We start from the raw sequence: 144,179 nt of genomic DNA, 5'->3' as shown, positions 1-144,179 counted from the left end.
ATGAAGTAAGGGCTTTACAACCTTATTTTTTGGGAGGGTTAGTTCCCCTGAGTGGCTTAAAGTGATGAAAATTATGATTTTCAACACTTATCTACGAGTCGAAATTCGGCGGGGCGACTGAAAAATATGAACGAGAAAGGTGTGCTTTTGGCGGATAGCCAAAGCGGAGGAGTCGCCCCCTACGGTGGAGCACCGCACTCTGAATCACGGCTGCCCAATCCAAACCTAAGGTTGTAGATGCATATTTACAAGTGTATCTAGCATAAATATACGTGCCGAAGCAGAAAGTGACATTAATTTCACTATACAACTAACGCCTGTCAAGAAAGGCACACAAAGAGCACAGGGGACAGCGCAGCCACACACGTCGTTTTAAGGCACAAAAAAACAAATTGTCAACAAAGTAAGGGCTTTACAACCATATTTTGGGGCGGGCAAGTTCCCCTGAGTGGCTTAAATTGATGAAAATTGTAATTTTCAACACTTTTCTCCTAGTCGAAATTCGGCGGGTCGATGAACAATATGACAGAGAAAGGTGTGTCTTTGGCGGATAGGCAAGGCGGAGGAGTCGGCCCCTATACGGTTGGACCTCGGCACTGTGAATCACTGCTACCATATCCAAACCACAGGTTCTACATGCATATTTACAAGTGTATCTAGCATAAATATACGTGCCGAAGCAGAAAGTGACATTAATTTCACTATACATGTAACGCCTGTCAAGAAAGGCACAGAAGAGCACAGGGGCCTGCGCAGGTCGTTTTAAGGCACAAAAAAACAAATTGTCTTCGAAGTAGAACTTTACAACCATATTTGGGAGCGGGCAAGTTCCCCTTAGTGCCTTAAATTGATGAAAATTATAATTTTCAACACTTTTTTCCGAGTCAAAATTCGGCGGGTCGTCTGAAAAATATGACCGAGAAAGGTGTGCTTTTGGCGGATAGCCAAAGTGGAGGAGTCGGCCCCTACGATTGGAGCTCGGCACTGTGAATCACTGCTACCATTTCCAAACCACAGGTTCTACATGCATATGTACAAGTGTATCAGGAATAAATATACGTGCCAAAGCAGAAAGTGACATTAATTTCACTATACAAGTAACGCCTGTCAAGAAAGTCACAGAAGCGCCACAGGGGACTGTGCAGCCACCTAAGTCGTTTTAAGGCACAAAAAAACAAATTGTCTACGAAGTTTTACAACCATATAAGGGGGCGGGCAAGTTCCCCTGAGTGCCTTAAATTGATGAAAATTATAATTTTCAACACTTATCTACGAGTCGAAATTCGGCGGGGCGCCTGAAAGATATGACCGAGGAAGGTGTGCTTTTGGCGGATAGCCAAAGCGGAGGAGTCGGCCCCTACGGTTGGAGCACCGCACTGTGAATCACGGCTGCCCAATCCAAACCAAAGGTTGTAGATGCATATTTACAAGTGTATCTAGCATAAATATACATGTTGAAGCAGAAAGTGACATTAATTTCAGTATACAAGTAACGCCCGTCTAGAAAGGCACACGAAGAGTACAGGGGACAGCGCAGCCGCACACGTCGTTTTAAGGCACAAAACAACAAATTGTCTTTAAAGTAAGGGCTTTACAACCATATTTGGGGGAGTGCAAGTTCCCCTGAGTGGCTTAAGTTGATGAAAATTATAATTTAAATCCAAACCACAGGTTGTACATGCATATTTACAAGTGTATCTAGCATAAATATACGTGCTCTTAGGTTTAAGGTCTAAATCACGATACTTACCCTAATTATCTGACTCCAAAATATTTACCATATATTTATTATTTGAACCGACATTAACCTTAGCTTCACCTTACCTAACAATTATGCGTGCTCGTTCCGTAAGAGAGAAGACCAGAAAGCCAATCAGCCGAATCACCAAGATTTTACTCCTAACAGCAAAACTTAATACGGTACCGGGGGCTCGGTTCCCTCTCAATACAGATCTGTGCGCTCCTGTGGCCATCAGAGAGCGACACCACACCCGAGTTGCCCCGAACAGTTATAGAAAACAATATGCAAATTAAACACACCAAAAACACTAGCCACTATCATTTCATTAGTTACATGGTATCTGCAATATATTTCTTCAGATGCTGATTGGTTCTCTTTTCCCCGCCGTCTCAGATGACGCCTTTTCTTGTGCACATGACTCGCTTGGTTGTAGTTCCTGAAAACACCAAGTTATCTGCATTCCAAGAGGCCGGGGCCTTCAGAGAAACTGTGGCACGCGCCTTTGTCTCCCTGTTTTTCACTGGCGGCACCTGGTACCATCAAACCTCCCACACATTGTGTTCCTCTGATACATCCGCTCCCCTGATACTGCAACCTTGAAACAGCTCTACTTCTCCTCACTTGTAATACAACTTTGAATCATTAATAAATGGTTAACATACATTTATATATCTTCACAAACTAATAATAAAACCCTTCACTAGCCATACATGTATATGTCTTCACAAACTAATAATAAAACCCTTCACTCCCTCTCATGGCCTCATTTATGAGGCCATACCACCTATTAATGTCTGTGTGCTGGATGTACTTACACCGCCGCCTCTAAAGTGATGTCATAGGAGGGCCCCACGCGAGCATCCCCCTGTTGTACCAAGACATACTGTACACCCGGAGGCAAGGGTCCCACAGTTTTCTCGATCAACCTTACTGTGAGAGATCTAATACATGGAATGCAACAACAACCGCAAAGTACCATAATAGCTGCAAAAATAGCAACAGCAAGCAAAATGGAAGCAATCAACCCTTTCCAACTACCAAACATTTTCATCCAAGTATCCCAAATACTATTGTCCCCACCTGAATGTTCTTTCATCTTTTTATTGAGTGTCTGTAGTCCTTCAAGCGCTCTAGTCAGTCGTCCTCCCGGGGCAGTATTATTGTGTATAAATGTACAGCAGGTGTCGCCAAACATCCCACACACACCTTGTTTTTCTGCTAATATCATATCAAGGGCCATGCGATTTTGGAACGCCATAGTGACGTGGCAGCCAATTGCTCATGCACTGCAGCCAATGATTCGTGCGTGTAGTTACCCAAACGCTGTACATTATAATGAACATAATTAATTCGGTCAACATTTTTATTGGGAGTTATCCACACAAACACACTTTCGAATCCTGCTGACACCTGATTTACCATTTTGTACTCGTCTGGAACCCCTTTTGGGACTCCTATTGTAGGTCCAATGTAGGCCGGCTCATTGTTGTCCATCCACTCTGGGGATGCACGTCTATGTCGAGTGAATAAGTCCTTCATTGGTCCGTCCCAGGGATCGTCAATAGTCTGAAAATCAACAGGCATGATAAATCAAGTATAATTTTTCTGTCTGGGTCAGCTCCCACTTGGAGCCCTTCGGTGCTCTGTACACCGTTTGTCCTTTGCAGGTGTACGTCAGATACGACTTCTGGGTCGCATAGTCAGGATAGTCCTGGTCAACGCTGTCCTCCGTCACTCGTAGCCCGTCAGTCCCCTCCGTGTCGATCATCATCAAAAGCCATACAAAAACAAAAGCAACACACACTATTACTCCTACATATACTGGATTTTGCAAAAAAGCGAAAAAATTGTAAATGTGGGGGTCTAACCCTCCCTCTCATGGCCGGGTCGTCGACACGGCCAAACCACTGGATCCTAATTTTTGAGGGTTAAAGTGAGAATAATGATACCACTTTTGCTGTTTGTCACCAAGCTGCGCTGCGTGGGTTGTCCTCGTTAGGACACGGAATGGGCCTTTCCACCTTGGTTCAGTCCACTTTCTGGAGATAACTCGCACATACACGTATGGGGTGAGGTCTGATTCCAAGGTATCTTCAGCAGCTGATGATTTTGCTTTCTCCACAACCTGAGCAGAAACACTGGACACAAGAGCATTATGGTATGACCAATACGCAGCATGTGTTAAATCTGACATCGGCACATCTTCTGGAGGCACCAATGTTGATGCCGGTCCTGGCATTAAACGGCCCGTGAGGAGCTCAAAAGGCGCAAAGCCAGTCATTTTATTGACCGTCTGTCAGACAGCTAATAGCGCCAGTGGCAGTGCTTGAAGCCACGTCATTTTGGTTTGTGACATTATTTTAGCCAATTTTCCTTCAACGTACGGTTCTTTCGCTCAACTTTACCTTGGCTCTGAGGATGGTACCCACAACCAAACCGATGCTGGAGCCCCAACATGGCTTCTACCTTGGCCAAGGCTTTGTTGTTAAAGTGTGTGAAGTGTGTGTTTCCCAAGGCCGGGAAACCACGGGTTGGGATGTAATGGTTAACCAGTGCTTTAATGACAGAGGTCGAGTCCTCCTTCGCACACGGGTAGGCCTCAGGCCACCCGGAGAAGAAATCAACCATCACCAAAAGGTAACGCTTGCCATTCACTCTTTCACTCATGTCAGTAAAATCAATCACAATTTCAGCACCAGGCCACGGAGCTGGTTGAAAAATACCTGGTTTTGGTTTTAAAGTTGGTCTTGCATTAAATGTCTGACATGTCTGGCACTCTGAAACGTTATTTCCAAACTACATCTGTCATTTTGGGGTGCCACCAATTTTTTTATTTCACCATCATCGGGTGAGGCCCAGTATGTGCAATAGAGTGAGCCTCAGCCAAAATGGGTTGCATAAGCTCACCTTCTGGGAGAGTGGGCTGGCCTCTCGGGCCAACCCACAGCCCATTAGGTCTTTTTACGGCCTTCGCTGCTATCCACGTGGATTTTTGTTCAGGAGACGCCATTTCTTGCAAATGACAAAGTTCATCATGAGTGGGTGGGAGTGGCAAAGCTGCATCTAGATGTTCACCATCAACAATGATGGCCTCATTACTGACCATCATTCCTACCTCAACAGTGTAGCCCCCAACCTGTTTGGCCAGCGCATCAGCCGCCTTATTACCTTTGGCTACCGTGGTGTCTGCTTTTGAATGTCTGGGGACTTTAACAATTGCTACTTGGAATGGTTGCGCCAAGGCCTCATGTAATCTGAGCATGAGGTCACGGTGGGCAATTGGTGTGCCTTTGGCAGTCATGAAACCATTTTGGAGCCATCCCTTGAGGTCAATAAGGGCGGCTGAAACTGCATATGCTGAATCCGAATAGATGGTGATTGCCTCGCCTTGACATTGTTCGAGCGCCAGAGTGAGTGCCAGTACTTCTGCCGCTTGGGCAGATGGACGTTCTGTTATTTTCTGCGTCACGAGTGGCTGGAAAGAACCGTTTCGCCATTCGACTGCAGCTGCTGCCGCGTGGAGAGAACCACTCTTATCGCGCCAGCAGCAACCGTCTGTGAATACAACTCGCCCTAGCCTAAGTGGTTCGGCATAAAGATCGGGTCTCACTTTGATCTGGTTCTGTATTTTTAATGCACATTCATGTGGGCCAACCAAAAATTGGTCTGCCATATTGCTACCATTGTGAACAAAATTGATGTTTGGTGCTGTTAAAATTTTCATCAGTCTGGTTTGACGCAATGGTGTCAAGACAAATGATCCTGAAGCCACAAAGGCTGACACAGAGTGTTCCGTGAGGACATACAGTGGATGTCCCATGACCAAATATGCAGTCTTCTGTAAAATTTTACTTAAGCCTGCTGCGTAACGAATGCATTCTGGGTGTCTTTGCTCAAAAGTATCCAATGGGACGCTAGAGTACATTAAGACTGCTCTCCCTCCTTGTGCTTTTTGGTAAAGAATACCATTCGCTGTTTGGCGTGTGATTGACACATCTCGGTGGAATGGCTTGACATAATTTGGGGTCGCCAAAGCAGCCGCTGAGGCGAGTTCTTGAATCAAAGTCACAAAAAGCTGTGTAGCTTCTACGTCCACTCTAAGTTTGCTTGAGGTTTCGTGGCCCTTTTACTTTGACAAGGCCACGAAGGACACTTGCTTTGTCCACAAAACATGGGATATAATTTCTGCTGTATCCACATAAGCCCAGAAATGACAACATTTCCTGGACTGTGGTTGGACGTTTGTGATGAAGAATGGAATTCCTGTGAACTGGTGACATTGCAAGGCCAATGGGGGACACCACTCTTCCCAAAAATGTAACCCTTTGTCTGCAACATTGCAACTTTTTCTTTGACACCTTGAAACCCAACTCATGCAGTTTGGTCAACAGCCTCTTAGTAGCTTCCAAACATGCTTCCTGGCTGGCTGCTGCAATCAATAAATCGTCCACGTATTGCAACAAAATGGAGCCTTCTGGAATCTCGCATGGTCCCAGGAGCTCTTTCAAAACTTGGTTGAAAATGCCAGGGGAGTTCTTGAACCCCTGTGGCAATCTGGTGTACTGCAACTTACACCCTTTGTAAGAAAATGCAAACACATGACGAATGTTGGGATCCAACGGCACACAAAAATACGCATTGGCCAAATCAATCACTGTGAACCACTTGTACATGGGACTTAAACTTGTCAGAATCCTGTGAGGATCTGGTACTGGTAACACTGGGGTCAATGTGACATCGTTGACTGGCCTCAAATCATGAGCCATTCGATATGTCTTTTTGTCAGCCTTTTGAACGGATTTCAATGGGGTGTTCCACTGTGAAATTGATTCTTCCAAAACGCCTGCATCCCACAAGCCACACAAACTTTCTTCCATGCCTTCGTCTGCCTCTCTAGGCCATCTATACTGGGGCCTTCGGACAATTTGATTTTCATCAATTTGCAACTGAATGGGGGCAACAGTATGACACTCTCCAACATCAAAAGGGCCTTTGGACCACAATTCTTCTGGTAAACATTTTAGCATCTCATCAGCTTGTTCGTGATCTGTAAACTCTCTGCCATGTGTCCTTGACAACAACAACATTTCCAAATTCCCTTCATCTTTCATTGGTTGCATAATTTGTATGCTTTGTTTGATGGTGACCAAAACAAATGTGGGATGTGAGTCTCGCGCCAATCTGTACTTTGAAGCAATCGTTTCACCATGGGGCCCAACTGGCGGGGTTCATGTTCAGGTGCCACTGCCAATGAAACATGAGGAGCGCCCTCCGACGTCATTTAAAACCATGCCATTTGCTCAGGGGCTAAATCAACAGCTGCTGCTACGCCTTCCTTACCAATCAAAATACATGAAGAGGTCAACGTCCAAATTTTTCCCTCAATTTCTTCAAATGAATCTCTATAGACATCATCAAGCTCCCTGTCATAGTACAATGTACAATGCAGGGGATCCACTGGCGGGTGATATGGGGCTATGGAACAAATCCACGGTTTCCACATGAGGAAAGTAGAAAAGACACCACCGCCAAATGGAGTCTCTGGATTCAAATGGACCCAATATATGGTTGCAGTGTTGTCTTCCGCTGGAAGCGGGGCCATTAGCCATTGGCCATGAGTTTGCAGCGCCTGTTGACACTGAATGGTCTGCCCGTCCGGAAACGTGACTGTAAGTCCTTTTGGTCCACACATAATTTGTGCTTTGACTGCCATCAACATGTCTCTCCCCATTAAATTAATGGGGGTTCCTGTGGCGTGAATGTATTCATGCCATAAATGCTGTCCAGTTTTGTTGATGCGTGTCTCAAGAGGTTTTGTGAAAGGCAGAGTCTGTGTTTGTCCCGAGAAGCCGACCAGCGTTGTACTGCGAGGGGACAATGCTGCTTTAGGCAGTGGCAAATTAATGGAAGAGTATGTTGCGCCCGTGTCCACTAGCATCTCGACGGGTTGATTTGCCACTGTTAGTTGAAGCATGGGCTCTGCCTGGCCACTGCTTCCCGAGCTTCCCAGGCCTTCCTATTCGTATTGTCCATCCCACTGATCAATACTTTGATAGGATTGACCTCCCTGTGGTTGGGCCCCTGGTTGCTGGGGCACCTGCCATGGACGATTCCCTCCAGGTTGGACAGGACCGCTGGGTGGGATGGGTCGTGGGGGCAAATGTGTCCCTCTTCCGCGGGAGGCAAAATGGGACCTGCCGTTGGGGTTTTTAGGGCATTCCCTGGCCCAGTGGTTTGGATCCCCACACAAAAAGCATGTCCCCAGCGGGTAGAATCTCGTTGCTGTGGCAGGGTATTCCCCCCCCCTTCCCCTGTATCCACCACAGAACTGACCACGCCCCCTACCAGCCGCCACTGGAGTTTGAAACATCTGCACTTCCTTTTTCTTACTCTTTTCAGCTTTGGCCTCACCATGCATTATAGCTAGCTGCATTTTGAGCAGCTGCTCTGCTAGATTATTTTCTTCACTTTCAGTTTTAGCTTGTTCCTCAGAAAATGCACGGCAATGATGCATCAAATGGCGCTTAAACCTTTGTTCTGGACACACCAAAATATCTGGATCACTCATCAGTGTCTTTTTGACCTCTGAAGGTAATCCATCTATAATAGCTGTGCGGAAGAGTGTTTCTGCTTCCGCCGACAAACCAGGGTGTTTCCTTGTAGACTCAATCCAATTCTCCACACATGTCAAATAATGCTGTGCTGGAGACATCTTGCGGTCATATGGAAACATTGCAGGTGCCAAGTCAGTTGGCTGAGGAAAAGTCAGCTTGATTTGTTGGAAAAGCTGAGCTGCCACATGGGGAAGCGGTGTGTCCCCACCCAAATGGGAGGTACCAGCCGCCTCCTCCAGTGCCCCAATCTGGACCAATGAACAAGCACCAGCCAACATTTGACGAATATCACCCAGAGCGCAGCTTTGTCCACTCATGAGTGCCAAAAATTTAGACAACCATGCCTTTCCTCCTTTGTGGAGTGGGGGCATTTCTTCCATCATTGCCGTTAAATCACGTAACACCACAGGCTCATAATGAACACCCCTTGCCGTAGTTACCATAGGACACATGACCTCACCCTTTTCTTTTTGTACCATTTGATGCTTTTTCCCTCTTAAATCACAGCCACACACAGCCACCCTGTCATCATCTTTCCCTGTTTCTCTTCTCTTCTCACTTCTATTGACTCTCTTCAACATCTGTCTCTGCTGCGCTATCTGTGTATCTTCCTCATTCTCACTATCTTCGTCTTCTTGTCTCAGCTTGTCCTTTCTTCTGGCCGCTGAGTTCCACTGACACCCCTGGCCAGTCACCAATTTCAACATTATCTTCTCTTGCTGTCTCAACGTTCCACCAACATCCTCATACTTACTCTCCCAATCATTATCTTGACTTCTCAACAATACACTTTCTGGTACCTTTGTCACCTCTTTCTCGACTTCCTATTACTGAGTCATGTGTTATCTGTTTTGAGGCGTATGGCCTAAACGTAATTACTCTACTTCTTTCCGCCTCATGTCCTGCAAACACACGTCTCTTTTCTCTGTTCAGTGCCTGCTCTATCAATTGAACCACACTAGTGTCTGCCCGCTCACTCTCACCATCAATGTCCATCACCACACGGCCACCCAATGTGGAGCCATCATTCCCGCATCGCCATATGGTGGGGGTTGAGTTTGAGTAACCTGCATGAGTGGGGCGCTTGGCTCAGACTCCAAAGAGGGGTAGATTCTTGCCACTTTTACTTCCTCCTCCTTCGACACTGAGGCTTTAACGCCATCAATGTTTCCTTTGTCTATGTCAGCTTTTGGTACATCTTTATTTGTCTTGACAATACAAAGTGCTGTCGCTGCAATGCCCAAATTATGGACAACTCGCCTATGCTCCTGTTTCTTTCCAATTTTTTTTTCTATTTTAGATTTTTTACGCCACCCTGCATCTCCCTTCAATACTTCCAATTTTTCCTTTTCGTTTTTGATCTCCGTTTCCTTTTTGCGTAATTTTTTGGCCAAACGTTCCAAATCCCAGGGGGCAAAAAAAACACTAAACAATTTATATGTCTGCAAGTTAGCAAATGCACGACGGTATTTTATTCTTTCTCTTTTAACTTTGTTACATTCAATTCCACTCAATATTTGCGCTTCCAATTCAGCATACATTCCTTCTATTTCATCCCATTCATTCCTGTCACTATCACTTTCAACATTACATTCATTCTTTACCCCTTTGTCACTCATTTTGGATCAATGTTAGCAATCGACTCTCTCACAGAAGGATTACGTATTCACCAATTTATTTTTGGGAGGCCTCACTTCTCCCGGAGATCTCACTACACTCCAGTTATTTAACTACAGTCATCACTGTAGTTGTCCACCACGACGAAGCATTAGGTCCCTGACCTATTCAACACAGTGTATGCAAGTCCCAGACTTCACTATCACTTTTATCACAAAGGTTATACGTAAGTCCCAGACTTCACTACCGTATAATATGACAAACCAACAATTGACACAACACTTCACTCAGATTTATAAATCATCCAATATGCAGAATTTTGAATAGACAACAGGTATTCTGCTTACCTTTTCATTGATATCGCGAGAAAGGAAGTGTCCCACCAATGGCCAGCTGTCAGCACGTCACACAATTCCACAAAAGTCCCAGACATACATTTATATATCTTCACAAACTAATAATAAAACCCTTCAGGTTGTAGATGCATATTTACACGTGTATCTAGCATAAATATACATGCCGAAGCAGAAAGTGACATTCATTTCAGACATACAAATAACGCCTGTCAAGAAAAGCACACGAACAGGGGACAACGCAGCCTCACACGGCGTTTTAAGCCACAAAACAACAAATTGTCTCCGAAGTGAGAGCTTTACAACCATACTTCGGGGCGGTCAAGGTCCCCTGAGTGGCTTAATTTGATTAAAAGTATAATTTTCAACACTTTCCTCCGAGTCGAAATTCTGCGGGTCGCCAGAAAAATGTGAACGAGAAAGGTGTGCTTTCGGCGGATAGCCGAGGCGGAGGAGTCTGCCGCTACGTTTGGAACTCTGCACTTTGAATAACGGCTGCCAAGCAAAACCAAAGGTTGTAAATGCATATTTACACGTGTATCTAGCATAAATACACGTGACGAAGCAGAAAGTGACATTAATTTCTGTGTACACGTAACGCCTGTCAAAAAAAAGCATACGAAGAGCACAGGGGACAGCGCAGTCACACACGGAGTTTCAAGCCACAAAAAAACAAATTGTCTCCGAAGTAAGCGCTTTACAACCCTTTTTGGGGGCGATCAAGGTCCCCTGAGCGGCTTAAGTTAATGAAAAGTATAATTTTCCTCACTTTTCTCAGAGTCGAAATTCGGCGGGTCGCCAGAAAAATGTGATTGAGAAAGGTGTGCTTTCGGCGGATAGCCAAGGCAGAGGAGTCGGCCCCTACGGTTAGAGCTCTGCACTTTGAATGACGGCTGCCAAATTCAAACCAAAGATTGTAAATGCATATTTACACATGTATCCAGCATAAATACACGTGCCGAAGCAGAAAATGAAATTAATTTCAGTATACAAGTAACGCCTGTCAAGAAAAGCGCTCGAACAGCACAGGGGACAGCGCAGCCACACACGGCGTTTTAAGCCACAAAACAACAAATTGTCTCAGAAGTGAGGGCTTTACATCTTTTTTTGGGGGCGGGTAAGGTCCCCTGAGTGGCTTAAACTGATGAAAATTATAATTTACAACACTTTTTCTCCGAGTCGAAATTCTGCGGGTCGCCTGAAAAATGTGATTGAGAAAGGGGTGCTTTTGGCGGATAGCCAAGATGGAGGAGTCGGCCCCTAGGGTTTGAGCTCCGCACTTTGATTCACGGCTGCCAAATCCAAACTAAAGGTTGTAGATGCATATTTACACGTATATCTAGCATAAATACATGACCCGAAGCAGAAAAGGACATTAATTTCAGTGTATACGCAACCCCTATCAAAATAACGGCACTTGGCCAAACTGTCATTTTCAGGCGCTGAAACGCTCATTTTGGACATAAAAACTAAAAGGCTGGCAAATCCAAACCAAAGGCTGTTGATGTATATTTACACATGGATCTAGCATAAACACACGTCTGGAAGCAAAAAAATGACATTCATTTCAGTGTACACGTAACCCCTAGCAAAATAACTGCACATGGCCAAACTGTCATTTACAGGCGCTGAAATGCTCATTTTGGACATAAAAAACCAAAAGGCTGCCAAATCCAAACCAAAGGCTTTAGATGCATATTTATACATGTATTTAGGATAAATACATGTCCCGAAGCAGAAAATAACATTAATTTCAGTGTACTTGTAACCCCTATCAAAATAACGGCACTTGGCCAAACTGTCATTTGCAGGCGCTGAATAGCTCATTTTGGACATAAATACCAAAAAGCTGCCAGATCCGAACTAAAGGCTGTAGATGCATATCTACACGTGTATCTAGCATAAATACACGCACTGAAGCAAAAATTGACATTAATTTCAGTGTACATGTAACGCCTCTGTCAGGAAAAGCCCAAGAAGAGCACAGGGGACAGCGCAGCCACACACACATTGTTTTAAGCCACAAAACAACAAATTGTTGCATGTGTGCGCGCGTGTGCGTGCGCGTGCGCGCGTGTGTGTGTGTGTGTGCGCGTGTGTGTGTGTGCGCGTGTGTGTGTGTGTGTGTGTGTGTTCGTGGGTGGGGGTGTGTGTGGGTGTGTGTGTGTGCGTGTGGGTGTGCGTGTGTGTGTGTGTGTGTGTGTGTGGAGCTAAGTGTTTTGGGGTGTGTCACTGGGGGGGTGGAGTGATTGCCTAATTAATACCACCTGTGTCTCCCTGGAAATGTTTGTTTGCTTGGTATAGTGGATGAAGGCAGGGTGCAGATATTTTTGTTGACCGCTAGTTTTTACCATCCTTTGTCCAACACTGCAACTTTGTTTTGATTCAGTCGGAAGTATCTAATGAAAGGTTCCGGTTCTGGCGCCGCGCGAGTGGCAGCCCGTTACATTAGCTCCGGCTCATCGGTGAGGCTTTTCGTGTGTTTTTGTTCCTTAATATTACTCTACCTTATACCTTTTTCATATAGTTGATAGTCGTAACTTGCGTAGCAATGGACACCCAAACTGCAGTATTCTTGCTGCTGCTGATTGCTATTTTTTGCGCGATCGCGTCCGGCGACTTGGCTCGGAGCTGCGCCCCCATTGTTTACAGCCGGAATCAGCTGTTAGCTCTCCGTGCTAACCCTGCGCCGGCTCCCGGGGCGAGACCCGATATCCCCCTTGAGCTGAGGAGGAAGAGACGGGGATCTCGTGCGGGGGTTAAACGCCGGGAAAGGAGGAGACGATACCATCCCGTCCTCCCGTCTGTTATCATAGGGAATGTTAGATCTCATCTCATCAAGATGGATGAGCTAGCGGCGCTTACCCGGCATGAGAGGGACTTCCGGGAGGCTAGCCTGATGTTATTCACGGAGTCGTGGCTAACAGCGCTAACGCCGAACGCGGTCGTAGAATTGGACGGCTTCCAAATCATACGCGCGGACAGGACGCTGGAGAGTGGAAAGAGGAAAGGAGGAGGGCTGGCTGTGTTTGTGAACGATAGATAGTGTAATCCTGGGCACATCACGATTAAGGAGCAGCTTTGCAGCAGGGATATTGAGCTGCTAGCTGTTGGCATGAGGCCATTCTACATCCGCGAGAGTTTAGTCATGTGGCCGAGGAGGCCTTAAAGGACTGCTTCAGCACAACTGTGTTGGAAGTATTCAGCGATGCTCACGGGGAAGACATTAGTAGTCTAACGGAAACTGTTACAGACTATTTAAATTTCTGCATGGAGAACACCATACCCACCAGGACAGTAAGGTGTTCCTCCAACAACAAACCCTGGATCACACCAGACATAAAAGCTCTCCTGAAGGAGAAGAGGAGGGCTTTTGCGTCAGGCAACATAGAGGAGCAGAAGACTGTGCAGCGCCAGCTGAGGAGGAGGATCAGAGAGGGGAAAAGGTCCTACAGGAAGAGGATGGAGGAGCAGCTGCTGCAGAATAACGCCAGGGGAGTCTGGAGGGTCCTGAAGACCATCTCAGGCCACGGACAACCCAAGACCCGGACTGGGGGGGACCTGCAGTGGGCAAATGAGCTGAATCTCTTTTTCAATAGGTTCGATCAGATGCCTGCCTCCACTCAGTCTCTCCTGCTGCAGCTTACACCTACTCCTCCTCCTGGGTGTGTCACCCCCTCCCCCTTTTTCTCCACAGTCTCCAGCTCCCAGTTACACCAGATAGCCACCATTTCCTCGTGCCCAGCCTTGGCCTTCACAACATCTCAGGTGAAGAACCAGCTGAAGAAGATGAAGGCGAGGAAGGCAGCGGGTCCAGATGGCATCAGCCCCCAGCTCCTCAAATCCTGCGCAGACCAGCTGTGTGGAATTGTCCAGCACATGTTCAACCTGAGCCTGAAGCTGGGCAGGGTCCCCCAGCTATGGAAAACATCCTGCCTGGTCCCGGTGCCAAAGACCCCCACTCGAAGGAGCTCAACAGCCTGATGAAGACCCTGGAGAGACTGGTCCTCGTCCACCTGCGCCCCCTGGTGAGCTCCTCAATGGACCCACTCCGGTTCGCATATCAGCCTGGCATCAGTGTGGATGATGCCATCATCTACCTCCTCCACACTTCACTCTCACACCTGGAGAAGGCGGGGAGCACTGTGAGGATCATGTTCTTTGATTTCTCCAGTGCTTTCAACACCATCCAGCCCACCCTACTGGGAGACAAGCTGGAGCGGGCGGGGGTGGCCCACCACCTCACTACATGGATCCAGGACTACCTCACAAACCGGCCACAGTATGTGAGGACACAGGACTGTGTGTCTGACGTGCTCCTCTGCAGCACGGGGGCCCCACAGGGAACTGTCTTGGCTCCCTTCCTGTTCACCCTCTACACCTCGGACTTCAACTACAACACCCCTACCTGTCACCTGCAGAAGTTCTCTGACGACTCTGCGAGTGTCGGCCTCATCACAGGCGGAGATGATCGGGAGTACAGAGAACTTACTCAGGGTTTTGTGGACTGGTGCCAGCAGAACCGCCTCCTGATCAATGCGGGGAAATCCAAAGAAATGGTGGTGGATTTCGGTAGGCGCCAGCACTCTTCACCTGCACCAGTGAATATCCGGGGAACAGATGTTGAGAGAGTCTCAACTTACCTGGGTGTTCATCTGAACAATAAACTGGACTGGTGCGACAACACAGACACCCTCTATAGGAAGAGTCAGAGCAGACTCTTCCTACTCAGGAGACTGAGGTCTTTTGGGGTTCAGGGGACACTCCTCAGGAACTTTTATGACTCGGTGGTTGCATCGGTCATCTTCCAGGGAGTGGTCACCTGGGCAGGCGGCGTCTCGGCCCGGGACAAGAAACGGCTGGACAAACTGTCCTGGGCTGCTCCCTGGACTCTGTGGACTCGGTGGGGGACAGGAGGATGTTGGCCAAGCTGTCATCTATGCTGGGCAACCCGGACCACCCCCTCCAGGGCACTCTAACAGCACTCCACAGCACCTTCAGTGACAGACTGTTACACCCTCGCTGTGCAAAGGAGAGATTCCGCCGTTCCTTCTTGCCTGCTGCGGTCAGACTCTTTAACAAGAACATTGTGTAGTCTCTACAAACTGGTGGACATTAGTGCAATTGTGCAGTCCTGCACCTGAGCTCATATCGTGCAATACCCAATATTCCCCACTACTGTAATACCGTGCAATACTAAACATTCCCCACTACTGTTAGTCTAGTTTTATTTTTATCCAATGCTGTTCCTTACATTTCACTACAGCACTGCAGCACTGTCACTTACTTAGAGTATTTTTCCTCTGTACTATGTACAGGCCAAAATGAGTGCTCCTCATACTTTTTATGTAGATGTATGTTGGTGTGTATATACATGTGTATATACACATGTTACTGCTTATATCTACATAGGTTTGATCCCGAATGTTTGCCGTCAATGTTATACATTAATGGCTACATTATGCCGCCGCCCCTGTGTGACCTATATCTTTGCTGCTGTAACAATGAAAATTTCCCCACTGTGGGATCAAAAAAGGCATTCTTATCTTATCTTATCTTATCTTACCTTAACTTTGTTTTGATTCAGTCGGAAGTATCTAATGAAGGGTCAAATAAACACCAACAAACTGCAGTAATGGCTTCCATCTTGGAATCAGTGTGTCAGACAGAGCTCTGCTTTTCCCATCTCAGTGATTTGTTTAGTTTTTTGATAGTCACGCAATACCAATAATGAAAGAAGAAAGTGCATATACCATCCGAAACGAAATCATCAACATGAGAGGAGGTAGTCAGTCAAGTCTGTAAACCAAACAGTCTGTCAGCCAGTGATTTTGCCAACCAGCTAGTGACTAGCCTTTCACCTTTCTCCCTGGTCTTACTTAAACATAAACATAAATGATTAGTGCAAAACTGTCACTCAATAATACAATGCACTGTCAAGGTTGAGTACGGATGCATAGTCCGGCTGGACCAGAGGTCCGTTGTAGAGGAGAAAAGAAGGGCCGCCTTTCAGACGATGAGTTACTTGCTCACAAGTTGTATTGTACATGCGGGGCACACACTACACTGCAGATCTATATTTGCCCGATTAACTAATTAACTAAACGCTCACTTGCCTGAGCAAATAAGAGAATCGCCGGTAGCCATGGATGTTGGTGTTGTTGTTGTTTTCGCACTGCACGCTAGTGGGAGGAAGCGGAAATGCAGAGGAAACTACGGTGGCTTTGATACACCAAAAATAAAAAAATCGAACACGACCGATTTGAACGGTATTAATATCATTTTATCCAGAAAATTCGGTTACGGTTCAAAATCGCCTAATCGAGCAGCCCTACTCCACCAAGTGTGTGTGAATTTTCAAGCCGATCCGTCCCAGTTAACCCTGTCAAAACTCTCCCCAAAGTCTGAGGGGACATAAAAAGTGGCCGCCTAGATCCGCCCCTGCCCAGCGGGAGTGTTTGTCACTCAGCGCAGCCGTTGAGCACGTGCTGTGTTCATGTTTCAAATTTAAATGTAAACAAGCTTGTCTCGTCGCTGCTCGTTGTGCTCGTGCTTCAAATTCAAACGTCAACAAGTTTGTCTCATATCACTGATCTCTGCACGGCGCCAGCAAAGCGACCGTACCGAGTTGGGCGGAGACGAGGGTATCCCTGGAATGGTCTTGACGAGGGCTATACGGTGAGGGGGTGCCCCGGCCCGCGGGTGACAAAAAAAAAAGTGTTGCCGTAGCCCCGCGCCGCCCCAACCACCTCGTAGCGCCCCCCGAGAGCTTCACGGAGATGCAACTCCCGTCCCACTGCGACCTTCCGTTGCTGCGATACAGTCGTTTGAATGTCGCTCAGTGCTGCCCCCCGACGTGAGCGCGGCTTACCCCAATTCAAACTATGTGAGATGGCGCACATCCCTCTAGGTGTGTGCAAAATTTCAGGTCGTTAGATCGAATCTAACTCTCCAAAAGCCCCCCGGCGTGACGGCCGGCCAGGCCTGGCCCACTCTTAACGGCGAGTTCAGCCGTGTAGCTCCGCCCCGCCGCAAAGCGGCACCACCATTTTCAGATATGTCATCCTAAACCCCTTCCGCTATGTGTGTGTGACTTTTCAAGATGATTTGTCCAGTTCAACCCTGTCAAAACCCTCCCCAAAGTCACACAGGTCGTCAACAAAAGGTAGACCTGAAAAAGCCAGCTTTTACAGTGCGTTCGACCACGTAGCTCCGCCCCGCCTCAAGGCGGCGCCACCATTTTCAGATATGTGATACTACATCACTTCCGCTAAGTGTGTTTGAATTTAAAAGCTGATTTGTCTAAATTAACGCTGTCAAAACCCTCCACGAAGTAACGCAGGTCAAGCAAGGGCAGGCTTCAAATTTGGCCTCACCCACAAGGCAAGCTTTAACCGGCCATAGCTCCTCAACGCTAAGACGCAGCAGCATGGTTTGAACGTCTTTGCGTTTGGCTTGAACTGGGCTTTTGCGAAGACATGCATTTCGCGCAGCTGCAACGCACCGTTTGGACGCTAGAGCTCGGAGGTCATTTTTGAAAGCCTTTTCCCGCCAAAAGCCAATTTGAACCATTTCGCAGCCATAGCTCGGCCAATCAGAGATTGGCATACCCCAATTCAAACTGTGAGATGGCACACCTCCCTCTAGGTGTGTGTGAAATTTCAGGTCGTTAGCACGAAGCTAACTCCTCCACTCTTAACGGTGCGTTCGGCCGCATAGCTCCGCCCCGCCGCAAGGCGGCGCCACCATTTTCAGATATGTGATACTACACTTCTTCCGCTAAGTGTGTGTGAAAGTACCAGCTGATTTGTCCAGTTCAACCCTGTCAAAACCCTCCCCCAAGTTTGTCTCATATCGCTGCTCTCTGCACGGCGACAGCAGGGCGACCGTACCGAGTTGGGCGGAGATGAGGGCTGTCCGGTGAGGGGGGTGCAGTGGCCCGCAGGTGACAAAAAAAAGTGTGGCCGCAGCCCCGCGGCGTCCCGCCCACCTTGTAGCGCCCCTCGAGAGCTTCGCGGAGATGCAACTCCCGTCCCGTTGCTACCTTCCATTTCGGAGATACAGCCGTTTGAAGGTCGCTCAGTGCTGCCCTCTAGTGTTCAGTAAAAAATGCGTGGCTCCGGAACGGTAAGGAGTTGGGCGGGGATGATCTTATCTTTATCTTCGGAATCGTCTCGACGAGGGCTATCCGGCAAGGGGGGTGCCGCGGGCCACTTTGGATTTTACTCAATAGTGACATCTAGAGGTGCAGTACCGTCTGCTTCCATCTTCCAACTCCCCATACGTGTCAATGGGGGAATGGAATTAGAAAGCAAACATTTTCAAAGTCACATTTTGTATTTTACTCAATAGCGACATCTATGGGTGCAGTACCATCTGCTTCCATCTTCCAACCATCCATTCGCGTCAATGGGGTAATGGAATTAGAAAGCAAACATTTTCAAAGTCACACTTTGTATTTTACTCAATAGCGACTTCTATGGGTGCAGTACCATCTGCTTCCAGCTTCCAACTCCCCATATACGTCAATGGGGGATTGGAAGTTGGAAGCAAACATTTTCAAAGTCCCACTTTGGATTTTACTCAATGGGACTTCTATGGGTGCAGTACCGCCTACTTCCAGCTTCCAACTCCCCATACTAGTCAATGGGGGACTGGCAGTTGGCAGCAAATATTTACAAAGTCCAAATATGGACTTCCTGAAAGTGTTACTCAAAACCTTTACCAATCGACTCCAAATTTACCAATCGACTCCATATGGCCTGAAACGTGTTCCTATCACATTTCTAGGGGATGACCTTTCCACACCCACCTACTTCCAGCTGCCAACTCCCCATATGTGTCAATGGGGGATTGGAACTTGAAAGTTGGAATGGAAGTTAAGCATAAATTTTGGAACTTCCAAGTACGATTTGGAACTTCCACTTATTTAGTTCGAACTTCCACTTATTTAGTTCGAACTTCCAATATTTTTTTGGAACTTCCACATTTTTTGGGGGGGAACTTCCAATAATTTTTGGAACTTCCACTTTAGTTGGAACTTCCACTTTTTTTTTTTGAACTTCCACTTCTTTAGGTGGAACTTCCACTCATTTAGTTGGAGCTTCCAATATATTTTTTGGGAACTTCCACTTATTTAGTTGGAACTTCCAATAATTTATTGGCCCTGATAATCGCCGGTCGCCAGGCAAACGGAGTTAGCCAAAACCGTACGCACCAAAGGTGGTAGCTGCCGCAGGAAAATGTGCGAGAAAACGAATCCTCCCTCATCCAAGCCCAACAGCGACAGCATCTTGTCCATGAGGTCCACTGCTGTGCCATCGCCCAACCCAGGCAGAGAAAGGAGCCTGTCCGCTCTCTCTGAGTCTGACAAACTGAACCTCCTGAGCAGAAGCTGTTTGAGCGCGTCGTATTTCCTGCTTTGTGGAGGTGCATGAAAAAGCTGCATAACACGACGTGTAGTCAGTTGGTCGACGGACGCCATGACCATGTAATACTTTGGCTCATCAGTGGCGATTCCTCGTAGGTGGAAAAGATCTTTGACATGCTGAAACCACGAAGCCGGGTCGCTCTGCCAGAACTCTGGCATCTCGCGGTAGCGCCGAAGGCTGCAAGTTATGGGAGTTGGGGCAACAAGGCCGAGGAGGACACCTCTTCATCCGCTGTTTGAAGCATGTTCGACGTCAGGGTCACCAATGTGGCAGTATAAAGGAACGCACACGACTGACTGGTAAACACGTCTTTATTCCTCGACTGCCAACAATAGAATAGAACACAATCCAATATTGCGCCAAAAACATTCATATAAACATGCCCCGAACTGTATGCCTGCTGGGTGAGAAGCATGGTCCTAAAGTCCCCCAAAATACAGAAATTCCTTAAAATGACAACCAATCCTAAACTGTGACAGTCGTCGTTGTTTCTTATTTTTAGCTGGCCTATTGTGTCGGCAAAATAGATTTGATTTATGGAATGTATGATAAAAAAAAAGTCAAATGCATGTTTAATAAGCAATTTTCTACTATCAATTGGAAAAACAGGAGTCACTGACGGTGTAGTGGTACGATTGCCTGAGTTGTGTGCAGGCAGCGTGGGATCGATTCCCGCTCAGTGACGGTGTCTGTGTGTGTGTGGGCCCTGCGACTGGCTGGCGACCAGTTCGGGGTGTAGTCTGCCTTTCGCCCATAGTCAGCGGGATAGGCTCCAAACAATCATGCGTTAATATTTTCATACATGATCATTTACAGTTTCTGAAACTAAAATAATGAATGTTACTAAACCTTTTTTTTAAACTGTTGCCTTTAGTTGCAGAAGAATAGAGCTCCCCACATAACGCATACACCCAAGATCAGTCCCAAGATCATCCAAAGTAAGACTGATGGTGATGACAATACAATACAATTTTATTTATATGATGCATTTCATAACAGATGGAGCTGTAACAAAGCACTTTAGAAACAATAAACAATAAATAAATAATGATAAATAATAATAATAAACAATAAAAGGCCATAATGCACAGTATTGATCAATAAATTAACATAAAACACTATATACACCGAAAAGAGCTGAAAATGTCGGGTCTGATCAAAAGCCAGTGAATAGAAGTGTGTCTTCAACCGGGTTTTAAAAGTGGACAGAGAGGGGGGGGCTTGCCTAACATCCAATGGGAGGTCATTCCGAAGGGAAGGAGTCATGCACACACATTAATTTCCTTCCACTTTCATTTTGAGCTCCAAGTTACACTTCAGAGTGTCATGACAGAAGTTTGAAAGGATTTTTTTGTCAGGGAGACAGTCGGTTGAACCATCTGGGCAAGCAATGTATGGCTATCGCTTATGTGGGTCTAGCAAAGCACACAGTTCGCAGTGTTTTCATGGTGTTCAGAAGATTAAGACAAAGTTGTTGTTTTAGGTGACAGTTTGTACACAAATCTGTGCAACAACAACAAAATCAGCGGCTCTCGTGATTATTTAAATGGAGATGATTTGCCGAAGCAGCTCGTTCTAGAAGGGAAGAAATTTCGGTTTGAAAATGTAATTTTAGCACAGGGTTGTCTACCCATGGTTGACAAAACCAAGATTGTGGAGGGTAGAAGCGGCACCCTTACATGGATTGCTGTACGACTTTTGATCAAGTTGAGGTGTGTTTGTTGACCATGGGCTGTTATACATGTGCAATTATTAGTCAAAACAGACGGTACGTAGCGTTGGATTCCCATGCCCGCAGTACCTGTGGAATGCCAGATGCCGGCAGTAAAAGCGTCATTGTTTACTTTAGTCGTCTCCAAGATGTTTACGATTACATATGTAATTTGATCGAAATGACCTGTCGAGGTGAAACATTGTTTGAGTTTTCAGGTTTGCGTGTTGTGCAGACAGGCTCATATGAAAAATCTGCTGAGAGTCTTGGAATGATTGTAGTGGATTCCCCAGTATCACTGAAATGTGAGATGTCATTAAGAAGCAGTATTTCAAAGACACAGTCAAGTCATGATGCCACTGCACTTAATGCAGAGATACAGTTTGTGGGCAATGTTACTTCTACAAACATGCAGATCAGTTCTGAGATCATTCATAGCAAAGCCACTAGTGCACACACTGAGGAATCCAAAATAAATGTCCATCCAATTTCATTTGGAGCCCCAAGTGAAACTTTAGACCGTCACAACAGAAGTTTGAATAAATCTTTTGCCTCCATGGTTCAATCAGCTAAACACTCTGTGAAAATGGGTCTTGAAATGACTGCAATAGTAGAAGTAGAGATTCAAGCAGCAGCAGATTGTTTAGGAGTAAATATATTTACATATTATCATGACAAGTGTTCAAAATCAAAACAGGGCATTTACCTGGAAAATGACAATGGTAATCATTATGAAACAGTTATTTGTACACATCAGTCTCAACTGCAGAGCTGTTATGGTTTCTGTAAAGTCAATTAATCCAACTTCCAAGCATACAATTTTCGAAAGCATAACGCAGTCCAAGTTACATTTAAGAATTTATTGTTTAAATCAATGGAAACGACTCATGTACTGCTAATTTGACTCAGTGAAAATGTTAAGTGAGACTAAAATAATGCTTATGGAGGATGTGACAGATCAACAAACACATTCAAAGACTAATAATTGTTTGTCTAAGTATTTGTTAAAGAAATACAAATATCAAAATGAAATGAAACATATGGACACGTTGCATAGAAAAAAATGTAAGGAAAGGAGTATTGTAAAATATCATGAAAATGCATTACATTGGGACAAATTTAAACTGTATTGTGAAATATATTAAAAATGTATTGCATCAGGACAAAGTTTAAGAAATGAGCACAAAAAAAAATCATGATAAGGCATTGCATCGCAACAAAGTTAAAGAAATTAGCATTGTGAAATATAGTGAAAAGGCATTCCATCGGTACAAAGTTAAAGAAATGAGCACAAAAACATATCAAGTCTCAGCTCGTTCTAGGCATTGCATCGCAACAAAGTTAAAGAAATTAGTATTGCGAAACATAGTGAAAATGCATTCCATCGGGACCAAGTAAAAGAAATGAGTACATGTATTGTGAAATATCGTGAAAATGCATTCCATCGGGACAAAGTTAAAGAAATGAGCACAAAAAAATATCACGATAATGCATTGCTCCGTAACAAAGTTAAAGAAATGAGTATTGTGAAATATAGTGAAAATGTATTCCGTCGGGACAAAGTTAAAGGGATGGCCATGTTTTCACTAACAAGTTAATTTTATATATCTTTTGATCAGGAAAATGAAAATAGTTGTCATTTTCTATTTTATCAATAAATTTGGGAGAAATTAGGAAATAAGTGACTCCATGAATAACGCCTCTTGTTAATGAGAATGGCCGCACCCCCTATCGTTCTATCCTTGTTCGGTTGGAGTCACTGGAGGAACCGATTACAAACTCTCCATTGGAAATCATTGTACTTTCATTGCTTAGGAAGTAATATTGTGCAAACAAACAATTTACTGCCTCCTTCTAATATGGAAGGGTCTTTATTGTCCGTAAAATTGAAGCGAAAGATAACATATAAAGGTCAAACTGCTGCATCACAATCCTGTTGCTGCAGCAAGATTTTTTTATTTTTGCTGGCATGTCTTTTTGCGAGAGGTGCTTATGTCTAATTCACATCCAATTGGTAAAATCATGGACTACTTTTATAGGGTAGAATTTCAGCAGCACAGTTCATCTCATACTCACTGCTTTTTTTGGATCCTCAATGCTCCACTGATTAACAAAAACACAGATGACGAAGGATGTGACTTTATAGAAACAGGAGTCAGTGATGGACTGACAGACCTTCCATCGGTACTGACAAACTGCCCACCACTGATTTTTTTATAAGCTCAAGCTGGCAATTATGTGTAAGTACTGGATATGAGGCAGTCCTTTGCCAGAGATGGGCGTTTATCCGTCACTAAGTTTTGGTCTGTATTTCAGGCCGATCCATGTGGTTCCAGTCCATACCTCGTCAGCGGCAGCCAGTCGGCGTTGAGAACATAATACTCATGTCACACATAGGCACTGCGCAAGTAGACGCCACTAAATAAAGACAAAATAATAGATAAAAAAAAAAAACAGACACACACACACACACCGGTGAAGAATATGTGAGAATATGTGGCACATATTGCGTCTGTGGGACTGAAAGGTAAACAACAATGTTTTATTTTTATTTTTCCTTTATTTGGCTGCATGTTAGGAGTGCGGCAGCTGCATATGATGTGGCCCCGGTAAAGTCCGTTCTCAACGCCATTTGGCTCGGACCGACCGTGTGGGCCTGAAATATAGAAGAGAACTCATAGATGGACTAAAGCATTGACAAATGCCCACCTCTGTTCTTTGCCTTGTCTAATTAAAAAAACCTCTCCAATACCAGCAGGTACAATTCAAGCCTGCAGCAACGAGAAGAATGACTAACAAAGTGATGAGTAGCCCAAATGCAATGACGGTCATACTGATAGCCCAGATGTAAGTCTTCTTGGATAAGTCAATCAAGGGTGACATGAGGGCCAGCCGTGCTCTGCTTGCTCGCTGGCGGTCCTGAGGTGGGTACCGGGCTAGATTGATACTTTCCATGCCAAGTGAACGAAGTAGACATGCCCTGTGGTGGCTCAACCGGTCAAAGGTGTGTTTGCCGTGATAGAAGCCAAAACCACTCTGACCTGCAAAAATGAAGCAGTAGTAATAAAATCACAAAAAGCATAGAGTGGTTAGAAAACAATAATTTTCTGCAATCCTTCATACATAATGTTAAAATAAATAATAAATATTAAATATTATGTTATGTTAAATAATATACATAATCTCATATATAAATGATGTTACTGAGTCTAAACTATCATTTTACATGCTGCCTTGATTTTTCATGTGTAAATGCCTCCAATTGTGAAATTTAGACATTCATAATTAAGGTTGGGCATCGTTTGAACTTGCACGATTCCGGTTCTGATTCCGCTTACTTACACAAGAAGTAAATAAGGCCTTAGCTGTCAAATTGTCTTTTTATCAAACTATTGTAATTACTTATTTAACAAAACATGAGATTTTAACCGTTTGAATTATTTATGCATTTTAATAGCTTATAGGATTTATCTTATGTTTTTTTATGTGGGTTACAATAACATGTGAAATGATATATAGGTAATTGTCATGGCTTGTTAGTGCTGACTTGTATTTATGATGTTTTGTCTCTCTCTGCAGGCGCTTTAGCGTTAAAGCTGTTTCAGGTCCCTGAAACATTGTAGGCCTTGTAGGGGATCACGCACACATGGGTACACAAACAGGGGGATGGGATGAACTGACCTTTAGGCCAGTTCAAAACAGGGATAAACATTTTTCAGAAAAAGCTCAAGTTTTTGCTGAGTGGCCCATAAGGTTACTCAGATGGTGTTGTTAGACTAGGCCTCTTTGGCATATATGTTTAGGTGACTTGAACCGGGCCGTTATCTTGCTGTGACCTTTCTCTTGCTTTTACTTGCCTTCCCTTCTCTATGACACTCTTGGCACACTGAGTACCGTATTTTCCGGACTATAAGCCGCAACTTTTTTCCTAGATTTTGAGCCATGTGTCTGTGTATTTTTCTTCCACCGATCGGGGCGCTCTAACCGGAATGACAGTACAATTCATTTCTCATTAACTGGATGTGACTGCAGGTGGAGGAATTCAACAGGCGAGGGTGCCATAGACTAGGTTATTGCATTAGGTGCTGTAATGCCCTGATTATATGTTTTCCTCGAGGTCCGTGAAGTGCACATGAATGCGATTGGCTGTGACGTCTGTTCTGTTGTTTCGACGCAAAATGCTATTGTTGATTTAGCACGTCGTGTGTTAGATTGGCTGACTTTATTAACATAAAACAAGACAGGTGCAAATGTAGAATGCAGTAGAACAATAGATGGTGGAGTCTGGTGGACATTAGCTGACAAACTGGAGTGGCAGTTGGCAGTGAAATGAAGATAAGTACTGTTTATTTTGTCTTGGTTCTCTTCTGTTTTAATCAGCAACGCTGCTGCAGTGTTAAAAGGGACTGTTAGGAAAGAATCTGCTCAGGTACATACATGTACATTTACAGTTCATAATCGTTCTATAAATGCAGTAAAAGTTTTTTAACATAGATAGGTGCGGCTTATTTAAGGTTTTCCAAAATGTTCTAAAATAGAGTGGGTGCAGCTTATATAATGGTGTGGCTTATGGCCCGGAAAATACGGTAGTTGATTTCATTAAGACGATGGAGTCACACATAGTCTCATGGGTTAGGCAGAGTCGCCCCCTTCTGGGTGGGCGGCCAAGAGTAGGGATCCTGGGGGAGGGGGTTAGACCTTCTCCCGCAATCTTGCAGAGGATGCTCCACAGATGCGTCCTGATCTTACAGGCATCCGACCATGGTCAAAATCTGTGTCGGCCCCACTTTAGTAAATGAGGCAGTGAGGGGGGCTGAAGGATTTGTCCAATATTAGCATCAGGGTGGTAATGACTGACTCTAGCTGGCTGGCTGAATATTAGCCAATATATTAGCCATACGTTGATCAGGCAGTAATTGCATTATGCATTTTTGGTCATCACACACAAACCTCTAAATGTCCTTACACATAACCAGTCATATAACAATCAATAAAAAGATTTGTCTTGTGTAACACACATATCAACAGGCCTTCACACACACACGCACGCACGCACACACACACACCTTTAAATACATATATTTTTAAGCCATCTTACCTACACCACCAAATGGTAGTGAAATTAGTGTGTAGTGCATCATAACATCATTTACGGTCACTCCTCCACTTGTGGTCTCCTTGATCATCTTTTTGGTAACCTTAAATAAAACAAAGATATCAAAAATTAAACATGAATGAAATGAGAAAAATAAATCAAGGGTACTGTTAAGACCAACAACATTAATTTTCCCTTTGCTCCAGATTGCCTCTCCTATAAATACAAACCTGGATGGGCCGGTCGCCTCTTTGTTCCCTCGCAACATATAGTTTGTTTGATGTGTGCCATGTGTCTTTTGAAGTTACTCCGACGTAAGTTTTTCTATTATTGATGAGGATTGTTTATTGACTTGAAACATTGTTACTTTAATTTTAGTTCAATATTTTTATTGGCACATTGGCACAAAAACAGCATCATTTCACAACAGCATAGCTACATGTATATAACAATCCATTCCCGATTCACGAAAGATGACATTGTTTCCATAAAAATACTCATCTAGCCTACTACCCGGCATGTTCATACATATTTTTCTCAACGTAACAAAAAAACAATAAACCACCCAGATAGCAAAAGACGTTTGCTACTGAAGATTCAACATTGTTTCAATGTTGAAATAATATGGTTGAATAAATGTTGAATCAATGTTGAAGACTGATTGAAGATTCAACTTGTTTCATTGTTGATCATAACAAGCACGTTCAATGATATTTTCAACGTCAGACATCAACATTGATTCAACATTTATTCAACCATATCATTTCAACATTGAAACAATGTTGAATCTTCAGTCTTCAACATTGATTCGACATTAAACTAGATAATTTCAACATTGACACAATGTTGAAACTTCAGTCTTTAACATTGATTCAACATTTATTCAAGGAGATCATTTCAACATTGTTTCAATGTTGAAACTTCAGTCTTCAACATTGATTCAACATTTATTCAACGAGATAATTTCAACATTGTTTCAATGTTGAATCTTCAGTCTTCAACATTGATTCAACATTTATTCAACTATGTCATTTCAACATTGTTTCAATGTTGAATCTTCAGTCTTCAACATTGATTCAACATTTATTCAACGAGATCATTTCAACATTGTTTCAATGTTGAATTTTGAGTCAGTCTTCAACATTGATTCAACATTTATTCAACCAGATCATTTCAACATTGAAACAAAGGTAGAATTGTCAATCAGTCTTCAACATTGCTTCAATATTTATTCAACTACGGCATTATCAACATTGAAACTATGTAGAATTATCAACATAGAATCATTAGTGATTCATTTATAAATGCATTGAAATTACATACCAGTGACACGAACGCCGTTCAAACAGATGTCAGATAGAACCCAAATTCCACTGAAGTTGGGACATTGTGTAAAATGTAAATAACAATACAATAATTTGCAAATCATGTTCAAATTATATTTAATTGAATTTGCTAAACAAATGTATCAATTTGAATTACATCTCTTGTCTTTGTAGTAGTCAATTAAAAATAGGTTGAACATAATTTGCAAATCATTGTATTGTTTTTATTTGTTCAACACAACGTACCAACTTCATTGGAATTGGGATTGTATTACAATTAGTGAGCTTGATTTCACTGGGAGACAGGTTTAGAGCAACCCCTTCAGAACTAACAACAATCAAAAAAGTAAGTGTTTGGCATGAATGAGGTATACTAAAAACATACAGATGAAGGTTTAATGTGCTAACATGGACCCTTTCATATGATTTACTGCAAGTGGTTCTCCACCATTTGTATCAAGACATTTTTCGGAGGACCCCACACTTGCAATTGTCACATCCCAGCGTCCACATTTGGCATGCTGAACATCAGGTTGAGACTGCTTTAATGTGTTCTAACAAACAAACAGAAAGAAGAGACCATTCTAATTTTTACTATTTATTTAGTACAAATATTATCATATTTTCTGCCTCGACAAACACCTGCAAATAGTGGGCCAATTATCATAAAAGTCTCGCTACAAAAGATATCATTCCATCACACATTAGTAGGAGCTATATATAGATAAATTTGACGTGACTCGACTAAACTTTTTGAATGTGCCACCTGGGATAAGCTCCAGCACGGCCGCGACCCTCGTGAGGATAAGCAGTTCAGATAATGGATGGATGGATGGATGGAATAGAAATGTCCCATATGTCTCGACTCATAACATTTGTTTTGGGGCTATCGGTGGTGTGGGTCCAAATCTAAAACTCAACACGCCACAGTAGCTACAGAGAGCACCCTCATCACCCACCATTGATTCTCACATTTGACAGGCTAGTGGGTGGTAATGTCAAACCCTGAGTAGTATTATACTTTCTCCAGATTTCTTACCTTCTTGTCAGAGGAGAATATGTAGAGGGCCAAAGGTTTGTCTCTCTCATTGATGAAATTAATGGCTTCATCCAAGCCACTCACAGTCACTATGGGCAACAGTGGACCAAATATTTCTTCCTGCATCATCTTGGAGTGAGGGGGCACATCCTTCAATATGGTTGGGGCTGTTTGAGCAATTATTCAGTAACACAAAATAGACCTATACATATCAATGTGCTTTATATGAGAAGCGCACTTACCGATGTAGCGCTGTGAGGCATCACATTGGCCACCAAGCACTGGTGCATACCCCTCCATCAGACCCACAATTCTGTTGAAGTGAGTCTGGTTAATGATGCGACCATAGTCTGGTGATGATTTGGGGTCAGGACCATAAAATTCCTGTGTTAAAGTTTTAAAGTTAAAAGTTTTCCATGAACTGCAATTTCATTCATTCATACAAATAGGGAGGTCAGACCTTATATAACTTTTTACTTTACCAAAAGAGTTTGTCGGATGCATTCCACCACACGGCCTTGCACACAAGGTTCACACAGTATGTAGTCTGGAGCAATACATGTCTGTCCACAGTTGACAAATTTTCCCCATGTTATACGACTAAACAGAAAAAAATATATCAGTACCTATTAACATAGAAGATAAAGTAAATTTATGATTATTTTGCCACTCTTACTAACACAATGCGAGAAAAGTGCAGATTATTAGTTTTACAATGCCAGAGTCCAATTTAAACCCATGAAGTGTGGAAAGTATAGCTGCTTAATTGATAAAATGTGCAAGGGTATAGACCAGAGAAACATTGCTTTACTCCTTAACCCATTAAGGCCGGGAGCACATTACCGTGTTTCTACCATTAGAGCCGGGAGCGCTGTGGCATCTTTCTACCTTTAAAGCTGGGAGAGCGTACACGTCTTTTCTTTTTTTAATCCAATTCTCGGTCTCTTAGCCAATGAAATGCATCAGAATATACATGTGACGGTGCCGTGAGACCGCGGAGAATATCCCAGATTTTTTTTCAGGCATTAATGGAGATGCAGACGATCGCAGGAGCTCTGAAATAAGTGACGGTAGTGAAAAAGACGACGCGCTTGTGGACTTTGAACCAGTGAAACCAGTCAAACGTAATATATGGTTAAGATATAAAGTATGTTTGTAGACAATGACGATAGCAACGTATTTGTGACAGAATAGAGGATGGTAATCCATCCAATATCCTAACCATTCATCTTCACAAGGGTCGCGGGCGTGCTGGAGCCTATCCTAGCTGACATCGGGCAGAAAGCGGGGTGCACCCTGACCCGGTTGCCAGCCAATCGCAGGGCACACAGAGACAAACAAACATACACGCTCACAATCACACCTAGGGGCAATTCAGACTGATCAATTAACCTACCATGCTTGTTTTTGTAACGTGGGAATGAGGAAAAAGGAGTACCCAGAGAAAAACCCACGCAGGCACAGGGAGAACATGCAATCTCCACACAGGAAGGCCGGGGCCGGCATCGAACCCACAACCTCTGCACTGTGAGGCAGACGTGCTAACGAGTCAACCACGTGCCGCCACGATGGTAATCACTACTTGATATTTTTTTTATTAAAAATATTGCTTCTCTTGCTTCTAGTACTTTATTTTTACATCTTCAACTGAAACAGTGAATAATAATAAATTCGGGCCTGTGTGTGAAAGCCACATGTCTAAGATCTCAAATTATTTTGGAATTATGGTTTATCTTGTACAGGGGCTGAGATATCAATTATTTTGTCTGTGTTAAATTTTTCGGAGAATCTCCGGTTTAAGAGGGTGATTCTATAGTCGCCCATAGGTTTTGGGGAGATGTTGAGCCAGGCGCTTTAGCCTTTAACGGTTTAATATTAAAACAGTAAAACTCTTGCAGATTACAGAATATACTTCGTTGGATCTTGAAAAGCAAAGACAAACAAAAAAAGTCAAACATTATAAGATACAATCATAGCTGCAGCATTTATGATCATTGTCAAGTTTTTAAGTTGTTTTGGTGAAATCAAATCTAGCCCAAACTTGAAAAAAGGCATTGCGCACTTGAAAGGACGTGGACAACTCGAAAAGTATTTTTCTCTTTTTATTTATTCTTTGGGTTGCTTCTTTTAGTAGAACGTCTTTTAGGTTATAAACCTAGACAAAGAAAGATTGAACAGGTCATCACTGTGAAACAATTGAAATTAGAAATATTCAAAATTAGATTACATGTCAGTCAAACATCAAAATGTAGGATTATCAAATAGTAAACATTATTAGCACAACCAAGCTTAAGATACACCAAATAAACCTCATGATAACAATATAAAAGGAAGGGCTTTACCAGCAGTCTCTCCAGTGAACTTTCAGAATTGAGTGGTTGTGCTGCAACGGTGCCTTAAATAAAAGTAATTGGTGAACTGTGATTGGCTGATGGTGGTTGGTTGTGATTGATTTTACTCTGACCAGGTGCCTTAAATGAAGGTGATTGGTGAGCTTTGACTGACTGATGGTGGTTGTTCCAGGTTTGGCTTGACAAGCATTTAAGTCAAAACAATGCTAACACAAAAAATGTGCAATTCACCATTTCATCCTCAAATGTCCGAGACAATTTCATAATTCATCATCAATGATCATATTACGTCGACAAGGGTCCAGTAAAAGTATTCCAGTAATATAGTTAGTCGACAACAAGCCTGACATCCATAAAGCCACGTTATTAGCTGCTGCAACCGTTACAGGTTGCTATCAGATACATTACATATGTACATATTTTACATTATAGATTGAGTTACCTTCGATGGATTTAGACACACGAGCTTTCGAAACATAGGCTGAACCTTAGTTTGATTGCTTACTTCATCCAATAAACTAATGTTTCCCATGTCAGATTTCAACAACAGCCAATGAACATATTCCATGCGTAAATAGTACCACCCCTGCATATGGATGATTCGTCAGTTATGTTTGCAGTCGCAACCAAACTTGCTAAGCTGGTGATTGACGCATTCAACGGCCAATGAAATTCTTAAAAAAAAACATGGAAACTGTTTTCAACAAAAACATTGGGCGTAACTTGCGTGACTTTCAAAGCCCAGCGACATCAGGGCTGTGCGTCAGAGCGCATGTCATATCGCGTCACTTTCTTTGATTTTCTTCATTTTTTAAAAATCTGTATATAGGATATAATAGTGCCAAGTCTTACTTTTCATTAGAACTAATATTTGTTGAAACATTCTACAATAGCAGCCTTTTCCCCTACGTATGTGAACATGGTTGCAATGGGATCACCCACATGGCAGACTTTTGGTTCGCCTGGACAGCCCCTTACTAAAACTTGTGTAAAATGCTCCTTTTCTGTCATATTATTGTCAAATTTGAAATGGAATTGGAGGAGCCTTTGCGCTGTAATCCTGTTGTGGTATTTTAGTTCACCACCTAACACAACATTTTCCTGGCAGATTTTTGGAAAAGAAAACAAATAGGCGGACATAAAATCTGCCTTCTCTTATGTATTCAAACTTCCATAATTCAGTGCCAGTCGCACTTAAAAAGATTCAGACAGTTGAGGAGGAAAATTCAATGTGTTATCTTCAAAAAGAAACCAAACCTATGCTGATACTCCAAATGGTTCAAGTACAGCTTCAGTTTTACTTTGGGTGCAACTTTTTAGGCGTTCAGATAAAAATACCAGGGGAGTGGCACGGGGAAGGCAGGGATGGTCAACTGGTGGCCCACACTCTGAGTGGTCTCTTGAATAATACCCCCCTCTCAATAAACACATAAATAAATAAATAACTATCTGTGATACCTTTACAATACACTTTTCCCCACAGGGAAAACAGGGTGAATTTGGAGAAAGAATTATGAGCAAATGGGGAGGGGGGAGTTACTTTTGGCACTTGCATAGAGCAGGACATATAAAGTGCAGTGAACAAACCCTTAATAAACCCTTAAAGCGGAAGTCAACCCAAACATATATTTTAAGAATATATTTTATGCACGCCCACTAGTTGAAACACAGCATTCTGATTAATATTGTGCTTGTGGAATATGAGTTAAGCAACAAAGTCCATCCATTTTTAGCCATCTCTGGGGGCGGCCAATTTTGTCACTTCTGTCGACTGAAAATGACATCACACACCCTCAGGGCTCAGATAACGACCAATCATAGCTCAGCTTCAGAAAACAGATGAGCCGTGGTTAAAAACGGGTGGATTTTGCTGTTTAATTCATATTTCATACTAATCATAATGCCTTTCTTCAATGGGCCTGCATCAAACATATTCTTGAAAAAAATATGTTTAGGTTAACTTTAAGGAAAACTATTTAACATGGATGAAAAGAAAGGTCAAGAGAGACTAAAATATAAAGTTATTCTTTGTTATAAGATCTATATTTCCTTCTTTTTTCAGTGATCACAATGTTATGTATACTTTATACACATATATATACACATATATATATATATATATATCTCCATCCATCCATTATCTATACCGCTTCTCCTCACAAGGGTCGCGGGGCGTGCTAGGCGGGGGACACCCTGGATTGGTTGCCAGCCAATCGCAGGGCACACAAAGACAAACACCCGCATCACAATCACGTTGGGAGCTTTAGCGCAGTTAGCAATGCTGCCAGAGTGTTCAATCAAGTTTCAGTTAACATCCAGCAGTTAATAAGCCTCGTGCACCGCGGGTGCGTAACGATGACTTTGTTGAGCTTGTTGACACAGCCCGCAAAAGATACTTACTCTACATCCATCATACTCATGTAAAAAAAGTGTTTAACTTGCCAAACGTTCGATTAAAGGTACGTTCTAAACATTACTAACCTGAAAAACACAGGTAAATGTGGAGAATGAGTGATAACACGAACAGCTTTCTTTCCATCACAAATTTCCTCTGAAGGGAGGGGTAGTGAGTTCCCTAACTTAACTAGGAACCTGGGCGCAACACTTGACAACAATGGTTCCGTTCTTTGTTCCTATCACAGTTATCAAAATGAATTTGAAAAAATATGTTTTCATTTACATTTGCATGTAAAATAAATTCTGAGTACAAGATATGCTCTTATTAACAAAACAATTGAGTCGTCGGCTCGGACAGGATCACCGACCCTGTGAAGGGCGACTGCTGCCACCACGCCGGTGTCCAGCGGCCGCTGCAGCTGTGGAGATCTGCCCAGAGTCGCCGCCGCTGCCCACACACGAAGCGAGCCAAGGAGCTGAGCGCGAGTGGGGACGAGCTAACGTGCTATTGCTACATTGGTGGCAGGAGTCCGAGGCTGCCCGCCATGCGCGCACAATTTTTTTTTAATCGGTCGTACTTCGTTCGTAGCTCTTCCGCGCGGCTAACGAGGCATCGAAACTTAGCACCGACATTCTAAAATCTGAACGGTTCCGGGAGAACCGGAATGATGGAACCGATTGCACTGATTCCGGGTTTTCGGTGCCCAAACCTAAGGGGGACACAGCCGTGCATGTGTCTGCCGAGCAATTCATCCTCATCGTCAATATTTTGAAGCGGATGTAACGCCTCCTCTACTCTAAAGCTTTTTGTTTTTTCAAGATACATGTATAGATCATGGTGACCAGCAGCCTTTATCAATGCAGCCGCTGGTTGCTATGGAAACCTTAATCACGCGATCAAAAAATCGCGTCAAAAGGGGGTTGGATTAATTTAGAAAAAACGCGCTAAATTGACAGCCCTATTAATTTCCTTTCTTATTTCAGTTATCCGTTGTATTATTTTAGAATCAACTTTCTTCTGATTGTGATCAATTGGCCTCGCATAACTGCTTTTAAAGCATCCCACAATATTGCTGTGTTCGTTTCCCCGTTATCGTTTTCTTCCAGATATGTCTTTAATTTTGACTGATTTATTGTTTAATATTCCAGCATTCAACCTCCATATTGTATCTATCCTTTTACTATTCAAGCCTATCTTCAAGTAGACTGCACTGTGATAAGACACATCCGCCACATTGATACTACATTCTTTTAATTTTATCTCTGTCCACTTTCTGCATAAAGAAAAATCTATTTTGGAATAGGTGGAATGAGTAGCTGAAGCGTGAGTAAAGTCTTTTCGCGAAGAATTCAAATCCCTCCACACATCAAAAGAAAAACATATCATCCCACATATTCTTCACTAGTTTTGTGATAGACTTACTTATTTCTCTTTAAACTAGTCGTATCCAAGTCACAATCCATCACCACATTGAGGTCTCCCCCACAAATTCATATGCCTTCTGCTTCCAGGGCAATATTATCAAATAAGGCTTTAAAAAAAACTTTATTACGCTCTGGTGGTGCATATATATTTACTAGAGTTATCATTGTTTGACCTATCATTCCCTTCACAATAACATAAGTACCCTCTTTGTCCTGTATTTCTTTACGAAGCTCAAATTTAACCATATTTGATATCAATATTGCTACCCCTCTTTTACGAGCATTAGTGTGTGAATTAAAATATGTATTTCTGAATCCAAACCCCTTTAACCTGTCATGTTCTGTTTTTGACAAACGAGTTTCTTGTCTGAAGTTTATATGTGACTTTTCCTTCTTAAGTTTGGACATTATCCTAGCCCTTTTAACTGGGTTTCCCAAGCCATTGACATTCAAGGACAGTATTTTAACTTCTTCTTGGTTGATAATCATATATCTTTTCAATACTGTACAACTTGAAATTCCCCAACAGGCTTCTTGTTAATTTAACATGAACAAACAAACTAGTTATAACTATACTCAAACAAAACGACCGCCACAAAGATGAGTCAACAAACCACATCTCAATTTGACCATCTTTCTGTGTTGAGGGGAAAGGTCTCCCATGAAGACAAGGGCCCCCGTCCAGCAATGAGATTTAACCCAAAAAAGATTAAAATACTCTTACCAGTCATTATGACATCTCAGTCTCCTGTTTGCAAACTGCATACATGTCCATGTCCCGTCAAAACCATGATTACATCACCTTCCTTCAGCAAGTCACCATTCCAGCTGCATTTCACAAGATGACGTCGATGTAGTTAATCCTGTCTTTCTTCCCCTTAGTTGATATTCTTGCAGTCATCCTCGCACGCGTCTGCTCGTCCTCCACGGTGCGGCTGCTCCCGGTGTAGTTCCACGTTGCCATCCTAGTCGCTTGGAGCTTCTTCGCGGGAGCGGCGCCCCCGTCATCGGCCCCCTCGTCGTCCACCTTGTATCCTCTCTCCAACGGGTCGTTGGTTGCCTCTTCTGCGCTGCAGTTTTCACCCTGTTGGCCCAGTGTATGCGCATCTTGTTGAGAGGGGTCTGGAAATGGATGCCTTCTCTTTTTAAGACTTTCTTGACTTTGACATATGTCTCACGCTGTTGGAGCATCCTCCCCGAGTAGTCGTGATCAAAATAAATCCTGTGGCCGTCGAATGTGATAATTTTCTTCTTTCACGCTTTTTTCAAAATCATCTCCTTTACCGTAAACTGCTGAAAGAAGATGATAATCTATCTGGGGTGACGGTCGGATTTCGGCTTCGGAGTCAAGGCTCGGTGTGCACGTTGAATTTGCATATGCACGTTGAATTCCTCACGAAGCCATTTGTCCATAAACTGTGCACATGAGTCACTCGTGGATTCTGCTTCCTCTTGCATGCCATAAATCTGCAGGTTATTCCGTCTAGATCGTGATTCCAAATCGTCCAGTTTGTCCATCAGTTTTTGTTGTTCCCCTATTACTTCTTGTAGCACACAATTAGCTTTGCGGCTCCACAACTCCACTTCCTCTGTGCGTTCGAGGGCAGCCTTTATCTTCTCGTTCTGTTCTCCAATATCCGTAGTTATGTTTGAAAGTTTCTTATCAATATCTTCCTTGAAGTCTGACAGTTCTGTTTTCATTTGAGTTGTAATTTCGTCTCTATGAGTTCTCAATTCTGTCTTCATTCCATTGTGTAATTCTTGAATCTGTTGGCTAATAGCATCCAAGCTGCCTTGAAAGGACGCAATGTTAGCCTCCGGTGTTAGCTTGTTGTCGCAATTCACGTTTATCCTTTCTTTTCCATGGTTGTCCAGGGTTCTTTTACTCTTTGATTTTGTTGGAACTCCACTCATCATCTCAGCATGAAAACTAGTTGTATTTATCTCAAGTTTCACAGAGTTAAAAATGTTGGCTTGCGGGTGCTCTTACTTTACACGTCCATGTCACTCCACCGTCCCACCGGAAGTCTAGATTTAAAGTTTTATGTGGTATTCACCAGGGATGCCCAGTTTCGCCCAAGATTTTTACACTGGCAACACAATTATTTACATTACTTCTTAATAATTCTGTTGATATTCAAGAAATTACCATTTTCGACAATGAATTTAGGATAAGTCAATTTGCAGAGAACACCGCTAAAGATCAATGGTGGATAGTACTCTCAATTAAGCTTTTCTAAAGCATCCGCATTATCTTTTAATATTGAAAAATGTCACATAGTCACAGGTTAAGAACAGAGCTTTGTATTTTTTGCAGAATCACTTTACCAAAGGGGAAGGTATTTCCAAATTGAACTGCCCTTGCCACTCCCTGTACACAGTATAGCCTCAAGGAATATTAATAAAGCCAACACTGTTAATTTTCTTGTGGATGAATTAAACATATTATCATATTTTACGGACTGTAAGCCACTACTTTTTTCCATTTGAACCTATTCTGTGGATTTTTCTTCCACCGCTGGGGCGCTCTAACCGGAATTAGAATTTAAAAAATCAATGCAAAGAAGAAGACACTACTTTTTCTTTAGCAGATAGAACATGGACAACAAATGACAAACCTTTAATTATTTTCAAATCCTCGCCCCTACCTCATGGAACCCACACGAAGAAATTTGTATGGTACAAGTTTTAAGTTGAAGGCCATCGATCTTGCTATCCAGGAAGGAAACCGCGCTGCTGCACGCAAGTTTAGCGTCAATGAATCTATGGTGAGTCGTTGGAGGCTGCAGCGGGAAGGGAAATGAAGATAGATAAATACTGGTTATTTTCTCTTGGTTCTGTTTTGTTTTAATCAGCAAAGTTGCTTCTGTGTTAAAAGGCACTGTTAGGAAAGAATCTGTTCAGGTACATACACGTACATTCACAGTGCATAATCATTCTATAAATGCAGGAAATATCTTATTTTTCAACATAGAGGAAGATGACTTCATGGATTTCAGCGAAGATGATTAAAGTGACTTGTGATTTCAAACACAGGTGAAATGAAGATAAATAAATACTGGTTATTTTCTCTTGGTTCTGTTCCGTTTTAATCAGCAAAATTACTGCCATGTTAAAAGGCACTGTTGGGAAATAATCTGTCAGGTACATACATGTGCTTTTACAGTTCAAAATAGTTCTGTAAATGCAGTAAATATCTACGTTTTCAACATAGTTGCGGCTTTTAATAACGGCTTTAATGCGGCTTTTTTGTTTTATTTTTCATTATTGTTTTTTTTAATTATTATTATTTTTTTTTTGTTATTTCTTTAAATAGAGTGTCTTGCGGTTTATATAAAGGTATGGGTTATAGTCCAGAGAATACGGTATTTTAAATTAAAATGGTTTGTCATTATGGTCATATTTAGAGTGAATTGGATCAAGTCACGACTGTCGCAGCCCAACTACTTGTGCAGGGCAGAGGTCATTTGGGGGTCCTGAGCAAAATAACGCAAAACATTTTTGCCGCACCATAAAGTCACAGTGTACTGTGCAACCCATACTGCACATTCAACCCATACATCCAGATTTTGCATATTCATCAGATATTATTGCATTGCAGAAGATAATTTCAATTTCTCAAGCCCCGATTCGATATGATTTTTGATTTTCAATTCTCGATTCAGATTTTATTAATTTTTTTTTTAAATCGCTGCTGTGCTTGTCTCTCTGTGCTAGTGTGGTGCTGTAGCTATCTACAAACAATATGCAATAATGATGTTTGTCACAAGCATATCAAGTAGGGCTGCCACAAACAATTATTTTGCTAGTCGACTAATAGGACCTATGTGACGGACCGGTCCGTCTATCCATCACCGATGGACACCCATTTTGCTGCCGATTGTCGATTGACGGGAACAATTTTAAAATAGGTGGACTAAGCATATTCGGAAGCCCCTATATTTAGTCCGCCATTCATCTGTCGTCCGTCATTAGTCTATTTTTCGCGGCAAGGCTTTGATGGCAGCGGCGAGGATGTTTGCGTATAAAGAGACACGAGACAGCAGTGTGAATTCAAGCATGCCTGCATTTCCTCATTCTGATTTCACTGACACCACCCTCCCTTCTGCTGCTGGGGCATACCATTACAAGAGGGGGAGGGCAATACCACAATTCCTATAACAGAGGTTTCCGTTTCCCATTGGGTTTGTAGCTTCAGGGTCCTAAAAGGAGACGTCCTCATGGAGGATCCCATGCCCGCAGTGAGACTCACATTTTGTTTCAAATATCTATCAGCGGGAGGGGTAGGGGTGTGGGAGGCATTGCTAATGAAAGTTAAGTCAGAATAGAATTAGAGGTGGATCGACCTTTAGTTATTACTATTTTTTTTCCTCCCGGAAAAAACGCTAATGGCGGACGACGTTGCTAACACGAATGTGGGTTAACCATGAAACTCAATTACCCACAATGCTTCTGTTTTACATCACGGATGACCCGATTACCACTGCTATGCATGCGCGTTGCAAACATGCATCCAGACAGCGGGAGACGAGCCATTTTCTAGAGAAAAACACAGCCCCAAAATATTGAATATACAAATAACATGTTGACTATAAAAAATAATTTTCGACGATTTTGATCATCAACATCGTGATTCGTCAACAAATCTTGGCAGCCCCAGTGTCAAGTAATTTACGCAACATGCGTATGCATTTTTTTTACAGCACAGACATGAGAGAGTGGCTATGGTTAACATCGCGTTGCGAATCGATTCTTTTATTTTTTTACATCAATGCATATTTTAAGCAGTTTAAATCCATTTTAAATCGATTTAAATGAATCGTTACATCCCTATTTAAAGCGATGCCCATTTTTGTAGTGATTAGTGGTTTTAATTTTGTCTGCTAACCAGTTCAGGGTGTACTACTACTGCCCAAAGACAGCTGGGATAGGCTCCAGCACGCGCGCAACCCTTGTGAAGATAAGCAGATTGGATAATGGATGGATGGATGCTTTCTGAGCTGTAGTCATTTATGACATCATTGTAAATAATCTCTTTTCCTGCCTTGTCTATGACTATCTACTCTGCAAATGCATTTTATGCCAAAATTTCCTGTTACCCTTATCAGCTGTTGGAGTGTGGTTGCCAACAGGTGACCTCTTCATCGTCTTTTACTCTATTACTAGGTCTGGGCCCCGGCTGTAGGACTGCATTCTATCTCTATCAGTAATGGCAAGTGATGCCAATAATGGGGTTTCTAACCAAATATTTTTTTAAGCGAATGAAGTGAAAATAGGGAAAATGAACATTTGACTTATCTCCGTTTCCATTTGTTATTATTTTGCGAATGAGATGAGAGGAAACTGCGCTCATGATGAGATGACGTCATATGAGAGCATTTCTCTGTCACAAGACACTCGGCTGACTGTTAAGGCTTCTTTATACTTCCATGGGCGACGTCCGCGAGCATGTCACTGTGGCAATGCTGCGCAGTTTGCCTTTATACGCGCGTGCAACCCACACACGTTTTGAAAATGTGTTGCAGTTTCATTCCAAGTCATGGGGTGTCGCTACGGCTGATACTGACTAGGATACTGAAGGGCGGGATTTCCTCTTCCTTTTATTCCCAATTCCGGTTGGCGTTTTTACTGCAGAGCAATGATCAAAACGACAGGGACGAGGGAGGGAATCGTGCCTGCTGTAACAAAGGAACCTAGATGACTAGACGATGCATTTAATTTTATTACGAAATAAATCTGGAAGGTGGCACGAAGGTGTAGACTTCTTTATTTACACATAAGTGACATACACCCAATGTCCGCTGATAGTGTAGTGGTACACACGCCCGAGTTGTGTGCGGGCAGCGTGGGATCGATTCCCGCTCAGTGACAGTGTCTATGTGTGTGCCCTGCGACTGGCTGGCGACCAGTCCGGGGTGTAGTCTGCCTTCGCCCATTGACGGCTGGGATAGGCTCCAGCAACTCCCCGCGACCCTGTACAGGATAAGCGGTTTGGAAAATGACATGACATGACATGACATACACCCACACCACTGTCAAAATAGTTTGCTTCAGCAACAAGCTGCGTGGTTGATCCTTACTCCGTGGTTACAAATTGCCCTCAAAGAACCGAGCAGGCGAAAAGTGTACGTCATCGCAACATGTGACATAACGGACCAATCACGAGGGATAATGTGCCCGACATTGTATACACAGCAACAATTTCTGACGTGTGTGCGGCATGTGTTGCAGACCCGATATGTCGCACAGCTCAACGCGCCTGTCACGTGATGCAATGGAACAGTTGTCACTCCCGCCGACAAAGGAGTATAAAGATGAGGAATATATATATATATATACATATATATATATAAAAAGACATTTTTTTAAAAAACTGAAAATTGCCATGTGCATATGTATTCACCCCCTTTGTTTATGAAGCCCCTGAAATGCTCTGGTTTAACCAATTACCTTCAGAAGTCACATAAATAGTGAAACAATGTCCACCAGTGGACTCCTCCTATCGACTCCTCCTCTGAAAGGCCCCAGAGGCTGCAACACCTAATGAAGAGGCACCACTAACCAAACACCACTATGAAGACCAAAGAACTCTCCAAACAAGTCAGAGACAAAGTTGTTGAGGAGTACAAGTCTGGGTTGGGTTATAATAAAATATCCAAATCATTGATGATCCACAGGAACACCATCAAAGCCATCATCATCAAATGAAAAGAACATGGCACCACAACAAACCTGCCAAGAGAGGGCGCCCACCAAAACTCACACACCATGCAAGGAGGGCATTAATCAGAGAGGCAGCCCAGAGACCATAAAGGTAACCCTGGAGGAGCTGCAGACTTCCACAGCACAGGCTGGAGTATCTATCCAGTGGAAACCACAATCATCCGTACACACCACAGAGCTGGACTTTACGGATGGTTGGCCAGAATAAAGCCTTTACTTTCAGCTAAAAATAAGAAGGCACGTTTTGACTTTGCACAAAGGCAAGTGGTAGACTCCCAAAATGTATGAAGGAAGGTGCTCTGGTCAGATGAGACTAAAATTGAACTTTTTGGCCATCAAGGAAAACGCTGTCTGGCGCACACCCAATACACCCCATTACCCCAAGAACACCAGCCTCACAGTGAAACATGGTGGTGAAAGCATCATGTTGTGGGGATGTTTGTCAGTAACAGGGACTGGGAAAGTGGTCAGAGTCGAGGGAAAGGATGGTGCTAAACACAGGGATATTCTTGAGCCAAACCTGAATCAGTCTGTCAGTGATTTGAGACTAGGACGGAGGTTCACCTTCCAACAGGACAATGACCCCAAGCATACTGCTAAAGCAACACTTGAGTGGCTTAAGGGGAAATCTATAAATGTTTTGGAATGGCCTAGTCAAAGTCCAGACCTCAATCCAATTGAGAATTTGTGGTCATACTTTAAGATTGCTGTTCACAAGCGCAAACCAACAAACCTGAAGGAGCTGGAGCAGTTTCTCTTTAAGAATGGGCAAAAATCCCAGTGACAAGGTGTGGTAAACTCATAGAAACGTCTCAAAAACGACTCGCAGCTGTGATTGGCGGAAAAGGTGGCTCTACAAAGTACTGACATTGAGGGGGTGAATCCTTATGCACAATGGTGTTTTATGTATTTTTTGTCCTATTTATTGCTTGCTTCACAATAAAAAAAACATCACATCTTCAAGGTTGTGGGCATGTTCTATAAATTAAATGATGGAAACCCTCAAACATACATCCATCCATCCATCCATCCATTATCTGCCGCTTGTCCGAGGTCGGGTCGCAGAGGCAGCAGCTTCAGCAGAGAAACCCAGACTTCTCTCTCTCAAGCCACATCTTCCAGCTCTTCTGGAGGGATCCCAAGGCGTTCTCAGGCAAGCCAGAAGACATAATCTCTCAAGCGTGTCCTGGGTCGTCGTCGGGGCCTCCTGCCAGTGGGACATGCCCGGAACACCTCACCAGGGAGGTGTCCAGGAGGCATCCTAATCAGATCCCCGAGCCACCTCAGCTGGCTCCTCTCAATGTGGAGGAGCAGCGGCTCGACTCTGAGTCCGTCCCGGATGGCCGAACTTCTCACCCTATCTCTAAGGGAGAGCCCGGACACCCTGCAGAGGAGACCCATTTCGGCCGCTTCTATCCGAGATCTTGTTCTTTTGGTCATGACCCACAGCTCATGACCATAGGTGAGTAAAAGGAACATAGATCGACCAGTAAATCGAGAGCTTTGCCATTCGGCTCTGCTCCTTCTTCACCACGACAGACCAATAAACAGTCCGCATCACAGCAGCTGCTGCACCAATCCGCCTGTCAATCTCCCGTTCCATCCTACCCTCACTCGTGGACAAGACCCCAAGAACTCCTCCACTTGTGGCAGGATCTCATCCCCAACCTAGAGAGGGCACGGCACCCTTTTCCGACTGAGGACCATGGTCTCAGATTTGGAGGTGCTGATTTTCATTCCAAATGTTCACACTCCGGCTGCAAACTGCTCCAGTGATAGTTGGAGATCGCGGCTTGAAGAAGCCACCAGTACCACATCATCTGAGAAAAGCAGAGATGCAATACTGAGGCCACCAAACCGGACTCCCTCAACACCTCGGCTGCGCCTAGACATTCTGTCCATAAAAGTTATGAACATAATCGGTGACAAAAGGCAGCCTTGGTGGAGTACAACCCTCACTGGAAACGAATCCGACTTACTGCTGGCAATGCGGACCAAATTCTGACATCGGTGGTACAGGGACCGAACAGCCCTTATCAGGGGGCTCAGTATTTTAATTTTAATTCCAGGCTGTGAGACAACAAAACACGAAAAATGTCAAGAGGGTGAATACTTTTGCAAGGCACTGTATTTAGAAGTTCACCTTCTCAACACGTGTTACTGCCATACATCGTCCTCCCGAAGTGCACAACCACAGATGTATTTGCTATTTTCCATCGAGAATGGCATTAATGTCGAGAATAGAGGCCCTCCAGTGGCCAGGGGGCCCTAACAAGCTGTTTAGTCTGTTTATAGGCTGGGCCCATGTGGTTCCACATTCCAAGGAAGACGATTGGATGTTTAGATTTTGTGTTGAAATCTGATTTTGATATGAACAGAATCCCTATTGAATTGTCTAATTTTCATACCCAAAAAGTTTTTTTCAAGAAAATTATTTTTGCCTACAACTTTCCAACCTATAAATCAACATTATGGAACTATAGAGTCATCACGGAAAATCGGAACTCAGTCTTTAAAAATATTTGGTTTGGGAAGGGCATTATATTTGTAACTGATTTAATGGATAATTAAGGTACCGTCTTAAATTACATAGACTTTATTCGAAAATATAATTTGAATTATTCTCAAAGAGAGTACAACACAATCTGTAATATAGTCCCTTTACGCTGATGCATTTGATTCAGGTTTTTTATGTACAACAATGCTTCAACAGCCATTAAGCCATTATTTGGTCTAATAAAAAACTGTGATAAAATGTTCAGTGTCAGTCTTTAAAGGAAAGATAGAAAAGATTTCTAAAAAAGATTTAAATTTGAAGTGGATAATTGTTCCTTTTGCCATAATGATCACAAAACTTTGGGGCATTTGTTTTTCTTTACCCTATTTCTCAAAGCATGTGGACTGACATGGAGGAATATAGGCATCTGACACTGGAAGACACTCTCTTCAGAGTTAAATGGTACAAAATGATTGTCCTCAGTTGATCAAAATAACAATGACACTGAGAGCATGAGTGTACCCTACCACGGTGTTCTTCTTCTGAGCCTCTGTAACTCGGCGAGGGAGCACACAGGTGATTGCGTGGAGCCAAGAGGCAAGCTACCACATCATGCTTTTCAACTGAGGCTACAAAAGAATAGGGACTCCGGATTGTTTTTGTGACGATGAACCTATCATTAAATGAGCAATTCCCCTCCGAATGGGCTGAAAGCAGTGCTGTGAGCCCCCCCAAAAAGACAAAAGACGTAAAATCAAATTTGCTCCCATGCTAACTTTTAGTAACTTTCACACTACATCATCCCATGTCCTATGCATATTCCCGTATCATAACATCTACTGTGAGTGCTCATGTGTGTACTGTACAAATTAATGATGTAAATGTCACGTAGATGGTAGTGCACACTAGATGCTAACATTTTTTTCAGCAATCTCGCAGAATTCCCATGGGATAGGAGTCAACTTTACCTTTAATCACAGGATTGGGACAGTACAGGATAAAAAGTTCGGGGGAGCAGACGGGAGTCAGATTATCTAGTAGGAAAAAAATATGAATTCGCAAGTCCATGATGAGAAAGGGGGCGACAAACTGCTCATTAAATGAGTAAAACGCAACTTGAGTTTTTTGTTTTCTTGTTTTCAATGTAGCTGACCTCCAAAATGGGAGCAGTACTGTTGTGACTGGTTGTTCCTTGACGTATCTTGATGTATCAGTTGCAATCGTTTATGCTTTGTTTGGCCTCCCTCCAAACGCAATCCCTGCAGCCGCCCTCTGATCCTGCTCCGGCATTGCAAGCCCTGCAGCCAACCTCCGATCATGTTCCGGCGGCGCAAGCCCTGCGGCCACCCTCTGATTCTGCTCGTGCGGCGCAAGCCCTAACGGCCTCCGTCACCTCCTGCTTGTCCACCGGACTGGCCCTGCCAAGAACCTCTCTTCTGGCCTCCAGTACACCCACCAGACTGGCCCCTCCAAGAACCTCTCGTCTGGCCTCCGGATCGCCCACCGTACTAGTCCCGACAAGACCCTCTCGTCTGGCCTCCCCCAATATGATTTGATTTTGATTTAGAATTTAGTTTAATGTTTTCCTCATGTTTTTTGTATGTGTCTGTCTCATTAGGTTATTGTGTCCACCTGTGCTTGTTTACCCGATCCCTTGCGTTACCTAATCAGCTCCCTCTACCACTTTGTGTCTTGTCATGTGACTTGTTGTCTCATCAGTTTGTTTGTATTTAGTTCCTTGCTTTCTGTCAGTCTTTGTTGGTTCAATATCTTTGTGACATCTAACTGCTGTTTGTTTGCTCATTAATCCAAGTCAAGATGGTTTCATAGTGTTAATTACTTTGATTGTTATTGTTTTGGATTTATGTTTATTTACCGGTTTGGATTTTTTTAACCTCATTTGTCTTTTGTTCCTTTATATCCTGGGCACCTTCCCAGGTGCTGCCCCTTGCTACCCACTGTTGTTATTGGTTGTTCCTTGAAGTATTTTGATTAATCATTTGTTATGGAGTTGCAATGGTCTTTTAATGCTTTGTCCTTTATTATGTCATATAGGCTGTCTTACAGTTTACAAGCTCGTGTGACACGTCAGGACGTCAAACTTTCTTCTAATCAGAATTCCTCCAGCCCTATTCTCTGTAGTTACTTCGTATTTCCGCTCATAAAGACTTTTACTTGTCAACTTCCGTCTCAAGTCTGCTTCTGGGTCTAAATTCCGCTCCTCACATGACACATGACTGGGAGTAATTCTGACTGGGCGCAGGACGGCACTGGAGTCATTTTCATCAGGATGGCATGGGACAAGATTTAAAACATTTTTTTACTATGGTCCGGCACTGGAACAGGATGGGATTTTATCTGTGGGAGTCGGATAGGACGGGAATGAAAATCTACTCCCGTGTCACCCGCTTGTGAACACCACTAACTAAATTAAATTAGCAGAGATAGATATGATGCCTTGCAATAAGGAACACATGGTTGAGTTTAATTAGTGTAAATCTAAGTGTGAAGTGCAGAAAATGTCATGTGTGCTGCAACAACAACTCCAAGCAGCCTTGCCGCTTCTTAGAGAAAGAGGGTGGGTTTGGTACCTGTCTGACGCACTGCTTGTTGTTATAGTGGCTTGACAGTTTAAACACACTCTTAAATGCGCTTTGATCGACTATAATAAAACAGTGGCTTTTACGGATACACACTCTGGATTGTTTGGATGTAGCACATCATGGCATAGTGAAGTAATCGGTCAACAAAAAATACCACGACCCAGCTCAGCTCTCTCTCCCATGCAACTGGTAAGCATGCATATTTAAATTACCCGGTATTCACCCCTTACAACATGTGACCCAAGCACCCACTCATTACCATAGTAACCAAACGCGGCATGACATAACACTGAATTATGGCGCTTACATATACATTAGGTTGTGGATCCAACAGCAGAATCACACCCATTCGTCCTGTTTGCACGGGAAGAAAAGGTGATACTTTTTCTTTACTTCACTTTGCAACGAGTATATTTTTATGCAAGCTATTTATTTCGGTATATTATTTCAGATGACTGTTGAGACTTATGTCTGAGCAAATGGCTGAGCATGAACTGAAATAAATCCAATTAAAATCAAACGCAAAAGCTCATTAATTGACGAAGATGAAAACGAGGCATATTTTCGCTATTATGCTAATTAGCTTTTCTTAGTTATGGAAACAAAATGTAGTTTCCTTTTTTTTTTTCAAATACTGATTTTTAAGTTATTACATTAACAAAAAATGCTTTTTCCAATTTTTGTTTTCATTATTTCGTTCCTTTTTGTTTACTAAAGTAACATTGATTCCAACTACAGGAGTTCACACTCTTCAGTCTCCCTGGTAAGGTCTATTTGGGGGTTCTGGAAAAGATTGAGCCTCAGACTCAGCAACAAAAAACACACTTGGTTTTTTTCCTGACCATAGAACAGTGGACAAATGTATGCAAATTTCTCCATTGTGAGTCTGTGGGATTAATATGTTATCTTTTCTTTTACTCTCAACAGGGTGTTGGATGTGTAGGAGATTGCACAAAAAGTTTGTTATTCTGTGGACTTGGAGAGGATTTTCGATCATGTCCCTCTGAGAATCCTGTGGAGGGCTATGGGAATATGGAATACCGGACCCCTGACACGTGTCATTCAGTCTGTGGACAACCGGTTTCAGAGTTTGGTCAGTATTGTTGGCAGTAAAACAGATTACTTCCGGGGAGGGTTGCAATCCACCAAGGCTGCTCTTTGTTACTGATTCTATTCATAAATTTGATGGGTGGAATTTATAGGCAAGTCGAGGCATTGAGGGGACTGGTTCAATTGCCTCATTCTTACATCTCTGCTTTTTGGAGATGATATGGTTCTGTTGGCTTCATCAAGCAACTTTTGGCTGAAGTGGTTGGGATGAGTCTGAGACCATGGTCCTTAGTTGGAAAAGTGTGGAGTACCCCAAAGTAGGAGTGACAGATCAACAGGTGGAGCAATGCAGCATCAACAAGCAGCCAAAATTAGTAGGGTGTCTGGGCAATGTCTTAGAGACAGAGTGATAGGCTCAGTTATTCAGAAAGGGTTCATAGTAGAGGTGCAAGGCTGATGCCACAAGATCAAGGGTATGCCACACATGATGACAGTTCCTCTAAGAGGCATAGTTGTCATGCAAATTTAGGAGGAAGTTAATATTTGCTGGCTTTAGGGGCTTTCAACTTTTGAGTTTCCACCATATCCTCTTTCAAAATTGTTCCTTTCTCTTTTCTGCCATTAACAACGTAGCTGCTAAATTCAGATTTTTTAAAATAACACTCAACATATTTCAATGCTATTCTATTATTAAGGAAAGGTTAAAAATAAAAAAAATGCCAGCCGTGTTCGAGATTTGTGCTATCGTCAACAACCAAACACCTTACTCTGACTGTGGTTTTGCATGACAGCTGTCATTCATGTGAATTTTACCGGCAGGCAACTCTGATGTCACAATTCTTGTCGATGTAGCAAGGACTCTTCCCTCCCAACTCCAGAGTCACTGGGGTGATATGTCGTGCTGCAGCCTCCATCACCAATTTGCCTACTGCACTACTTCCAGTATAGAAGATGTGGTCAAACCTCTGCTTCAATAATTCCTGTGTTTCTGGCACTCCACCAATCACCACTGGGTACAGATCCTTCAAATAAAAGACACGAAACAGATCTTAATTATCCCCAGTTAGTCAGTCAGTCAAATGTATTTATACAGCCCTTAATGAGAACAAAGTCTCAAAGGGCTTCAAATGTCCACAGTTGACAAATATTAACGACCTCCCCTGATCTTAACACCCTCAATTTATACTCCCGCGTTCAACATCCACTGCGGTAGTGCTGCGCACAGTTTCCCGTTATACTCGCGCGCAACCCACATGCGTTGTTTTGAAAATGTGTTGCAGTTTCACTCCAAGCCGGGGGATATTGCTACAGCTGATACCGACGAGGACACCGCAGGGCGGGGTTTCCTCTGCCTGAATTTCCTTATGGCCAATTCCTGTCAGCGTTTTTAATGCCGAGGAAGGATAAAAAAGACAGCAACAATGGATATCGTGCCTGCTACAACAAAGGGACCTAGATGACTATACGATGCATTTAATTGTATTGCAAAAACGATCTGGAAGCTGGCGGCGAAGGTGGTACGCGCGTGTGTGTAGGCTTCTTTACACACACATACGTGACCCACGCCGCTGCCAAACTGCGTGGTGGATCCTCTCCTCTGTGGCAACAAATAAATTGCTGGGCCTACCCGGGGAAACTGTACGTCATCACGTCATCCCAACGTGACATAACGGACCAATCACGAGAGAGAATGCACGCAGCGTTGTATACACAGCAACAATTTCTGATGTGTGCGCGGGCTGTGTCGCAGGCCTGTCGCCAACATGTCGCGCAGCACTCTGCATCCGTCACGTGATGCAATGCGGCAGTTGTCGCCCTCACTGATGCGGGAGTATAAAGTAGCCTTAAAGTGGAATCAACCAAACATATTTTTTTCAATAATATGTTCTATGCAGGCCCAGTAGTTGAAACAAGGCATTCTGATAAATATTGCATTTGTGGAATAAGAGTTAATCCACTCGTTTTTAGCCATCTCTGCAAGCGGCCATTTTGTCACTTCTGTTGACTGAAAATTACATCACAAATGCTCGGGGCTCAGATAGCGACTAATCACAGCTCACCTGTTTTCTGAAGCTGAGCCATTATTGGCCGTTATCCGAGCCCTGGGCATTTGTGATGTCATTTTCAGTCGACAAAAGTGACAAAATGGCCGCCCCATGAGATGGCTAAAAACGGATCGATTTTGCTGCTTAACTCATATTCCACAAACACAATATTAACCAGAAACCCACGTTTCAACTAGTGGGCCTGTATCGAACATATTCTTGAAAAAAATATGTTTGGGTTGACTTCCTTCTTTAAATGTGACTATTAGTTTAAAGTATTTATCTGTCATGGTTGGGCTCTCTGTTTGTTGTCATGTGTGTATCTTTGTTTGTCTCCTCCCAGCACCTGATTGCTCACCTCATGTAAGGTCCTGTTTAAATGGACCCTTAGTGCCATCGGCATTTAATGCTCTGAAATGTTTGTTAATCCGCCTGTATTGACACATCCTAAATCCCAAACTCCCTTTTGTGGTCAAGGTTAATACTTCTGATTTAGGAGTGGGAGTGGTATTATCCCAAGTGTCCCCAGTCGACCAGAGGCTCCATCCCTGCGCCTTTTTCACTAAACGCCTCAGCTCTGCCAAAGTGAACTGTGATGTGGTAAATCGTCAACTGCTAGCCATTGTTCTGGCATTGCAAGAGTGGACACATTGGTTGGAAGGGGCCAAGGAGCAGTTCACGGTATGCACGGGCCACAAGAACCTGGCCTATATTCGCTCAGCCAAGAGACTGAACTCCCGTCAAGCTTGTTCACCCGGTTTTTACACTAACCTACCGTAAAGGGTCATGGTATCAGAAACCTGGAGCGCTATCCAGGCTCCATGACCTGGCAGGGAACAGGTCGGAGCCCAATCTGGCCGAGCAATGCATTGTGGGAGCGCTGTGATGGGTGGTATGGAAAAGATTCACAGAAGCTCTGGAAAGCAACCCGGCCCATGTGACTGTCCTGCTGGGAAGTTGTTTGTTCCTGTGTCTTTTCGTCCAAAGGTGTTACAGTGGGGACACTCATCCAAGTTCGCCTGTCATTCAGGGGTCAACTGGACCCTCTCACTCATCACCCGACGTGTTTAGTGGCCCGACCTAAAGAAGGACATTGAGGAATTTGTGGGGGCCTGGTCTGCCTCTGCCTGCAATAAACCTCCTCATCGACCTCCTGCAAGTTTGCTGGGGCCATTGCCTGTTCCGTCTCCACCACAGGTCAGTCCCCGTTCATGTCTGTCTATAGGTATCAATCCCCATTGTTTCCTTCTCAGGAGGCCCAAGTAAACTTACCGTCGGTACAACTCCACCTATGACGTTCGCACCGAGTTTGGTGGGAGACCAGAGCTGCACTATCACCCAGCGCTTCCCGCAATCAACAAATCTGTTCCTGCCACCAACCCCCAAGGTCCATACTGTGTTCCACGTGTCGCTGCTCAAGCCGGTGATGTCCAGCCCCTTGGCTCCTCCTCCTTAGCCTCCTCCACGCCTTCTCGATGATGGGCCAGTGTACACGGTCCGGGAGATTCTGGAGGAACGCCTGGGCAGGAGCATCAATCGGTCCCCCGCTCCTGGACCATGGATCTGTCTCTTGTGCGCAACTTGCACGATTCACATCCGTCGAAGCCGGGTGGTCCGCCAGGGGGCGTCCGTTCAGGATGAGTACTGTCATGGTTGGGCTCTCTGTTTGTTGTCATGTGTGTGTTTTTGTTTGTTTCCTCCCAGCACCTGATTGACTGGCGTCGCACCTGTTGATCATCCTAATCAGGGGACTTTAAAAGGACGTTGACAACAGCAAACTTGTCAGATTATTCTCCTTTGCTCATGATCATTGCTCCATGTTCATGTAATCTTGACTGATAGTTCGTTGCTTTAGCCTTCCTGTCGTCGTCTGTTCATGCGTGTAAGTATACTTTCTGTGTTGCTTCACGTTTTCATCATTGTAGTGTTTATTATTTTCCATATGAATGAAGTACAATGTACACTCAGTTGTAGCATCCTTGCCTTTTGCAAGCGTTTTGTGTTTCGTTTATCCTGGCTGCTTCATGCCAGCATCTTTTGTTGTACTTTGTTGCTGAGTTTTCTGTAATAAATTCTATTTTTGTTGATTACAAATTTTGTTCGTGTCTACATGTTTGGGATCCCTACTTAATTTTCTGAGGTTCAGTTTCGCTGAACCTGACATTATCCTGATGTGTAAATGATTGATTTACATTTGTTTGGTGTAAATGGGCTTTCACTTGTATAGCGCTTTTGTACCTTTAGGTATTCACAGCATTTTAACACTGTCTCCTCATTTTACCTACTGATGATGCAGGATCAGGAGCAACTGAGGATTCAGTATCCCCGCTCAAGGACACTTCAACATGATCAAAGGGTTGAAGGTCAGACTTACAACCTTCGGGTTGGGAGATGACCGCTCTACCAATTCAGCCGAGCCGCCGTTTTGAATCCCACCTTTGCAACTCATTATCACCTGACTTCCACAATCCCTATTCAATTTTTTGAAATCCAGACTAAAAACATATTGATCCCAGACATTTTACTCCATTTAACTTCAACCATGAATTTTATCACCTTTTTAATTGACTTCTTATGATTCATATGATTTGTTGCATTACCTTTGTTTCCTTATTATTGTTTCTGGTATTTGTTTTGTAAGGTGTGCAGAAATACAACATTTTTTTTTTTACCTGCATTATATTTATTAAAACAAAAACAAGCTGCAGTCATTTTTTTCTGTCTCCCCTGTGTACATTTATGGTAAAAAGAACAATAGCAGCTGGTGATCAGACCTTATCCAGATAGAGAGGCAGCAGTGTTGCAAGGAGAAGAGATGAGTAACCACTAATCTCTGACGGTTTCACCACAGCTCCATTGCCTGCAAGGTGATGACAAAGGAGCTAGTTAATAGGATGATATTGCAAATGAATGAAGAGCAGATCAATGGGAGTCTGTGATTGGATAGCCGAAAAGATAAACAGAGCTAAATGTCTCCTCTCAGCATCACAAATGCTTGTTTTTCATTCATGGACAGCTCTCTGCTTAGCACGTTGGTTCGAGTACAAATGCGCTCTTCACAGGCATGACCTAAATGGGAAAACTGAGTCTATACTTTCAGTGCAAATTCTTTAACAAATACAACAGCACTCAGCAAAACGTGTCACTAATGTATGTATTTAAACAACCATAATGTACTGTATTTTCTATCTCTATCTGCAAGTTTTGAATGGATGGAGAAAAATTAAATCTGAACTTGAATCTTTGGTCTCCTACACCTTTCTCTGGCAAAACAAAAAGAATTGGTGCGTCATGCCTGTGGCAGCCTATACGGGACATGAAGGTGGAAGGTGAATGTGCAGAATATTGCATGCAACACATCACCTCCCAAAAAAAGACAGAGAGATAGGAGAGCACCCAGGCTCTTCTACCTCAAAGGAAGGCATGTGGAATATTGAGGAGGTCTTCAAAGTATTCAACCCACCAACTCACAACAGTCCAAGTCGAGGTCAGCAGCGCGCCATCTCCATACATCCACCCACCACTGTTGACTTGGCAGGTTATGGCTATATTTACTAATGAAAAGTGGTTATTTGTAACCAGAAAAGGTGTTAGAAGAATCAAGCAGCCTTTTCACAGTGTTCAGGGAATTGAAGGAAATGAAAAAAAAAATCTTAGGTATTCTAGTGTTAGTGCCAGTGCCCTCCTGAGAGGCTGGATGGCGAAACAGAATTTCCTTGAAGCCGTCTGGAAGTCGTTTTCCGTTGAACCACTGCCATACCAGAGTTTTTGCCTTTGCAACCGCCAAAGCTTTGTTCCGCTTGACAAGCTGGTACCTGTCAGCCCTGGAGTCCTACGTGGCAAAAAGGCCCGATAGGACTCTTCAGCTTGACAGAATCCCTTACCGCCGATGAACACCAGCGTGTTTAGGACCGCCACCATGACAGGCACCGAGCACTCAACGGCCACAGCTCCGATCGGCTGCCTCAACAATGGAGGCTTGGAACATGAGCCACTCAGATTCAATCTCCCCTGCTTTCCCCGGGACATGGGCAAAGTCCTGCCCGAGGTGGGAGTTCAAACTTTCGCTGACAGGGGAGTCTGCCAGACCTTTCCAAAAAACACTCTTCGACTTAGACTTCCTTTATTGTCATTCAAATACACTATAAAGAACGAAATGTTACACAGCTCAAACAGAAGTAAGATAACAAAACTAACAACAACAACCACAAACAGCAGCTAAAATGTTGCGGTACACTGTAAAACCTCTCACGATAAAAAAATTATAGTATTTTACTGGCAGCAGATAGTCAATAAAGTACTGTAATTTTCTACAGTATGATACTGTAAATTTATATCCAGTTAAGTACTGTATTTCGTGACAGCTCATTACAATATTTTACTGGATCACTGCTGCCAGTATTAATATTGACACCATATTAAGTATCACAATACATATCAGATCGCAACCCAAGTATCGGGATCAGTATTGGACTGGGTCAAAAGTGTATTGTTGCAGCCCTAATACACACACACACACACACACACACACACACACACACATATATATATATATATATATATATATATATATATATATATATATATATATATATATATATCAGGGATGGGAATCTATGGGTACCTCACGATTCGATCCGATTCAGACGCCCAAGATTCGATCTGATTCCGATTCCTACGATTCGATTCGATTCGATTCCGATGCATCACTACAATGGCTTACATTTTATCCATCCATCCATTATCTGTACCGCTTCTCCTCACAAGGGTCGCGGGGCGTGCTGGAGCCTATCCCAGCTGTCTTTGGGCAGTAGGCGGGGGACACCCTGAACTGGTTGCCAGCCAATCGCAGGGCACACAGAGACAAACATCCGCACTCACAATCACACCTAGGGGCAATTTAGAGTATCCAATCAACTTACCATGCATGTTTTTGGAATGTGGGAGGAAACCGGAGTGCCCGGAGAAAACCCACGCAGGCACGGGGAGAACATGCAAACTCCACACAGGGAGGCCGGAGCCGGGATCGAACCCACGACCTCTGAACTGTGAGGCGGACGTGCTAACCAGTCGACCACCGTGCCGCCCTTACATTTTATAGTTAATCTAAAACACTGGTACCTTTTTTAAAACAATTGCATAACTCAAGGAAGAGCAAGGATTTATATTTCACTCTTTGACTTTTATTAAAGTTGCAAAGCAACCTTGTTTACGTGTCATGTGTCATCTTCCAAACTGCTTATCCTATACAGGGTCGCTGGAGCCTATCCCAGCCGTCAACGGGCGAAGGTAGACTACACCCCGAACTGGTCGCCAGCCAGTCGCAGGGCACACACAGACAACTGCCACTGAGCAGGAATCGATCCCACGCTGCCCGCACACAACTCGGGTGTGTGTACCAGTACACTATCAGTGACTTGTTTACATGTGTCAACACAAATTTAAAAAAGTGCCAATGACAGCATTTGTTTTAACAAATGTCTGTAACTTCTCCAATAACGAAAAAAAATATAAAAACACATTTCAACTTAATCTGATTTAGCGTAACCTGTATTTTAATACCTTAAGTGCAATATGCATCATCTGATTGACATTACTGTGTAACTTAGCAATGAAGGCGGCTTTTATTTAACCTAATGTAGCACCTGTTGTAGTATATTTTCTTTTTAATGATATTGCAATTTGCCCTGCGATTGGCTGGCAACCAGTTCAGGGTGTACCCCGCCTACTGCCCAAAGACAGCACCCCAGCAACCCTCGTGAGGATAAAGCGGTATAGATAATGGATGGATGGATGATATTTCAATTGGTGACCTTTATTTTACATGTAGTTCATGTTGGACGTGATATTGTGCATTACAGCAGAGGGCAGTTTTGAATATTGTGTGAAAAATTACTGTTGGCGAAGTGAACCAAAGAGCAAGAATGTCCCTGGGCGGACAAAAACAAAAGAGGATGAGACTTCAGAAAGAAAAAGGCCCACGGTGCTGTAGCGACATGGCTGGTAGAAGTACTGTGTATTTCCTCTGTTAAGAGCAATGAAAGTTCGAGTTCGTTCCACAGCTTACTGTGAGTGGTGTAGTTAACACTAACATTAAGCCCTGAGAAATTGCCAGCAAACAGAACAGCTTTATTATTCAAAATAGAAAGCAGAATATTTTGTAACAATAAATAATAGACTTTAAACTGTTAATCTTGCAGAAAGTGTGCATATTCTAGGTTTTTGTGTGAGGATAGAAGTAATCTACATGCTCTGGTGTTATTGTACTACGTGACCGGAATTTTATATTGTGGATAGTCTGCTGTCTGCATCACGCCGCAAAAGCCGCTTCCTTCTATAAACCGATTAGGGTTACGCAAATCTGATGCAATGTACTCTGCAGTGGATATGGGCATTTAATTTTACTCTTTCGGAGTTTGGTGGAAGAGCACCTGGCAGAGTAAGTCCCGACGGATCCGCCTTTCACTGCATTCAACTCTGGGTGGTAACGTGTCATCTTTGTTGGGTTCTCGAAATATTTTCAACAAACGTCTCACACTTAATAAAGAAACAACATGTTTCCAAACCTATGCTTTTAACAAGGATTGCGCCGCTCGTCTGAGGTTTTGTTTGTCCCGCCATCTTGTCACGTCAGCCTCGGCAACGTACAAACGCACGTAATCGCTTGCACATCTTTTTTTTAAAAAAAATTATTTTATGCTTCAAACATCGATGATTAATAACTCTGAATCGATGCAGAATTGTTTTAATATTGTAAATTGATATTGTAAATTGTTCCGATGCCATTTTTTGGCCCCAATACCGATTCCAATACCACAGCTGTGCGGTATCGGCTGATGCCGATACTGTACCGATACCAGACTTTTGAAAAAAAAAAAAAAAAAGATATATATGAGCATTTTTTTCTTGTAATTCTAAAGAACTTCATACTCACTTGGATGTAAAACCATTGCTATCATGGCTTGGTCAGACTTAAAAACCTTTGTGAAACAGTCAAAAATAAGAAATAATATACATGAGGTATCTTTGAGAGAGATTGTGTCGGATTAATTACAAAAGCTATAGGACATTATTATAAAAATTTGTTTTGAGTACTGTATTAGTGACCCATCGCAATAACTTCCGCTCCCAAATCCAGTTTCAAAACCAAAAACAAGCAGTAGAAAAATCCAACAAGTTCAACTCCAAAATCCAAAATTGAGCAGGGTTTGTTGTTGCGGTCCATTCCCCTTGTTCATGCTCGCTGCTGCTTCCGCCGCAAACTCCTGGTGCTTGTTCACATGTTTCGTTCTCAAATGTTTTATCAGATTTGACGTATTGAACCTGGCCACTTTAGTTCCACCTCTTGCAACTTTCGCACCGCTAATTTTCCACTTAGCTGTTGTACTCGCTGGAGTTTCTATGTTGAAGTACAGTAATTCCATATCACCGCCGACATTATTTCTCCTGTACCTCACAGTTTGTTTTTTTCTCTCAACATGAAAAAGCAGCCCCGGCATTGGTTAAGAGCGTCCGCTCTGGGCCAATAGCGACGGCTAATACTGAACAGTCTCCACACACCAGTGTCGTGTATGAGCAAGATACAAGGCGCTGCATTCAATGTAAATTGAGCAGGGTTTGTTGTTGCGGTCAATTCCCCTTGTTAATGCTCGGTGCCGCTGCCGCCGCAAAATCTTGGTGCTCGTTCACATGTTTCGTTCTCAAATGTTGCATCAGGTTTAACGTATTGAACCTGGCTACTTTGGTTCCGCCTCTTGCAACATTCGCTCTAGCTGGAATTTCTATGTAGTTACATATCGCCGACATTATATATCTCCTGTACCCTACTGCCCCCCCCCTCCCACACACACACATGAAAAAGCAGCAGGGTGCAGCATACAAAGTGCTGATTTCAGCGTTCTTTACTAGTACAGCATCGGGAAATGGCGTCGGCACGTTATTTTTACGTACAGTACTCGCAGATACTGATACCAATGTTTTAATGTGGTATCGGGATACCTCCCGATACCCGTATCGGAACAACACTAAGGATATAGTGATAACAACACTATATATATATATACACACACACTCAACATCCAATTTTGGAAACATATTTAACTTTCACGTTAATGCGATGTATTTAACGTGGAAACACCATTCACGTAAAATAAGAAAATTGAAAAAAATGGAAGTGTTTTTCACAGGACAGCGATGATATATTAATGTTATGTGTATATATATTTATTTTTTATTTACATTTTTATTCTTTGACTTTTGACCCAACATGAGAGTGCTGTTTTCCGGTATTTTAGTATCATTAATTTTGTTTTAATTTATTGCTTTCACTGTCTTTGTTGTTGCATTATTGCTATTTTTGTTAAATTTAAATGCTTTGTTACAGCTGCAGCTTTTGTGAAATACACTATATAAATAAAGTTGTATTGTATTGTGTTTTATACCTATTCATCTGAAAGATAGGTTCAAATGTTTTGCAAAACGGAGACAATGATGCTGTCATCTATCATTCGTCAGTTCTACTTGGCTATGAGAAAATGGCTTTGCGCATGCACTGTAAGCAACAATGTAAGGTAACCCAGGCTGAGATGTGGGCTTGTACTGCCAGCTATTGACCGAAGTGAGTAGTTTTAATTTTAAAACACAGAGTGGATTTATCATTGGAAATAAAATAACAAGAAGCTCAAAAATCTTGACAAATTAAATAAAAGCACACACTACTGCAATTAGTGGGCACCACATGTGCAAAGGCATGATATACATAGATATTTCAATGCAACATTTTTCTTGCCACCGTAATAACCACCTTATAATAGTGTAAACATTTTGTGAGTTTATCTGATAAATGTAGATGGTGTGAAAGACTGTGGCGAAATGTAGACTGTCAAATATTTCTAATAAAGACTTAAATTGTAATTGTTGAGAATTGTTATTGCATAGTCTACAAGGACCAGGTTAGTACTCAACATTAAGCAGTGTTATTCACAGTGATATGCATAAAACTTTCCAGGGAATGCAGAAAATGTAACCTTAACAAAGTGTAAAGCTTAAGGCCTAGATAGACCAAACCGACGTCGGAGGTCGTGAAGCGTCGTGGCGTCTGAATGCGCCATCTGATTAGTGTGTAGTGGCCACCGCTGTAGTGTAGTAACTCGTCAGCAAGTGTGTGGGGGCGTTTACGCATGTTGAATCGCCGTTGCCAGTTGTGACATTTGGTCAAAAACATTTGACATTCGGTCAGTCTGATTGGCTGTTAGCTCGCAAATCAGCGCTCGGAGCACGAACAGGAAGTGACAAATGCGGATAAACAGTGAGCACGCCTTCGCTGCCTTAATCGTCTTCCAAGTACAAGAGTGAGGGTTGACAATTTAAGTATTTCACAATACTATGTCAAGAACGTGATGGTTTACTTCGCGTGGGAGTTCATCGTGAGCTAAGAATATGGCTGAATGCATTGTTTACGTCTTTATAATGCGCCCCCGGCCAACAGCTTTCCGGTTGGATTTTTCTAACAATGAGAAATAGTGACTACCACCGCCGATGGTATGGAAGGGTATTACATCTCATGCATGCACAGAAGGTACTTTAATGGTCAGCTTCGCTGTCTGTCATTGCGGTGTATTTTTCGTGTATTTATTATTTTTTTGACGTGCCGACAGCCGGCCGGACGCCACAGGGGTAAGCGTCTGTCATTGTTGGCCAACGTCATTTTGGTCTATCTAGGCCTTTACTTGGCCTTTATCAAGTAGATCTTTATCCAAAAATGCGTGTGCGTGGGGGCGAGGGGATTATTGTGGGTAGAATACATTCCCACCTAAAGTGTGCAGGTGACAGCTGTGACTGTACCTGCAGCGATAGCTCCTACAAGGGGTATCAGCGTTACAGCCCACGGGTAATTCCAGGCTCCGATGATGAGCACCACTCCCAGGGGTTCTGGTTGGATGTAAGCCTCGTCTGACATAGTGAAGAAATTCTTTTCCACCAGCCGAGGGGCTGCCCAGTCTCTCACTTTATCCAGGGCCAGGTTAATCTCATTATCTATTCCAATCAACTCCAAAAGTGATGTATCATAATGGCTCTGTAGGACATCCAACACAATGCATAAAAGAATTAAATGAATAAAATAATTTTAAAAATTAGGCACAGTATTGCCTGTGTCTCCACTCACCCTCTTGATATCCTGTTTGACAGCTGTGATGATTTCAACCTCTCGTTCACGTATCATCCTCTGCAAGGCCTGAAGCTGCTGCAGCCTGAATTCAAGAGGATGAGTTCTTCCACTCACAAAGGCCTCCCGGGCATGCTGAATAACCTCCCTCTCCATAACCTCAGTTAGTATAGACAGTGAAGAAAAAAGAAACAAATTATGTTGTGGACATCAAGTGGCAACATCCATCCATCCATCTATGCATCATCCAAACCGCTTATCCTCATGAGGGTCACGGGGGTGCTGCAGCCCATCCCAGCTGTCTTCGCGCAGTAGACGGGGTACACCCTGAATTTGTTGCCAGCCAATCGCAGGGCACACAAACATTTAAACTCACAATCATACCTAGGGACAATTTAGAGTGTTCAATTAACCTACTAGTACCCGGAGGAAACCCGTTTGACCTAGGCCTACGAAAATTGGCAGGCACGTGTAGCCCCCCAAGACGAATAAAAAAGTCCATTACAGCCATAGTCTAACATGCAGAGGAAGTGATCTATGAATTTTTGAATGTCCAATTTTGGACCATTTTTGGACATTTACAGGGTGCATACTTTTGCACCCATGTCCCAAAGGATTCATCCGATTGACTTCAAACTTCGGATATATCATCTTAAGACCTGGGGCAACAACTGGGAACATTTTTTTTAGTTTTCGATAAACTTTATGACGGGGGCAGGGCATCAAATTTGGCGTACGTTTTTTCCTTTGCCATACAGGAGAAAAACCTTCATAACTCCCTGGCACATGCTCCATAAAATTCCAAACTTCAACTGTATGTAAAGAGTTGCAACCTGAAGACATCTATATAATAATATTCCGATATACATATAGCGCCACCTAGTGGTGACAAAAATGGTCATTTTTTACATTTCTATTTACTGTAAGAAGCCCATTGAATGAATCCGACTGAAAATTTGTCAGAAAAGCCTCAAGACATTGATCTTCCTCAATGCCAAATATTGTGACTTTTCGGTGAAGGGCCTGGGCTTGACGGTGCCGAAAAGTCTGATTATTCAATGTGACAATAAATACAGTTTTCACTTGACTCAGATCATCCAAACTTCTCGAAATCTTTCATAATAGATGATAGCCAAAGGTTGAAGACATCTACGAACTTATTTTTCATCGTAGTTGTAGCGCCACCTTGGCTGAAGGAAATACATGTTTTTTCTTTGATGTTTTTATCCTAGTAGGTTAACCGAGTCCACCTCATCTTTGCTCGGAAGAGTGTTTAGGACTTCCTAATATTAAAATACGAAATTTGTGATTTTTCGTGAAAAGCTGTTGCCATGGCAACACCCAGTTCGCCAAAAAAACAACGCTCATTTTGAGCGTCTGAACATGCTCAAAATCTCACAAAATCTTTGCACATACATCTGGCCTGGCGATATCATCAATATATATATATATATATATTTTTTTTTTTGCACAATTTGTAAAATATGGCTCAGTAGCGCCCTCTAGAATTTTTTAAAAATTCAACCCCGGTTGTACTTTTTACCTAGATTGACGAAAATTTGGTGGTATATGTAACAGTTCAAGTCCTACAAAAAAGTCTCTTGGAGCCATATGCTAAACCAAACAGGAAGTTGGCCATTTTGAATTACGTTTAACGTATGAATTTGCTCTGATTACAATAGCTGCTGGAGCTTGACCCACATGATAGTTTCTTCTAACTGACATTTGATAAAAGTCGAATCCTGAAGACATCTCCGAACTTATTTTTCATCGTAGTTGTAGCGCATCCTACTTGCGAAAGGAAGTACATGTTTTATTCTTTGATCTTTTTCTCCTCGCCAATTAACCAGGTTGACCTCAGAATTGCTCGGAAGACTCTGTAGACCTTCCTGATGTTAAAATACGATATTTGTGATTTTTTGTTAGAAGCTGTCGCCATGGCTACAGGCAGTTCGCAAATAAAACTATGCCGATTTTGACGGCCTATACATGCAAGAAATCTCACAAAACTTTGCATACACATTAGGCCTGGTGAAACCATCTTTTTTTTGTTGTTTTACGTCACAATTGTTTCAAAAATGGCTCACTAGCGCCCCCTAGAATTGTACGTTTGTACGGTTGTACGTTTCAACATATCTACGAAAATTTGGTGGTATATCTAACAGGTCAAGACTTACAAAAAAGTCTCTTGGTGCCAAGTGCTAAACCCAACAGGGAGTCCGCCATTTTGAATTTACTTTACAATTCGGCATCACGTTGACTTTAAAAGCAGCTATAATGTGATCCACATGATAATATCTTGTCAAAATTTCACATTTTTGTCTATACCTAAAGACATCTACGAACTAACTTTTCATTGAAGTGGGAGCGCCAACTACTGGCTAAATGAAGTACATGTTTTATTCTTTCATGTTTTTCTCCTGGCCGGTTAGCCAGATCTCCCTCATATTTGCTCGGAAGAGTGTTTGCACCTTCATGATGTTAAAACACAAAGTTTGAGATTTATCGCAAAAAGCTGTTGCCATAGTAACGCCCAATTTTCCAATACAACAATGCTGATTTTAAGAATGTAAACATGCACGAAAACTCATGAAACATTGCACACGTAGAAGGCCTGGTAAATCAATCAATAATTAATTATTCAACTGTGCAATCTTTAAAAGATAGCTCGCTACCGCCCGCTAGAATATTTTTAAAAAGTGGCCCCGTTTGTACGCTTCACCTACATCTAAGAAAATTTGGTAGCATATGAAACAGGAAGCGACCTACAGATAAGCCTCTTGGAGCCATATGCTAAACCTAAGAGGAAGTCCGCCATTTTGAATTATGTATATATATATATATATATATATATATATATATATATATATATATATATATATATATATATATATTGTCCACACCTGATGTTCCACTTATTATAATGGTGCGTTTTGGATTATCGTTGCTATAACAAAAGCCTATGCGTTTGCATTGATGTACTGTAATCCCGTAAGACAATAGTCGTATTCGTGTTTGTTGATAATGCACCGGACTTCCAAAAAAAAAAATACACACAAAAAAACACTCAAAAAGAAGTTGCGATGTACGATAAAATTTAGATGAAAACCATTATCGTAACCATTATAATCATGGTTATGTTAAATGTGATAAATACTAACAACAACAATAAGTAGCAGTAGACATTATGCCTACATATATAAACATTTGTTATTTTGGAGGACATAACACACGGCCATCACGCGCCCGGTGTATTTTTGTTTTCACGCGTTACGAAGTGCAGGCTAGTCAAATGAAGCGGATGACTACATGTCTGGTTAAACGTTCTGTTGCGCTGAAATAAAAGCAAGAATTACTAAAACACTCTCGCACCAAACAAGTTTTGAAATAAAAGTACAATTTAAGAGCAAACCAACATTATGATGATCGCACCACATTATAGTTGCAGTAGACAGAGAGAATAATAATAAGTGCATAAGTGCACATATTTGTATTGTAATAAATGTTTTCAAATAAAGTTGTCCCATGTCCACAACAACGTCATCTCCCAGCTGCTGCAGACCGGGGCGCCTCATCACAATCTGGCGAGGGACTTTAAGTTTGTCAGAGCTCTTATTTGTTTTCATGCGCTTGCCCCCGGTACTTGGATGGGCTTAACATTAGCCGTTAGCTTGGAGAAACGGATACCAAAGAAAGCTTGTCCCCGCGAGCACGAAAGGAGTGGTGTTTGTGAGTGGTTCCTTCCTTGGCGAATCGCAAATCATTCATAGCAAGACTCAGTTCACTCACTGACTGCATGGAGTTCTCGTTCACGTGAACGAGAAATGGCAGCGACAGGTTCACTCACTGAATCGTTGGTGAACGGGAAATGACATCACTGATTCCTGCAGCCACACGTTCACTCATGGAATCGTTGGGGAACGGGACATGACTTCACTGAACCCCGCAGCGACACGTTCACTCACCGAATCGTTGGTGAATGGGAAATTACATCACTGATTCCTTCGTGAACGCCAATAGCGTGGCAGTATGTTCAGTGAATCCCGCTTACATCTGACGTTGGCTGCTGATTGGTCTATCGCGAAGATTGACAACATGCGCGTGGCTGAGCTCAAATGAACTGAGAAAAGAACGACTCACTTCAGGAAGTGATCCATTCACTCACGTTCACTGAAAAGATTCGTTCTTTTTGAACGAATCGTTCACGAACGACCCAACACTGAAAGAGAGTTCGAGTGAGGGATGCAACGGAGCAGTTTATGTATGCTTATGTATATGTTGTGGCTCTTTGCAGTGCCTTTGAGTGGTTGGCCACCCCTGACTTAGGCCGTCGGAAATTGGCAGGCACGTGTAGCACCCCGAGACGTACAAAAAAGTCCATTGCAGCCATCGTCTAAAGTGAACAGGAAGTGAGCTATGAATTTTTGAATGTCCAATTTTGCACATTTACAGGGGGCATACTTTTGCACCCTTGTCCTAGAGGGTTCATCTTAATGGTTTCAGATTTTGGCTGTATCATCTTAAAACCTGGGACAACAACAGGGGGAAAAAGTCTTGAGTTTGCAAAATCCTATATGACAGGGGCAGGACATCAAATTTTGTGTTTCATATTTCTGGTTGTAGGGCGGCAGGGTGGTCGACTGGTTAGCACGTCCGCCTTACAGTTCAGAGGTCGTGGGTTCGATCCCAGCTCCAGCCTCCCTGTGTGGAGTTTGCATGTTTTCCCCGTGCCTGCGTGGGTACTCCGGTTTCCACCCACATTCCAAAAACATGCATGGTAAGTTGATTGGACTCTCTAAATTGCCCCTAGGTGTGATTTTGAGTGCGGACGTTCGTCTCTGTGTGCCCTGCGATTGGCTGGCAACCGATTCAGGGTGTCCCCCGCCTACTGCCTGAAGACAGCTGGGATAGGCTCCAGCACGCCCCGTGACCCTTGTGAGGATAAGCGGTGTCGATAATGGATGGATGGATGATGGATATTTATGGTTGTAATAACTCTTTCACACATGCTTAAAAAAAAGCCCATAGAACAAATGCAACTGAAAATTTGTCAGTAAAGCCTCAAGACATTGATCTTGCGCTATACCGAATATTGTGACTTTTCAGCCAATGGTGTGGCAATAACAGTGCTGCAAAATCTGATCATTCACCATGACAATATAAGCTAATGAACTTGACTCAGACAATATGTCTTCTCAAAATTTCTCGCATTAGATGATAGTCCAGGCCTGAGAACAAATAGGAACTTGTTTTTCAACGAACTGGTAGTGCAACCTACTGGCTAAAGCAAATACATGTTTTCTTCTTTGATATTTTTTTTCCTACAGGGTTAACCAGGTCTAACTCATATTTGCTCGGCAGAGGCCTTCATAATGTTAAAATATTAAGTTTGTAATTTTTCGCGACACACAGTTCACCAGTAAAACAATGCTGATTTTGAGGGTAGAAACTTGCACGAAAACGCATGACACTTGGCACAGATATCAGGCCTGGCAAAAATAATCAATAATTCATTATTTTTTTAAAAGATAGAGCCTTATTGTCCGGAAAATATTGTACTTTAAAAACAATGGCTCATTAGCGCCCCCTAAAATATTTTATTACACTTAGCCCCAGTATGTTTTACCTAGATCTACAAAACAAATGTGCTATATGTAACAGCCCAAGACCTATAAAAATGTATCTTGGAGCCATGTGCTAAACCTAACAGGAACTCCACCATTTCAAATTTCCTTACACATTTGGCATCGCCTTACTACAAAAGCTGCTGTAGCTTGATCCATATGATCATATCATGTCAAAATGTCATGTAGCACCCGTAGTGGTATTCACCGTCTAAACTAATGACACTTACATTCGTCTAGGTTCGGAATGTTGGGAACCCTTAATCATCAGTATGACTCAGAAGAAGAGAGTCATTGAAGTTGAACAGCATGAATTTATTGCCTCACAAGGCAATTTGGCAATCAAACAATATAAAGAAAGGAAACTTAAATAGAGCTCTCCTATAATATGAACAGAAAAATAGCAATTTTCCCTTTTGTGTTAATGTGTATGTGTTCACTGTTCTAATTGTTCTATTACTACTAGTGTTGTTCTGATACTGGTATCGGGCGGTTTCCCGATACCGCATTAAAACGCTGATATCGGATCGGGTGGTACTAACAAATAAAACGCTGATGCCGGTTATCGATACTGGTATCATTATTTGAGCGCAGCCCGCATATATGAGAACTGCATGCGGAAGGAAAATACGAGGAGAAGCCTTTTATTAGCGTTATTGGTCATCGGTCTACTTATGTCTGGTTTGGTGAAAAAGGTCGCTATAAGGACATACATCGCCATATTGGAGACAGTTGCTTGGGGGGACTTTGATGCTATCAAGAGCCTGCAATTATTTTGGGGGCATGTCGGCTGGATCTTTGTCTCGTAGCAAAGTATGTTGCCTTTGTTTGACACAGTACATCTGTAGGTGCCATAATTGAGTTATGTCACGTGGTGTTTTGGTTGCTATGGTAACAGGCTGGTGATTGGGTCACATGTCATCAGTAGTGAATGCCGGGTAATTTAAATAGGCGTGCTTACCAGCTGTGGGCAGAGAGAGTCGGGCTGGTAGCAGTAATTTTTGTTAAACGCTAAACGCTACACTTCTCTAAACGCTACGCTTTGCTTTGCTACACGCAACCATCCACAGTTTCATTCTATCATATTGTGCTACCATCGAACCATCCGTGAAAGTCACTGTTTATTAAAACCATTCAAAGCGCAAGCAAGACTCAAGTGTTTCAACTGTCAAGCCACCACAGCAGCGCGTCAGACAAGTACCCAACCCACCCACTGTCTCTCAGAAGCGACAAGGCTGCTTGTCGTCGCTACAACATCGATCACTAGTTTAATGGTGTAAAACGTCTTTCATGAAATGGTTTGTGTCCAGATAAACCCGTCTTTATGACCCGTGGAAGCTTTTCGAGCTCACCCTAGCTTGCTAACTGCTAACAAAGAGACGAGTTTGTTTACAACATATCGCTCAGCAAAATGTTCTATAATGTTCCATCAACGTATATGAAATTTGTATACCTATATAATTAACAGATTCATGTTGAACAGAAGTGCAAACTAAATCTTGAATGAAAAGTAAAAAGAAAACAATAACTGATATAAAGTCATCAAATCATAACCTTGTATGTTGTGATGGTGTTAAGTGGTCATGTTGAAGATTTGACAGCCATTGTGCACGTCTTTTCTTGCCTCAGGTTAAATTGGATCATAACATATCACAAAATAAAATCTCTAGTTGACCTATTAGAGCAACCATAAACAGCACAGGTGTTAACCGTTTTTAGTAACATATAACGGACTTCTGTTATCTCACTCACTCGACCGCCTACCCCTCTGGCAGCATACAAATGAGACGTCGGTTAGAACCACTGAATATATTTTAGAAGTACAAATGCTGCACTTTGCTTTATTACAAATGTACATTCATGTGAATACAGTATGTATCCCATGTCTCACTATCACAAGCACAAAGAGATATGAAAATAGGCTGTTTATTCAACATGTGAATTTTGTGTGTATATGTTACTACAGATACTTTGCAAGTGATGATTTAAATATGAATAATTTTACATCCAAGTGAATGTGTGATTCTTCAAAAAATGTTTTCGCTTATTTTGGATTTTTTTCAAACGGCGAGGTCTCGGTACAGTAACGGCATCGGCCAATACTGCACAGCCAGGTAGCGGAATCGGTATCGGAGCCAAAAAGTGGTCTCGGAACAACACTAATACTACCCAGGTAGTTTTATTTTGTTTCTCCTTATCTGTATCGTTGAGAAAAACAATTGGGAAGTTTGATGTCCTCAGACAGGTACCGCAGTCCGGACTTGTCCTCTGTTCTGTTCCTGGGGTCTGGCTCGCCACTCGATCCAAGGTTCAGAAATCCAAATTAAAGTCAAATCCAAGAAAAAAAAAAAAATCTACACACAGAGTGTAGAAATTATACAATCACTATGTATCACAATGTTCATCATTTATAATCATTTGCAGAAAAATATGTATTATGATACATTCAAAATTAATAACTCCCAATGAACTATGTACAATTTTATACAGACTTTGGCTCAGCTAATTTCACAAATAAGTAAGTACATTTACCCTATGTGCTAGCATAGCGGTTAGCCACTCGCGATTTGCATCGTGCTAATCACCAATTATTACTACTACTACTCATTTTATCATAGCGAAATAGGATACCACCTCTAAAACTCTGATTGGTTTGAACCACTTTCTTTTACTTAATAACATAATGAAGCTAATTATAGCTTATTAGCATTTCGGCCTTGAATTGTAGCAAGCCTTGCTTACCGAAGCTCACTCGATGGAAAAACGGCTCCTCTTGTCACACGCACAAGTCACTGTCCTAACAAGCAAAACTCATTAGACACTGATCTGAATTAACTAATTAACTCATTGTTTTATATGATTTTCACATCGTCGTTCATACTGGGTGTTTGCTTTGTTTGTGCACGATGCTCACTGGGCAATGCTCACTGGGCAAATCTCAATGCAAAATGAATGTTACATGTCAATGGTGATGATGTATTAGCGAGATGCGTCACCTGATGGCTTAATATGTTATTACATCTAAATTGTATATACAGGTTTAGTAATTATAGATTTCATGTGGGCTACAGTCACATTTGAAGAGAGTCTAGGCCTGAACACATCTAAAAACGTACTTTTCATCGTAGGTAGCGCCACCTAGTGGCTAAAGGAAATATATATTTTATTCATTGATTGATTTTTCTCTCAGCAGGTTACTCGGAAGAGTGTTTTGGCCTTCATGATGTCGAAACGTGAAGTTTGGGTGTTTTCACAAAAAGTTGTTCCCATGGCATTAAACTGTTTGCTAAGACAACAACGGTACTTTTGAGGTTTCTTAAGTATTAAGAAATTCATGAAACTTGCAAACACATCAGGCCAACAGCATCAATATTTTATTATTTTTACTATTTTTCTCTTTCCAAAACACATTTTGCATTTTTTTTTTAAATGATACAGCAGCACCCCCTACACATTTAGAAAGCAGTCCTGGTTGAACGTTTTACCAAGATCTACGATTATTTGGAGGGCTAAACCTGCGTGAAAACTCATGAAGCTTTGCACACATATCAGGCCTGGCATAAAGCTCAATAAATGATTAATAATTTCTTGTATGATTTTAAGCAGCAAAATCTGTCATGGTCTGTGTTTTGAGTTTGTTTTTTGACTGTAGTTTCATGTTTTTCCTTGTGTTCCTTTGTCTGTCTCTCGTTAAGTTATTGAGTCCACCTGTGCTTGTCAGCCCGGTCCCTTGTGTTCGTCAACCAGCTTCCTCCTACCCTTCTGTGTCTTGTTCAGTTGTTGTTCATCGTTGTATAGTCAACTTTTCTGTATTTAGTTCCCTGCTTTCTTCAGTCCTTGTTGGTTCGTTTGTCTTGTCTTGTCAAAGTCAAGTCCCGTCCAGTCCTAGTCATAAACCTAGTCTTAGTTTTTCTTTAGTTTGTTTTGGTCCTTGTTTTTCAGACTTCTACATTTTCGTTCTCACAGTACTTGCTCGCCTTTTTGTTTTCTTTAATTAAATTACTTTATTGCGCTCTGATTTTGCCTCCTGCATTTGGGTCCTCCTCCACGAAAACCTGACAAAAATCCACCCATTTTGGGCCATTTCAGGGGTGGCCATTTTGTCAATTCTGTTGACTGAAAATGAAAAACATCAGAGTTGCTCAGGGCTCACGTAACATCACATCTCACCTGTTTTCTGAAGCTGAGCCATGATTTGTCGTTATCTTAGCAACACTGCAACACTGATTTTGAGGGTCTAAAGCTCATGAAACGTTGACACAGACATCAGGCCTGGCATAATACTCAATGTTTTATTACTTTATTGTCAGAGTTTTCAAAATGTGTCAGTAGCGTCCACTACAAATTTTCAAAGAAACAGCCCTGGTTGTACATTTCAACAAGATCCAAGAAAGGTTGGAGGCAAATGCAACAGCCCAAGGCATACCAAAATGTCTCTTAGAGCTCAATTTAACAGGAAGTCCACCCTTTTCAGTTTTCTTTCAAATTCTGCCCAATTTTTAGCCTTTTATGGAGGTTATAGTTGAAATAACTCCTCCTAGCGATTTATCTTGATTGTCTTGAGTTTCATCTTAAGATGTTAAAGATAAAAGCAAAGCTTTTCATTTCGTTGAAAGCTGTTGCCATGGCGATACGCTGTTTCTCATTTCAATGAAAAATGACAATGGTTGTGACGGTTTTAACATTTGTGAAAACATGAAATTTTGCACACACATCAGGCCTGGAAAGATAATTAATGTTTTATTAGTTTATTGTGCCCCCCGTGAGTCGTCACCTTATCGTGGTGGAGGGGTTTGCGCGCCCCAATGATCCTAGGAGCTACGTTGTCTGGGGCTTTATGCCCCTGGTAGGGTCACCCATGGCAAACAGGTCCTAGGTGAGGGACCAGACTAAGCACGGCTCAAAATGACCCCTTATGAGGAATAAAATTAATGGACCACGTTTTCCCTCGCCCGGACGCGGGTCACCGGGGCCCCCTTCTGGAGCCAGGCCTGGAGGTGGGGCTCGATGGCGAGCGCCTGGTGGCCGGGCCTGCACCCATGGGGCCCGGCCGGGCTCAGCCCGAAAAGGACACGTGGGTCCCCCTTCCCATGGGCTCACCACTGGTGGGAGGGGCCAAAGGGGTCGGGTGCCGTGTGAGCTGGGCGGCGGCAGAAGACAGGGACCTTGGCGGTCAGATCCCCGGCAGCAAAAAATAGCTCTTGGGACATGGAATGTCACCTCTCTGGCAGGGAAGGAGCCTGAGCTGGTGTGTGAGGCTGAGAGGTTCCGATTAGATATAGTCGGGCTCACCTCCACGCACAGCTTGGGTTCTGGTCCCAGTCCTCTCGAGAGGGGTTGGACACTCTTCCACTCTGGAGTTGCCCAGGGTGAGAGGCGCCGAGCAGGTGTGGGCATACTTATTGCCCCACGGCTTGGCGCCAGTACATTGGGGTGTACCCCGGTGGACAAGAGGGTAGCCTCCCTCCGCCTGAGGGTGGGGGGACGGGTCCTGACTGTTGTTTGTGCTTATGCACCAAACGGCAGCGCAGAGTACCCACCCTTTTTGGAGTCCTTGGCGGGTGTGCTGGAGGGCGCTCCACCTGGGGACTCCATCGTTCTGCTGGGGGACTTCAATGCTCACGTGGGCAATGACAGTGAGACCTGGAGAGGTGTGATTGGGAGGAACGGCTCCCCCGATCTGAACCCGAGCGGTGTTCGGTTACTGGACTTCTGTGCTCATCACGGATTGTCCATAACGAACACCATGTTCAAGCATAAGGGTGTCCATATGTGCACTTGGCACCAGGATACCCTAGGCCGCAGTTCGATGATCGACTTTGTAGTCGTATCATCGGACTTGCGGCCGCATGTTTTGGACACTCGGGTGAAGAGAGGGGCGGAGCTGTCAACTGATCACCATCTGGTGGTGAGTTGGCTCCGATGGTGGGGGAAGATGCCGGTCCGACCTGGCAGACCCAAACGTATTGTGAGGGTTTGCTGGGAACATCTGGCAGAATCCCCTGTCAGAAGGAGTTTCAACTCCCACCTCCGGCAGAACTTTTCCCACGTCCCGGGGGAGGCGGGGGACATAGAGTCCGTGGACCATGTTTCGTGCCTCCATTGTTGAGGCGGCCGATCGGAGCTGTGGCCGCAAGGTGGTCGGTGCCTGTCGTGGCGGCAATCCCCGAACCCGCTGGTGGACACCAGCGGTAAGGGATGCTGTCCACCTGAAGAAGGAGTCCTATCGGGCCTTTTTGGCCTGCGGGACCCGGGAGGCAGCTGACTGGTACCGGCTGGCCAAGCGGAATGCAGCTCTGGCGGTTGCTGAGGCAAAAACCCGGGTGTGGGAGGAGTTCGGGGAGGCCATGGAAAATGACTTCCGGACGGCTTCGAGGAAATTCTGGTCCACCATCCGACGTCTCAGGAGGGGGAAGCAGTGCGCCATTAACACTGTTTATAGTGGAGATGGGGTGCTGCTGACCTCAGCTCGGGATGTTGTGGGTCGGTGGGGAGAGTACTTCGAAGACCTCCTCAATTCCACCGACACGCCTTCCACTGAGGAAGCAGAGCCTGGAGACTCTGAGGTGGGCTCTCCTATCTCTGGGGTTGAAGTAACCGAGGTAGTCAAAAAGCTCCTCGGTGGCAAAGCCCCGGGGGTGGATGAGATCCGCCCGGAGTTCATAAAGGCTCTGGATGTTGAGGGGCTGTCATGGTTGACACGTCTCTACAACATCGCGTGGACATCGGGGACAGTGCCTCTGGATTGGCAGACCGGGGTGGTGGTCCCCCTTTTTAAGAAGGGGGACCGGAGGGTGTGCTCCAATTACAGAGGGATCACACTTCTCAGCCTCCCCGGCAAGGTCTATTCAGGGGTGCTGGAGAGGAGGGTCCGTCGGAAGGTCGAATCCCGGATTCAGGAGGAGCAATGTGGTTTTCGTCCTGGCCGTGGAACAGTGGACCAGCTCTACACCCTCAGCAGGGTCCTCGAGGGTGCATGGGAGTTTGCCCAACCGGTCTACATGTGTTTTGTGGACTTGGAGAAGGCGTTCGACCGTATCCCTCGGGGAGTTCTGTGGGGGGTGCTTCGGGAGTACGGGGTACCGAGCCCCCTGATAAGGGCTGTCAAGGCGAGTTCAAACTGTTCACACAGCAAAACAAGTCCGTGGAAGATGTAAAGTTAACACAAGACGAATAAAAGCTCTCGGATCACAGCCGGAGTGGAAATGACCGTCGAGTGAGCAAATTGTACAATCAACTAGACGCCATGGGTTGGACACGCGTTCTTGGACACCGGAGCGATGGATTCTGCTGTGGCGCTACTGACGAAGGTATACACGAAATACTCAGTAATACTTGGAATATTTTACAATAATTTGTAGGGCAGTTAAATTATTTTCTGTTACACAGTTTGGTTTAATTTTTATGTCAACATCTAAGCCGAAAAGGAGCCCAATCAACTCTTCCTGGATCCTGGATGTGCTGCGCTGCTGTTTCAGGCATGAAGGTAAAATACCTGTTGTACTCACAGAAATACTTTGTGGTTTTATTTAGTCTGTCACCTCTTGCAGTAATTATCAGTAGCACTTTTTAGTTACTTATAGCAATAACAGGCTGATGACAAATGTAAGGCTCTGCCTCCTCAAAATAGCTTCCACCTTTATGAACTCAAGTACAGTACTCATGAAAAAAAGGAAATATTGCACGTTAAATAAAAAACTGCACCTGAATAAATATTTCTAAAAAACAACAACTGTTGAACATAAAATGCAAATGTCTGCATAAATCACTGACTTATAACCACTAATACTAAACTATGGCATTTTTCTGCACATTTTTTGCTTTGCAGCTGTTGCACATGCTGAAGAAGTTTCCAATGCAGGGATAAGTGTGAGCTCTCCATCAGGCTACCAAGAAGCATCCCTCATCCAGCATTTGCCTGTGTCAGCAATATGTTTCACTTACAGTAACTTGTGGGACAATTCCGTTACTAAATTTGCCTTTCTATCATGTCAATAGGAAAGCGCGTAGACTAAAAAATGGCGCCCGGCTTATGGCTGTGTGTATTTTGTCTTTTAATGTGCACAATGACCGGAGGGTGTGCTCCAATTACAGAGGGATCACACTCCTCAGCCTCCCCGGCAAGGTCTATTCAGGGGTGCTGGAGAGGAGGGTCCGTCGGAAGGTCGAATCCCGGATTCAGTAGGAGCAATGTGGTTTTCGTCCTGGCCGTGGAACAGTGGACCAGCTCTACACCCTCAGCAGGGTCCTCGAGGGTGCATGGGAGTTTGCCCAACCGGTCTACTTGTGTTTTGTGGACTTGGAGAAGGCGTTCGACCGTGTCCCTCGGGGAGTTCTGTGGGGGGTGCTTCGGGAGTACGGGGTACCAAGTCCCCTGATAAGGGCTCTCCGGTCCCTGTACCACCGATACCAGAGTTTGGTCCGAATTGCCGGCAGTAAGTCGGATTCGTTTCCTGTGGGGGTTGGACTCCGCCAAGGCTGCCCTTTGTCACTGATTCTGTTCATAACTTTTATGGACAGAATTTCTAGGCGCAGCTGAGGTGTCGAGGGGGTCCGGTTTGGTGGCCTCAGTATTGCATCTCTGCTTTTTGCAGATGATGTGGTACTGTTGGCTTCTTCAAGCCGCGATCTCCAACTTTCGCTGGAGCGGTTCGCAGCCGAGTGTGAAACGGTCGGAATGAAGATCAGCACCTCCAAATCTGAGACCATGGTCCTCAGTCGGAAAAGGGTGGCGTGCCCTCTCCGGGTCGGGGATGGGATTCTGCCCCAAGTGGAGGAGTTCAAGTATCTTGGGGTCTTGTTCACGAGTGAGGGTAAGATGGAACGGGAGATCGACAGGCGGATCGGTGCAGCGTCTGCTGTGATGTGGACCCTGTATCGGTCTGTCGTGGTGAAGAAGGAGCTTAGCCGAAAGGCGAAGCTCTCAATTTACCGGTCGATCTACGTTCCTACTCTCACCTATGGTCATGAGCTGTGGGTCATGACCGAAAGAACAAGATCTCGGATACAAGCGGCCGAAATGGGTTTCCTTCGCAGGGTGTCCGGGCTCTCCCTTAGAGATAGGGTGAGAAGTTCGGCCATCCGGGAGGGACTCAGAGTCGAGCCGCTGCTCCTCCGCGTCGAGAGGAGCCAGTTGAGGTGGCTCGGGCATCTGATTAGGATGCCTCCTGGACGCCTCCCTGGTGAGGTGTTCCGGGCATGTCCCACCGGCAGGAGACCCCAAGGACGACCCAGAACACGCTGGAGAGACTATGTCTCCCGGCTTGCCTGGGAACGCCTTGGGATCCTTCCGGAAGAGCTGGAGAATGTTGCTGGGGAGAGGGAAGTCTGGGCTTCCCTGCTGAAGCTGCTGCTTCCGCGACCCGACTTCGGATAAGCGGGAGATAATGGATGGATGGATAGTTTATTGTGTGGTTTAATAAGCGGCTTGGTTGGGCCCACTACAATTTTTTAATGGAACAACTCCGACTGAATGTTGCACCAAGATTTACCAAGTTCGAGGCATTTGTAACAGCTACGGTGACCATATGTCCCAATTTGCGCGATGATAATGATTTTTGATGCGTCCCGCAAATTGACTCGCTGTCCCGCATGTCTGATCGGCAGGCACCAATTTTCAAACGTGCATCTAAAATCGTGTTTTTTATTAAACGCCTGTGTGCTGAGAGCATACAACACACAGTGGAGGCTATTATGGGGGCGGGTCTCGGGCTGTGTGTGTTGGGTGTATGGTGTTCGGGCTGGTGTGACTGTCTGCGTGCGAGACTGTGAGAGGCAGGGATATGCTGTCAATCAAACAGCCGGGCGCACATGCAGGCAAGTCAATGTTGTTTTAAGATACGCCCACCAAAAACAAACAGCGAACCACATGGCGGTAGCAAGCATTTTAGCGACGCGTTCCAGAAAGTTGTGCTGAATTAATGAAAATGGAGGACTCTAAGGAAAGTAAGAAGACTGCAAAGAAAATGAAATGCAGTTACAACAAGGTCTGGGAATTCATTGCCCGTGGGTGAAGCGAGTGGAAGACGAGTCAGATAAAGCTTTCTGTGAACTTTGTGGCTGCTGTTGCTGTTATGGAGAAAACTGAAAGACTTGATTTGTGGAGGACATAACCTTAAGTTATACTGTTTGATCTGTGCTTTCCTTGGTTCTGGAAGTACATAGTGCTACTATGGTGGAAATGTTTGTTTACAACTGAATTTATTGTAGTTACCATATTGTTATCTCCTGACTATTTTTGATATACTTCTTGTTTTATTTTCATTTTATGCTGTGGCTGTTTGATTTGAAAATAATTTGAATTGCAGTAGTTGTAGTAGCCTGTCTTTGTTTGGATTGACTTTGTTACTGTAGTAAATTGTTACTGCACTTCATGCTCTACATGTTGACGTGAGATTTGACAAGGTTTTATCGTGTGTGTGAGTGTGTGTGTGTGTGTGCGCGTGTGTGTGACTACTGTTAAAGTGCATCTACCTCAAGATATGATGAGACTGACTAATTTCAGTTTTTATTGTGAGCTCCTATTGCAAGGGCGGAGCAACCCAGATTGACAGACTGTCCACCCAGTGAGATTCCTGAAAAAAAAATATACTTTTAAAATGTTTGTAAATTATTATTACATTATTTTTGAATTTGTGTTTCATTGTGTTTTTTTATTGTATTGCATATGAAGAATGGCATAATTGTGGTTGTCTAAGGAGCATCTGAACTTTATATTATTCAGTTTGCAATTTTATTTGAATATACGATGTTTCGGGATAGGAGGATTGTGCTCAGTGAGAGGAATATTCAAGCCCACCCTGATTTTTCCGGGCCCACCCATTAGCCAAGTTCTGGCTCCACCCCTGTCCTATTGATATTAATGTCTTAGAGATTTACCTTTTTACTAGCAGTTTGTGTTGTATTTTTGTAATTGCAGATAATTTCAACTGCAATTCTGAGTTCTGTGTTTTTATTTGTAGATCTATAATTATTTTGTTACAGTTTATGTTACTGAACAGTTGACAAGCGGTGTCATGCACTTTTGGTGTCCGTCGTGAGTGCCAGCTGCATCCCACATTGTCCCCCACAAGCATACTCCCTGTCCCACATCTGGTGAGTTTGGATCTGGTCACTCTAGTAACAGCTCAGACATAAAAAAAAAAAGTGTTCTAAAGTATTACTCTAAACTCAACAGGAAGTCGGTCATTTTACATTTGCTTTCAAATTCTAACTCATCTTTGGACTTTTATAGAGGTCATATTTTGTCACACTACTTTTTAATCTGTTGTAGGCCTACTTCATTTTCCCAAAAATTCCAATTCAAATGTGTCGCAATTCCAACGTGCCAGTCCCCCAACGTGGCCAGGACTGCGAGGGCACTTCATAGGTGATCGCAGCTATAGTTCCTCATTATAACAATTCTATACCTGTAGCAATTTATTGAAACAAGACAATATGCTGTTTCTAAATACAAACTCAAAATTGAGATTAGTGCGTTGGCTTGGCCCTCACAATTTCCAGTTTCTCATGTGAATGCTATGCAAAATTAATTGCCTACCCCTGGTGTACTATCTACATAGCTGGCATGACAATTAAGTTGAGTTGTGCTTGATTTAACATATAGTTTATTTTGCAATCCAAATATTCAGAGCATCATTTTTTTTATAATGTTGCGCATATTATGACAGAACGGCCTTGTCAGATTATCATCTAAGATTAAAAAATGCAATTTCAATATAAAGCATTCCATTATCATTCAGTCAAGAGAAACCTACCTTCATGTAAGTCAAATAATTTGTCTCTCTGTGGACTGTGGAAAGGGAATGGTAGAAGAGATCTTATCAGAATGTAGATCAGATTCCCAATGGCCTGCAGCTTTGTTGAGCAACAGACTGAGGCTTATTGTTCATGGTCCTTCCCTCGGTTTGAGATACGCTACAAGTAAAAAGGAACTCTATTCAGGGGACAACCTAATCTCCATATATAACTCTGTATGGGAGGAGTCACGATGTTTAAAGAAATGTCAACATTCCAAATGCAGTAAATATATCAAATATTTCTTATGCATCTGCCATAATCAGAATTTAATGTAATTATTTTCAACAACAATACATTAAAGGTGACAAATAACCTTTAAAAGAGGTAAAAACAAATAAAAGCTCATTTAATACTTACTACTTTTACTGCAGAATTTGTAATCAGTTTCACTTGTTTCTTTAGGTTGTGAGTGTGTAACGTAATATCCCTTAGAAAGTAGAGTAGTATGAACACACATGTATAAACTCACGAGCAATTTTAACTTAACTTGTGCATAATTCTAGGTTACACTCTGGCTTTATTGTCTGTCTTATCTTAGCTGACACACAGATGTGTTTACACTGCCCATGATACTCAGTCCAAAGCATGCTTTTCATTTGAGTCAAATATGTCTACGATATAGTTTTTCTGACAATGAACCTTACAGGAAATAATCATTTATCTACACTCATCAAAATGAGGTCAATATACTTCAAACATTAATCATCAATCATTCATTTATAGAGTGGCAAATAGCTGTGCAAACATCTTAATAATTTAACAGAATTACTGCAATACATCTGCTGTATAACTCTGTAGATCATTGCTATTCAACTGGCGGCCCGGGTGCCAGATCAGGCCCACCAAGCATGTTGGTCTGGCCTACGAAAGATTGATAAAAAGAAAAAACACAGAAATTCACAACTTTTATGTTGACATTTGAGATGTTGCCAGAAAATGGAATCACTTTTTTTTTAAAGTACAACTTTTGCAGGTAGTAGTTAAATAAAACTTGAAATGTGAAAATGTGGTTGTTGCATGTTGTCTCATAGCACAGAGGAGACACTGTGGCGGTCCGGCCCCCGGCCCCGTTTTTATTTGATAATGTGGCCTCCTGAATAATTTAGTCTTGGTTCACACTTCAGGCAAATGGGACCCAGATAGGATTTTTTTGCCCATAAGCGACCTGTATCAGATTTGTTTATGACAGTCTGAACGGCTCAATTCAGATTTTTTGGGTGGTCGCTTTCATATGTGGTCCTAAACCGGATACATATTCGATTTTTTGCAATGCGACCGTGGTCTGAATGGCCAGGTCGCATATATCCGACATTGACGTCACCCGGAGACCAAAATGTGCTCCGCGCAGGCAGAGGGAAAGTGCTGGCAGCAGGGGGATTTAATCTGCAAAGTTGTTTTGAGTAACACTATTGACTTTATATTTTACTTTAATTTAATCCCACTTGAAACATGAAGCATAAAGTGAACATTTGTGGTGATAGTAGTAATTTAGCCACGGTTCAGATCAATTCATTTTTTACGCATGGTTATGATGTGATGTCATCGTTAGTGATGTCTCCATGAAATGGGACATTAAAGCGTCGCCTCATAAATTCCCCCTGATACTCAATTTATTTCTACCCCCTACCTAATCGCTTCACTGTATAAATGCCCCGACATGCTGGACCACATTTACTTCCGTAAACACGTCGGGAGTTACGTCGTCTCTTCTTCTGCAACGCATGTGCTCATACAGCTGACAAGATTGAGGTCGCATATATAATGTAATATGAACGATTACACTCAAAAATCTTCTTTTTTTTTCAAAAAATCAGAATTGAGCATTAAAGTGACACTTGGGTGATCTTAACATTAGCACTTATATATAATAGGTTTGCATTTAAGAATAAGAGAATAAGAATGCCTTTATTGATCCCACAGTGGGGAAATTTTCATTGTTACAGTAGCAAAGATATAGGTCACACAGGGGCGGCGGCGTAATGTGGCCATTAATGTATAACATTGACGGCAAACATTTAGAATCAAACCTATGTAGATATACGCAGTAACATGTGTATATACACATGTGCATACACACCAACCTACATCTACATAAAAAATATGAGGAACACTCATTTCGGCCTGTACATAGTACAGAGGAAAAAATACTCTAAGTGACAGTGCTGCAGTGCTGTAGTGAAATGTAAGGAACAGCATTGGATAAAAATAAAACTAGACTAACAGTAGTGGGGAATGTTGAGTATTGCACGGTATTACAGTAGTGGGGAATATTGGGTATTGCACGATACGAGCTCAGGTGCAGGACTGCACAATTGCACTAATGACCGCCAGTTTGTAGAGACTACACAATGTTCTTGTTAAAAAGTCTGACAGCAGCAGGCAAGAAGGAACGACGGAATCTCTCCTTTGCACAGCGAGGGTGTAACAGTCTGTCACTGAAGGTGCTGTGGAGTGCTGTTAGGGTGCCCTGGAGGGGGTGGTCCGGGTTGCCCAGCATTGATGACAGCTTGGCCAACATCCTCCTGTCCCCCACCGAGTCCACAGAGGCCAGGGAGCAGCCCAGGACAGAGCCGGCCCTCTTGACCAGTTTGTCCAGCCGCTTCTTGTCCCGGGCCGAGACGCCGCCTGCCCAGGTGACCACTCCCTGGAAGATGACCGATGCAACCACCGAGTCATAAAAGTTCCTGAGGAGTGTCCCCTGAACCCCAAAAGACCTCAGTCTCCTGAGTAGGAAGAGTCTGCTCTGACTCTTCCTATAGAGGGCGTCTGTGTTGTCGCACCAGTCCAGTTTATTGTTCAGATGAACACCCAGGTACTTGTAAGTTGAGACTCTCTCAACATCTGTTCCCCGGATGTTCACTGGTGCAGGTGAAGAGTGCTGGCGCCTACCGAAATCCACCACCATTTCTTTGGATTTCCCCGCATTGATCAGGAGGCGGTTCTGCTGGCACCAGTCCACAAAACCCTGAGTAAGTTCTCTGTACTCCCGATCATCTCCGCCTGTGATGAGGCCGACAATCGCAGAGTCGTCAGAGAACTTCTGCAGGTGACAGGTAGGGGTGTTGTAGTTGAAGTCCGAGGTGTAGAGGGTGAACAGGAAGGGAGCCAAGACAGTTCCCTGTGGGGCCCCCGTGCTGCAGAGGAGCACGTCAGACACACAGTCCTGTGTCCTCACATACTGTGGCCGGTTTGTGAGGTAGTCCTGGATCCATGTGGTGAGGTGGTGCGCCACCCCCGCCCGCTCCAGCTTGTCTCCCAGTAGGGTGGGCTGGATGGTGTTGAAAGCACTGGAGAAATCAAAGAACATGATCCTCACAGTGCTCCCCGCCTTCTCCAGGTGGGAGAGTGAAGTGTGGAGGAGGTAGATGATGGCATCATCCACACTGATGCCAGGCTGGTATGCGAACTGGAGTGGGTCCATTGAGGAGCTCACCAGGGGGCACAGGTGGACAAGGACCAGTCTCTCCAGGGTCTTCATCAGGTGAGACGTCAGCGCCACCGGTCTGAAGCTGTTGAGCTCCTTCGGGTGGGGGGTCTTTGGCACCGGGACCAGGCAGGATGTTTTCCATAGCTGGGGGACCCTGCCCAGCTTCAGGCTCAGGTTGAACATGTGCTGGACAATTCCACACAGCTGGTCTGCGCAGGATTTGAGGAGCTGGGGGCTGATGCCATCTGGACCCGCTGCCTTCCTCGCCTTCATCTTCTTCAGCTGGTTCCTCACCTGAGATGTTGTGAAGGCCAAGGCTGGACAGGAAGGAGTGGTGGCTATCTGGTGTAGCTGGGAGCTGGAGACTGTGGAGAAAAGAGGGGAGGGGGTGACACGCCCAGCAGGAGGAGTAGGTGGAGACTGCAGCAGGAGAGACGGAGTGGAGGCAGGCATCTGATCGAACCTATTGAAAAAGAGATTTAGCTCATTTGCCCACTGCAGGTCCCCCCCAGTCCGGGTCTTGGGTTGTCCGTGGCCTGAGATGGTCTTCAGGCCCCTCCAGACTCCCCTGGCGTTATTCTGCAGCAGCTGCTCCTCCATCCTCTTCCTGTAGGACCTTTTCCCCTCTCTGATCCTCCTCCTCAGCTGGCGCTGCACAGTCCTCCGCTCCTCTATGTTGCCTGACGCAAAAGCCCTCCTCTTCTCCTTCAGGAGAGCTTTTATGTCTGGTGTGATCCAGGGTTTGTTGTTGGAGAAACACCTTACTGTCCTGGTGGGTATGGTGTTCTCCATGCAGAAATTTATATAGTCTGTAACAGTGTCCGTTAGACTACTAATGTCTTCCCCGTGAGCATCGCTGAATACTTCCCACACAGTTGTGCTGAAGCAGTCCTTTAAGGCCTCCTCGGCCTCTCCAGACCATCTCTGAACCGTGCGGGTCACAGCTGGCTGCCTGCGGACCAGAGGTTTGTACACAGACTGGAGAGCCACCAGGTTGTGATCAGCTTTGCCCAGCGGGGGGAGGGGCAGTGATGTGTATGCCTCCTTGGTGTTGGCATAGAAAAGGTCCAGTGTTTTATTGTCTCTGGTGTGGCAGGTGACATACTGTGTGAATGAAGGCAGAGAGGAGGAAGGGGAGGCATGATTGAAGTCACCAGAGATGAGTACCAGGGCATTTGGGTGCTGTGTTTGTAGCCTGCTCACTGCTGCAGTCAAGACATCACAGGCTGTGTCGCTGCTGGCAGCTGGTGGGACGTAGACAGTCACCGCGATCACGTGACTAAACTCTCGCGGGATGTAGAATGGCCTCATGCCAACAGTTAGCAGCTCAATATCCCTGCTGCAAAGCTGCTCCTTAATCGTGATGTGCCCAGGATTACACCATCTATCGTTCACAAACACAGCCAGCCCTCCTCCTTTCCTCTTTCCACTCTCCAGCGTCCTGTCCGCGCGTATGATTTGGAAGCCGTCCAATTCTACGACCGCGTTCGGTGTTAGCGTTGTTAGCCACGACTCCGTGAATAGCATCAGGCTAGCCTCCCGGAAGTCCCTCTCGTGCCGGGTAAGCGCCGCTAGCTCGTCCATCTTGTTGAGGAGCGATCTAACATTCCCCATGATAACAGACGGGAGGACGGGATGGTATCGTCTCCTCCTTTCCCTGCGTTTAACCCCCGCACGAGATCCCCGTCTCTTCCTCCTCAGCTCACGGGGGATATCGGGTCTCGCCCCGGGAGCCGGCGCATGGTTAGCACGGAGTGCTAACAGCTGATTCCGGCTGTAAACAATGGGGGCTCGGCTCCGTGCAGCATCTGCTGTGATGCGGACCCTGTATCGGTCTGTCGTGGTGAAGAAGGAGCTTAGGCGAAAGGCGAAGCTCTCAATTTACCGGTCGATCTACATTCCTACTCTCACCTATGGTCATGAGCTGTGGGTCATGACCGAAAGAACAAGATCTCGGATACAAGCGGCCGAAATGGGTTTCCTTCGCAGGGTGTCCGGGCTCGCAGGGTGTCCGGGCTCTCCCTATAGAGATAGGGTGAGAAGTTCGGCCATCCGGGAGGGACTCAGAGTCGAGCCGCTGCTCCTCCGCGTCGAGAGGAGCCAGTTGAGGTGGCTCGGGCATCTGATTAGGATGCCTCCTGGACGCCTCCCTGGTGAGGTGTTCCGGGCATGTCCCACCGGCAGGAGACCCGAGGACGACCCAGAACACGCTGGAGAGACTATGTCTCCCGGCTTGCCTGGGAACGCCTTGTGATCCTTCCGGAAGAGCTGGAGGATGTTGCTGGGGAGAGGGAAGTCTGGGCTTCCCTGCTGAAGCTGCTGCCTCCGCGACCCGACTTCGGATAAGCGGGAGATAATGGATGGATGGATGGATGTGCACAAATAAAAAGTCGCAATGTATAATTTTTTTTCCCAAAAACTTATACAACGCTGCTGTAATCAAAAACTCCATAAGAGCTGTTAATGAAGCCACGTATTTATTTCATTTATTTAACTTTTACTTATCCAGGTACGGTATTTGCAATGCTGACCAGGCTACAGACAACAGATTAAAACATGGCAAAATAAAAACAAATACATATACTCATGATATATGCACAAGCTATATCTTACGTACATATAAATTTCAAGGAAAGGCTACAAATAAGTTTTATGTGTATTAGGGAAAATATTTTTCAAAAAAATACTGCCTCAGAAATCACTGCCTCAAAGACTGTTTGCAGCCTGGATGACATTGCAAATGAGAATAGTTCTCAACTGATTTATTGAGATAAAGAGTAAATAAAAAGGTAAGTTTACATAAGCATTAATCAACAATACTTTCACTCTGATTTTCATGTTGACACACTTTAATATTGATTGTAGTTTAAAGTTAACCAATATTACATTTATATTTTTAATATGCTAGCTTTAAAAGTCACTTAATTATTCTCTTCCTGCAATGATGTTGATGTAGGGTGTCAGTAATGAGTAGGGAAGTAACACAAACCTCCCGTTGATGTGTCATCAGTCTCATTTGCATAATTTACCATGAACTATTTGACGCTGTGGAGACGCAAACGATCTGGGCCACAGGAACCTTTGTTACTCGGAACTTATATAACCAGGAACAAAACGTTCCTGGGCTTGTTGGTGGAGAAGGGACTAATGTTCAGCGAAAAAAAGGTTCCAGTGCAGAGTGTGGCAGCATTAGAACGTACCTTTTCAGTTGTTTACATTCCAAATTGGACGGCGTGCTGTCGGTCGAGAAAATGGGGCCATTCATCATCCAAATAAATGTGCACGCCCTTAGAAAAAAGTAGTTTATCGAAGTATAATATCAGTAAACTTTTTTTATACTAAAATGGAGGCAGTATACTCGAAGTGTACTTTTTAAATACTTCATTTTCTAAACTTCACAGAAGTATGCTGAAGTATACTTGGCTTGTCCTGAAAAGTATACACATTCCTTCTGTAAAGTATACAGAAAAATGTTAGACTATTGTAGTAAAGTACAATGATATTAAGAATTAAATTTATATGAAATCATTTCGTCGCTGTCCTGTGAAAAACACTTATGTCCATTTGTGCCCCAATTTTTTTATTTTTACGTGAAGGGGGTTTCTGCATTACAGATATCCTAATAACGTGAAAATAATAATACCAAAAAAAAAAAATACAAAATTGGACATGCTTGTTTTTCACAGGACAGCAACGATATCCTTCTTTCTACCACAAAGTGCTAATACTTAGCCTTGTCAGTATTGGTCGAATTACAGGAAAATGAAATGTTATTGATTCAAGCTTGCATTCAAGTTTAGATGTTTTTCACGACTAACAAGCAGTTTTCTTTAATTTGTACATGTTCATCATCATAGCACTGAAGTTTATAGGTTCACAATTGTACAGTGCTCTACTGTATTGCCTTTATTTACATTAAAAACACAAGAAAAGAGTTAGAAACATTTGACTTGACTTTAATGATACAGGTTTTGTCCCTCTCATAAGGGTTTGGCATGAGTGTTACATCACAGAATCATCTGTTTCAACAAGAACACATTTTGTTTTTAATCATTTCAGGCCAGAAAGCTGTAATTATTTCTCTTGTTTAATCTAATACATTATGTACTTTTTACATTGATCTTTGAGTTTTTAAATACTGGCTTATCTGATTTAGTAAGAGCCTCAACTAAAACACAACATAGTTTGGCACATGAATAAAATGCAGAAAAAATGATTTGAACATATTTTTTATTTAAAAACAAGCACGTTTGATTAAACAACATGTAGCATCTTTCAAGCACATGGAACTATTGTACCTCTTCTTCAGTGGGGATTCAGTTCATATGGATTTACTCTTACACTCTTGCACTTTGTGCAAGCAAAAATCACAGTCTTAATAATTATTGAATTGTTTAGTGTTACAAAGCAAGGGACGTGCTACCGAATCACAACTACAGATCAACACAAACACTTTGGAAACATGTATGTGTCCATATCTGTCTTGCCAGTCAACACTGAGTTATAACAATGGTTCCTTCACAAGGTGGGGGTTTTGTCCATTGGCTTGAGGGCGCCTGCTGATGACATCAGGCTCTTGTTTTTAGTTTGGATATATTTCTTTGCCGTTATGTTTGTCACCCCTTATGTGTTGTATTTATATATTCCAAGTTACTAAACTAAAAAAATAAATAAAATAAAGTGCTTCACTGCTATATTAGCGAGGCAACATTTCGCCCCCCGGCATCGCCTGCGAAGAAGTCACGTGACAATGTGACGAGAATGTATCGTGGCTTTGGGAATCCAATGTGGTTATTGTTTATTCAGAGGGAGAACATGGACATGTTTTATTAATAAATATTTCACATACATACAACTTTGCAGCCCGACCGCATCTTTTTCCCCCTTTCCAAACATATGTGTTACCATTTCCATTTATTATTTTAAAGATAGAGCTGTGGAGGTTGGCAAGATTCCTTGTATGACTTCGGAGGATCAACAAAGTTACCCAAAACAAATCACGGAGTGCCCTTTGGACAACAAAGTTGGATGGATTCGAAACTCAAAACTTGATGCTATATTTGATGAGTGCATTGTATGAGAGTTGTAAACGACCCACTTTGATTTCTGATACTATGTACTGAACCACCACTCTTCAAGTGGCTCATTTTATCCAGATCCCCTGTAGCATTTATTGCCTTATTGCTCTTAAGTTAAATTCAGAAGTGTATAGAAAACCCAGTGAGTGGTAACTAAAAAATAACATTTGAGTAATGTTTTATTTCATGTGTTGTTTTTTTTCACCCACAGCACATACTCAGGTGAAGTTCCCTGATCCACAGTGCAAGATGTGAGGAAGATAATTAGAGAAAAAAAATAATATTAGTTATGCGAAACAAATAAATGGGGAAAATGGAAACAATTGAAATCCTAAACTACCCTTTCTCAATAAAGAAATATTTGATATCATGGCTTTTTTCTTTTCTTTTTACTTTTATTATATATTTGGAAATGCACAGTAAGCTATCTTAAATTATACTGTACAAGTATAATGGTGCATAAATGAGAATTATACTGTACAAGTATAATGGTGCATAAATGAGTGTCCCCCCCGTGAGCCGTCACCTTATCGTGGTGGAGGGGTTTGCGCGCCCCAATGATCCTAGGAGCTACGTTGTCTGGGGCTTTATGCCCCTGGTAGGGTCACCCATGGCAAACAGGTCCTAGGTGAGGGACCAGACTAAGCACGGCTCAAAATGACCCCTTATGATGAGAAAAATTAACGGACCACGTTTTCCCTCGCCCGGACGCGGGTCACCGGGGCCCCCTTCTGGAGCCAGGCCTGGAGGTGGGGCTCGACGGCGAGCGCCTGGTGGCCGGGCCTGCACCCATGGGGCCCGGCCGGGCTCAGCCCGAAAAGGATACGTGGGTCCCCCTTCCCATGGGCTCACCACTGGTGGGAGGGGCCAAAGGGGTCGGGTGCCGTGTGAGCTGGGCGGCGGCGGAAGACGGGGACCTTGGCGGTCCGATCCCCGGCAGCAAAAACTAGCTCTTGGGACATGGAATGTCACCTCTCTGGCAGGGAAGGAGCCTGAGCTGGTGTGTGAGGCTGAGAGGTTCCGATTAGATATAGTCGGGCTCACCTCCACGCACAGCTTGGGTTCTGGTCCCAGTCCTCTCGAGAGGGGTTGGACACTCTTCCACTCTGGAGTTGCCCAGGGTGAGAGGCGCCGAGCAGGTGTGGGCAGTGCCTCTGGATTGGCAGACCGGGGTGGTGGTCCCCCTTTTTAAGAAGGGGGACCGGAGGGTGTGCTCCAATTACAGAGGGATCACACTCCTCAGCCTCCCCGGCAAGGTCTATTCAGGGGTGCTGGAGAGGAGGGTCCGTCGGAAGGTCGAATCCCGGATTCAGGAGGAGCAATGTGGTTTTCGTCCTGGCCGTGGAACAGTGGACCAGCTCTACACCCTCAGCAGGGTCCTCGAGGGTGCATGGGAGTTTGCCCAACCGGTCTACATGTGTTTTGTGGACTTGGAGAAGGCGTTCGACCGTAACCCTCGGGGAGTTCTGTGGGGGGTGCTTCGGGAGTACGGGGTACCGAGCCCCCTGATAAGGGCTGTCCGGTCCCTGTACCACCGATGCCAGAGTTTGGTCCGAATTGCCGGCAGTAAGTCGCATTCGTTTCCTGTGGGGGTTGGACTCCGCCAAGGCTGCCCTTTGTCACCGATTCTGTTCATAACCTTTATGGACAGAATTTCTAGGCGCAGCCGAGGTGTCGAGGGGGTCCGGTTTGGTGGCCTCAGTATTGCATCTCTGCTTTTTGCAGATGATGTAGTACTGTTGGCTTCTTCAAGCCGCGATCTCCAACTCTCGCTGGAGCGGTTCGCAGCCGAGTGTGAAACGGTCGGAATGAAGATCAGCACCTCCAAATCTGAGACCATGGTCCTCAGTCGGAAAAGGGTGGCGTGCCCTCTCCAGGTCGGGGATGAGATTCTGCCCCAAGTGGAGGAGTTCAAGTATCTTGGGGTCTTGTTCACGAGTGAGGGTAAGATGGAACGGGAGATCGACAGGCGGATCGGTGCAGCGTCTGCTGTGATGCGGACCCTGTATCGGTCTGTCGTGGTGAAGAAGGAGCTTAGCCGAAAGGCGAAGCTCTCAATTTATCGGTCGATCTACGTTCCTACTCTCACCTATGGTCATGAGCTGTGGGTCATGACCGAAAGAACAAGATCTCGGATACAAGCGGCCGAAATGGGTTTCCTTCGCAGGGTGTCCGGGCTCTCCCTTAGAGATAGGGTGAGAAGTTCGGCCATCCGGGAGGGACTCAGAGTCGAGCCGCTGCTCCTCCGCGTCAAGAGGAGCCAGTTGAGGTGGCTCGGGCATCTGATTAGGATGCCTCCTGGACGCCTCCCTGGTGAGGTGTTCCGGGCATGTCCCACCGGCAGGAGACCCCGAGGACGACCCAGAACACGCTGGAGAGACTATGTCTCCCGGCTTGCCTGGGAACGCCTTGGGATCCTTCCGGAAGAGCTGGAGGATGTTGCTGGGGAGAGGGAAGTCTGGGCTTCCCTGCTGAAGCTGCTGCCTCCGTGACCCGACTTCGGATAAGCGGGAGATAATGGATGGATGGATGGATAAATGAGTGTCCTTTTGGTATACTTAAAATATAAACCTGTAAACTAAAGTGTTAACTAGAAGAATACAACTTGTATACTAGTAGTATATAAATGAGTGCACTTGCAGTACACTTCAAGTATAAACCGGTAAAACAGGCAAAAACAGGCACCAGCCTGCTCCGTCACTTAGACCCATGCAAAACAGGCAAAAGGGCAAAAAGGAACCAATTAGCAAGTTAGGCAGTGGGTTCGTTTTTGAGATCAATGATCCCTGGGAAGGGAGGACCTGGATCTTTAAAATTTTAAGTAAATTTTTTTCTTATTCAGTTGTTTGTTGGTACTTGTAATTTTTGCACATTTTTTTCCCGAAATTATGCTGTCCTCGCTCCGAATCGTCACATTTTTCACCAGCTAGACAGCGAGTTAACGATGTTCCAAATAAACAGACCTTGATTCCTTTTTCCTCTGGTTTATTCGAACAATGGCCTCGACCATTACCCTCTTTAGGGGTCGTCGTAAAACTGAAAAATAACAAATGTGGTATCAGCTAACATGACACACTGTACATCACGTTCGACAGTCTCAAATTTTCATAGAAAATACAATAACTAACCAAAACAAATAGTCAACACTATTATCTTGCTAAGTCCGCTGATAGTGTAGTGGTACACACGCCTGAGTTGTGTGCGGGCAGCGTGGGATCGATTCCCGCTCAGTGACAGTGTCTATGTGTGCCCTGTGACTGGCTGGCGACCAGTTCGGGGTGTAGTCTGCCTTCGCCCATTGACGGCTGGGATAGGCTCCAGCAACTCCCCGCGACCCTATATAGGATAAGCGGTTTGGAAGATGACATGACATGACATGACTATTATCTTGCTATTAAATGTACTTACCGACAATTCTTGTCCAAAGCAACAACAATTGGATCCACCTTCAACATCGTAACATGAACGGGTCGGAGTTGTGTACTACCAAAATGCATTTATATCTTTTTCAACATCAGCAAACAATATTTTAAACAACCGCACGAGGGCGCACTAAGGCCGCGTACAAACCTGCACTACATATTAACCTCATAACGGGCAGAATAGAAATCGTGTTTTAAAGTTCTTTAAATGTGCAGGCAAGGCACCAGCCTGCTCCGTCACTTAGACCCGTGCAAAGCTACAAATCACATGATCTTATTCAGCCAATCTCAGGCGTAGATATGCAACAACTGTGGTTGAAAACAACATTTAATTGTTGGTATTCACTTTACACAGCAAAACACGTGATATCATGTTTGCAGATAAGTATAAATGGTGTTAAAAACTGCTAGTTATGTTATTCATTTGCTGTGTAAAGTTTGGCGATGTTTATTACAAGTAAAGTTAGCCTCAACCATTAGTTATTACCATTAGTTATATCAAATATTTATTTGATACAGTGGCAATGCTAACGCAACAGTTGCCGAACTCCAATAGCTCCTCCCATTCAGCTCACGACTTTATGCAATTCTTTACCCAGAAGATTGAGCGGATTCGGGACGAGATTAAGGACACTGTTCCTAAAACTCTGTTGAATTCCGCGAATACTAATGTTAGCTGGGGTATTATGGCTGATAATTGTCTGACAACCCTATCTCTTTTTAAAATAGTATCTCTTGAAAAGCCTAACAAAATTAGTTGGTGCGGCAAAACAGACTTGTGTGCTCGACCCGCTTCCTGGTAAAATCATCAAAGAATTGTTTACAACCCTAGGATCCTCCGTCTTAAATATCATTAACTTATCACTCACCTCGAGCACTGTACCAGCAGCTCATAAGAACGCTGTTATTCGACCTCTGCTTAAGCGGCCAAACCTCGATCCGGAGAACCTCAGTATATAGAGGCCGGTTTCAAATCTCACGTTTATTGCGAAAATTCTTGAAAAAGTCATAGCGCAACAGCTTAGTGACTTTATGGCCGCTAATAATCGATTTGAAATTCTTCAGTCAGGATTTAAAGTCGATCCCTTTACTGAAACGGCTCTTGCTAAAGTGACTAATGATCTTCTCCTAGCTCTCGACTCCGACACCTCATCAATACTACTATTACTCGATCTGAGTGCTGCTTTTGACACCGTCGATCATAACATACTATTAGAAGTCATTGAAACATGTGTTGGCATCTCAGGCTCAACACTTTCTTGGTTTAATTCTTACCTCTCAGAGAGGACGCACCGTGCAATTTATGGCAATACGACTTCTGAGTTTTGTAATGTTACATGTGGATTCCCGCAGGGATCCATACGAGGGCCTCTATTGTTTAGCATCTAAATGATTCCGCTTGGTCATATTATATGTGAAGTGACGTCAGAGTTTGGACGTGGATGGTATCGATTGCACTTCTGCACTTTCGCCTTCGAATCTACCTCACCTGCGCGTTGCGTTTTTACTCTTTTTAATTTTTGGAGACTATTTTTATCTTATTTTTTATTATTATTTATTTATTTAAATTTTTGTTAATCTCTGGGTCGCTTGATCTCGCGGACTAGCATACAGCTAGCTTGAGACGGAAACGGGCTAGCTTGGGGCTAGCTTGGAGCTAGTGTATTAAAATGCCTTCAGACGACAGCGACGAACACAATGGCCTGCTGGAGAAGGCAAATAAGACAATCTCTGACCTAAGAAGGGATATTCGTCGTCTCTCAGAGGAGCTCCATGAGAAGGAATCGGTCATCTCTTGCTTCGCGACCCGTTTCCCCGAACTCTCCGCGGTGGTCATGAGGAGGCGCGCTCGTGAAATCCTGTCGGCGACAATGACGGCTGAGGCGGCTGGCCTCTCGGACACGGCGAAGTGGGATCCAATTGCCTGCCCGGGGCCATCCTGCTCGACACCGCTGCAGAGTGACACCTGGGTCAAGGTGGTGTCCCGCGGCCGGAGGGCCGGGGAGCCACCCCACCGCCCCCAACTGGTCCTGGGGAATCGGTTCGCCGCCCTGGCGAGTGAGTCTCCTGTTCCCATCACTGCACTACAGCAGTCGGAGACACCGACTGCTGCGTCCGACGCTGGGGCTGTGCTCCCAGGGGCTCCCTCGGATTCCCCGCCACCCACGGCGACGACCTCGGCCGGGAACCCCATGTTGGGCGGGTCCGCCGGTGACACGGCCGTCCACTCACGCGTCGGGCTGCTCCGGGACGCGGTGTCCCGGTACAAGGGTGGTCGTCATCACCAGCATCATCGGCGACACTCATCGGTGTCATCCACCGTCTTCACTCGGCCTCGGCGGAGCCATCCTGGACAGTGGGGTCGTGAATCTCCCGCCGGTGGTGAGTCCCTTGGCGTTCCCTCCTCACGTCACCCACCGACCACCGTTATAATTGGCGACAGCACCATTAGACGTACTCACTACCCGGGCTGCGTCACCCGCTGTTTTCCCGGAGCGAAAGTCATGGACATAGTTAACATCCTGCCGGGTGTTCTTGACTCTCTGCCATCATCCATTACCCGGCTCATCGTTCACGTTGGGACAAACGAGACAATACGCCGACAGTCTGAGCAGACGAAGAGAGACTTTCACGCCCTCTTTGCCTTGTTAAGAACCTGCGGTCTGTCAGTCTGGGTGAGTGGCATTTTGCCGGCATTGTCTCGCGGAGCCGAGCGCTTCAGCCGCCTTTTAAGCTTGAACACGTGGCTCCTACGCACTTGTGGCCACCTTGACTTTGCTTTTATTGACAATTTTAACCTATTCTGGAATCGCCCGTCTTTTTACCAGCCGGATGGTGTTCATCCGAACTCTCTTGGTAGCAAGATTTTAGCCGCTAACATCCACCATGTCGTAACCAACTCCACTCCCAGCTGACTCTTGTTTACCAATCATATTTCTTCTTCTACTCATAAACGCTGCAATGACAATGTCACTACCATCACTTACAGGCCAATACCACCCTCACTAGCTCCCCCTGCAGGCCCTCATTATCATTACCACTATCGGACAACTTTCCCATTGAAACCATCACCGGCAGACGCTTCCCTTGCACACACAAACAACGTGGTTTTAACAGTGGTAATCTAGTATATGTTAATACTGCTCATTCGTACCACCATGAGCGCACGTCCAGCACAATAATTAATCTGGCCGTGCTGAACGTTCGCTCCCTTTTAAACAAAACTTTTATCATAAACGACCTGATTTTAGACAACAATTTACATGGTATACTTTTGTCTGAGACATGGCTTGGTACAGATGCTCCAGTTGCTCTCAACGAGGCTTGCCCACCGAATTTTAACTTTTTATTTTCTACAAGGGATGGCAAAAGAGGAGGCGGGACTGCATCAATTTTTATTAATACTCTTTTATCAAAGGAGATCATCTTTAGCAGCTATTTATCGTTTGAACACCATGCCTTTGTTTTTAGCAGTCCCCCTATTCTCTGCATTACCGTCTATAGACCTCCCCATCATTCCACTTCTTTTATTACAGAATTTTCAGAATTCTTATCCATTTTATATTCCACTTATAACAGAATATTAATAACTGGCGATTTTAATATACACATGGACAACATCTCGGACCCACTATCCAGAGATTTTTCAAACCTTTTAAACTGCTTGGATTTTAAACAGCACGTCTTGCAGCCAACTCACAACAGAGGACACACCCTGGATTTGGTTATAACCTATGGCTTATCTGCTGGTGTGTCCTCTGTTGTTGACTTGGCAGTGTCAGACCACTACTGTGTCTATTTTAACATCGCCAGTTTTAACCATCTAGCAGTCCCGGTCAGAACAGTGAAGAAACGCTACCTATCTTCTGAGGTGGCTGCAAATTTTATCGAGATCTTAAAAAGCACTCCTGCTGACATTTTACCTGCACCCTGTGATCTTATTGTTGACAATTTTAACCTACATCTTAAATCATCATTAGATTCAGTAGCTCCACTTTTAATTAAAACAACAAAAACAAAGACTGTACCCCCGTGGAGAAACAATGCTATCAAAATATCAAAGAGAAAATGCAGGAGTGCAGAGAGGAGGTGGAGAAAAAGTAAACTTACAGTACACTATGAAATTTTATGCGAACAACTGAAATCCTACAATAAAACAGTAAAACTGGCAAGATCTTCCTATTTCTCAAACCTCATTACAGTCAATAAAAACAACCCCAGGGTTCTCTTCTCCACCTTTGAACTTTTAACTAGTTCTGATAAGTCCCCACAGAGACCAACAGATGCTCTCTGTGAGGACTTTGCAGACCACTTCAGAAGTAAAATCGATGACATAAGATCCAGTCTTTTAGCCCGTCAAAACACAAGTTTTAATAAACCCGGACAATCATATTTACATGAGGAAACACTGGAAAATTTTGCCCTGGTTGATGCAAGGACACTTGTTCGAATTTTCTCCCAGGTAAACCCAACAACCTGCCTTTTGGATCCAATTCCCACATTTCTTTTTAAGACATTTTATGGATTTTTTGAAGAACAAATTTTAAATATAGTCAATTGCTCTCTTCAGACAGGCGTCTTCCCCGCTGCCTTTAAAACGGCGGTGGTGAAGCCCCTTCTGAAGAAGAACGGTTCTGACCCGAGCGTTTTTAATAATTACAGACCCGTATCCAACTTACCGTTTTTAAGTAAGATTTTAGAAAAACTGGTTTTCATCCAGTTGAATCATTTTTTAAATACAAATAATATTTTGGAGAAATATCAATCTGGTTTTAGGATGAACCACAGTACGGAGACTGCTCTTTTAAGGATTTTAAATGATATTAGGTGCACTGCAGACGTGAGAAAACTCACAGTCTTGGTGCTACTGGATCTAAGCGCTGCTTTTGATACAGTAGATCACCAAATTTTATTAAATAGACTTAAAAATCTAGTGGGCATCTCTGGTACTGTTTTTGACTGGTTTTATTCCTATCTCACAGACCGATATTTCTTTGTAAGTATGGATACTTGTTCCTCTAAAACTCATGAAATTAAATGTGGGGTTCCTCAAGGTTCGATTTTAGGCCCCCTACTTTTTAATCTTTATATGCTTCCCCTCAGGGATGTCATCAGGGGACACGGCATCAGCTTTCACAGCTACGCTGATGACACGCAGCTGTATATTGCCGTGTCTCCTGATGACACAGGACCCATTGATACCCTTTTAAATTGCATTTTAGATATCAAGTCATGGATGGCAGATAATTTCCTACAGCTCAATCAGGACAAGACTGAGGTTTTAGTTATCGGTCCCGAAGGTCAGAGAGAGAAGCTTTTACCAAAACTACACATTTTTAATCCCTCACACTGTGTGAAGAACCTTGGCGTCATTTTTGACTCTGAGCTCAGTTTTATTCCTCATATTAAAAATGTAACCAAGATTGGTTTTTATCACCTTAAGAATATCGCCAGAGTCCGCCCGTTTCTCTCTCAGGCTAACACGGAAGTGCTGATGCATGCCTTTATTTCCTGTCGTTTAGATTACTGTAATGCCCTGCTCTCTGGCCTCCCGAAAAAGAGCATTTCACCACTGCAACTACTGCAGAATTCAGCCGCTCGGGTGCTGACGAGAACCAGAGGGCGGGAGCACATTACGCCAGTTTTGAAATTGCTGCATTGGCTCCCTGTGTGTTTCAGGATCGATTTTAAAGTACTTTTATTAGTTTATAAATGTGTTAATGGTCTTGGGCCATCTTATTTATCTGATTTGCTTTTATCATACCAGCCCTCGCGGATCCTGAGGTCCTCTGGCGCGGGCCTTTTATTTATTCCAAGGGTGAGGACCAAACTGCATGGCGAGGCTGCATTCAGCCGTTTTGGTCCTCACCTTTGGAATAGCCTGCCAGAGGATGTCAGGTCTGCAGAGACTGTTGATATTTTTAAGAGGAAGCTCAAGACACACCTTTTTAGTTTGGCTTTCAACAACTTTTAAATAATTTATCTTTTCTTTTGATTGAAGATAATTCTATGTTTTGCTTTGAATGTTTTAAAGCACTTTGAGTTGCATTTTTATGTATGAAAAGTGCTATATAAATAAAATGTGATTGATTGATTGATGTAAATATAACATTAGTGTTCACTGTTATACTGATGATACCAATTATATATGCCGCTCGAGATAACAAACCCATCTTTACCATAATTGCTGTAATTTAGAGGCATTCCTTGCTGAGATTAAGCAATGCATGTCTCTCAATTTTTGACTTTTTAACTCGGATGAAACCGAGATGATTATTGGCCCTGCCCGTCATTGGCACCTATTTAAGAATACCTCGTCTCATCAAATGTACCCAAAGTGTACACCCAAAGTGTTTCAACAAAAAAATCTCACTGTTATATTTGACTTGACTCTCTCTTTTCAAATGCACATTAAGAACACTAGAACTGCATTTTTTCATCTCCGTAATATTGCTAAAATTCGTCCGATTCTATCGAATAGTAATGCAGAAATTTTTATCCATGCGTTTGAGTCTCGGCTCAATTATTGTAACATTTTGCTCTCTGGTCTTCCCATGTCTAGTATTAAAAGTCTGCACCTAGTCTAAAATACTGCAGCAAGACTTCTGACAAGGCTGAGAAAGTTAGATAATATTACTCCGATACTAGCCAATTTGCATTGGCTCCCAGTCCACTTTTCATGCAATTTCAAGGTTTTGCTACTTACCTACAAAATATTGCACAGCTTAGCACCTTCCTATCTCGTCGACTTAATGACACCATTTGTTCGCTTGTCTGCGGGTTCTGTTCGCAAGTCCGCAGGTTCTAGAACATTTTGTATTGGGGCACCAGTGCTTTGGAATAAGATAAGATAAGATAAGATAAGAATGCCTTTATTGATCCCACAGTGGGGAAATTTTCATTGTTACAGTAGCAAAGATATAGGTCACACAGGGGCGGCGGCATAATGTGGCCATTAATATATAACATTGACGGCAAACATTTAGAATCAAACCTATGTAGATATACGCAGTAACATGTGTATATACACGTGTATACACACCAACCTACATCTACATAAAAAATATGAGGAACACTCATTTCGGCCTGTACATAGTACAGAGGAAAAAATACTCTAAGTGACAGTGCTGCAGTGCTGTAGTGAAATGTAAGGAACAGCATTGGATAAAAATAAAACTAGACTAACAGTAGTGGGGAATGTTGAGTATTGCACGGTATTACAGTAGTGGGGAATATTGGGTATTGCACGATATGAGCTCAGGTGCAGGACTGCACAATTGCACTAATGACCGCCAGTTTGTAGAGACTACACAATGTTCTTGTTAAAAAGTCTGACAGCAGCAGGCAAGAAGGAACGACGGAATCTCTCCTTTGCACAGCGAGGGTGTAACAGTCTGTCACTGAAGGTGCTGTGGAGTGCTGTTAGGGTGCCCTGGAGGGGGTGGTCCGGGTTGCCCAGCATTGATGACAGCTTGGCCAACATCCTCCTGTCCCCCACCGAGTCCACAGAGTCCAGGGAGCAGCCCAGGACAGAGCCGGCCCTCTTGACCAGTTTGTCCAGCCGCTTCTTGTCCCGGGCCGAGACGCCGCCTGCCCAGGTGACCACTCCCTGGAAGATGACCGATGCAACCACCGAGTCATAAAAGTTCCTGAGGAGTGTCTCCTGAACCCCAAAAGACCTCAGTCTCCTGAGTAGGAAGAGTCTGCTCTGACTCTTCCTATAGAGGGCGTCTGTGTTGTCGCACCAGTCCAGTTTATTGTTCAGATGAACACCCAGGTACTTGTAAGTTGAGACTCTCTCAACATCTGTTCCCCGGATATTCACTGGTGCAGGTGAAGAGTGCTGGCGCCTACCGAAATCCACCACCATTTATTTGGATTTCCCCGCATTGATCAGGAGGCGGTTCTGCTGGCACCAGTCCACAAAACCCTGAGTAAGTTCTCTGTACTCCCGATCATCTCCGCCTGTGATGAGGCCGACAATCGCAGAGTCGTCAGAGAACTTCTGCAGGTGACAGGTAGGGGTGTTGTAGTTGAAGTCCGAGGTGTAGAAGGTGAACAGGAAGGGAGCCAAGACAGTTCCCTGTGGGGCCCCCGTGCTGCAGAGGAGCACGTCAGACACACAGTCCTGTGTCCTCACATACTGTGGCCGGTTAGTGAGGTAGTCCTGGATCCATGTGGTGAGGTGGTGCGCCACCCCCGCCCGCTCCAGCTTGTCTCCCAGTAGGGTGGGCTGGATGGTGTTGAAAGCACTGGAGAAATCAAAGAACATGATCCTCACAGTGCTCCCCGCCTTCTCCAGGTGGGAGAGTGAAGTGTGGAGGAGGTAGATGATGGCATCATCCACACTGATGCCAGGCTGATATGCGATCCCACATCCAGCTGGGAAGTAGCACGTCAGCACCTCCTCCTGAAAACACCGGAATGAACGAACACTGTGAGTACGTTCCTGCTCAGAAAGAACCGAGTGAACTTTTGAACAGAGATAATAAATCGAGCAGGCTGTAACTGTCGGGTGAAGTGGCGGGATATGGTCGGACTGTTAGAATCACGGCGCTCATTGATTTCGGAGCGGACGATTGTTTTGTTGATCCATGTATTGTGGAAGCATTAGGTTGTCCGATAGAGGAGCTGAATGAAGCGCGAGTGGTCAGTGATCTCCACGGGCGTCCCCTGGCTACTGTTACACATATTATTGGTTCAGTGGACCTTAAACTCTCGGGTAACCATCGGGAACAAAGAACATTTTTAGCCATGCCTTCGCGGTCGGCTCCAGTCGTTTTGGGCATCCCATGGTTAAAATTTCATAACCCTGACATAGACCAGGATAGGCCGGCCCTGGAAAATTGGAGTACCTTTTGTCATGCGCATTGTCTCAAGTCCGCGGGAGGAGGGAAGCCTCGGTTTGACAACACCCCATCTGAAATAATTTGCTTAGACAATGTCCCCGAGGAATACCACGATCTATGCAAAGTATTTCGCAAAGACCGTGCCCAATCCTTGCCACCCCATCAACCATATGATTGTGCTATAGAATGCCAACGCCCCACTCCCGAATTCGAGATTGTAACAAGTTTTTCAACCGGAACAAGAAGCTCGACGCGATTATATATCCGATTCGCTTGCGGCTGGTTTGATTCGCCCTTCGATGTCCCCCGTTGGGGCTGGGTTTTTCTTCATCGATAAGAATGATAAGACATTGAGGCCATGTGTCGACTATCAGGGACTTAATGAGATTGCAGTAAAGAATAAGTATACGCTTCCACTGTTGGACTCTGCATTCGCCCCATTTCAGACCGCCACTATATTTACCAAATTAGACCTCCGAAGTGCCTACCATTTAGTTCGAATACGTGAAGGCGATGAATGAAAAACCACGTTCAAAACACCACTAGGAGATTTTGAATACTGACGGACATTTCATGCCATTCGGCCCAGGTGTCCCTAATGAAGTGACCATGTCGTTCAAAAGTATTGGGACACCAAGAATTGTCATCCCCAGGTGTCCCTAATGAAGCGGCCATATTGTTCAAAAGTATTGGGACACCCAGAATTGTCATCCCCAGGTGTCCCTAATGAAGTGACCATGTCGTTCAAAAGTATTGGGACACCAAGAATTCTCATCCCGAGGTGTCCCTAATGAAGCGGCCATATTGTTCAAAAGTATTGGAACACCCCGAAGTGACCCTAAGTGACCTGAAAGTGACCCCAAGTTACCCGGACATGACCGCAAGTACCTGGATGTGACCCCAAGTGACCTGGAAGTGACCCGAAAATGATCCAAGTGACCTGGAACTGTCCCGGAAGTGACCCCAAGTACCCAGAAGTGACCCGAAGTGATCCCAAGTACCCGGAAGTGACCCCAAGTGACCGGGAAGTGACACGGAAGTGACCCTAATGTTACCGGGATGTGACCCCAAAGTGACCCGGAAGTGGCCCAGAAGTCACAGGAAGTGACCCGGAAGTGACCCGAAACCCAAAACCTCCATTCGTTTTCAAAGGGACTTTGTTTTACACGGTTCCTATTCGAAATTCTAATTATTCACTTCATTCAGTGAACGTATTCTAATCTTGGTCATTCAATTTCATTCCTCTTTCCTTTCTTGATTCCTATTTTCCTTCCTTCCTTGATTCCTAATGTCATTCCTTCCTCATTTCTTAGCCTTCCCTTGCTTCCAAGTTTCCTTTCTTGCTGTTTTCCTTGCTATCTTGGTTCCTTGTTTCCTTTGTTCCTTCGATTCCCTCCTTCCTTGTTTGCAATTTTTTCCTAACTTCCTTCTTTCATTTATTACTAACTTCCTCTTTTCTCGCTTCCCTTCTGATTCTTTTATGCTCTCCTCATTCCGGGCTATTGTATATCATTCGAGGTAATTCAACTTCATTCAGTATTATTCCAACGCAGTCCATATTTTTTCATTGAGGTCATTCACCTTCATTCCCCATCATTCAGTGTCATTCCAAAACAATCCACAATTTTTTATAGAGGTCATTCAAATTCAGTCTACTTCATTCAGTGTCATTCCAATGCATTCCGCAGTTTTTTTTCAGCTTTTTCGCCTGGCCGGCGTATCGCAGGGGGTCAATGGTGGAGGGTCGCGGCCGGACCAGCAAAAAAGGGTCAAGTGCCCAGCTCTGGCAAAAAGTAATTGTATTGTGGATCAACAATAATTGCATCACTGTTTCACATTAATTTTATCTTGTTAATCTTCACATATACTGTGAGGGATTTTGCAGTATTAGAGACAAATAACTGTTCAACAAATCGTCAAATTCGGACATCCATCTGTTGTTACACCTGACATCTCCCATTTCAGTTCCAACTTATCCAAACACGCCATTACCTCTGTAGAGATATCAGTTCTTGTTGACTACATGAAGGCCAGCTCCTCTGTGATTTTGAAGTCCGCAGAGATCCCACGTAACATGATTAGTGACTAGATCCAGAGCAATGGGAAAATAAGGTGAAAGTTATTTTTCTATGTCCTTGTGTGTGTATGTATGCTCTTGGGTATGTATGCTCTTGGGTGTGTTGATGTTTGTGCGCGGCGACTGATTTGCTGCAATGTCTAGTTCGGGCTCGAAGGTGGGTGGGTTGAGGGAGGGGGTAGAGAAGTCAGGTTATATGACATACAATTGTATTGTAATCAAACTGGTGATGTCTACTTTGGTATGTCTCGGTTGAAAACCAATAAAGAAAGTTGGAAAGAAAAAAAAAACGACAAAGCAGCAAATTCGGGCTGTCCCAAACAATTATTTTTCTCCCGAATCTAATCTATCCACTATTTTTTCTGATTAGTCTAACAATTTTTTCAACTAATCCAGCAATTTTTGGGTTGCCATCCATCCATTATCCCCCGCTTATCCGAAGTCGGGTTGGAGGCAGCAGCTTCAACAGGGAAGCCCAGACTTCCCTCTCCCCAGCAACATCTTCCAGCTCTTCCGGAAGGATCCCAAGGCGTTCCCAGGCAAGCCGGGAGACATAGTCTCTCCAGCGTGTTCTGGGTCGTCCTCGGGGTCTCCTGCCGGTGGGACATACCCGGAACACCTCACCAGGGAGGCGTCCAGGTTTTAAAAAATTAATGGACCACGTTTTCCCTCGCCCGGACGCGGGTCACCTGGGCCCCCTTCTGGAGGCAGGCCTGGAGGTGGGGCTCGATGGCGAGCGCCTGGTGGCCGGGCCTGCTCCCATGGGGCCCGGCCGGGCTCAGCTCGAAAAGGACACGTGGGTCCCCCTTCCCATGGGCTCACCACTGGTGGGAGGGGCCAAAGGGGTCGGGTGCCGTGTGAGCTGGGCAGCGGCAGAAGACAGGGACTTTGGCGGTCCGATCCCCGGCAACAAAAACTAGCTCTTGGGATTTTTGGGTTGACGATTATCAATTTACGAAACCACTTCTGAACACTATTTTTTAAATTCTTTGTTTATTAAAGTACAAAAAAACTTTTGAAATTGAATGAACACTCACATCCCTTTTAGGCAAGCATCATGACGTGTGAACATGAATGAGGTATTTCTCTGTCCAAGCATTACAATGAGACAATATGTGAGCTCATGTTAAGCAGCCCAAGTATAACTAAAAAATAAATAACTCACAAATAAAGTCAAAGTGGAGGAACACCTTCCACAAATGCAATGAGTCTCATGTTCTGGACAATCATTTTAAGGATACTTTGTGTGATTTGAGATCCTCTTTCTGGTGTGCATTCCTCTTTTATTTTTTTGCGGGGGGGGGACTGTGTTTGTTTGCTTTCACCTTAAAAATAGACAGATAAAGCAGAGCGCATACTGAAATTTATCACAATGGTTTTTAAAAGGCATACATACATTAGTAAAGTTAAGCAGGCCAGTGTTTCCTCTAAGTTTTTTTGTTTTTTTTAAGCAGTGGAAGCAGGACATTGTCCTAAATACGATGTGCATGCTTGGGTCTGCACAAACACGGTTAGACCAAGAGCTTTCCGGGGCAGCCGCAGTTTAGATATATAAGGAGATGTCGCGTGTTACCGTTTGTGGGTACATAAAGAAACGGAACCAGAACGTTAGCTGCAAGCACCAACACAACTTGTGAAATAGCTAACGTTAGTCCCATAATGCACAAAGCTGAAACACAATGCTGTAATTTTGACTGCAACCCGCTGCTTCGAGAAATTAAACGATGCACATTAATAATACCTCACACATCACAGCAACTTCAGTAAAACCGGGTCTTATTAGTTAGTAGTTACTTAGATGAACTTACGATCCTCTAGCTTTTTAGCTTTCCGTCGTCCTCTAACAGCACCTGGGTGACCTCGCTTGAGGTGTTCGTTCATCACTCTGCTTTACAAAGGATACAGACGACCAACTCGTTTGACTTTTCGTTAAAATATGGCCATACTTTGGACTTTCTTGTCCACTTTTTAGCTGCTTCGTGAAGCCGCTCTCCTCTTCCCCGCCATGAATGCACGAACCGTTGCACCACCGCCATTTATGCTGTTCTCCTTGTTTTTGTTCTCCTTTCTTTTCTGCTGTGCGCGATTGTTTACAACTGGCGTTATGCATGTGTTGACGTATTTACATCATCGACACTCGACGGTATGTGCGTGCTGATGTATTTACGTCATCACACTCTTCGTCGACGGTATGTTGTGCAGGCCGACGTATTTACGTCATCGGTGGTGTCGGGTAGCCGGGACATCCCTACAATAAATGACATCAGCATGTATTCAAAAATCTCATTCCAACCTTTTACATCATTCTGTTAGCTGCAATTTGGAAAGGCTAATTCACCAAATCCTAAATAATGCTCAAGGCATGCTACTTAAGATTAGTTTAACTAAGAAAACTCTAATATAATAAGGACAAATTACTCCCTGATGTCTCTTCGAAACTCCCTGTAGGAACACACACTCAATCAGTCAATTCGAAACCCAATACCAGTTCCCTGGTCACGGCAAAGGTTCCCATCGAACAGCAACACCCAAATTTATGCCAATGGTAACAGTAACATTTTAATGCAGTCCACATGGGAGAATCAAAGATTTGCAGAATCTCTGTCGGAAAACCTCCTCGGTGGCCAAAGAGAGAAAAAGAGAGAGATCCTGTCGAAATCTATCAGTGACCTCACGTCCACAAGCCAATCAGAACAAAGGACCACTGTTACAAAGGCAAACAGCATAAAAATTAAAACATTCAAAAACAAGAACTACAGGTGAACATAAAAACTAACTACCGAATACGCCGAAATGTACATCACATAAAATCATGTAGGTAAGAGTGTGGTAAGATGAACCAAATTGTACTTATTTGGTTCTGGATTGAAGTAAAAACTACATAGAGACAAAATGAAAACATATTCCTTTATTTCAGGATGTCTACTATAAAATGAAATGATCAGAATGCATTTCTGACAAAGTTTCACAAAATAATGACCTTTCCCAAAAAAATGGTATTGTGCCTCAATTTGCCCCTGGTCTGGGGTAAGATGACCCACATCAAGGGGTAGGTTGAGCCATAACGTGTAAACTAACCAACAAGGTTTTTGTGAACTTGTGCATTTTTTGTAACAATCAGTTTTGAACTAAGAGCAACACACCACAAAACAGTTTCAGTACTATCTAGCTACTGAAAAGAACTACTCAATATTCCACTGTCCAGGTTGCAGTGAAATATGAATTGTTGGTCCCTTCTTGCAGTTCCTCCAGCTTTTTGAGGTCGGGGCAGCTTCTTTAGCACATCACTCCGTGGGAATGATGCCTCATCATTCTCCTTGAAAGCATAAGTGGGTTTCTTATTGCCAGTGAGCCCTGGGATTCTTCTTAAGAATCGGGCACTAACTTCATTCCCCTCAAGGTTGTTGACTAAGCCAATGTAATGATGGTACCTGCTTTTAGATGCAAATTTTACAATTACAAAGTCGTCAACCTGCAGATCTGAGTCATCTGGTTGACTTTCATCGCTGGAACTCTCAGTATTGTCTTCTAATGGAACTGCAATATCACTCTCCTCAGAACTGCTTTCTGCTAATTTCATCTGAGCTTTTTTCCTCTTCAGCACTCTTTGGTCATGGATCTGTCCATTTTGTTTATTAGTTTGCTTTTCCGCTCTTCATGGACACGTTGGATTGACGGCTTTTCAGGTGTACCAGTCAGGATTCTTGTCTTCACCCTCTTTCGGTTTGTTTGTTTCTGGGGCTGCTGATTTTTGGGTAAAGGTAAAATCTCAGTTGGAGGCGCATAGGATCCAGGATCCTTGGGGTGTGAACTTGGTGGAGAAAACACATGTGCAGAGCTTGGTGAAGGTAGCTTAGCAGTACTATTTGAGAACGAAACCATGGATGCAGACTGCTGTTCCAGGTTGGGCTTGTCTGACACCATGGATAGCTCAAAGTATTCTAAAGCCAGTTCACAACATTTCTTTGGAGTAATGCCATGAAATTGCTCTGCAAGCTTCTTGATGTGGTCTGCAAGCTCTTTCTCGATCTCCTCTGAGAAGAATCTTTTTGCTTCTGCCGTTCCACCGTATTCAACTGTTTTTACTTCCTTTACAGCTCTCTTTTTCATGTACCTTCTCAATGTTGACCTGTCAATGTTTCTTTTATTTGCCACTGATGGATCTGATGGACTTTCCACTCTTGACTTCATTGACTGCTCTCTCCAGCACTTCCAAGGGTGTCGAGCCCCTGCTTGTTTTCCTCTGATACATTCTCGGCATGCTACCTCTTTTTTTCTTCTCTATGATGATTAAAATATGATAAACACAGCAGATCAGTTGAGCGTAGTTCAGAAAAATTGTGTTTATTACATCAAGGATTCATCTGAATTTCAGTGCCTTATGGGGGTAAGTTAAACCACTGGCTCAATTTACCCCAAAGCCTTGGGCTCAATTTGCCCCATAGCCACTATTTTGTGAAAAGCAGGCTAGCTTAAAAAACGTGGCTAATTTTGAGGTCAGTGATTCACATGTTTTACACCTTACAAATACACGTCGCCATGTGTATATATCATTTTAGTCTCAGATAATCTTATTTGACATAACTCTCGTTTTACCTAAAATGCAGAAAATTTACTTTGACAGTCAAAAAACAACTTTTCTAGTAAAAATAGGCTTATCTCGTTTCCAATTTGCTTCCTTTCACCACAGCAAGATGGCAACGATGAGGGCTTCCTGCCATTGTGATCACATGACCACACAGCACGGTTGCCTAGACACAAGGGGTGGGTCAACTTACCCAGTGGCTCATCTTACCCCACTCTCCCCTACCCATAAACGAAACAAAACATTCATGCAATATACTAAGCAAAATCAAAACACAGTAAACAATTTCCCCTCCAGTGTTGCCCCCAGTGTGTGTGTGATGCAGAGTAGAAAGTGCTGACAAAGCAGTGCGTCGCCAAACAGGACAAAACTGCCCAGGGTCCGCTGTCCATAGCCGTAGTCCTCTCGTTAACATTCATGGTCCATTGAATCATACGCGGGACCCCGACCAGCATCCACGTGTTCTGCAAAAATAAAACATCTGCCAGTAGAATGTAATGACAGCATGCACAAAATAACAATATTTTACGTAAACAACATCACACCAGACAAAGACAGTAATGTTCAGAGTAAGGTATGAAATCATAAATAAAACAACATGACCATTGGGTGGTTATTAAACAAACAGTTAAAATTAACACAACAAATACCATAACTCTAACCATAGACTGGACATGACTGACTCAGGTGGGCAACGCTGTATGACAGGCAACACAAATATAAACCAAAACAACAAATATAACAAACATGACAATAACTGTAAACCGCAAATGAAGATAACACATTAAAGAGACACTTGGATGAACTTAACATTGGCACTTATATAATAGGTTTGCATGCAAAAATGATACCAGTACTAAAATGCCGCCCTCAAAAGACTTTGTAGTGATTTAAAGGCTTTTTTTGCGGCGTAGCTTATGTTATGTTTTCGGTCTCAGCGGTCTACGTCACGGGAGGTAGCCAAGCGTGGTAATATTGTTCTCTTTGTCAGCTCGTTTGTCTAAAACGGCGACCAATCGCCACCAGAATGCAAATGGACATTACTACTCTTGTCCAATTCAACCTGTGAAAGTGTAAGTGTTCTGCACAATAGTTTGGATTTATTTACATAAAATGTGATCTCATTATGATCACCTCCACAAAATCAAAAATACATTGGCGATTTGCTTCTCCACTTACACAGGCTGAAGAGGACAAGAGCATGAATGCGCACATGAACCCCGACTGGTTATATTTGGGACATTTAGCGACGCTAAACTCCTGTCAACTCTCGGGAGGCAGACGGCGACTGGCAGTGGGCAAAGGAATCAGGCAAGCCTGGATCTTTAAAAACTGGGGCCATTTCTCATCCAAATAAATGTGCACATCGCCTCATTCCCACTTCAGTCTCTGTAATTATCCAGACTGGTGTTAAATGCCTCGCTCGTCCTAACCGTGATCAGCAAAGAAGCTGTGTTTTTTGTTTTTTTTAAGCAAAGAAGCAGTGCGCGCTCATCCCAGCATAAAGCTATGTAGCTCTGCTCACTTCCACATCTCCTCATTCTCATATAAATCAGCCACGGAGAGGTGAATACTTTTGATATGTTGAAGTGGTCATTAATAAGGATGTCCACATACATTTTGGTGCCAATTGATGACCGTTTTTGGAAGTTATAAGCAATGAAAGTGCAATGATTTCCAATGGAGAGTTTGTAATCGGTTCCTCCAGTGACTGACCGACCGAACAAGGATGGAATAGTAGGGGGCGCGGCCATTCTCCTCATTAACAAGAGGGCGTTATTCATGGAGTCACTTATTTCCTAATTTCTCCCAAATTTATTGATACAATAGAAAATGACAACTCTTTTCATTTTCATGATCAAAAAATATATAAAATGAACTTGTTAGTGAAAACATGACCGCCCAACCGTCTCTTTAAGCTATTCAACGGGGATACTTGTCAACGAAAGGAGTGTCCACAACAGTCTCCGAGTATCATCACTTTTAACAGTCATCAAAGGCATCTGAATTTGGTCCCCTGGCAGCACAACACCAACCCATCTTAGAATCATTTCGCCAATAAATTTCTGATTAAGGCCGCTACTGATTTTTTCAGAATTATACTCAAAACAAGAATTTATATTGTCCCCAATTCACAGCTCAAATTTTCTGTACAATTAGTGCACAGTCCTGTGACTTCAAAACGTCTATATGTATTAAACAACAATATATTGTCTGTTCTAGAGAGCTTATCCAAATCCTAAATGTTCCCATTATTGTCAACCCATTGCGCAATACGACTAAATGGGACTCTTTTATCTCTATTACAGTTACATGGCAACAAAATAGATTTTTTCAAGGCCCCATCAATCGTGATCAATGTAACCTTTTGGTTTAACAGTGTGGCCGCTTGTCGAGCCTTGGCCAATTGTTAATTCAAAAGGTGTTCCCACATGTCCTTTACCTCATCTGACGCTTTGTGGTGTCTGTCAACAAAAAGTTTAAAATGGTGAGACACCTGACGATTAAATTAACTATTGCCCTCTTCTATGAGGTCAGGGTCTTTTTTAAGGTCAATTTTAACTTGAGCTGGCAGTGAGTCAAGCATAGCAATTCTATAAATACCTCACGCCTTCCGAACACGGGACGGGTGTGACCCTGTCTTATCTGTCCAAATACTTATGCAATTTTCAAGATAAGAACAAGGATCCATGGTCGGTTTGAAGTCTGACAGCTTCGGCACCGTCAGCGAGGAGGAAGGGAACATGTCACAGATGGTCGCGAACATATGTCACCACACCCCAGGCTTATGCTATCCGTCAGTTTTTTCAGCGCCTGGATCCATTTTTCACCGCCAGCAGCCAGTCCAGGCAGCTGCTTCTGTAAGAACTCAAGAACTTTTAAAGACAATTCTTGATATATTAACCCACCTTGTTGACTTGGGATCATCGGATAATTACCAGAGGCGGGGTATATCTATTCGGACTAAAGATTATGCAATAAAGATGAAGTAAAGTGAAGAGAAGTTGTGAAAATACACTGCTTTGAAGTTTCCTGTAGAGAGCAGGTGCCGGTCACAGGAAACATTGGTTGGAAATAATTATAAATCCTTTTTGAATAAGAATAATAGCCATAAGTTTTATAATATTGACATATAATACCAGTGATCCCCCCTTTGAAGCGTATGGTACACCATGATTCAATATATCAACGTATTTTTCTAATTTATTCTACTTTATTTTTATTTACATATTTTTTGATAGGATAAGTTCATTGTTTGGTCACACATAGATGTCTTGTGATGTTGCGCCTTTTTTCTTCCTCCAACTTTGTTCAACTTTGAGACTTTGCTGTTGGATGACTCTTAATGAGCCTATGTCTAAATGTGCGATATCATCCATCGCAAACACGTGTTCCTGTTCTGTAACTGCTAACTTAGTTATTTTATCTGCAAATGTGTTCCCTAAGGACACACTGTGTGTGCCTGATGTGTGTGCCACACTATAACTAAGGTCACAAAATGACCTTTATAATCTACCATCTGGATAAGATTTGCTATAATTGAAAAGACTAGTCTTGTGCTCGACACTAAAACATGCAATATTTCACAAAAATCTTTTCCAGATTTATTATTCATTTCTTTTTTTTAATATGCTAAAATTATGCCAACAACATAATTCAAAATCTGACTTCCACATGGAGAATCAAATGTACCCAAAAAAGGGTTGATTTCATTGGAGAATATTGTGCGACTTTCACAATATCTGTGGGGCATTTGTGTCTCTATTCCTTCAAATTTAAATAAAAGCCAGAAACTGTTATTTGGCTATACTGGTATAGTGAAGAATGTGTTACTCAAACGAAAATATTTTTGCTTCAGGCTCCAAATTGTTTAACCGTGTGTATGGATTTGGTATATTCTCCACATCTTCAATATTTTGCTAAGGTTGTTCTCTTCCTAGATCTCAGCTTGTAGTCTGTAGTTATAGCTTTTTGCTCATTAGCTACCATAAGGCTTAAATTCACCCATGTTTCTTGTTTGCTTTTCATTAGAGACACGTAGATTTAAGTGGTTGCTAAACAACCTTTCTGCCCCATCACTCAAAGTGGCTTATGCTACTGCAACTGGTATCATTCGAATACAAATACAGTAACTCCCAATTACAGGACCTCATGCTCCTATTTGTCATCAGGATCAGAGGTCTCCTTATATCTTAATGTGATCTGCCCCACATCCAAAATCCAATAAAATTGTGGAGTCCCATGGCCCTCACGCGCACATGCGTTGTTGTCTTTTTCCAGTCTTTTGTCATCGTTCCATCTCTGCATGGAACAACTGCAATGTTCAATGAAATTATGAAGTCTCTACCAAATAAATTTACTGTACACGGCGAAGCCACTACTAAAGGTGCTCTGAAATGATTGCCAGTTTCTTAATCATAAACAGCCAAAGGTTTTCTCAGGTTATCTACATTTATTGCTCCACTAGCAACTCTGATAATGATTTTTTCCTCGTGTGTGGGTGTGCACGTGCGTGTGTGTGTGGCTTTCCCTTTTCACTCTTCTACATGCTCATGAATCATACAAAAACATAACTCTTACTTGTTATTTTTGTCCTTGAAATAAGATTAACTTCTGCTGCTTGCATGTCTTCTTGTTATAATTCCCACTCTGTTGTCCTGGGCCCCCTGGCTTCATATCTAAAGCCAACAGTCTCAAACTTGGGTTTTATAATGGACAATGATCTTAAATTGGACCAGCAAATCAGTGCTGTTGTAAAGTCTATCTTTTTTCACCTTAGACAGCTGGATAGACAGCACTTAGAAACAGTCATCCATGCCTTCGTTACATCTCGGCTATATTTGCAATGCACTTTATTTTGGAGTCAGCCAGTCCTCCCTCAAACGTCTTCAGTTGGTCCAAAATGCTGCTGCCCGCCTACTAACTGGAGCTCGGAAGATCGAGCACATAACACCAATTTTGGCCTCCCTTCACTGGCTCCCAGTGCATTTCAGGGTTCAATTTACGACTCCTATTTGTCTTTAAATCATTGAATGGCCTCGCCCCGGCGTACCTCTCCGAGCTCCTCCACTCCTGCGCACCTTCCCGCAGCCTCAGGTCTGCAGACCAGGCGCTGTTCGAGGTGCCGAGGACCAAGCGGAGCCTCAGAGGGGATAGAGCCTTTTCTGTTACTGGTCCTTCCCTCTGTAATGACCTCCCATTGGTTGTTAGGCAAGCCCCCTCTCTGTCCATTTTTAAAACCCTGTTGGAGACACATTTCTTTTCTCTGGTTTTGATCAGAGCTGAAATTTTTGGCTCTTTTCTGGTGTCAATTGTATATAGTGTTTTATGTTAATTTATATTTCATATTATTTATATCTAAATTTATTAATACGTGTATCACAGCCTTTTATTGTTTTTTTATTTATTGTATTGATTGTAAAGTGCTTTGTTACAGCTCTAGCTGTTATGAAATGCGGTATATAAATAAAATTGTCATGTCATGTCATCTTCCAAACCGCTTATCCTATATAGGGTCGCGGGGAGTTGCTGGAGCCTATCCCAGCCGTCAATGGGCGAAGGCAGACTACACCCCGAACTGGTCGCCAGCCAGTCGCAGGGCACACATAGACACTGTCACTGAGCGGGAATCGATCCCACACTGCCCGCACACAACTCAGGCGTGTGTACCACTACACTATCAGTGGACCTTAAATAAAATTGTATTGTATTGTATTTATTTATTTGTATGTCACTAACACAGTCATTCCTTACAATTTGTCTGTTAAGATAAGATAAGATAAGATAAGAATGCCTTTATTGATCCCACAGTGGGGAAATTTTCATTGTTACAGTAGCAAAGATATAGGTCACACAGGGGCGGCGGCATAATGTGGCCATTAATGTATAACATTGACGGCAAACATTTAGGATCAAACCTATGTAGATATACGCAGTAACATGTGTATATACACATGTATATACACACCAACCTACATCTACATAAAAAATATGAGGAACACTCATTTCGGCCTGTACATAGTACAGAGGAAAAAATACTCTAAGTAAGTGACAGTGCTGCAGTGCTGTAGTGAAATGTAAGGAACAGCATTGGATAAAAATAAAACTAGACTAACAGTAGTGGGGAATGTTGAGTATTGCACAGTATTACAGTAGTGGGGAATATTGGGTATTGCACGATATGAGCTCAGGTGCAGGACTGCACAATTGCACTAATGTCCGCCAGTTTGTAGAGACTACACAATGTTCTTGTTAAAGAGTCTGACAGCAGCAGGCAAGAAGGAACGGCGGAATCTCTCCTTTGCACAGCGAGGGTGTAACAGTCTGTCACTGAAGGTGCTGTGGAGTGCTGTTAGGGTGCTCTGGAGGGGGTGGTCCGGGTTGCCCAGCATTGATGACAGCTTGGCCAACATCCTCCTGTCCCCCACCGAGTCCACAGAGTCCAGGGAGCAGCCCAGGACAGAGCTGGCCCTCCTGACCAGTTTGTCCAGCCGCTTCTTGAGACGCCGCCTGCCCAGATGACCACTCCCTGGAAGATGACCGATGCAACCACCGAGTCATAAAAGTTCCTGAGGAGTGTCTCCTGAACCCCAAAAGACCTCAGTCTCCTGAGTAGGAAGAGTCTGCTCTGACTCTTCCTATAGAGGGCGTCTGTGTTGTCGCACAAGTCCAGTTTATTGTTCAGATGAACACCCAGGTACTTGTAAGTTGAGACTCTCTCAACATCTGTTCCCCGGATATTCACTGGTGCAGGTGAAGAGTGCTGGCGCCTACCGAAATCCACCACCATTTCTTTGGATTTCCCCACATTGATCAGGAGGCGGTTCTGCTGGCACCAGTCCACAAAACCCTGAGTAAGTTCTCTGTACTCCCGATCATCTCCGCCTGTGATGAGGCCGAAAATCGCAGAGTCGTCAGAGAACTTCTGTAGGTGACAGGTAGGGGTGTTGTAGTTGAAGTCCGAGGTGTAGAGGGTGAACAGGAAGGGAGCCAAGACAGTTCCCTGTGGGGCCCCCGTGCTGCAGAGGAGCACGTCAGACACACAGTCCTGTGTCCTCACATACTGTGGCCGGTTTGTGAGGTAGTCCTGGATCCATGTGGTGAGGTGGTGCGCCACCCCTGCCCGCTCCAGCTTGTCTCCCAGTAGGGTGGGCTGGATGGTGTTGAAAGCACTGGAGAAATCAAAGAACATGATCCTCACAGTGCTCCCCGCCTTCTCCAGGTGGGAGAGTGAAGTGTGAAGGAGGTAGATGATGGCATCATCCACACTGATGCCAGGCTGATATGCGAACTGGAGTGGGTCCATTGAGGAGCTCACCAGAGGGCGCAGGTGGACAAGGACCAGTCTCTCCAGGGTCTTCATCAGGTGAGACGTCAGCGCCACTGGTCCGAAGCTGTTGAGCTCCTTCGGGTGGGGGGTCTTTGGCACCGGGACCAGGCAGGATGTTTTCCATAGCTGGGGGACCCTGCCCAGCTTAAGGCTCAGGTTGAACATGTGCTGGACAATTCCACACAGCTGGTCTGCGCAGGATTTGAGGAGCTGGGGGCTGATGCCATCTGGACCCGCTGCCTTCCTTGCCTTCATCTTCTTCAGCTGGTTCCTCACCTGAGATGTTGTGACGGCCAAGGCTGGACAGGAGGGAGTGGTGGCTATCTGGTGTAGCTGGGAGCTGGAGACTGTGGAGAAAAGAGGGGAGGGGGTGACACGCCCAGCAGGAGGAGGAGTAGGTGGAGGCTGCAGCAGGAGAGACTGAGTGGAGGCAGGCATCTGATCGAACCTATTGAAAAAGAGATTCAGCTCATTTGCCCACTGCAGGTCCCCCCCAGACTTATCTACTAGTCTTGCTGAATTTTCTATATTTCCTTCCTGATGACAGTCTCTTGCCCAATGTCCTTCTTTGCCACAACACCACCATCTTGATGTTTTTTCCTATATGTTCCATTTCTCATTCCTCCTCCTCTTTTTCCTCTGCTTCTCTGTCCTCATCATTTAAAACAACCTCTGCCCCTTCCGCCTTGGTAAAAAACTTCCTGTCCTTCAATATTCAAAGCTACTTTCATCCAGTATTCTGTTTCCTCAAAACCATTTTTCTTCATCTTTTGGACTTAATGTTTAATTCCTGCAACACAGCTATTTTTTTGTGTATTTAACTGACCATTAAAGCTGTAATTAGTTATCCGTGTATTTAAGTGTTTTATTTTATCAGGATCCTGTTTTTCAACAAACATCCAATCTTTACACTGCACTGTATCTCTAGGTTTTATTTTAGTACTTCCTTTCCCCATTTTAGAGAATTTGGTCCAGTTTATCAACACCTAGGGTGTTCTAAAAACTGGTTCTTATCAGTAGGACAGCAATTCAAATTTTCTGTTGTGGTTATTCTCACTTCAACTTTTCCAGGTGGGGAATTCTTGCCTTTGCATCCACACCAGTCTGCTGTTTCCAATTAACTATATTACATGGAATCAAATACCAAGTGGTATTTTAATTCCCAATCACAATGTTCACTCACACACTTTACACGGGGTTTTACGAACAATTTACGAACACGCAATGACCTCCCGTCATTCACTTTTCCCTTTAAAGAAGTTTCTCTCACCACTGTTGTCTTATCTTCGTTGAAATGCCGTCAACCATCAGATCCCAGCTGGTGGGTCGAGGTCTAGTCTTGGAAAATGATCTTAGGCTCACGCTAGGGAACCTGCCATGGCCATGGTTTTCCTGGAGTCCACCACACCCGCTGGAATCCTTAGATGTATTGGCATCCGACTCGAGTCTCTCTTGTGCTTCTTCTTGGTTCTGCCTGTTGACAACATCTGTGGAAATGTACCTATGTATCATTGTCAAATGCTTGACATACGCTTTCATTTTGTCCTCCAACGATGACAAACTTTTCCCTTGTTCGCAAATACAGCGACGGCATGCGCATGCCTGTAATTAATTCATGTGGCGTCATATGCAACTCACGAAGTTCGCTAGATCGACACACCATCAGTGCAAGTAGAAGCTCTGTCACCCAGTTCAATCACGCGTGTTGACAAATTTTAGCAATTCGGTTCTTTCCCATTCAATTTTTTCCCCCCCACAACTCCTTGGCTTTGCGGGTGATATACAGCTTCTAATCACTGTTTGATCCCTAATTTTTGTAGGATAATTTTGACCATTTTATCCACAAACTCTTTCCCGTTATCTGAGTATATTCGATCAGGAAGACCCCACCAGCTTGTGACCTCCTGAAAAAAATCTTGGCAACAGACTGAGCATCTTTTCATTTGGTGGTAAGTCTGAGGCCACCTTGAAAACCTATCAACAACTGCAAACATGTATCGTTTTAATTTGACTGCTTTTATCATATCAACAGAGTCCACAACTAGTACTCGCATAGGGCCATTTGGAGTAGGAATGTAGATCTGAGGGGTCAACATAGCTCTTCTCACATTGCTTTTCAGACAGATGGCGCATCTGCCTATAACATGATCGATTTGTTCAAGCAAGTATGGGGTCCAAAAACCATAATCTTTATTGATTTTTCTCTTCACCTCCCCCCTGGACACATGGGCAAGCCTATGGGCCTCCTGTACCAATAAACCCAACAAATCTGGGGGAGCTACCACCAACCCATCATGATTTCTCCATAGGCCGGTGGAGGCTTTACACGCCCCCCTTTCAATCCACAACTGTCGATCCATGGGCGGCACCCCATCCTGCATCATGATCACATCTCTCAGTGTAATTTTATCTTCAAGGTCAATATCATGAGTGACCAAAAGAACTTTTCCTGTGTGACTTCCTTTTTTTACAGCCATACCAATTCATCAGCTACTTTATTGCCCTGTGTAACCTTTGACGTGTCTGATTTATGCGCAGCACACTTAGCAATCGCTATTTTTGCGGGCTTCATCTTGACTTCCAATAATTTCATCATTTGTGCATGATGAATGGGGGAACCATCGGTTTTCTTAAACCCACGATTCCTCCACACAGCCCCAAACAGGTGACACACGCTATGAGCATACGCTGAATCTGTATAAATCATCACTGTTTTTCCTTCTGCAAGCAAACATGCTTCCATCAACCCCACCAGCTCAGCAAGTTGAGCTGACGCTGGTTGTGGAACCACTTCGGCCTTAAAAACCACACAATCTGACCCTTGTAGTTGTACTACAGCATAACCAGCACACAATGTTTGTCCGACTCGATAACAGGACCCATCAGTCCAATATTCTCAGTCAGTTTCCTCCAATAGCATCGTCTGCAAATATGACCGCAACCGCAAGTATTTTTCGGATTCATGCACACAATCATGAGGTTCCCCATCTTCTGAAGTTACGACACGCTACCCCCCTTTATCTAATTCAGGGGTGTCAAACTCCAGTCCTCGGGGGCCGCCCTCCTGCTTGTCTTGGAGGTTTCCCTCGTCCAACACATCTGATTCAAATGATCGGGATCAAGATCAGGCTCCTGCAGAACTTGCTGATGAGCTGATCATTTGAAACAGGTGTGTTGCAGCAGGAAGAAATGGAAAACAGGCAGGACAGCGACCCTCAAGGACTGGAGTTTGACACCCCTGATCTAATTCAACTATACATTTATTCTAACGTTTAGTTGTAACTGTCGTACTAACAAATTAAATGTAAATCTTCGATTCTAAATATTACTCGTCATTACACGATTAAGTACATCATATGCATACAATGTCATAAACCAGCAGATGAACTCCAATATCAGTTGATAATAATAATAATCATCATCATCATCATCATCACCATCATCATAATATTATGATTATTATTATTATTATTTCTGTTTGGTTCTTTGTTTGTTTTTATTATTTTTATGAATACTTGGAATAATATTTGGTTAAAGTAGAGCCGTCTAAATACAAATGATATGTTTATATCAACCAGTCTGAAGCCAAGATCATTAATATTAATTACAATTCTGTAAGCATGTGTGGGCCTATACAGGTATTATACAAAGAGGTTGTGTGTGTGTGTGTAGTTGTAGACCAGGTGCATGTCTTCATGTCCTCTTTGGAGATGTTGTATGCATCCACAATCTCGGATTCTCATGCAAAGAGAAAAAGTGAAAGTTGAGAAAGAACCAACACTGCATATTCAATCACTTCCTCATCAAAGGCATATGCTTGTATTTCAAGTATCTACCCATACCCTTTATTGCTGCGCCATCTGAAGGTCAAATTATTATTGTGTTAAGGTAGCCGCAAGGCGTTCCCACGTAGCCAGCCTAAAAGTGACCAAGAGTCACAAGCTCTGCACACTACCCCTCCTTTCTATTTGTGAGTGGGCAGCATCAGGATTAAATCATTGAATTCTTGCACTTCTAAACTCATCAATCACATGCTTTTGCTTGACATTTATTCCATACTTATTAATACTGCTTTGCATTAGCATCAAAAATTGCAAGTTATAAAGTCACGTTTATTCAATTCCCGACACATTTCAACCACACATTGCTCCAACACACCAACATGACGGCACCCCCCTCTCCACAAGGAGCTTTGCCCAGCCCAATATCACCATAGCAACGCACAGGCCACCGCAGCTTAAGGCCCTGGTAGACCAAACCGACGTCGGAGGTCGTGAAGCGTCGTGGCGTCTGAATGCGGCGTCTGTTTGGTGTAGTGGCCACCGTCGTAGTGTCGTAACCCGTCTGGAAGCGTCTTGGGGGCGTTTTACGTATGTTGAATCGGCGTCGCCAGTCGTGACATTTGGTCACTCTGACTGGCTGTTAGCTAGCAAATCAGCGTTCGGAGCACCAACGGTAAGTGACAAATGCGGAAAAAAAGTGAGCACGCCTCCGCTGCCTTAATCTTCTTACAAGTACAAGAGCGGTTGACAATGTAAGTATTTCACAATATCGTGTCAAGAACATGATGGTTTACTTCGCGTGGGAGTTTATTGTGAGTGAAGAATATATCTTAATGCATCATTTACATTTTTATAATCCGCCCCCAGCCAACAACTTTGCGGTTTGATTTTTCTAACCATGAGAAATGGTGACTACCGCCGTCGATGACATGGAAGGATATTACATTTTATGCATGCGCAGAAGGTACTTTGATGGTCAGCGTCGCTGTCTGTCGTTGCGGTGTATTCCTCCAGCGTGACGTGCCAATAGCCGGACGGACGCCACAGGAGGTAAGCGTCTGTCACTGTTGGCTAGTGTCATTTTGGTCTATCTAGGCCTTTAGACCCCCGCCTCACACAGCCATTGTGTCTTTCCAAATAAAAAGGGCTTCGAGCAACATGGATTCGGAGCAGGTTGGCCACCTCTGCTACGAGCTTGTTTCAGCTGACTGTCTCCCCCTCTGAGCATGACACACGGCTGCCCAAGGACAGCAGATCACCGCCCGGCCGCCAGCGTGCACTCGGATATGGGCGTAAACATGAGCGCACTTGCCTCTCCTGCATGGGTCACGGGACGCAGCAGACATTTGCTGAACAACTTTGCTCAGCTCACAACCCATAACTTTCCAAAAGTCACTCACCTCTCTTGAATCAGTTAGTACAGCTTTAAAGACTTAGTATTATTACACCCACCACAAAAATGACACAAACAACATTGCCAGCCACACATACCATAGTTTAGTTTCACCTCCTTCAGCACTGCCTCGCACACCTTGCTTCCACACATAGACAACCTATATTCAACCTCTACAAACATTAGCATTTCACAAATTTCAGCTCATCAGGATTCTTCCACCATAAATACTCCACTTGAATGCACACTTTCCTCAAACTTCCACACGGCCCTAATGCACACTGACGGACACATGCGTACACGCACACGCGCACTCACCCACGAGCTAGCCTCGCTGCACACACACTGTGTATGCACAACACATTACCAGGGGTGCACACAACTCACATGAGTACCAGGAGATGACTTTGGTACTCACTAATGATTCAATGGATCACATAAGTCACGGTTCAGCTCAGTCATGGAGTTTGAGTCAGGGATCGGACTGTATTTCGGATCAGAAAAAAAAAGAAAGAAAAAAACACTTTTGCCCACATTAAAAAAAAAAAAAAATCCTAATGTCTGATACTGTATGGCCATTTACAGAGGTGGGTAGTAACGAGTTACATTTACTCCGTTACATTTACTTGAGTAAGTTTTGGGAAATGTTGTACTTCTAGGAGTAGTTTTAAATCACTATACTTTTCACTTTTACTTGAGTAGATTTGTGAAGAAAAAACTGTACTCTTACTCCGCTACATTAGGCTACATTGAACCCGTTACTTAAATCCCCTCGGCGTCTCTCTCTCTCTCTCTCTCTCTCAGAGAAAGATGCATTTATTTTATCAGAGACCTGCGCCAGGCCCTACCATGTGACTGTGTTTTACCAATCAAACGTAGCCGTATGGCAGTCTTGTCACGTTATCATATTCAACTTCAGCTGCGGGAAAGAGTTGTTTTCGTATGAAACGGATCGAAAATGTCTGCATCTGCAGCCTGTGAGAGACTTTTCAGTCATGCTGGACTCCTGTTCACTGCTAAACGATCACAGCTTTCACTGCAAGAACCCTGAGAGCCAACTACTATTAAAGTTTAATAGTGACATCACTGAGTGGTTCTTTGGGAAAAGTTTTGCATGTTTTGTCACATACACACACATGCACGCACACACGCAGTTTATACGAGTTCATGGGCTACCTTGTTCTGAATACTTGAATTTACTTTAAGATTGTTTTAAGCTATTATTTAATTAAATGTAATTCATTTTATTGATTGGATGGACTTTAATTTGCCTGAAGATTATTATTTTGTATTTTCTGATTGAATGGTTGTTTTGAAAAAAAAAAAAAAAAAAAGAGACGTTGCTACAGTTACTCAGTACTTGAGTAGTTTTTTCTCCCAAGTACTTTTTTACTTTTACTCAAGTAATTATTTGGATGACTACTTTTTACTTCTACTTGAGTCATATTATTCTGAAGTAACAGTACTTTTACTTGAGTGCAATTTTTGGCTACTCTACCCACCTCTGGCCATTTAGAATTTAAGAATGCAATACAAGGCAGGATAAGTAACAGTCTCCTTGCAAATGAGGGAGACACAGTCCTTAAATTGTCGGCCCTCGCTGTCAATTTTCCTTTTTTTATTCGTTGTCGTCATTCTAGCCGCAGCCGCTCATTCGTGCACAGCTGGCTGCGGGACTGGCTTTGCTTGGTAGTAGTTGACGACAGCATTTATCGACATCGCAGTCAAGTGGCCGACACTGTGCTAATGCTAATCCGTCTTGGTAAAGTTCAACAGCTGTAAAAAACAAAAGAAAGAAAGTAAAAACATACCAGGTATACCAAGCTCCTCGCTCACGGTTCTCCAAGCCTGGTCTCTTTTTTTCTTGTCACGGTAGTGGTAGCTGGCCGTGTTATATAGCTTGGGGTGTCCACAAACGGCAATGATAAGATTTTCCTCCATTTTGCGCACTCTGCACAAAACCCGCTGAGTGTACATGATGCAGTGTGTGACGTAAACAGACAGACGCTATGGGGCGGATACAATTCGACCGTGGGCCACATTTGGCCCCCGAGCCGAACTTTGGAGATGACTTCCCTAAACAGTTGACTGAAACTCTATGCTTTGCAAATGTTTGCCAATTTTTACACATTCCTGTGGGACAGTATTACACCACGGATCATTGTAGCTTCAGCTCTCTACATACTTGAACAACTGTCGTTGAATAATATTCCACAGGACTAGACATTTTAAAGCCTTCTACATACTTGAACAACTGTCGTTTATCAATATTCCACAGCACTAGACACTTTACAGTGTTCAATGACTTTCTGCATAATTTTACAACCCAAAGTTGAATTACATGTATTTTTTCTGGTCACTTAAAAATGGTGCAACGATTATCTGCATCAACTGCACAACCGTCTTAGTAATGTTAAGTACCACACCACTGAGCATTTTATCTCTGTTCTTTTGACTCTCACATTGTTGCACAGCTGTCATTGGGTGATACTACTGCACAATGGTACCCTTATATTACGGAGAGACTTTATATACTTATTTGTCATGTCTTTGTTTATCGAAGTTGCTTGTTCCTGCAATACTAGTGTGCCATACTACCGGAGACAAATTCCTTGTGTGTTTTACATATTTGGCCAATAAAGGTGATTCTGATGTCATGTCTGCTTGAATGATCCAGTTATTTGATACATGTAATAATATTCATGATAACTGTATTGATATTCAGTGAATTAGCTAATTAGGAAAACATTAGAATCCTGCGACTGCTGTAAATGGTTAGAATGCTAAGGTAAGAACATCTTAGAATACATGAAGGTATAACAAGTGGCCAATTAATTGTTCAGGGCACTACAAATTTGTACTAATTGGCCAATTTGAATACTTGAAGATAAGAACATGTTAGAATACTTGAAGATAAGCACAATTGGTCAATTCATTGGTCGTGACATTAGAAATGTTTACGAATTGGCCAATTCATTGGGGCACTAGAGCTTCGTATTAATTGGCCAATTTATTAGCCAATGCACTAGAAATTTGTGGTGGCCACTACCGTTAATGTCGAACCCTGCAACTTATCGTTTTGTAACATGGGCTGACTTTTGGGGGACATTTCTAAATAAAAGCAGAACTCTTGTTTTGTGTGCACTGTTTTGGTATGGCTCCAGATAAGTGGTTTCTCATTGCAGGCTGCGTGTCAAAATTTTTGTTTTGCGCTCCGTTAACAAACATTGAATTGCAAACCTGAAAATCAAACACTGACCGTCAAAAGTAGTGATGTGTATTGGGAGCTCTTCTCATTGATCACTGGAAAGAGCCCACACATGATTATCAATTACTTATTGTCAATTAGACACTGACTGCAAGGTGCGAAAAGGGCAGCAGTAAGAGGAGCACAAAGAGGAGAGACAAGTTAGACAACAATATTGCAGCGAATATTTGCGAAGGTAGCGAATTCTCGTCAGGGTTCATGAAGGTTTGCTCAAGATCGCAAATGTTCACCACCAAATGATCACCAGATGCTCATCAGACATTTGCCTGTACTTTTCTTGTCGCAAGGGAATTTTGAACATGTTCAAACACTGAAACTGTTGGCGAATGTTTTGCGAACATTTGCGACTTTGAACAAACCCTGACGTACCTTGACATGAACGTGCATTTTGCTACCTTCGCCAGCAGTCGTAAATGTTCATCGCTCAGTGGGATAGATGGTGAAGCAATAGTAAAGAACATGAGGGACAGAAGTTAAAGCAGTTATATTTCGACACATTTAAACTTTATTAACAATACAAAGGCAGAATGTGGGGTCTGCAAGAAAAACAAACAAGGAAAATATATTCTATGATATTAATGAAGGTGCCAGTGTCTCTAAAGCCTCGTTTCCACCAATGGTCTCTACCCTACTCTACTCTTCTCTACTTGACAAAAGCCCAGTCTACACCGACAAATCTACCCAGCTCTACTCTACTGGCTTATTTTTTGGTACTGTTTTGCAGGTCTCGAGGCCATAAGCCCATTAGCAATTTACAAAACAACTACTTACTCAATGTGTGTTCGTTTTATCTTTCAAGAAGGTATCCATTGTAGATAATGACTCACACAAGTCAATTGAATTTTCTCGTCTGTTTTCCATCTCTGAAGTTCAGGAATCATACAATGATCAGATCTGGGCAGCTTTCCCATCCTTGCGAATGCTTTCAGATGGACGAGGACAGAAAAAGGGGCATGGTCTAACATGCAGCCTTCACATTTATACTTTCTTCAAAATCAAACATAATGTGAGCTGGTCTCCTCTCTGGCTGGCCCTGTCTGTAGGGCTGATCCTCTCCAGCTGGTCCCATGGTCAGATAAGAGCACGCTGACTCTTAACACTTTTAATTGATTTTGCAATGTCCGTAAATGTGTAATTGCCATATTGTCATTGCCATACTTTGTTTAATGCTAAAATTATCTTAGCAATTATGTCAACACCATTTCCTCAATAACGCTTAAATATTTTCAAAAAATGTTTACACTCATGTGACGTGAAATTAAAATGAAACACTTTCTCTGTTCTTATTCAGTTTGTTTTGGACAATGTCTAACCCTTAACTCTTAAAGGGGACATTATACATCCTCCAGACAATCCTATCATTTGGTATCTCAATCAAATTTTGAATTTCCCTGGCTGGTCCAGTCTGTAGGACTGATCCTCTTCAGCTGATCCCATGGTCAGATCAGGGTACGCTGACTCTAACACTTAACTGATTATGCGATGCCCGAAAATGTGTAATTGCCATATTGGTTTTTGGTTAACCTGTTGGTTAATATATAGCCATTCATATAGATTTAGATCCTTCACACCCTCTTTCGGCCTCAAATACAGACATAATTTGGAATTTAATAATTAAAAAATAATAATAATAATGTAAAATGCGCACCTCCCTCTTTCGGCATTAAATATTGAGGCCAACATAATTTGGAATTTAATAATTTGTAAAAAAAAATTATGTAAAAAGCGCATCTCCCTCTTTTGACCCCACAAAAAGTGGGGTCACCATAAATTTAGACCCTTGTAGTGTGCCAGAAAGATCGAGACGCAGCTGTGGAGATAGCCCATGTGACTATGTGTGACCCTATGGCCTTAGATGAAATCAACAAATAAGTGTGCCGAAAGTGTCATAGAAAAGGGAACAAAGCAAGTGAAAGGTCACAGCAAGATAACGGCCTGAGTCACGTATTTAAACATATACGCCAAAGAGGCCTAGTCCAACAACCCCATCTGAGTGACCTTATGAGTCATCCAGCTAAAACTTGAGCTTTTTCTGAAAAAAGTGTTCATCCCTGTTTTGAACTGGCCGAAAGGTCAGTTTGTCCCACCCCTGTTTGTTTACCTTAACCTATATGCGCGCGTGATCCCCTACAATACAATGTTTCAGGGACCCCCCCCCATCGGACATGCCCCCAATAATTGCCATTAACTTCAGGGATCACTAGTGTGGTGCAGTACATTGTGGAAAATGCCTAAACAATACAACCAAATTATGTGACCTACTGGGTACACGTTATTTATTGGTGTACCTGATAGCAATGAAAGCCTGGCGAGCACATGAGCAAGCAAAATCAACTAACGATATCTTAATCAGTCATCGTGGACCCTAAGATAGACAATCTCAGTGTCTTTCTCTTCGTTGAAGTCCTTCGGCCTTGGAACCTCCGGGACAGGCATGACGAGGTGCCCCTCCCACTGGGCGGTAGGGCAGATGCCCTTCCCCACGACTGCCCACCGCACGATTGGTGCTCCACCAAGTCCTTAATGCACACACCAGTCTTAACAAAATACAAAAACGCTCAGCACTTCTCCTATGGACATATTTAAGATAAGATTATTTATGGTATTCCTCATACTTTTTATGTAGATGTATGTTGGTGTGTGTATATACATGTGTATATACACATGTTACTGCGTGTATTTACATAGGTTTGATCCTGAATGTTTGCCATCAATGTTATACATTAATAGCTACATTATGCCGCCGTCCCTGTGTGACCTATATCTTTGCTGCTGTAACAATGAAAATGTCCCCACTGTGGGATCAATAAAGGCATTCTTATCTTATCTTATCTTATCAATGAAAATTATAATCTACAAATAATCTACAAACGTGACGTGAATATTTTGGAGGCCAATGATTGGTCGGAGACAGTTGTCATCAATGTGCAGCTGCGCACTATCCTGGGAAAACAGTCGGTATCTATATTTTTTTTAAAAAAGGAAACCAATTGTTTAGTCATTATATTGTCTTATTGTATTGTCTAATAAAACGCTTGCTTCAGTTACTTGGGTTTAACCTGCAAAAAAAAAAAAAAAAGCTTCACAAAGCTAAAACGTTGCTTCTCAATTGAAGTAATTTGTTCGCAAAACTGCTCTACAAAGAAAAAAAATAATATTTCAAGCTTTGATTTGGGGACTCTGTTTTCCTCGCACATTCCAAAAACGTGCCTGGTAGGTTAATTGAAAACTGAATTGTCCGTAGGTGTGAATGTGAGTGTGACCTGTTGTTTGTCTATATGTGCCCTGCGATTAGCTGGCAACCAGTACAAAGTGCACACCACCTCTCACCTAAAGTTAGTTGGGAGAGGCTCAGAGGCACACCCGCAACTCTGAGGATGAGCATTACAAAGAATTATTGTATATTACTATAATAATATATTTCCTCACTTAAAACTGATCTAATTTCTTGATTCACACTAAAATGTGAAGGATGCAGCGAAAGAGTAGATCGCAATGTTAGCAGGGGGTTGATTGCACGCTATCGTCCTTTATTATGAGAACCATCAGAACCAAACAGTGAAATGTTTTTTGTAAAAATAACGAAAGTTTGACAAAAAACAAAGATGCCATTTAGAGAGAGAGAGAAATGCTGGAAAGTGAGGAGGGCATCGCAGGCAAGAGTGTGATCAAAGTGGGCATTGTCTCTGAAAACAAAAATGCTGTTGTGTACAGTAAGCGTTCAGGCCCGGCGAACTATGGGATCTTATATTCATGCCACTGTTAGACTATCAACTGTTTTTGGAAGTGGAATATTTTGACCCTATTTACTTAGTTTTATTTTCATTATCCTTGGGAAAAAAAAAAAAATCTCTTCCATGAGATAAAGAAATACCTCATATCACACATACCCTTGTAAACATCAAACAAATCTTGATTGAAAAGCACAGCACAATGACACTCCTGTTTCATTGGGGATGGGCCTGTATTGTTCAGGCCTGTAATGACATAATAAAGGGCAACGCATAAAAGGACCATCGCAACTGCATAGCAACTGATGCATCACATAACAACCAGTTATAACAGTACCCCCCCTCAAGGGTCATCACCTGGTGCCCAGAAACTAAAATAACAAAAGACAAACAAGGGCAAAGATAAAAAAAATACTAAATATCTAAATAAACGTAAGTATAAAACAACAAGAACAAAGCAATTAAACCAACACCAGGAAACCAGCTTGACTTGGATTAATACAGCAAACAAACAGCAGTTTGACGCGACAAAGACAATGAACTGACAAAGACTGAAAGAAAACAATAAACCAAATACAAACAGACAAGACAACGAGGAACAATGGACAAGACAAAGTGTATCGTGGGAGCTGACTGGGTAACACAAAGAATCGGGTAAGATAAGAATAAGAATGCCTTTATTGATCCCACAGTGGGGAAATTTTCGAAATGAGCACAGGTGTTCAAAACGTACTTGACTTTGACTAAGACAGCAAACAAACACACAACAAAAACGATGAACCAACAAAGACTGAAGGAAAGCAAGGAACTAAACACATATTGATGAGATGAGGAACACCTGGACAAAACACAAAGTGTCAGAGTGAGCTGATTGACTAACTCAAGGGATCTGGTAACCGAGCACAAGTGGACACAATAACCTTGATTGAGGATCTTAAGGGATCTGGTAACCGAGCACAGGTGGACAATATAACCTAACGAGACAGACACATGATTTTCAAGTTTCTTTTGTTGCGACAATGACAATGATCTACCTGAAGAGAAAACTCTCTTACCTTGCTGACAGTTTCGGCTGTCACTGCAGCCTTCTCGGAGCCGTCACCGCTTTCACGTGACGTGTCTAAAAACAGCTGACCGAGTCGGCGGAACCTTCAAAATAAGGCTCCCCGACCCGATCGAGGCTGCGCCCCCCGCCGCCGTTGGAGGATGGTGTCCCAGGTGTGTGAGAGCATGTAGGCCCCCTCGTCGTTGTTGATCCTGATTTTGCCATGCCTCTTTATTTCCATGGCCTCCTTGATCCATCTTTTGAGTTTATAGGTTTCCGATGTTATGATTCTGCCCTTCTCCCAGTCCATGGTATGGACCAATAACCGATTAACTCAAAAGATGGATCAAGAAGGCTATGGAAATAAGGAGGCGAATGAAAAATGGGTATGCAACTTGTCAAAACGCACACTCACAGATACAGAAAAAGCTATTTTGTCAAGAGGTCTAAACTATGCCATCACGCCCAAAAGAATTCCACATGAAGAATACATATTAGCAACAGAACTGGCATGCCATAAAATTCACGAACAGGGAAAAAAAGCTGACCTCCGCAACTCTGTAGCAGGCATATTAAAAGCATCAAAACTCCCAAAAAGCAATATAACAAAAATGAAACAGCAGGCAATAATGTCTCTAAAAACAGACGACTCCATCATCATACTTCCAGCAGACAAAGGACGTACAACAGTGGTCACATAATATAAAAAAATGGAAACTATGTTACAGAGCAACAACACATATCGTCGCTGTCCTGTGAAAAACACGTGTCTCCAATTTTGGAAACGTTTTTCATTTTCATTTTAATGCGATGTCTGTAACGCAGAAACATGATTCATGTAAAAATAAGAAAATGAAAAAAAATTGGAGGTAAGTGTTTTTCACATGACAGCGACGATATGAAATATTGAAGGATCCCACAGAAGAAAAGAATACACTGAAAACACTACTCAAACCACTTCTGGAAACCATTATAATAACACGGGAAAACTATAAGCATTTAATACCCACCACTAACATCACTCCCCGGATTTATGGAACCCCAAAAATACATAAAAAACACACACCACACACCCCAATAGTAGACAGCATAGGATCACCAACATACAATTTGTCAAAAGCCCTGGTAGAAACCATTAGCCCTCTCCTTGGAAAAACAGAACATCATTGCAAGAACCCACAACAACTGGCAAAAGATCTCCAAAACATAACAGTCAAAAATGACGAAATATTCATATCACACGACGTAATTTCACTGTACACAAAAACCCCAGTCACACTACACATTGTTACAGGAGACTTTGGCTGGCATAAGATTATGAGGGAGATAAATAGTGGCTTATTAAAAGAAAAACATATTCTAAATCTTGTGTGAAGCAGAAATTGTTCGATAAATGAGTAGCTTCAATACTTGACACTAGCAAGTAATAAAGTCTAATCGTAGGAGCTTGGTTGTGCTGGAAGAGAGTTCTTTGATGTGCTGCATTATGGGGCGCAGGGAACAGGTGAGAGTATTTCGGCATGGCATCCTATTGTATTAAGTAAATCACTGCGAACGGCAGGGGAACGTGTGTTGTTCAAGTATGTTGTATTGTACTCTTTGGAGTCGTTTTTTCTCATATTTAAGTGTGATGGGGACTTATTCAATACTGTAGTTATTTCAGTTATCTGTGTTCCATTACGTTTATTGTTGTGTGTAAATGCCAAAAAATGAGTTTAATCATTTATAATGTTCCTGTACACTACTGCATAGCCGTATGTTCATGATTGATGTCATGCCAATAAACGGTAATCAGTAATTTTGGCAAGTTTGCTAAATATTCTCGTGATGATGAAACGTGTAAATGTGATTTGGTTGTTTAATTTTGTTGTTTAATTATTGAATACGGTGAATTGAGAAGTCTACGCATGCTGTGTATTGTATGATGTTACTATATCATTCTTTGTCTTTGTAGTCGCAGACCACAATAAATAAACTTGTCAAGTGGAATACAAGCCTTTGCCACTCTAAAATAGAATCAACTAGAGACCAGCCATGCATTTTTGACAAATTCCATCACTGTTAGAGATGTTGAATGCTTATTTCTGAATTCATACTGGTGGTCATTTAGTAAATGATATTATTCCTACAAAACGTTTCTCAAGTATTTTAGAAAATTAAGGTAACAGCGAAACAGGTCTATACTTTTAAATCTTCCTTTGCTCAAAATAGTACCAATTAATTGACAGAAATCAGACAAGGCATGAATTCTGGTGCAAGTGATCCTGACATTTAGACCACTGGTTCCCAAAAGGGGGGGAGTAGGGGATATTTTAAAATATTTAAAATTGTCTGTTTTAAATCATAAAAACAAGATTAAACAAACATGTGCGTTTAGCATCTGTAACCCACCTAAAAAGGGGTTAACTAATAATCGTTAAATTCGAATCATTATTTGTTCATATTTTGTTTGAATCATAAGTAATTTTATTTTGAAAATCGAAAGCTTTATTTTGGAAAAAAACCGGAAGTAGTGCTCTGCCGTACTCATTCTAGCTTAGCATCGCGAGTACGATCGAGCATTGACTTCTGATTTCTCCTGTGTAAATGTGAAACAAGAAGAAAAAAAGTATGCAAAACCTACTTCTTTTCCCTTGACACTTAATATGCATTTGCCTATAAGGTAAACCCATGTAAATGTCATTTTAGAACTTCAAGAATCGTCAAGGAAGCATTTATTGCTAGGCTTTCTGGCGGAAAATCCCCTTCCTTGGTAAGCTAGCTCTGGAAAGTTCTCTGTGATTGTGTGTGTGGAAAACACCACGAGGTGAATGAGTCTTTGCTAGCGGCTGTCTAAAGATATTTTGCACATTTTATGTTGTTTCTGGAGAATGTATTTTTTGTAAAAAGCAATTATTTCATGATTTAAAAGTGAAATGATTACTGGTTTGGCATATTTCATAAAAATAAGTACTGTGTGATGTTCTTACACTGTGAAGCATTTAGTCACCGTCTCCAACTGTGACTTAAGGTACATAGATACTACATATTAGGTTTAAGGTCTAAATCACAATACTTACCCTAATTATCTGACCCCAAATTATTTACCATATATTTATTATTTGAACCGACATTAACCTTAGCTTCACCTTACCTAACAATTATGCGTGCTCGTTCCGTAAGAGAGAAGACCAGAAAGCCAATCAGCCGAATCACCAAGATTTTATTCCTAACAGCAAAAGCTAATACAGTATCGGGGGCTCGGTTCCCTCTCAATACAGATCTGTGCGCTCCTGTGGCCATCAGAGAGCGACACCACACCCGAGTTGCCCCGAACAGTTATAGAAAACAATATGCAAATTAAACACACCAAAAACCCTAGCCACTATCATTTCATTAGTTACATGGTATCTGCAATATATTTCTTCAGATGCTGATTGGTTCTCTTTTCCCCGCCGTCTCAGATGACGCCTTTTCTTGTGCACATGACTCGCTGGGTTGTAGCTCCTGAAAACACCAAGTTATCTGCATTCCAAGAGGCCGGGGCCTTCAGAGAAACTGTGGCCCCCGCCTTTGTCTCCCTGTTTTTCACTGGCGGCACCTGGTACCATCAAACCGCCCACACATTGTGTTCCTCTGATACATCCGCTCCCCTGATACTGCAACCTTGAAACAACTCTACTTCTACTCATTTGTAATACAACTTTGAATAATTAATAAATGCTTAACATAAATTTATATATCTTCACAAACTAATAATAAAACCCTTCACTAGCCATACATGTATATGTCTTCACAAACTAATAATAAAACCCTTCATACACATTGAAAATATGAATGATGCGTATTACCTTAAAGATAATGTGTCTTTGTAAATTGTAGTGTTCATAATTAAATTGTGGTCATATTATTGCAGCCCATTCTAATTTCTAAAGGTTAAAATGCTATGTTTTGATTCCCTTGAACTGTTAATAGGAAAATACTAATTGTTACCTTCCTGCAACAATACTATTTTGTTTTCCTTACTGAAAAGTGATTTTAATGTTGTACAACACCTAGAAAACCCAGCTAGATATTGCGTTTATTATTCTGGACTATAAACCTGTTGTTTATACAAGTCAGGTTTTTTGGATGCAAGAAAAAAAAACGAGAAGCTTCAGTCTTCTACAAAATGGACCAGTGATCCATTTGATGGAGCCTCCCATGGCGAACTGTGAAAATCCACCATACAGCTTGACCAGCGGATCCTATGGTAGGATTGTGCCAATCTTGTTGACCAAGAACAACAAGGTCCCCTTCCTGGACATTTCCCTGACTTTTGACTATTTCCCTTGACTTTTGACTTGACTAAATCTTGGATCTTCAAAGAACAATTTCCACAAGGAACAATTTTGAAAAGGACATTGTAAGAATAATAATGCATTTTAGTATTCATGTGTTTGATTTTTAACATTAGGCCAACTTGCTTAGTGTGCTTTGCTTTCACATACGTATGTTAATTACACGCCCACAAACACACACCCCCCCACACACACAAACACACACACACACTCACATAGACAATACAAGTTCATAGTGTTCCAGCTGCTTTCGCTCCCCTTTCCCCTAGAGCTGGAACACCTTTGTTATCAGGGACACCGAAGAATAATAAAAAGAAAGGGGGCGCAGGAGCCGGGCAGAGTGTTTTAGGAACTGTAATCGTACACTTCCCTGCGCTCTCCTTGCAAGTAAAAAGACAATATTGTTGTGGAATGTCTTCTCTCCTCATTGTGTGCATTGTTTATGAATGTCTCACTTGGTGTGAACCTGACAGACATTCTATTTTAATTTAATTTTATTACTTTATATATATATATATATATATATATATATATATATATATATATATATATATATATATATATATATATATATATATATATATATATAGGTGTGGATGCTGGAGGTCGCTGGATTATTTAGACAAAACAGCAGATAAAAGGAGTGGAAGTATTGATTTGTTTGTGAAAAGGACAGAATGTCATATTGATAAGGATATGATTATGACCATTGATGACCTGAGGAAGGAATGACATCTGTTTGGACAAAGTTGACAAAAGTGAAGCAGACTTTTTTTTCCCCAATTTCTATTTACGAACCAAATATTTTGTCATATTACTTGAAATGTGACTTAATTTCTTTTTAAATAAATTGCCAAGAGAGGACCTGGATCCTTGAGTGACGTCCACCTGTCTAACAGGACCAGCTGCCTGTACTCATTCGCACTTCTGATCAGTTCTTGTTTACCACAATGATTTTCTTTGTTACATTCAGAAATGGCTGATTTAACCTAAATGTGATCATTATTTATAAATATATATGTGAGAGAAATATTTTGAAAATAATTTGGTTAAAATGTCCCATTCATTCTGTGCACTATATCTTTTTTAAAGCTGTTCTGAATAACTATCTGAAGGCAGGAGAAAAACAATTCCCATCAAGCAGATTTTAAATTTCAACATTTCCTTCCCTGATGACAGCTGTACTATATACTTTTTCACACAGTAATTCTTTGTTTTAAACTTTGTGATAAACTAAGTAATAACGAAGTCCCCTCTTTACCTGAACAAAACGACACAGGTCCACTCTTGAATGGTATTGGGCGACAATAAAACACTTCTAATGTTTTGCAATCAAAATAAATATTCAATCATTGTCATTTTACAAAATTCTGGATGAAATAGCTACCGATTTTGATTCTTCTGCCTAAATATGCTCATAAGACTGACTAACTTCAATTTGTTTGTTATGTTAAAGGGTTTCCCTAGACCTGAAATAAGACGCAGCAGTTTAGCTAAAGTGAACATAGCTGCTATTTACACATACTGAATCTTTCTCTCTGGTGAGTGTCATGCATCACTATGATGGTGTGTTTTACTATGTGCTTTTAAACACCTTGATTGTCACCATTATACAGTAGTTCTTTGTTTCAATCATTGTGATCAACTGTCAAAATGACAGAGGTGCCGTGTTGGATGGTATGAAGCGACGCTCACACCCCTAGGAGTTGTATGTTCCCATTCACACTGCTGATGCACTTTGTTTCCTTCAGAAATGGCTGATTTAACCTAAATGTGATCATAATTTAAAAACGTATCTGTGAGACAAATATTGTAAAAATAATTTAGTTAAAAATGTCGCATTCATTCTGTGTATTATATATTTTTTTTAAAGCTGTTCTTACTAATTATTATCTGAAGGCAGGAGAAAAACATTTCCCATCAAGCAGATTTTACATTTCAAAATTCCCTTCCCTTATGAGAATATGTACGATATGTACGATATATTATTAAACACAGTAATTCTTTGTTTTAAACTTTGTGATAAACTAAGTAATTACTGGGTCCCCTCTTTTCCTGAACAAAACGAGACACGTCCCCTCTTGAATGGTATTGGGCGACACAAAAACACTTCTCAACTCTCAAATGATAACCAACTTGGTTTCAAACAAAAACATAGTACAGATCTTTGTATTTATGCACTTAAAGAGATTGCATCAAAGTACAGTTAGTCTCAATTAATCAGTTTTTTTATGCTTCATTGATGCATCTAAGGCTTTTGATAGAATTAAACACCAAAATTCTAGTGTATTGGTATAATAATCAAACATTTCAGGTTAAAAGGGAAGATGCAATATCATCTCCTTTTTGTGTTAGGAACAGAGTAAGACAAGAAGGAATATTATATCCTATTGTATTTAATGTATATATGAATGATTTATCAATTCAGTTAAAAGGATCCAATACAGGTTGCCTCGTGGGTAATACACTAATAAATCATTTAATGTATGCAGATGACCTGATTCTCTTTAGCCCATATAGTGCTGGTTTGCAACAGATGCTGAAAATGTGCTCCTGCTATGGCATAAGTCATGATATTATGTATAATGCCAAAAAAAGTGGATAGGAAATTATGTTTCTCAACATTTTCTTTATCAAACACTCCACTTGCAGTGTGAAAAAACGAAATATCTTGGCCACCCTTGGTATCGGCGACCTTGCAAGTACAGAGTACTTGAAAATAAGATACCGATACCCGGTACTCGGTACTTGCCCATTCCTAGTTTCTATCAATTTGAGTAAGCCACTTAGATTGAAGAACTATCTTTATCTTGAGTAGGCTGATGTTTATGTTATTCCAGGTTCCAAGCCACCCTTCGATCAATGACACCAGCGAGAATGTCATCCGGTGTTATACCTTGGAGAATCAGTTGGTCAGCTCCTTAAAGAGTATGATGTAAGTTGAAATGCATCTCCCTCTCTCTCTCTGCCTCTCTCGCTCTCCCTCACACACACACACACACACACTCATATCGAACTTCTGAAAGTAACTATAGTCTAAAATCCCAAATATTTGTTTTGTAGGATGCAGATGACAGCAATATGGAGGAGGACCTTGCTCTGCAACGGCTGAAAATTTTCAGCACAGCAAAGAATATGTCGGAACGTACAAAGGAAATGGGGATCATTGTCGATGGGACAAAGACCCTGACTGGTCTCTATAACTTCTCAAGGGCTTGTGCCATGCTGATTGGCTTGGTTTATGCACTTAATCTTTCCTATCCAAAGGAGCTCAAATACACATTTGAAGCCTTTGAAAACTTTTTCTTGAATTGGACAATTCAAAGCTTTCCCCAAAAGTGAACAGCCTCAAGAACAAACTAGTGGCTTAAAGTGGGAGTGGATTCAAAAATGTTCTTTATAATAATATGTTCTATGCAGCCCCACTAGTCTAAATGCGGTATTCTGATTAATATTGCGTTTGTGGAATCTCAATCGGATAGCAAAATCTGGTGTATAAAAAGGGGTGGATTTTGCTGCTGAATTCATATTCCACAAACATAATATTAAACAGAATACTGTGTTTAGACTAGTTAGAATAGAACATATTGAAAATATTTTCTCTGCCTCAACTTCCCTTTAAGAGTCCCCACACTAGCACTCAATAATTTTGTTCTTAAGTCAAATGTTTGATTTGTTGAAAATGTTCATACTCGTTTGAAGGGTGTGATGTTATATACCCTGGACAGCAACAACTATCTGTTTTTGTAAATTAATACAGTATTCTAGAGTGAGATGCTTTTATTCTGGGGAAAATATGTGTGAATGCTGAGGCTCAACTGGATGAGCTGAACAGTTGAAGTTGAAAAAATAATTTCGAATGGTTTGAGTCAGCGGAAAAAGGTTGTAAATATAACAGTGTTAATTTAGGGCATTTGCTTTTAAACAATGTTACATTTTGGAATAGAATGAGTTGAACAGTTTGTATTTTGAATGGTTTAAATCAGTCAATAAATGCAGAAATTTTAAGTATATCAATTACTATATTGATACATATATAGGAATATTCAATGTAATATAATATATTGTGTAAATACATATGTATACATACATACTTTACATACAGTATATATGTGCATATGTATAATTGTGTATATTTATGTATATATACGTATGTATTAATGTGTATACATGTATGTATGTGTATATTTATATATATTTCGCACAATTAACATACTTGTATTTTGCCTGTATTTCACTAATTTAAAAAAATATACATGTATTCTAAATCAAAAATTATTTTGAAGAATGTGTTTAACTAGGTTGCACATTTAAATGTTTGTTTACTGTTTTACTATATATGTGTGTGTCACTTATTGCTATAAGATATGACATTAAGTAAATTTGACTTGAAAAAAATGACAACAAAGTGACAATAACATTAAATAGATTTAAAGTCATGTGGTACCAAATATAACTTAATGAAACATTTTAGTTATTGAATGCAAATCATTATTTTTCACACATTTAGAAAGATAGCCTCAATTTTACCCATAAAATGAGTACATATAAACCATCCAGATATTTAGTAAGTGGAACTCACTTCCGTTGAGTTAATGAGTAGATATACATCAATTTAAATGTAATTAATTAATAAATCTGAATCAATATATTCCAGATATTTAGTGAATACAAATCAATTTACATAAGATAATTGATATATATAAATTAATTTCAAACAATTAACTAGTAAATCTAAGTCATTATCCAGAAATTTAGTAAATATAAACCAATTTTTCTAAGACAATTAGTATGTATAAATTTAACCTAATAAATTAGTAAATCTAAATCAATATCTCCCAGTTATTTAGTAGAAATAAATCAATTTCCTCAAGATAATTAGCATGTATAAACTAATTTCACCTAATTAATTAGTAAATCTAAATCGTTATCATCCAGATATTTAGTAAATAGAACTTGATTTCCTAGAGATAATTAAACAGAATGTAGTATGTAAAATTGATTCCACCTACTTAATTAGTGAATCAAAATCTAAATGACTCAAATTTAGTATATCTGAATTACTTTTTTTCAGATACGTAGTAAATTTTAATCAGTTTTCGAGTTGAAATTGAATTGGTGGAATCGGTGAAAGTGAATCTAAATTCACTCCACCTGTGCTATATTATTAGTCAAACCAAAATATTTAAACCAGTGATTTAATTATTTTATATTTAATAGTTTGGTTTGAATCTACTTAGTTAAAATCGTTTTTAGTCAAAGTTTAGGTAGTAAAACCTATTCAATTATTTTTTTATTCAATTGTCACTTTGTTGCCTCAATTTATTTATGTAGATGATGGTCAAACTTTTTACAGTGTACTCCTCAGTGAGGACTGTATATTTTACTGTGTATTTGGACGGGCCTTATTACTCCGCGGTGGCAGTTTTCGTTGGTCAGTTGTTTGATTCGAATGGCTCGCTTTTGACAAACCAAGAGTTTGTTTTGAAAATGGTGTAATTATTTCTGTTTCTGAATTCAATACTGTTGTAAATGCTATTTGTGCTGGTGTCATTATGCTATTTAGAAATTTGGCTGGTTACAACTTAAATTCATTACCCATTGATCCAACGAAAACTGAATTTGGCAGGATTTGATTTCATCGTAACCGCACCAACTATAATTCACAGAATTTTTCCAAAAGATGTTGCCTCTGTTCCATATGTTGTTTTTTATATGAATAATCTTGTCATTAATAATTGAAAAAAAATGGAATTTACCTGCTAAATATTTGATTAACAACAAGATAAAAGAAGTAACATTCATAATAATCCAAAGATGTTATCCATGTGAGGTTCTCTTACAGTGATTAAAATACAATCATTGACACTAGTTGCTCTTTCTGTGATGACTCTCCTGAGGCCGTGTGTTCATTTTTTGGGGATTGCCCATTTTCTGTTCAATTCCATCCATCCATCATCTACCGCTTATCCAAGGTCGTGTTACGGGGACAGCAGCTTCAGTGGGGAAGCCCAGACTTCCCTCTCCCCAGCAACATCTTCCAGCTCTTCCGGAGGGATCCCAAGGCATTCCCAGGCAAACCAGGAGACATAGTCTCTCCAGCGTGTCCTGGGTCGTCCTCGGGTCCTCCTTCCGGTGGCACATGCCCGGAACACCTCACCAGGGAGGCGTCCAGGAGGCATCCTTATCAGATGCCCAAGCCACATCAGCTGGCTCTTCTCAACGTGTCGGAACAGCGGCTCGACTCTCAGTCCCTCCCGGATGGCCAAACTTCTCACCCTATTTCTAAGGGAGAGCCCGGACACCCTGCGGAGAAAACCCATTTCGGCTGCTTGGATCCGAGATCTTGTTCTTTCAGTCTGACCCACAGCTCATGACCATAGGTGAGAGTAGGAACGTAGATCGACTGGTAAATCGAGAGCTTTGCCTTTCAGCTAAGCTCCTTCTTCACCACGACAGACCGATACAAAGTCCGCATCTCAGCAGATGCTGCACCGATCCGCCTGTCGATCTCCCGTTCCATCATACCCTCACTCTCGAACAAGACCCCAAGATACTTGAACTCCTCCACTTTGGGCAGACTCTCATCCCCGCCACCTTTTTCCGACTGAGGACCACGGTCTCAGATTTGGAGGTGCTAATTTTCATTCCAACCGCTTCACACTCGGCTACAAACTTGAAGATGCCAACAGTACCACATCATCTGCAAAAAGCAGAGATGCAATACTCAGGCCACCACACCGGACTCCCTCGACACCTCGACTGTGCATAGACATTCTGTCCATAAAAGTTATGAACAGAATCGGTGACAAAGGGCACCCTTGGCGGAGTCCAACCCTCACTGGAAACAAATCCGACTTACTGCCGGCAATGCAGACCAAGCTCTGACATCGGTGGTACAGGGACCGAACAGCCCTTATAAGGGAACTCGGTACACCATACTCCCAAAGCACCCCCCACAGAACTCCCCAAGGGACACGGTCGAACACCTTCTCCAGGTCCACAAAGCACATGTAGACTGGTTGGGCGAAGTCCCATGCACCCTCAAGGACCCTGTTGAGGGTGTAGAGCTGGTCCACTGTTCCACGGCCGGGACGAAAACCACATTACTCCTCCTGAATCCGAGATTTGACCTCCCAACGGACCGTCCTTTCCAGCACCCCTGAAAAGACCTTACCAGGGAGGTCTATTGTAGAGGCGTGTCAAGCAGCCCCACAACATCCACCCTGTGCCACCGAGGGGCTTTTTAACTACCTTGGTTACTTCAATCCCAGAGATAGGAGGGCCTACCTCGGAGTCTCCAGGCTCTGCTTCCTCAGTGGCAGGCGTGTCGGTGGAATTGAGGAGGTCTTCGAAGTATTCTCCCCACAACGTCTAGAGTCGAGGTCAGCAGCACCCCATCCCCACTATAAACAGTGTTGATGGTGCACTGCTTTCCTCTCCTGAGACGCTGGATGGTGGACCAGAATTTCTTAAAAGCCATCAGGAAGTCATTTTCCATGGCCTCACCAAACTCATCCCACACCTAGGTTTTTGCCTCAGCAACTGACGAAGCTGCATTACGCTTGGCCAGCCGGTACCTGTCAGCTGCCTCCGGAGTCCAGCAGGCCAAACAGGCCCGATAGGACTCCTTCTTAAGCTGGACAGCATCCCTTACCGCTTGTGTCCACCAGCGGGTTCGGGGATTGCCGCCATGACAGGCACCGACCACCTTGCGGCCACAAGGAGGCACGAAACATGGTCCACTCTGACTCAATCTCCCCTGCCTCCCCCAGGATATGGGCAAAGTTGTGGGAGTTGAAACTCCTTCTGACGGGATTCTGCCAGACGTTCCCAGCAAACCCTCACAATATGTTTGGGTCTGCCAGGTCGGACCGGCATCTTTCCCCACCATCGGAGCCAACCCACCAGCAGATGGTGATCAGCTGACAGCTCCGTCCCTCTCTTCACCTGAGTGTCCAAAACGTCCGGCCGCAAATCCGATGACGATACGACTACAAAGTCGATTGAACTGCGGCCTAGGGTGTCCTGGTGGACAATCCGTGACGAACACAGAAGTCCAGTAATAGAACACCACTCTGGTTCAGATCGTTCCTCCCAATCAAGCCCCTCCAGGTCTCACTGTCATTGCCTACGTCTGCATTGAAGTCCCCCAGCAGAAAGATGGAGTCACCAGGTGGAGCACTCTTCAGTATACCCTCCAAGGACTCCTAAAAGGGTGGGTACTCTGCACTGCTGTTTGGTGCATTGGCACAAACAACAGTCAGGACCTGTAGCCCCACCCTAAGGCAGAGGGAGGCTACCCTCTCGTCCACCGGGGCAAACCCCAATGTACAGGCGCCAAGCCGGGGGAAAATAAGTATGGCCACAACTGCTTGGTGCCTCTCATCCTGGGCAACTCCTGAGTGGAAGAGTGTCGAACCCCTCTCGAGAGGACTGGTACCAGAGCCCGAGCTGTGTGTGGAGGTGAGCCCGACTATATCAAGCGGAACTTCTCTGCCTCACACACAAGCTTGGGCTCCTTCCCTACAAGAGAGGTGACATTCCATGTGCCAAGACCTAGTTTTTGTTGCCAGGGGTCAGACCACCCAGGTCCTTCTTGGTCCATAAATTTGATTCATCATAAGGGTCTTTTGAGCCGTGCTTGGTCTGGTCCCTCACCTAGGACCTGTTTGCCATGGGTGACCCTGCCAGGGGCATAAATCCCCAGACAACTTAGCTCCTAAGAGACATTGGGCTCACGCAAATCCCTCCACAATGGTAAGGTGATGGCTCATGGTTCTGTTAAATTTTGGAAAGATATTCATCATTTTATTTTCGCTATTTTAGAGCCAAGTCTTTGGCTTTGTTACAGGCATAGCCTGAGGCAGCTATCTGGCGTGTGACGTTTGCTGGTGGCGGGAGAAAACCCGGAAGGAAAGTGTTGGTGTAAGCGAGAGTGAGAAAGAGATCAGAAATAAATAGAACCCCGCTTGATAAGTGACTTCACCCTCGTTGTCTTTGTCCACCACGCTGACTGCAGTCAGTTCGCCCCTAACCAAGGTTTGGAGCTAATATGACTGACTCAAGCCTGATCACGGAAGGTAACAGCTTCAATGATTACACATCTGTGAATAAAAAAATATTTACATTCTTAAATAATTCATTCATTCTATTAAAAATTCGCTAAACTGAGTGGAGCTACGAACCGGACCTTCTTCCTCCTTTGTGTTTTATTTTTGCATACCTTGTGTGTAGTGTGAGTGTCTACACATTATAAATCTTTAGCCTCTCACGTGCAATTTACAAACGGGTAGGTGCAGGACCTGCAGATGATGAAAACGGCAAACAATAACAACACCGTCATTCGGACTAAAGTACGTGCTGTGTTTGCTTATGAACCGTCCACTTGAGCTGCCCAAACGAACATACTTATTTTCTTTTTAACAGTGTATGTGATCGCTGATCATCCTTTTACCTCACTCACTGTGTGCATGCGTATGTGAGAGAAAAGAGAGAAAGCAAGAGAACACAACAATGCTTCTCTCTAATCACAGTGATGTAGCCAGCGAGCTACAAGCTCATATGAGTTGATTTTTAACATACCTGCTTGTCATTGAAGCGAGGAATAAGCTGTTGTTTCTTATAAAGAGCTGATGTGGGAGAGGTATCCCACCTCTGACTCAGATTCTTCCTCTCAATTAAATGATGTCCTTCCGTGTGCGTGTGTAAATGCAAGAAAGTGCAAGTTGGAGGGGTTCTGTCAGACATGAAGGGTACTGTCAGACTGGAAAGGGTTATTTTTTTAACTTTATTGCTCCATTGTGACGTAACCTGCCTGCAAGCAGAAGAGTGTTTAGCTTTCTCACACACAATGACATTACGATGTCTTGAGAGAATGGTAAGTGACACTTCGTTATCTGTGTCTAATTTATATTAAGAAAATTCTAAAACTGACTGTTTATGGTTGTAACTTCATCAAAAATAACTTTGGTTATCGTTACCCTCGTAAATTTCATATTTCCCTGAGAATACCGTGTTGTCGGCCAGTTTAATCAACTTGACTATGTCTTGGGCATTATAAAGCCAGGAAAAGAGCTGATAGTGAAAATGCAGACAGCTGCCCTGATGCGTGCCAACTTTTGGATGGACAATGAAATGGAATAAACTGTCCGTCACCTACAGATGGATGTCTTTTGATTACAGTATGTTAAAATTGACATACACAGAAAAGCCAACTAATTTCAACTTTTTTTCAAATTGCTGATAGGAAACGCTTGCTTTGACCTCATTCAGCAGATTGCCCAATAATAGGTGAAAAAAAAAGACATAAAATGCATTCTCTAAATGTGCTTTGTCTTGTACTTTATGTAATTGAGTGCTTGATATCTTGTCGATAATATATTACACAGGGTAAGACCATATATGTTGCGGACCTTGATGTTGTTCCAACATCGTGTCCAACATTATGTGACCCGTTCCTAGATTTACCAAGTCCTGGATGCTGCCTATGACTTAACCATTGTAAGTTAACCATCTTTTTTTTATAAATTACTTCTTAACTTTAAATTTTAAAGTATGCAGCACCTGTCACGTCCCAAATGTTCTTCTAATTATAGTTGCTTATAACTTTAATACTTGTGGCACAAAACTAACAGGCACATTCCTTGTGTGTTTCGACATGGCTAATAAAAATAAATGCTGATATATATATATATATTTTTTTTTCGACTGACAAGCCTGTATTGAAGAAATGGTGTATACTACTAATGGAAAACCAGCCTAGAGAGGTTGGTACTGTTCAACTGTATAATTTGTTTGAATGAAAAATGTTCATATGTTTTTCTTTGTTGTAACAAGTTAGGTCTTATTTCAGCTATGGGAAATTATTTGCACACTGGACAAATGCTTCACAGGCATTTCTGCGAGGTGAAATCCTTCCTGTGTTCCGATTTAGGAAGCACATGCTGGACAAGACTTTTGAGGTTGATTTCATCAATACTTTCATTTATTTTTGAAGCCCACTTTTATAACAATGTTTCTTTTCAGAGAAATACTTCCTTAAATCCTTCCTTATGATAAAAAAAAAATAAAATAAAAAAAAAATCTCTTTGCCATGACAGTTTTCGGGAAGTAGAATGGAAAAAAAAAATATGAAGCAAGAAGAGCAACAACTTCTATCGGCTGCACTCACATGTGACAAAGATGGAGATCTAACAGATGATGTGGTGGTGCAATGGAGGGTGACCAACCGGGCCGGATTGTGAGGAGGACCTACTTCCCCAAAGGAGTAATCCTGCAGCACTTATCTTTAAATGAATTTACACACTATTCAAGCTTGCGTCGTATAGCACTGCATAGTCTGTTAACTGTTGCCACTCAGCATCCATTGCAGCCTGGTCATCCTGGAAGGGGCATTCCCCCTATTTGTGGCCCCTTCTCAAGGTTTCTCAATTTTCTCAATTGTGTTTGGAGTTTTTTCTTCCCCTCCTGGGGGTTAAGTTCAGGGGTTGTCCTCATGGTCTTTTTAAAGCCCTGAGACCTTTTTCATTTAATAAATTTGACTTAACAAAACATTTTGACTGTGTTTGACTGTTTGACTGTGTACTTGTAACAGTCAATTGTACGCAGGGTTGGTTGAGTACAAAATGAATTACATTTTTGTAAGCATTAATTATGGCGAATGATGTTGGGCCTATAAGGTAAAGTATCAAAGACAAGAACAGACTATCTTACATACATGGTTGTGTCCATCTCATCTTTTATATTCAGTTATTCCATTAATGCTCCAGCATAATGTATACATAGGATGTAGTGGTTCAGTCTTGTGTCACTGTTAAACAGAAACATTAGAAGACAAACGCTGCTGTGCAAAATACATCTAGCAGACTGCTCTGCCTTTCCGGCGAGTTGTGTTTCATTTGTTCATGATCACTCTTATTTTGAAAAGTATGCCTTTATTTTGCGGAAGTTACTTGAGCAGGAAGTGTTAGTTGGCTAGCGCGATTTTTTTTTTTTTTATTCACATAATGCAAATATTATACAAAACTCTTGATGGGAGATTAAACAGTTGTTTGTGCAATGATCATAGAAAAAGAGAACCCCCCCCCCCAAAAAAAAATAAATTAAAAAAAACATTAAAGGGCCGGGGTGGCCATTAGGAGGTATTGGCCATTTCAAAAAGCACATATGTTCTTTTGTAATTTTACCTTCATCATTCTTAATTTTGGCACTTCTTTCAAAATCATGAAATAGTTTTTTTTTTAATATTTGATTAGCATTTGTATTATTACATTTTGTCATTAAGGGAAATATAGTTTTGCTGAATATTTGGTAACAATATCTGTCTTTTAGATTAAATAATTTTGAAACATGTTTAATAGGGCCATGGGAACAGCTTTACAAACTCTTTTATAATCTCTTTTTGAACTGTAAGGCAACATTTTTTCTCAAAATCTTCCATACTCAGGAATTGTCTAATATATCTGTAATGAGGATGACATTTTTTTTTGTTCCATTTTTGAATACACAAAGTTTTCTTGTTAGACCTTATTACTCTGTTGTTCCATAAGGTGGAGCCATGCGGTGTAAAATTATGGGTAAATACCATCTTCTAAAAGTGTAACACCTGTTTGTGGTATTCAGATCATTTCACTGGCAACTTAGATATTTCAAAATCACACTTTAAAAGAAACTCAAAACCTCCAACTCGTTTAGAAATATTATGTGGGATGTGAAACTATAAAGAATCTGGTTTCTTAATAAAAGCTTTTATCCAATTTATTCTAAAAACTCCAATCATAGATTCAAAGTCTATTGTTTTTAAACCGCCATTATTAGAATCTTTTACTAGTTGTGATTTTTTTATATAGTGAGGTTTGTTGCGCCAAGTAAATTGATATATTATTGTATTTGTCTTTTTAATATTTTGAGAAGTGATATAAAGTGAATAACTTGGGTATATTAGTTTTGAGATACCTTCTGATTTAGATAATATATTTCTGCCTAATATAGTTAGATCCCTAGACAACCAGTGATGTAAACTTTTAGTCATTTCCTCAATTATTTCCTTCATATTTCTAGATTCTCTTGTTTTGGCATCTCTGGTAATGTTAATGCCCAAATATTTAATTTCCGTCTTCACAGGAATTGAGTCAAGGTCCTTATCAGCACAATTATAAGAAGGGTAGTAATTCACATTTTTTTAGATTAAGCTCAAGTCCTGATGCCTGAGAAAATTTGGAAATAACATTTAGGGTCTTTTGAAGCCTTAGTTTGTCTTTGAAAAAGATTACTGTATCATCAGCGAACTGACTGATTTTAAATTCTTTATTAAATATTGTTATTCCCTCTATATCTGGGTTGTTTACTATAAGATAGGCCAATAATTGAGTGCACAGAATGAATAATTTTGGCGAAATTGGACCTCCTTGTCTAATGCCACGAGATTAATTCTTTGGGTGATACCGGGATGCAGTGTAACATAACTGTAAATGTCCTTGTAGAACATATCCATTATCTTGCAGAAATTTTCTCCAAAACCAAACATTTTTAATGATTCCTTCAGAAAATTGTGCTCAACCGAGTCAAATGCTTTGAAAAAGTCTATAAATAAATGTAGGCCTTTCAAGTCAGTTCCAGAATGATAGTCTAACAGGTCTAAAATTAGTCAAACATTGTTATGTATGTGCCTTCCTTTAATGAAGGCAGACTGGAACTCGCCAATCATCCATCCATCCATCCATCCATCCATCCATTACCTGTACCGCTTATCCTCACAAGGGTCGCGGGGCGTGCTGGAGCCTATCCCAGCTGTCTTTGGGCAGTAGGCGGGGGACACCCTGAACTGGTTGCCAGCCAATCGCAGGGCACACAGAGACAAACATCCGCACTCACAATCACACCTAGGGGCAATTTAGAGTATCCAATCAACTTACCATGCATGTTTTTGGAATGTGGGAGGAAACCGGAGTGCCCGGAGAAAACCCACGCAGGCACGGGGAGAACATGCAAACTCCACACAGGGAGGCCGGAGCCGGGATCGAACCCACAACCTCTGCACTGTGAGGCGGACGTGCTAACCAGTCGACCACCGTGCCGCCACTCGCCAATCAGTTTATGTAAAATATTTTTAATCCTGTTTGCATATACCATGGCCAACAATTTGTAGGCGTTGCAAAAATGAGTCATTGGTCCCCAATTAGTCAACTCTAAGAGATCCTTATTTGGTTTGGGTAATGACGTTAAGCCAGTTTTCATTGTGGGAGATAGTTCACTTATTTATACTGT

General features: G+C 42.8%; 1 protein-coding gene and 3 long non-coding RNA genes across 6 annotated transcripts; 3 read left to right on the top strand and 1 right to left on the bottom strand.

The window, feature by feature from the left end:
- Positions 1-23,995: 23,995 nt before the first annotated feature.
- Positions 23,996-77,650, bottom strand: LOC147145409 (aldehyde dehydrogenase, dimeric NADP-preferring-like). Of its 2 annotated transcripts, none has more exons than XM_086034998.1 (10): positions 77,563-77,650; positions 60,183-60,341; positions 59,861-60,092; positions 52,792-52,877; positions 48,786-48,994; positions 29,409-29,526; positions 29,169-29,310; positions 28,927-29,093; positions 26,566-26,665; positions 23,996-24,508 (listed from the first exon to the last, which is right to left on the bottom strand). In XM_086034998.1, the coding sequence occupies exons 1-10, from the start codon at positions 77,566-77,568 to the stop codon at positions 24,195-24,197; spliced, it is 1,533 nt and encodes a 510-aa protein (XP_085891124.1). In that variant the 5' UTR covers positions 77,569-77,650; the 3' UTR covers positions 23,996-24,194. The 2 variants fall into 2 exon arrangements, with proteins under 2 accessions (XP_085891124.1, XP_085891125.1); XM_086034999.1 differs by having other exon boundaries at positions 60,183-60,332; positions 77,563-77,583.
- Positions 27,267-49,952, top strand: LOC147145411 (uncharacterized). Of its 2 annotated transcripts, none has more exons than XR_015087362.1 (3): positions 27,267-30,497; positions 35,982-36,129; positions 45,534-49,952. It is a non-coding gene; the product is annotated as an uncharacterized LOC147145411 (long non-coding RNA). The 2 variants fall into 2 exon arrangements; XR_015087363.1 differs by having other exon boundaries at positions 27,267-36,129; positions 45,534-47,297; positions 47,850-49,952.
- LOC147145410 (uncharacterized) lies at positions 50,183-52,724 on the top strand. The gene is made up of 2 exons (XR_015087364.1): positions 50,183-51,899; positions 52,314-52,724. It is a non-coding gene; the product is annotated as an uncharacterized LOC147145410 (long non-coding RNA).
- A 50,470-nt stretch (positions 77,651-128,120) lies between the features above and the next one.
- On the top strand, positions 128,121-133,959 carry LOC147145408 (uncharacterized). Its single transcript, XR_015087593.1, has 4 exons — positions 128,121-128,200; positions 128,281-128,344; positions 132,752-132,846; positions 132,975-133,959. It is a non-coding gene; the product is annotated as an uncharacterized LOC147145408 (long non-coding RNA).
- Positions 133,960-144,179: the final 10,220 nt, after the last annotated feature.

The sequence above is a fragment of the Filicampus tigris genome, chromosome 7 (genome assembly GCF_054856515.1).
Source record: "Filicampus tigris isolate MCC_2025a chromosome 7, RoL_Ftig_1.0, whole genome shotgun sequence".
Lineage (NCBI taxonomy): Eukaryota > Metazoa > Chordata > Actinopteri > Syngnathiformes > Syngnathidae > Filicampus > Filicampus tigris.
This window is presented reverse-complemented; position numbering and strand designations above follow the sequence as displayed.

Bases quoted from the DNA above. Each gene is read 5' to 3' on its own strand.
- LOC147145409 (XM_086034998.1), bottom strand. The intron at 26,666-28,926 runs GTAAGAAATCTG...GTTTTATTTAAG, and splicing joins TATTCTCCTCTGACAAGAAG to GTTACCAAAAAGATGATCAA. The intron at 24,509-26,565 runs GTAAGATGGCTT...TCATTTTTGCAG, and splicing joins ACTACCATTTGGTGGTGTAG to GTCAGAGTGGTTTTGGCTTC.